The following is a 121503-nucleotide window of genomic DNA, read 5'->3' on the forward strand; positions in this document are numbered from 1 at the left end:
GCACTTTGCATCACACTTTTTACATTCAGTTGGCAGCTTTCTTATTTTCAACATCTCTTATGCCCGGAGCAAGTTTTAATTTAAGCTTCTTTCATTTCTAGTTTAAACCCCTTTATTTATAGATTTGACAAAGCATGAATTTTAGCTGGTCATTTAAATACCGAAAATAAATTCGCTAAATGAATAAATAAGCATAATATATAATTACAATACATGTTTAGACACTTACAGGTTATTTTTAAGTCTGCTTGGTGATATTGTTTGGACAGTGTAATGTGTAGTAATTATGTTTTGTGGGAGTCCCAGCAGCTGAGTCAGTCTGAGATAAGAAGCATTTCGAGCACCACAGAAGGTCTGTGCTCAAACTAATCATGTATATGTACAGCACCATGAACCAATCTGTAAATGTTTCCTTGGTTACAAAGGAGATGTGAATGACACATTAGTTTTATGCACTGTTTTATGTCTACTACATAGCTTTTATGCACAACATAGTTTTAAACATGCTGCCAGCTCAACAGTGTGACTCATCCTGCTCTTTGCAATACAATGAGAGTCTGATTTGTCATCAGTGTGGAGTGGACTCAGTGCGATCAATGCAGTCCATGGCTTGTATGAGGGCTTATGTTTATGTCTTTCTTTATGCCAGACTCCTGTAGGTGAAAGTGAGATTCTGGCCATGTAGGCTGATACAGATGGGGTGGACAGGTGGCGCTGGTGGGAGCCTCCTCCAGCCCCCATGCACTCCTCCTTTCTCAATGACTCAGAAAGAAAAGGGGGAAACCAAAAAAGAGCACAACAGAATGGACAAACAACAGATGAGACACCCACCCCACAGACATGAGCTCAGTCACTTTTAAACCAGCATGCTCATCCTTATATCATCAATCCATTGATCTGATTTTAAATCAAAGAAAGGCAGGGTAGGTATCCATGTTGTATGGCTTGTAATTCCATGCAGTCATGAAACATGATGGTGATGCTTTTTTTGCAGTGAAATTGATCATTCTGTAAATCCACCAGCCAAGATCTATAATGTGTCTCAAAGGCATAAATGAGTGTTTGTTTGTCTGACACAAAGAGTTCTCACTGGTTATGATCTTTGCTTCTTGGTTCACATACTCAGGCCTGCCAGATTTCCCTAACCCTTGTCAAAATAATCCATCCAGTACATCCACCCATCCATCCATCCATTTTCTATACCACTTATCCTACAGGGGCGCAAGGTAGGGTAGACCCTGGACAGGGTGTCAATCACGTACACATTCACACACTGTGGACGTGCCAATCAGCCTACCATGCATGTCTTTGGACCGGGGGAGGCGAGCGTGCTAACCACTATGCCACCGTGCACCCTCCGTTTTGTACAATTTACTATAAATTAAACTTATATGCCTAACATGTCCCATTTTTAAATATGTAAGTTATAAAAAATATTTAATTTTTACATTTGAAATGATAAGGTGGATTTAATTCTTGTCACATTACCTATAGCTCTACTTTGTACTGTCACTGTGTATATACACACCTGTTCTCAGGAGGATCCACAGATGAAACACTTTTGTGTGTGTGTGTGTGTGTGTGTGTGTGTGTATGTATGTATGTGTGTGTGTGTGTGTGTGTGTATATATATATATATATATATGTGTGTGTGTGTGTGTGTGTGTGTGTGTGTGTGTGTGTGTGTATTTCATAAAGGTTATTTATCCTGCTATTACAATTAATAGAAAATATATCGTATATGGATGACTTGATCAAAGCATACTTTGACTGGTTATTTTCAGACATGAGAAGTCAAATCTCAACTCCCTTTAGGTTAACTTCTATATCCAGCTCAGTCTGGTACAAGTTCAGCCCCTTTTAAGAGACACATAATCTCTGTTTAGGAATCCATATTGCAGTGGTGTAACCATATAGATGAACTTGGGTAATAGGGGACTTTGTTTATTTCTTGCTCTAGCTGAGCAGGTAAACATTGCTATTACTTATCCTTGGTAGTGTAACCATGTGATAAATCAGGATGAATGTAATATCACAGAGGGGGTGGGGCAAGACACAAATCTTCCAACAACTAACTCAGGATTGAGCATAAAGTAGTTGTTCAGCTTGTTCCCCTTGCCTGCACTTGTCATGTAGTCTGTGTCAGTGTGCCATCCATTGCTAAGTAGTGTACACTTCTAGCTTACTTACCCATGTCACTTATGTGCCACTTAGAATCCTGATTAAACATGAAGGTCTATTGGAAAAGCTTTGTTAGTCTGTGGAAAAGGATGGCCAGAACAGGAAAAGTGCCCTGATCTCACAGTTCAGAGGAAAAATGTGGTTGTGTTTTTTATTATTATTATTATTATTATTATTTTTAAATCTCTCTTGTTCACTGGTCAGACTGCAGAACACCTTCCGTTTCCTCGCCCCACTTTTGGTCCTGTCCTGCTGCCATGTATAAATCCATTTCTCCTGAGAATAGTTCACCCACATAATGCTACAATCAATAAAAATGGGCATAGTTATGTTAACTGCTTCCCAATAGTAGCATTTTTGGGACACACTTTAATTTAATCTATTATTCTTTATTATTTTCCATCTGCACCCCTACCAACAGCACACCTGCCCTCTATTTGCAGTATACCACCACATCTTGCCCCATCTAACCCTATTTCTGTGATTCCACTCTATGCTCTGTATATGCTGGCGTGTGAAGTTAAAGCTGCCAGTGTTGAGTCACTGCAGTCAATTACGATGTTTGCACTCAACATACAGTTTGCCCCTACTTGGTTAGCCCTGTAGTGGAGACCCTGCATGGAACCACTTACCAAAATAGCGATGCTCTAAATATTAGTGTCTTGAGGGATAAACCGTATATTTTGATCACATGCAGGATAACACAATGGACAGTGCTCAATCTCTTTTATTTATGGAAGAGTTCTTAAACTTTTAACTCATTTGGTTGTGTTTAATTTGATACAGTCTCATAGTCCAAAGTCTACACGCATGGAACGAAGTAGGATGAAATAGGAATGCACTGTAAAATAAGATGCACTCAACTTTTGCCTCAACTTTTTCAATTATGCTTTGTCTCTTGGGTTTTTCTAACATTTTATCATAACACTCATGTCACTGGTAGTCTAGTTGTGACCTTTGAATGAAACATCGAATATAGAGCGTTATAATTGTCTGATATGGCAAGCTTCACTATCACGACTTCTCGTTCTAACATCATGCGCTCTCGCCAATCCCATAGCTGAGATTTGTGTCTCTGAATTGATTTTCTCATCTCTGGGGGTAAAAAAAAAACCCTCAGTATCCAGATCGGGTAGAAACTCCACATGGATGTCCATACGAAGCCATTTTTCCAAGCATTTGACAACCTGCCTTTGTGTGCTGCTGCGTGGGTGGGTGAGGGTGTGTGGGCGCACACAGGAGTGTGAGTGTGTGTGTGTGTGTGTGTGGGGGGGGGGGGGGGGTTAATCAGTCACAGAGGGAGCATGCAGTGCTCAGCTGTGCTCTCACATGGAATTCCCTCTGTTTGCTCACAGATAAAAATGGAAATTTGTTTGGGATTGTAGGATTTGACACAATATTCTTGTGTCTTTAATGCCATTACATGCTCATATGATCTGTTCCTTTTGGGATGTATTTGTTATGCCATTTCCTGTAGGAAGGACGGCTGCAGCAAACCCTGAAAAAGCAAGAGTGTGACAGCATTTGAATGGTTAACTCCCACCCTCTCTTCTTCTTTCCAGCTCTTCTTTTGATCCCCATTCCTCTGCTCTTGTATTCAACGTCACACTGTGGCTTCAGCCAATCACTGCCACTGTCCAGCCCCTTCACTGCTTCTTTACTCCACCCCCTGCCTTTGGCACATTATATACCCACACGCAGTCCAGCTGGGAGAGTGTTCAACATGCTGCTGCTGATTCACAGTGCAGACTATTATAACACTGCACAGCAGAGAAAGAGAGGAGGACTGCACGGGGACTTCGGATGTTTTGTTGCTGGCCATGCTCCTTTTGCACGTAGGGATGTTTTGTTGCTGGCCATGCTCCTTTTGCACGTAGTTTCACATCGGACTGTTTAGATCTAGGCTTCATCTCTTCTCAAGCCAGTACTGGATTCGGAGTACAGTAGAGGAAGTTTCCACCTGGCTTCCAATAGCCTCACTGGCTTCTAATTTTTTAAAAATGGGCTGTACCACAGGGCACCTGGCATGCCAGCCCCAGCCTTCTTCAAACACCAACCAGGAGGGACAGACTCCGGAGGGGGCAGCCAAAGTCCCAGAGGTCCTGTCTTCTTTAGAGAAGCTTTCTCAGGCCACAGGGGGCATGGAAAAATCTTGGTATCGCTGCATCTTCCCCTTTGGAATCATCTCACTGGTAATTGGTATAGCTGGCACGAGCGTGACCTACACCTACAACGATCTCCCACAGACCAAGGTGGTCTCTGTGGTCTTGCTGATTGTCGGGCTGGTCCTGATGGTAATGGCTACTGCCTGTTGGACAACACATAAGAAGAAACGCAGGAAAAAGAAAGCAGGAGAACCCTTTACCACTGAACCGTGTCCCCTGTGAGGAGAGACTACAAGGACGAAGATGCTTTTGATTGAGAACACAGGGAGTTGTGATGCCACCTTGCCTTTTGTTTAGCATTTCTTTTTGCCAAACTTCGGTCCATGTATTCACTCAGGTAGCAGCAGTGTGAACATGGAAAAAGGACAGATGGACAATGTGTTCAGGACACCCAGGGAGCCATGCAACCCAGTGGACAAGTATGAGGGTTCGCACATGGTTTACTGCCACTCAGCAAGTGTCTAGTGTCAAAACAACTCCAGAGCCACATGCACATTTAAGACACTTAACGCTTGGGCCGTAACACCAAGCCACTGCTGAAGTCAGTGCTGCCGTCAACACAGCCGTCAGTCCCCTGCATTCCTGCCTTTGGGGTCAAATGTCTCTCCAAGGCTAGCAAAGAAGTGATCCAGAGAAGGCAACCAGACACCGCGACAAAAAGCAGAGCTGCAACCCCGTAATCGTTGCACGTCATTCCCCTGTCCTGTGACACTACAGCAATGTGTGAGCTTTTTACGCAATGGGAGAGTGGAACCTGAGCTGAGCCTCAACTAGTCCTTACTGGTGAGAGATGGCATGAGCAGGAAACATTGTGTGTGTGTGCAGCCAGGAAGATTAAGAACAAGCATGCTGCATGCTATTCCACTTCCACTTCTCTGTCAGAGTTTTACAATGTCAGGCTGGGTGCAGTGTTCACATATAGAGCAGTGACCACATTCCTGGAAGCCTATCTTCTTACTGAATTCAGTTCCTGTCTGCGATCGATCGAGCTGAACTGACTAGGCAAGTAGATTGATTATCTGTAGCACGTGTGTTGCATTAGAGTTGGAACTGAATTCTATAGGAAGGTGTGCTCCTAGGTCTACCCAAAGCAGAATAGGTGAGGATTAATCTATAGGATTTCTGATATTCTCACCATTTGTGTAAACCTCTGTTTTCTTCACTGTAAGTCTGTGCCTCGAATCATCTGAGGAAATATACAAGGAAAAAAACCAAAGCCCTTTTTGTTTTGGGTTAGTTGGTGAAAATCTTGCCTTCAGAGATGAGACTTCATTTCTCTGCTTCACAGAGAATGATATTACTAAAGGAGAAAAAACACAAAAGGACACCAGATGTCATGACTTGCATCCAGAGTTTACTTCACTCCTGTGCCTTGAGCAAGTGGGACTCAAGTGGCGTACAGTACCTTCTCACCGTTCTCTTTGGCCTTTTGCTCTTCATAAACCTATTGGCCAACAGCAGCTTTTCCATTCAAGCTAATCCTGATTCTCATGTCATTTCTGTCTTAAGGGGTTACTTTCCATCAGTCCCGTCTGCTGCCCTTCTCTTTCACACCCTGCTCATAAACCCCCCATTGCTCCAGTTCCATAAACTGCCATCATTCTAGCATTTCACATCCATCCCCATGGCAGAAATACCAATCATTACACCGTGTCTGGAATTCTCTCCATTTGAAGAAAGACCTTCACCCAGGTTGGTAGATAAATACCAAATTAATGAACTCTCTCTCTCTCTATATATATATATATATATGTGTGTGTGTGTGTGTGTGTGTGTGTGTTTATAATTATTATTATTATGTTGGCTTTCCATCACTATTTATTGTATTTCACTTGGATGAATGAATTGGTTTGTGAAATATTGTGAGTGTTGTTCAATTGTTAAGCTCTGGTTGTATACTGAGAACCTGTTTATTCATTATGATTGGTAGAGAAAGTATTCAAGACAAGAATGTTTTTCTGGGATTAAAAAAAAGTGAATAATTTATTATTCAGGATGAAACCGATCCCATGAGTTTATTTAGTTTATTTGACAAGTAAGAACCTCCTGGCCCATTCAGCTAGAGAAAAGATTGCAAGTAGAAAAAGGACACCAATTTAGCATCAATGAAGAGAAACAGCACATAGGGTATACTTGAGAAGACAGTTGTTGAAGAATATCCGTTCATCTGGCTTCAGTCAGATTTTGTACAGTGGGAATTCCCTTGAGTGTCTCCATGAAACTAATGACGGATTGCAGTTGCAGTCATAAACGTTCTTTAACACTGTCATTTGCAGAACAAATGGATTTTTTAAATTCTTTTTTTTTATTATGAATGATGTATTTCAAGAATGTCAATATCTAAATGCTTACTGAAAGGTCTTTCTGTGAACCGAGATTAATTGGTAAATAATTCCTCCATTTCTTTTTGAAAAGGAAAGGTGTGCCTTGTAAAAGACATTGGGAAAAACAATATGCTCTGATGGTGTTTTCAACAATACAGAATGCTGTTGCTGCAGGCTATAGTGCATCTCAGTTCATTCGAACACCGCTTAAGTGAAAGGAATTGTAGGGACCAGGTGCGGTAGTCATGCATAAGTGATCATTTTGAAGAAATTATATAGACCAGTAAATTAGGGGGAAGTGTTTACAAAGCAACAGCTGTGGTATGAAATTTAGGGATGAGTATGAATTAAGCAGTCATAAGAGCATTATCTTAAAACGTAGCTTGATGGCTGCCTAATTATGACTGAAAGATTGAGGGCCTCACGAGTAGTTGATATCAGTCTAACAATCTCTTCTATCTGTGCTATGGGAGATGACGCAGAGTAGCTGCCAGACAGTAAACATGACATGGTGATCTTTTCCTGTGTGTAAAGTGCTCTGTTAAGTGTGGAATTATCAGCTGTGTGAAAGGCTATTCCACTCGGGTCATACCTTGGCCTACATACTCCACAGGCAGGCAAGGTGAGATAAAAAAAGATAGAGGGGAATACACAGCTGTAGAGAGCTGAGCAATTTCATTGAGGAAAAAACAGCGTGGAAGGAAACTGCTGAGTGCTTGGAATGCAGAAATATTAGTTGTCAAGCATCTATATGTATCTCTCCCTCTCTCTGGTTCTATCTCTGTCTCTTGATATGCGGCCGCCCACTCGTGCCCTACACATATCCCAGCCGTATATTCGTTCATTCAGCTATGGCTTTGCAAATGCACTCTTGCGCTGTATATTCATACCAGCGGCCATGATGCCAAGTTATTAATGACCGTTTTGTTTTCAAACCCTGCTTTAATACACTGAGGAAAGAGTGTTGTGTATGACATCTTTATTCTGCTGCTTTTTTTGGGGGGGGAGAAAATCTACCTCTTTGTCTTTGGGGGTATACTTTATTGGATTGGCCTGTGATCTGTAATGTATTTAGCTATGTAAATACCAACTTATATATATTTATATATTTATACTCGTATTTAAACACATTTTGAAATTGTATTAAAGAAATGTCAATTGAGATGGGCCTTTTTTTATTAGGATGCTACAAATAAAAAGTATGAAATGTGGTTTATTCATTTATTGTTAATTAAATCATTTAACCTTTAAATGATGTGTTTCTCAAGCATTTGTGCATACATCAGGTACAATCACCAATAATGATGTAAAACTATCAATACATCTGGAGTTTGCATGTCCTTCCTGTGGTGCGGTGGTTTCCTCCGGGTACTCCGGTTTCCTCCTCTGGTCCATAGACATGCATGGTAGGCTGATTGGCATGTCCAAAGTGTCCGTAGTGTATGAATGTGTATGTGAGTGTGCCCTGTGATGGATTGGCACCCCGTCCAGGGTGTACCCTGCCTTGTGCCCCATGCTCCCTGGGATAGGCTCCAGGTTCCCCGCCACCCTGTAAAATAAGCGGTATAGAGGATGGATGGATTCATTCATTCATTCATTTTCAGTAACCACCTCATCCTGGGCAAGGTCATGCAAGGCACGGATACATCCTGGATGGGACAGCAGACCAATTCAAGGCACCACACATGCAAACCCATTCACAATGAAGCGCAGTTAAGCATAGCCAGTCCATCTTGTTTTTTGGGAAGTGGGAGGAAACCGGACAAGCGTATAGGAAATCCACATAGACACAGCAAGAACATGTGAAACTCCCCACAGACAGTAATCTGGGTTCAGGCTTGAAGTGGGGACCCTGTAGCTGTGAGGTGGCAATGATATGATATAGACAATTACAAAATAATATTTTGTTGAATTTTTATATTTTGTCATATATTGTAGGCTATGTAATGCAGACTGTAGTACAAACTATAGGCAATATTTTGCCTATAGTTTGATTATATTAAACACACTGTGAGCTACATATTACTCAACATTATTCCTATTCCTATGTCCAATGTCCCCTGTCAGTGTTAATGAATTATATAACAAAAATGCACATTGTTTCTACGTTTTGTATTTTGGTATTGGTAACTTGCTTTTGAAAAAAAAAAAGAAAAGAAAAATTCTAATTCCAATACTAGGGAAATAGGATCTTAACTAAAAAAAATGAGTTCCAAAAAAAAAAAAAATTAAAAAAAATAATGGACCTGTGGTATACATTTAAGTTTTTATTATTATTTTTATCTTAAATAACTTTTAAGACCAGTTCAGGAAAGGCACGTTGTGCATGTGTAATACTCTCACCCTTCTGCTTTATGAAGGCCTGAGCTAAAAATACCTGTTGAGGAACCATGTGAGGTAGAGAGTAAGAGATCAAAACCTGAAAAAAACCTGGGTTTGTTTGAGGATTATTGTTGTGTATACTGTGTATAACTATGCATGTGATGGCAAACAAAAGCTTCTGAAACATTGTAAGGTTAGGAAATATTGAAAACTCAATACCTCAAAATTAAATACCAAAATACATTTAGTAACAACAATAATAATTATAATAACAATATATTTTTTTCTTTTACCACTGTTTGTGTTCATTGACTACAATACATTGTGTTTACTTTATGACCATCTCCTTTCACTTCCTCTTTCTCAAGCTCACTCCGTGATGCCAGTCTTTCAACTTCTTGTCCACAAACACCATCCTGGGTTCCACCAGGATCATGTGAGGTCTCATATGCAGGGTTGGGAAGGTTACTTTAAAAATGTATTCTGTGACAGTTACAAATTACTTCATAAAAAATGTCATCAGTAATGTAATCCAAGTATCACAATAGTAATGTAATCTGATTATTTTTGGATTACTTCAAGGTCACATATGCAAATAAAGTCAAGAGAAAAGCATCTAAAATCTAAAATACTTTTATTTAGAGCTTATTTTAAGCTGAAAACATGTTCAATGTTTGGATCTGTTTTAAGGGGGGGGGGGGGGGGGGGGGGGTCCATGGAATAAAAAAAAATATCAGATGCCACGAATGTACCTTCTGTTATCATTCACACATCTGAATGATTATGTAATATGTAGCCTGACTGAGAAATTAAAAATGACCTTATACGGCCATGGGCATTATTGTTTTGACTCAGGACTGCTGTCATTTGCTGCTATTGTCAAGCTGTTTGATGCCGTACACAACAGCGTTTCCCTTCACGCCTTCAACGACTGAGCGGTAGAAATTTGGACAATAGTTGCTGCAAGCTTTTTATAATCAACCAATTGGTGTGTGAGAAGGTGGGAATTACAGAGAGGGGTTAAAGCAATGCAAATATGCCCACACATGATGCAGTGTTAGACCATAAACACATCGTAATGAAACTAAAGCCGAATCCCGGACATTTTCACAAATATAGGAATCCCGGCCCGGATGCTTTTTCAAGGTCTGAAATAGAGGACATGTCCGGGAAAAAGAGGACGCATGGTCACCCTAACAAAAGCATTTCAGAGAACAATGTGTGTTAATTTCTACCAAATTAACTTTGCACAATATTTATTTGCACATGCACCAGGAGGTTGCTCACGTGAGTCACGACTGGCAAGATAGAACTAGAACTATAAATCAAGCAGCTGTGTATATTGTGTCATGTCAAAAGATTAATTTCTTTGGTTTTAAATGAAAAGAAAAAAAGAATCCTTATAGTATTCCTTTTTTGTTTTTTTGTTGTTTGTTTGTTTTTAACAAAATGTACCTGTAATCTGATTCATTTGTTTTGTCTGATTCATCCAGTGTTTTGTATCCTGATTACGTAATGCCGTTGCATGTATTCCGTTACTCCACAAATCTGTGACCAGTTTATCAGCTAACAGTTTTTCAATCTCCTAACCCTCCTTCACCTGCTCTAATTTATTTGAACGTTGCATGAACATTCACAGGTAATTGCACACTGTCTTCCCACGCTTCCTAACAGAGAAAAGTAAAATGACGAATGAAGCCCAGTGGCTGGGTAGCGTGTGAGCGTTTGGACAGGAAGCAGGTTGATTCAGGGTAAAGGGGAAAAGGTGAGCGCAGGGCAGATGAGGAAGCTTTGGATTTGGGAGGGTCTGTGCAGATTACAGGAATTCTGGCTCAACGACCTTTTCCTCGCTCTCCACCCAATCTTGGCTTGGCAAGCATGACATCTTTTTCCTGACTTCACACTCACGTGTTTTAGTGGTCATTAAAAAACGTTGCAACAAATACATGATCATGTCAGATTCACATGAAAATAGTGGACAGCTTCACCAAACAACTGCAGCACATTAAGGTAGAGCTTGGATAAAATGAGACATAACCAACACTAAATATTTAATTGATAACTTGTCTATTCATTGTCATATAGTTACAGTACATGCCTTATTATATCTTCAATTAAAAAACTTTCAGACATGATTAATAACAGTTAGAATAAGCAGAAGAATAGTGTATTTATTTCTGGATTTCTCATACAATCCCTTCAAGGGCCCTGTAGCTTAATCTTATCTTTTCATACAAATCACTAATAAAGTGTGTGTGCAGCTTGCTTACATATCCGAACTTTTTGGGGGGAGGGGAAGGGGGGGTATAGAGATAATCAGTCTGCCTGAGGGCAATCAGTATATAAATAGGGAAACAAGAACTGAGAACTGAGTGTGTTAATTGACTGTTAAGAGTGCAGGGTGAACTCTGCCAGATGTTCTTGGGCACTTATCCGGCAATTGAACACTGCAAGTTTCCTGGAAAACTGCACCCTTTGATTTTTCCCTCCCATCATCAAAATCAAACCACACAGGGAAATGGTACAGAATGAATTATTAAAGCTGCTCTCCACAACAACATGGCTGCTTTTGCTTACAGTGAAGTATGAAAAAATCTTTTCAGATTTTTTTCTCTTTTTTTCTTCTTCATTAAACCGATTCTTAAAAATTATGTACGTTCCACGAGATGCTACGAGCGAGTGTGGCTTTCTATTTTTGTCAAACTGTTTACATGCTGTGAAGATAGCTGCAAGAAAAGAGAGCACTTTCTTGTGGTTCGGTGTCAGGTTTTATATGGTGATATTGCCACTGTGAGAGAGAGTGTCTCTCAAAAGTTGCATTTTAATAGGAGAGATACTACTGTTGTTTGGACAAAAATGTGTGTTCTTTAGTGTAAATGTGCAAACTACTGCAAAACATGCTGTTTTGTTCATTTGAAAAAATGCAATCATCAGTAGGTCCTGTTAGTAGATGAGCTTGGAAGTCTTTTATGGTTTACAGTGTTATCAAGTTCGCATGGGTTTTTTTTTTTGTTTTGTTTTGTTTTTTTTTGTTTTTTTTTTGCAATTAAGGCATTTGTTACAAAGAAGAGTAAATGGGGAAAAAGTCTTTACATTGCTCAGTTACAGGCAAGCTATTGGGCTAACAAATGGGAAGTGTATATTATAATGTACAGTATATTGTAATGTATATAATGTATGTATGTATATTATATAAGTTATATGCTAAAACTCATCTGGGCCTGACTGAGAAGCAAAGGGAGCATTAAACAAACATAACAGACAATGTATTTTTATTGTTAGAATTATCCAAATTGTATAGAGCTAGTAAAGTCTAGACAGTAGAGATGATTTAGATGTGCTGTAAACATAATGCTAAACTGGAGACTATGCACTTCTCTTTTGTGTTAACACGCTCCAGTGCAAAACTAAAAAAAAAAAAAAAAAGAAAAGATAAAATTCTATTTTTGACTGAAATAATACTTCCAGTGCATTGCAGGAATGGACAAACTTCCCCTGCTACTCAGAGCACACGCTACTAAAGAAGACCAGATCAAAAGACTCTAAAGGAATGATTAAGTCAATGAATGAATACGCACTCAATGTCAAAATATCTTTACATTTTACAAATTACGTATGGCCTAATTTAAAAAAAAATATATTTTGGTATATACATTTATTTCTGTATTCATTTCTTTGACGATGTATTCCACAATTGATTTATTTCTGAATTTATCTACTACTCTATGTTTTTATTCTTGAGGTTATTTTTTTGTGTTTGTATTTTTGTTTGTGTTTATGCTTTGCTTTATTAATTTTTTTATATACACACATAAATTAAAAAAAAATCATCAATAAAATATGTTTTTTGTTTTTTTTTTACATAGTCACTTATTCATTTATTTCTTTTTAATTTTCATTTTGGTCAATCAGATCCACCATAAGTCAGGAACTTAAAAAAAGAGCATAAATATATAACAGTCAACTGTGATGTAAAAACAATTTAACAAAAAAAAAAAAATCATGAAATTATTATGATTTAAATAATATAATACCCACATCATCTTTAAGAATGATCGGTGTATAAGTTGAGGTCAGCAGCAAAAAATGTTTCCTAGTTGCCACAATAAATTTAGTCAACTATACAATTCCTCACATTTTAATAAGGAATTTGGAACATATATACAATGGGCAGAGAAAATGACACCAATCCACTACACTGATTATACTATATTATAGCACAACTGGCATTTTGTTTGTTTTTGTTTGTTTTTAATTAAGGATAAATTTTTGCTTTTAATTAGTTATATGTCTGGCTACAAATATCTGCTTGTGGCTTTCTTGTCATAATGAACTCCATTTAATTGGGGATTTGTCATTAAAGTTTTAAAATAAAACAAATTGAGAACATTGCATTTAACAGCTCAGTGGTTAAGACATTGGACTTCTGACCAGAAGCTCATGAGTTCTCAAATCCCAGCACCACTAAGCTACCACTCCTGGGCTCTTGAGCAAGGGCTTAACCCTCAACTGCTCAGTTGTATAAATTAGATAGATACATGTAAGTCGTCCTGGATAAGGGTGTCTACCAGATGCAATAAATGTAATGTAATGTGACATAATAATACACTACTGCTACTACTCATAATAATAATAATTATTATTATTACTATTATATTTAGAATAATTATTATTATTGTTATTATTATTTTCTTCAAACTAGTCAGAAGTAGACATTTGTAACTTTGTGTTCTATTTAGCTTTGTAGCCTTAATTTCCTGGCCATTAAATTGCAATATTGGAAATCACTCTTCACTGGTTTTCCTCTACTACACAGTAGAAACATAACTGGGAGGAGATTTACCACTCTCAGTCAGACTCAGACTCACTGCTGTAGTAAAACGGTGAAGGTTAATTAAAACATAATTAAAGAATATTTAAATAAAACAATTGCAATGAATATACAGTATAACCAAGTAGAAATTTCAGCTAACTTGAAAAAAAAAAAAAACATTCTCAGGTAACACTACAAATGTATAAATCTTCCCACTGGTAACTTACTGACTTAAAAAAAGTTGGGTTTATTTTTTGTAGCAATTATCAAATAATTAATGACTGTTTTTAGGTTTCCCTTTAGGGATTATACTCATTCACACCTAGGGGCAATTCAAAGTGAGTCAGTAGTGAATCCATGCCCCACTTTAATTACAGCATGCCTACAAATACGGCCAGATCCATGGACAACAGTGTGCTAGTTTCTCCGGCCAGCTCAACTACACCTGCTGTAGTTCCTTTTGTCCATGATCTAATGGCAGACCTAAAAATTTATTTTATGTGTCTTACTGAGACTTGGCAAAAATCAAATGACTTTTTTCATCTAAACCAAACAATACCACCAGGATTTGTTTACTTCAGTAAAAACCCCAATCTTCCTGTAAGGGGGCCGGGCTCATACTCATTTATTGTGAAAACCTTAAAATCACCCCGATCTCAGTCTCATAACCACCCTCCTTTGAAATTCTGGCCGTTCAACTGATGGGACCCACTCCCACCATTGTAGCAGTGATTTATAGAACTCCCTCTGCTATATTTCATACTGAAACTCACTTCAATTTTAATAAGTTTGTGTGCTATGTCCCCAAACGTTATTTTAATGGGAGATTTTAATATCCATATCGATAACCCCACTAGCACACTTTATAAGGATTTTATATCCATTTTGGATAGTTTTGACTTTAATCAGTTTGTTGGGTTTCTTACACACAATAAAGGTCACATATTAGATTTAGTTTGTTGTTCTGGTGTCTTACCATGTAATTGTAGTGTGACTGAATTCCCCATTTCTGACCACAAGCTTGTCTCACTTGATGCCACAGTTGCCCTATCAAAATCTAAACTTAATCACCATATGCCTTTTCGTAATATCAAAAATGTTAACCATGGTGACCTGAACAGATTAATTAGTAATTCTGTTAACACCATTAGTCACTCCTCCACCTTGGACCTGGTAAATCATGCACTATAATGACACTATAATCCCATACCCTGGCCCCTCCGTTAAAACTCGTACAGGCTCACTTGTCCACTCTTTAACCACCCTGTTTAAAGCCTGCTTTCCCTTAATTTCCCATATTATCACGTCTATAATTAACTTTTCGCTGTCTACTGCCACTATTCCCTCTTCATTAAAGACTGCTTCCATTACACCAATTCTGAGAAAAAAAAACTGGTGCAGAGCCTCATGATTTTAATAATTACCGGCCCATTTCTAACCATCCTTTTACAGCAAAAATTTTTGAACGGACAGTGGCATCTCAGTTCCAGGCTCATCTGCAAAACCAGAACCTTTACGTGCCATTTTCATTTGGTTTCCATCCCAAGCACAGTACTGAAACAGCCCTTGTCAAAATCACTAATGACCTCCTTTGTGCTGCTGCCTTCTGTCCATCCTCCTCCTCCTCGACCTCAGTACCACCTTCAATACCATCTCCCATTCGCTATTATTGGAGTGCCTGGCTGACATTGGGGTTAACATCACTGCACTTCTCTAGATTTCATCCTACCTCAATGACAGAAAAACAGTTTGTTCAGGTAAAGAATGTCTGGTTAGAATCAGCCTTGGCTAGTCAGGGTTTCCCACAGGGATCGGTGCTGGGACCACTACTCATTATCATCTATCTTTTACCTCTTGGACATATTCTCCGCCATCATGGAGTGCATTTTCACTGTTACCTTGATGACACTCAGCCAATGACTGGCTGGCTCTGATTGGCTCTAAGTTCAAACTCTCCAAAACTCCCCCTTTCACTATTACCATTGACAACAGCACGGTTAACATTTCCTCTCGAACAAAGTGGCTTGGTGTCATATTTGACATTTTACTCTCTGTTGGTCCTCACAACAATACTATCTCACATACTGCCTTCTTCCATCTTTGCAATATTGCTAGACTCCGCCTTTCCCTCTCATACCACAGCACTCTGGCAACATCCCATATCCTTCCCTCCTTTATCTGATAATCTTCTTCACTGGCTCCAAATTATTCAAAACTCAGCTGCAAGAATTACTACTCACACAAAGTCCACTGACCATATCACACCCTCCCTTATTCAGCTCCACCGGCTTCCTGTCCAACAACGAGTTCAGTATAAAATTCTACTGCTCACATTCAAGCCATTCACAATCTGCAGATATACCCGTCAACTACACTGTGTAATCTAATTTTATGTATTGACACATTTAAAATAAACTCTTTTGTCATTCACATAGATAGCCTTCTAGCTCAATTGTAGTCACTTTGCTCTTTGATCAAAATTAGCAGCATTTGGACTGTGGATAGTTCTATGAGAGGGATAAAAGTAGTAGACACAGAGTGTTTCTTTTTTTTTGTCTATATTGCTCATTTCATTCACTGCTTTTATGTCTATAAAACCTGCAGAGATGTTAGGTATGATATTTGTATTGTAAATGACACTGGATTTTAGTTACTATTGTTATACAACTTAAAGTTAGTAATTGTTCCTGGTTTAAAAGGCTGCACTCTATTGGAGAAAATCTAATTGGAGCAACTGAATTTTGTACACTTTTAAATAATGAAAAAACTTAAAAAGTTGTGTTCAGAATTATGGTAATTAAGTACATAACACTTAAATTCCTTTTTAAATAATGTGGGGGGAAAAATAGTTGGAACAACTTGATTTTTATGAGTAATCAACTTCAAAACGTGTATATTATACAAATTATTAATTAAGTGTTAATTGAAAATAAATTTGATTGTGGAGGGAAAGCTAATTTCTCTAACTCAGTGTAGTTTGTTGGTTGAACTTAAGTTTGTTAGAAGTTGTCATAACTCAAAAAGATTGATGGAAACTGTTGCGTTAATTTTTTTTGTTGAGCCTAAACATTTGTTTTTAGAATACAGACCAAATACTTAATATCCAGGCGGTCATATAAGTTTGCTATGAAGCAAGCGCTTGGTTTGATCCCAGCTGGTAACACCTACTGTTAATGCCACTGTGTCCAAAGCTCTTCAACACAAACTGCACCAAGTGGACTGTCCCTTAAACTGGCAACTATAAAACTGGACTGGTTTAATGTAATAAATGTGTATTTAATCCAGAGTAAGGATGTCTTGCAGTTGCAATGGTTTTAATTTCTACATCAGACTCCAGATCTTCCCCTTTAAACACAACTTTTATTATTGCTTTAAAATGTACTGAGTGCACTTAGTTTGATTAGTCAATTCATATTTAACTACGCATGAAATCTAGTAACCGTAAAGGTATGATAATAAAAGCAGGCATTATAATAAAACACATTTTTACGAGGTATTATAATAAATACATGGAACACAGAAAAAGTCTTTCATGTACCTAACCCCAGTGTCTGAGGATTTTGTAAATGTTAATTATTTTATGTGAGAGGTGAAATAATGAAAGGACCTTCTGAAGATGCATTTTTAAGGATAAAGGAATTGTAGCACTGAACTGAATTTTGATTTTTTTTTCTGGCGTGTTACAGTTGAAGAATAGGGAAAGTTTTGAAATTTCTGCATCAGACATCTTCTACAACAGGACATCACTGCTAATTGTTTCAAGTTGCCATGGAAGCACTTACGCAGTCCTCATTTGGAACACTAAGTATTGGTTATTTGGCCTGAACACATCTGTAGGTTCTAATGAATTGAGACACACTCATTTATTGTGATTCCTCTAATTAGATGCTAATCTTGTATTTCACACAGAGAGCCTTCCAAATGCACAATTAATATAAATTAACCATCAAATCCCTCCCCAAACTGCTTCATTCTCTTAAGTGCTAATGATTTGAAAGATTTTTTTTCAAAATGAAATAACTTGACATACAGTGTTTAGAAGGTTATGGACACTCATGGCACCATCAAAAGCTTTTCAGTATGGACAAGTGAATCTGCTGATACGCTAAATAACACTTTACTCAAACAATGCAGCACCAGACTGACCTCTTTATAACCACTTTATAAATGTGTCATAGTAAATGTCACATACTGCCAGGAGTTGTCCTTACAGCTTATGTAAATCTGGCACTTTGCCCTGTTACCCTTACTACTAATTGTCAAAACAACTGGCATGTGATATGCAGTACCACCATAACAGATTTATCATAACAGGCCTGCTGAATTGCCAGTTATTTCTACCAGGTAACGTGCGAAAAATACCCCAATAAAATGCCCCAAATGTACAGAAAACCATAAAGAAACAGCAAATGAAAACAAAGGCAAAATGTCATCCTACCATGGCAACTAGCTAGTGATTAGCTTGTTCAAAACAAAGGCTTTATTCAATTTGGCATTTTAATAACCTAATTTTAATCATCTAATTGTCATTTAATTTAGCTAACTTTCTATTCTCCAAAATATCAACCGGCTACTATTATGCAGTTCTACACAAATTAAAATATTCTCACCGGCCAATCAGAAATGAGTATTTGTTGTAGCAGTGGTATAAAATATGCAGTCCATACAGGATTTCACAGTGGGGGTTTTTTGTGATTGTTGCAGCGAAAATGCTTGATTTTGCTGTGGCGTTTTTTCAAAATTTGCAGTGAAATATATGGAGATTTTTTGTACTTTTTTTGTGGGAAAACTACTTGAATTGGTGAAATTGCAATTTAAAATTGTCTTTCACAGTGATGTTTGTTGGTAAATGAGACGTTTTAGCTGTATGTGTATGAAAGGGGGCTTTGGCCGAATGCACATTGTGATGACATCACGCGTCCTGGCCCAAATTTGCGGAAAATCGAAAAATGTAACAATTGCTTGATTTTGCGTTAAATTTTGTGATCACAAAATTACAAAATCTTGGAGGGACTGAAATATGTTATATAGGTTAGATCAGCTATCATAAAGTGTATCATATCTCTCATTAATGAGATATACTAATTAGAGTAGACCTACAATTATTTCCCCTAAATGTCAGTAACAGAATCTCCTTTCACTGGAGCCCTGTTTGTAGTCTGACTGCTTTGTGAATATTAATTGTGTCACTTCTGGTAAATGGTGGTTATCCCCCCGCCCCCTCTCTCTGTGTTTGTGTGTGTTTGTGTGTTTGTGTGTGTGTGTAATTGTGATTGTCTAGTTACTTGCTGACCGGTCTGCAGCTATGCAGCCAGCTGCAATACACTGTGTGTTCTGACTCCTTTCTATCATAGCCAGCATTAACTTTTTTTTTAGCAATTTGTGCTACAGTAGCTCTTCTGTGGGATCAGAAGGGCTAGTCTTCACTCCCTATGCACATCAATGAGCCTTGGGTGCCCATGACCCTGTCGCCAGTTCTTGGTTGTCCAACCTTGGACCATTTTTGGTAGGTACTAACCTCTGCATACCGGAAGCACCCTACAAGACCTGTTGTTTTGGAGATACCCTGACCTAGTCGTCTAACCATCACAATTCGGCCCTTGTCAAAGTCGCTCAGATCCTTATGCTTGTCCATTTTTCCTGCTTCCAACACATAATTTTCAAGAACTGACTTTTCACTTGCTGCCTAATATATCCAACCCCTTAACAGGTGCCACTGTAATGAGATAATCAATGTTATTCACTTCAACCATCAGTGGTTTTAATGTTGCAGTTGATCACTTGTATAAACATTCTTTAATGCCCACTATAACTGCAACTAACCTATTTTTTTAATCATCTGAGCATATTTTGGATCCTTTGAATAGTAATATGTGCCAGGCTCTGCTGTTAATCTCTTGTATTATTATTTATTTTATTAATTTTTTTAAATAATAAAAAACATTTTTTTTAAATTCATATTTATTTATTTCCCTCAACTTGATGTTGCCCATCATCCTTCGTGTTGCCCATCATCCTTAGTGAAGCTCTTGGTCACAAATATCTTGGATCACAACTTGACCACCTATGTGGGTCTGAAAATCTCCCCCAAAAGTTACACGCTTGTAATAAGCCCCTGTGGATATTTTATTAATAATCTACATATCTACATAAATGTCATTATTTAACGATATCTATGCGGAATCTTTATCAGTTTCATTTCCGGTTAACTTATAAAACATTTACATTCTATAGCTAACTCCTGAAGAGAACTAACACGGTTGCAGAAATGTACGAATGGACAAGCGCAATTCGAAATAGCATCATTCCGCCCAATCAGCGAAGTGCTTTTAATTATTCAGAAAATGAACCAATCGTAGGACGACTTCTAGGGACGGGCAAAGCAGCGTGAGGCAGGCCAATGCGTGGGCGTGATCACGTTCTAACCAATGAGCCGGCAAAGTTGATGTTTAAACTGTTGCGCGCGGGCGGTGCTAATCGCTTTAGGGGAGGATCCACAACTTAACTGTGTGTGTGCGCGAAGTTAAACAGTACAAGTCTCTCGTTAATGCTCAGTCTCCAACAAGTAGCACCAAAAATTAATTAAAATCACTATAAACGGTACAGTTTTAATAGTGATTCCCTTTGCGGAGTGTTGTTTGTGGCAGCGGATCGATCTTGTCTTGAAATGAAAGCGGGCGGTGAGTGTATTTCAGCAGTTAGCTAGTTAGCTAGCTTTAGGTTAACGTTAGTGGTGTATAGGAAGCTCATGAAACTTCATATATAGATAAATATTACAGATAAACGCTGTGTTTGTTTGTCATTGTATCTGCATTTAAATTGTAGAGTCCGTGTCAAATAGCTAGCAATGTAGCTAACATGAACTTAGCGTGTACAGATAAGATGCCAAACTGACCTGTTGCGGTTTTTTCCCTTTCTTACTGTAACTTGTAAAGCGCGTGAATGTTATATTAATATCGCCATAAATATTTCTAGCTTGCTAGCTGGTTAATTTACCTTCTGTGCTCATGGATTTAAGCATCATTAGTGTAGTAGATGAAGGCTGTTGGCTTCGGTCGAGTTAAAGCCAAGGAGGGAAAATTAGGCGCTGATCCTATGAACGCTGTTAAAGTGTCCTGACTCACTTATTGATCAGTTAAAAACAAAAAAAAGAACTAACTTGAGATACAATTTGCATAATTTCAGACTGTCCTGTTGTTAGTTGATGCCGGTTGTCGAGCAACCACATCTCATGGAGACCCACAAGCACTTGAACCTGATTAGGAAGAAGAAGAAGAAAAGCCAATGACTTTATTATTTAAGCATCGTTTTTCATCATCAATGTATTTTACTAATGAGTTTCATGCCGTTTGTCCGTTTATAGTGTTACATTGTCGATGCCATAAATGTTCCTCGGTGCCTGCGAGGAAGCGGGTCCGAAAGCAGGTTTCCTCTCTGGGCCTCCTGTCTCTACCTGAAGAGGTGCTGCTTTGTGTCCTCCAGTATCTCTCCGCCGAAGACCTGCTCGCCGTCAGAGCCGTGAGTCGCCTCTCGACATCCATTTGTATTTTCAGTGTTCACCAGGGATCAGATTTGAGGGCGTGACTAGATAACAGGACCTTACAGTGCTATAAAGTGCACCTATTATGTTTTTTCAGACATTACCTTTCATGTAGTGTGTTAGAGCTGATTGTGAATGTAAAAAGTCTGCAAAGTTTCAAAAATCAAAGCACATGACAGAGTTATTGACCCCCCAAAAAAGGAACCGATTCTGAACAGCTGAAACGAGTCGTTAGTAATTCCAGACTTACTTCCTGTACTAACATGTGTAGGTTTGTAACAAAAAGCCCCGCCTCTGGTCTTCATTGGCTGCTCACTGACAGCGGTAGACCAATCACAGCAGTCTGGGATATCTGTCCAATCAGAGCAGGGTATGCTCTCTGAAAAGAGGACTTGAATGAATCCTTTAGAACGGATCATTGAACCAGTCGTTTGTGACACTGTGGGAAAAGGTAATGCTGCAGTTTAAATTATGAGCACATTAAAGCGTTTTTTGACCTTGGATACGTGTAAATCTTTGTGTGAAACCTTTTAAAACAAAATTAGGCACGTTTCAAAACCATAATAGGTGTGCTTTAAAAAACAAAAAAAACACCCTGAAGTTCATACCCACTTTCATTTCTGGGTTTGTTTGGGTGAGGGATTCATTACCGTAGGTTCCTTACACAGATTTATACTCGCGTCCGCTCAGTGTGTGTTTATTCAGTTCGAGTTTCTTTACTTTTGCTGGGGACGAATCAGTGATTTGCACTTTATAGAAATGATTCAGAGTTTTATGAGTCACAGTTACTTGTATATATTGATGATGCACTCTATCATCGGATCTTTCCGTGCCATTTGTGGAGCGTAAAATGGTTTAATCTTATCATGGCACTTTTATAGTCATGTTTGTCACTACCCAGTCTTTGGGGGGTGGGTTGGAGTGCTATCATTTTCACACATAGCAAGGCTCATGCCTTGGTGCACATGAAGGGAACTTCAGAACTGCAGAGACCGGGTGTGTGAACTGTAACTGACTCGAACACAGCTTTCGCATGTTTTCCACACAAAATGTAGTAAACCCTGCGCATCTGAGCCCAGTTGTGAGGGAAAAAAATATGCAAATGTGTTCATGTCTATAAAGCTAATGTTTTTTTTTTAAATTTATAATAGTGTACATAAATGTTATTTCTGCAGCTAAATGCTAAGAGTGATTTTTCTGGTCCAGTCACAGATAAGTGATGCTACTTGCATCCATACTTATTTTGTATTCATGTTTCTGTTCTTTCTCATAGGTGCACTCGCATCTCCATAATATTGTCGACAACAACTCGAGCATTTGGGCTCGGGTCAGCTTCAAGGACCGCTGGCCAGCTCCGGACACTGTCTGGCTCTTTGCGAGGTAGCTGCTAATAACATGCTTTTAAAAGCCTGTTTAGCGACTCTAGGATTATATGTTAAGAATCTTCTAGTCGACCGAGTCATCTGACGTGTTGTCTAGTATTGCAAATATTAAGAACTAAGAAGGAAACAGAACGTACGGTTTGGTTTTGGATGCATGTGCTCAGTTGTGTTTGGTCTCATCATCAGGGCTGCAGAGAAAGGAAATTTTGAGGCTGCAGTAAAACTAGGAATTGCGTATTTGTACAACGAAGGACGTAAGTTTATTAACGTGTCACTAAATTTATCAGTGGTTAATTATATTTGTTCCATTGTTGAGCTTTCATTCATTGTGAGCAGCAACAAGTTGATTTAAAGTTGATCAAAGCAGCCTGATTGTTCTCGTTTCTCTCCAGCATCACTCAGCGATGAGGGCCGGGCTGATCATTGTGGGAAGATGGCCGCCAGATTCTTCACCCTGGCCGAGCGTGCACGCTCGCCGCTGGCCGATCCCTTCATCTGGCTCTTTATCCGGCCACCATGGTCTCCCTCTGGGAGCTGCTGCAAGGCCGTGGTGTACGAGCATCTAAAAGCAGAGTGCGAGAGCAACTTGGTAAGGAAATACATTACGGGTAATCCTTTCATCTGTACACGCGCATTCTTCACCCACAACTTGTACACTTATTTCTGAAGTATAGTAAAGAAAGGTCGATCTCCTGCAAATTCTACTGGAATGTCTTTCAGTACTAAATAAAGTTCATCTTTATGTCTTCTAGAAATAACACACCAAAGAGATGATTTTATGACTGTTTCTTTTCTGTAGGGGAGGAGAGGAGCACTACTGCATTGCCTGGCTAGAGTCCTTGAGCTGTCTGACGTAAGTGATGAATTCAGTCATACCCTGTAGTTGTCCCATGGAATTAATCGTTTCTCAGCCACCCGTCGGGGCTGTTGATTGTTGGCAGAAACACTAAAGTGTGTTTAATAGCCGCCATCAATTCATTTATTCATTCATCTATCTTCAGTAACCACTATATTCTGATCAGGGTTGTGGTGAATCCATCAACCCTGCTTCACACTTTCATAACTTCTTCTTCTTCTTCCTATTCTATAGCATCTCTGGTTAAAACCCTAAATAGACTCCAACACATTCAGAACTCCGCTGCTACATTTTGAATGGGCAGTGGTAGCTCAGTGGTTAAGACGTTGGATTACTGCCCGTACTCCATCGGCTACACTGGCTACCTGTTTCACAAGCAATTAAATACAAAGTCCTACTTCTCACTTTCAAAACATTACATAACATTACATGGCCTCACCCCACTGTATCTGTCTGAGCTGCTGCAGTCCTACACTCCTGCTCGGACACTCGGGTCTTCCAGTTATGGTTTGCTGATGGTGCCCAATACCAGACAGATATCTGTAGGAGTGTTTGATGTGTTAGAAAGGCACCATAATAAAAGAAAGCATAGAAATAGCATAGCCCATAGCAGGAATACACCCTGGATGGGACGGTAATCCACCACAGGGCATGACGCCCACACAGATTCCCACCTAGGGTCAATTTAGAGTGCATCTACTGGCATGTGTTTGTAAGGTGGGAGGAAAGTGAAGAACCAGGAGGAAACCCCACACTGATGCAGAGAAGAACATGTGAAAATCCACACAGACAGTAATCCAAACCCACAGGACCGAACCCTGCACCCGGGAGTGGTACTCATTGCACCACTATGCCACCCTTAGCTGCCATCTATATGTATGCATGTGATTGTATACACACACACACACACACAAGTAGTATACAAGACACAAAGGGGTGTGGGTGATTGACCCTTGCAATCCCTAATTATTTATTTACGCATCTGCTGCTTATTTTCCGAACTGAAACTGTCAGCTTCACTCACAGATTAGTTCAATATCACATGAGTCATGATCTTGAGTCATGAGACAGCATCTTGTTTATTTTGAAGCCGCTTTCCATGCACCTGGATTTTTATTTTGTGTCGTGTATGTTTGTCAGGATGAGGAGACACGCTCGGAAGCTCTTGCCATGTTGGACGAGTCGTCATGCTGCGGCAACGTGCAGAGCTCATACCTCCTGTGGGAGAAAAATCGTCACACGGCTGTAAGACATTTCTTTGAGCTGACAAATGAGTTCATGCTCGGTGGCTACCGATTAACCCTTGCTGATTTCGTTTTTTTTTTTTTCTGCAGATTGCCGACCCCGGAAGGTATCTGCAGTGTGTGCGCACGCTCCGGGATTATGCCGCCAAGGGCTGCTGGGAAGCTCAGGTGTGTGTATGTGGTGTTGCTATTTATGTGAATCAAAGAACAGTCAAACTGCTCTGAACCTTGATGTGCTGTTTTAGATCTTCGTTTACAGCAAAGCCAGGATCTGAAAATTAACCATGTATGTATGTATGTATGTATGTGTGTGTGTGTGTGTGTGTGTGTGTGTGTGTGTGTATATATATATATATATATATATATATATATATATATATATATATATATAAGTTTATTCATTCATTCATAATTCCAAATAAAAAGGTTAAGTGTACATCATTTTGAGGTTGGATGCAAAATATGTCAAAAGACATTATGATAACGCTAGGTTATGATGTTATGGGTTCTTTACGCAAAGCTGACGCCAGATGTTTAAAATTGAACTCAACCTGCCGTGCTGGCGATGTGTTGGATTTCGTTACTAACCATGTATGTTTTGGTGGGTGATTTCTTCAGCAATTGACTTGGTGAGTGTAGCTATTTAGAGACAACCATTCTGAGCGTTCTGAATCTAATAAAAACGCCTGTTTCGCAAAAAAATTAAATAACGTGTCACCAGAATTTACTGTGTTGTTTTTTTTTTTGTTTGTTTGTTTTGTTTGTTTTTTTACTGTGTTTTTGTCATCCGCTTTGTTTCGTCATTCTCTTGGTTTATCTGTTCCCATCCTGTGCCTGATCTGTGTCATGGTCTTTTGTAATTCATCCTGTGATCTGTGTCATTGCTGACCTTATCTCACTTCAGCATGCTAAATACTGCTGTGTGAATAATTCCATTCAGTCATTTTTGTTCATTTATTTTGGTCATGGTTATATTTGACCAAAAGCCTATTAGCACAGTGGCACCATTTGATTTCAGTGGAGTCTAACAGTTTACTTTGGATCTCATTTCTCAGTTGTCTTTAGCAAAGTCGTGTGCCAGCGGCAATCCTCTGGGTCTGGAGCCTCGGGCCTGTGCCGACCTGGTGGCTCAACTCTTTGTTTCCTGTCCATCACCTCCACGACGCTCTGACAGCCCACACAAAGAGGGCATCAATGACACCATGAGGTACCAGCAGTATCTTATTCATCACTTAAAATACTCCTCTTTGTTATATACATACTCGTTAGGCTGTTCAGCATGCTCATGTAGTCATTTCACCTTCTTTAAGGTACATCCTGGTGGACTGGTTGGTGGAGGTAGCCACCATGAAGGATTTCTCCAGCCTGGCGCTGCATGTGACTGTGGGCTGTGTGGACCGCTACCTGGCCCAATGCTCCGTGCCCAAGGCTAGGTTACAGCTTCTGGGTATTGCTTGCATGGTTATCTGCACAAGGTGAGGTCCTGCACATAGTTCATAATGTACAGTATTGTGTAATAAGACGTTTTGAAAAAGGGAAAACTGACTGGCTTTTAAGACCTTTACAAAGGGACAACTTGGTGGAGATGTATGAAAAATTATACAAGATGACTCAGTTTTCAGCTTTCATTTTTTTTCCATTCAGTTTTTCTTTTTCTGCTGCTAACCTTTATAACCTTTGTGCTGATTTTCTTTATTTTAATCCAGGTATATCAGTAAAGAAATTCTGACCATTCGAGAGGCTGTGTGGCTCACCGATAACACGTATCAGTACGAGGACCTGGTCAGGATGATGGGGGAGGTCATCTCTGTGCTGGATGGGAAGATCCGAGTGAGTGATTTTTGTTCTATTTGACTGTCATCTTGGCAACATCTTGGTTTCTTTCCATCAGCCCAGGCACGTGAAATCAAACAGAAAAGGCACTGATTTCAAATCACTATTAAAAATGTGTGGCTCCTTGCAATTTCAAAAAAAAAAAAAAAAGGGTGAGGGGGGTTGCTTTGCTTAATCTGAAATTAATTAAAAAGTCTAATAGTAATACAATTATATTTTAAAATCGTTTTTGTGTGTGTGTGTATGTATGTATGTGTGTATATATATATATATATATATATATATATATATATATATATATATATATATATATATATATATATATATATATATATATATATATATATATATATATATATATATATAATATAATATAATATAATATAATATAATATATTTTCATCGGTTTCGGTTTTCAATCAAGTGCATCGAATTTTCGGTTTCGGCCCAGAATTTTCCTGTCGGTGCATCACTAGTTGCGGTTGATTGATTGGCTTTTAATCCTTTTAAACTCCAACACACACACACACACACATGCACATTCTTCAGTTTCTAGCTGTAAGTGCAATAAATGTGTAAAGTGTTTAATATGCATATGTGATATTCCAGACTCCCACTCTGCTGGACTATGGTGAGGTACTGCAGTCTCTACTGCCCATGCAGCGCCGCACTGCTCATCTCTTCAGCTACATCTGTGAGCTGTCTCTGCTCTTCTCCCCCCTCACGATACCTGCTCCTGCTCACCTCGCCAGTGCCACCCTGCTGCTCACCCGAGCACTGCACAACTACAGTAAGGTTTTCATTACCATTCCTCTTTCCTTCCTTCCTTTGTTCTGTTATTAACGTATGTGATTTGTGGTATCCCATATTGTAGATCTGGGCTCTTCAAAAATTTTCACAGCCAAGGACCCTTTTTTTTAATGTATTCAGCTGTTTAAATATTAATGAATTATGTACAGCTATTCTTGGTAGTCATGAGAGATTTTTATTCCTGAGCTGTATGACTGTAAATGATATTTTGAACATGTACAGCATATTAACAGTTCTTTTGCTTATTTGAATTACTGGTAGATTCAAATTGACAATCAGTAGTGCTGTAGGATAACTTGCATGTAAATACTCAGATCTGATTAGTCAGAAGGTCGTGAGTAATTTTCAATAATTTGTTGAAAACAGAGTAAGGACAATGGCAGCTTTATATTAATGTTATTGTTTCTATAGTAACAGTTAGTTCACAGGGACTTCTATAGTGGATGATACACATAATCTCATTCTCAACATGTTGTTTTGTATTATTGTAGAACAGAATGCCAAGTCATGCTCTACTTTAGTTTACATTTATTTTAAACTCATTCAGTTCAGATACTCAGTCAGTGAAGTTGAGATCTAGACTAACTTAATAACTAATAGTAGTAGATAAATATTCTTTACCACCTTCATGGACCCCACTTTGAAAACCATGTTTCTACACTATTTTGTCTTGTACTTTAGTATTGCTGGTGGTGGAAACACACAAAATGATCTGGGTTTGTGCCGTTCCTATGTGTTGACGAAGCAAATACACATTGGTCAGTGGGGAAGAATTGGAGGTTATGTCTAGGTGTTAAGAAGCAATAACTGAGATGGGGAAAATGTAACACTTATATGATCATGTACACTAGGTACTGCAGATTTCTTACCCACTTTTATTATATATAAAAAAAAAAAAAAAACATTAATTGTAACCCCCATTGGCCAGTTTGAGTGACAGTGCATTTTTATTTGTGGATTGCTATAGGGACCTACTGTTCACGTTTTGTGATGATTTCCAACGGCAGCCATGTTTTTCAAGAAAGCAGTTTGTCCTAAACAGTACTACTACAGATTAGCATAACGATGGAAGAGTCCCAAGTTCCAGCTCAGTCAGACTTATAGTTCCTGAGAAACAGTTTTCTGAACTTAGCTCCGTCCCCTATTGATGAGCACAACCAAAACTGGGGATAACCCAGACCTTGTCCTGAAAGGGCCTGTCAATTTTGTTCAAGTTCATGCAAATACTCATAATTATCGGCTGTTTGAATGAATTAGACTGGACCCTATAAGAATCGCTTGGCAGGTGGCAGCCATATTGAATAAGGGAATAATACAGAACGGCCAGGTTGCATGTCTGTAGTATGTACAGTTTGTTGTGCACGACCTTCCAAAAATGTTTTCCATTCATTCAGTCAACAGTCCTTCTTACAATAAGATTGTTTTTATCATTCATTTTCCCTCTTTTACTCCAGTTACCATGGTTCTACACTATATTGACTTTTATTTTAGTGCTGTTTGATAGTGGAACACGGAGAAAACTCAAAATGGTCAAAGCACTGATCTAAAAAGCACAAGACTTGGTAATCATGTTTTGGAGGACATTAGCATTCCATAGCCTGTTAACCATAACCATAAGCTCTTGCTCATTGTTAGCCATGTTAAAAAAATTTGCTTAGTTGTTCCTTCAAGTGTCAGAGTAGTAGTGAATTTTCCTTCTTTATCTTCTTTGTTCTTGTAGGTCCTGTATGGCCGAGTCAGCTGGTGGAGAGCACAGGCTTTACTAAACAGGACCTAGTGCCCTGTGCTTTGCTGATCTATATCAAGTGGTGAGTTCTGAAACCTGTTTATACTGAGTGCTTCTTTGGGCTATATCCACTTTCTCAAATCTATCTTCACTTCAAGCTCTTGGCATTTTTGAACTGGTTTTGTATTACCAGAGGTAGAGCAGTAATATAATCAGTAAGGGATTTGCCTGCCTGAAGTACTTGTGCAGTTTTCCCAAATTAGCGCACACGGGTTTTTTCTAATGCGAAATAAATTGCAGAGAATATGCCAATATAAAGTCGCCAAGGTAAACTGGCAGACTTTTTTAACAAAAGATTAAACGATAGACATTTTTTCAGAGCCTTCGTTGCTCATGTTTACCAAGAGTGCCAATATTAGTGGAGGGCACTGTACACTTTGGTAATGTTAGACATACTCTATACACATTGGTGATTGTTATTAAATTAACAATGGAGGATGAAACTATACAGTTTGTAATTATTTTTGTTTGACTCAAACACGAAGAGCAGTGTAGAAAGAAACAACAGTCCCAAGTACTATAATCTAGCTTTTGTCATATATTTTCTCCTCTTTTACTCCACTTATAGCTTCAGCCAGGATGTGCCAAAAGATTACAGACAAGTGTCCTTAACTGGTGTTAAGCAGAGATTTGAAAGTGACTCCTTCCAACATATAAGCAAAGACACTGTGAGTATTGTTTACAAAACTCCCAAACGCCCCAAATTTCAACCCTTTATATATATATATATATATATATATATATATATATATATATATATATATATATATATATATATATATATATATATATATATATATATATATATATATATAAAATTATACATACACACACATACAGTATCTCACAAAAGTGAGTACACCCCTCACATTTTTGTAAATATTTGATTATATCTTTTCATGTGACAACACTGAAGAAATGACACTTTGCTACAATGTAAAGTAGTGAGTGTACAGCTTGTATAACAGTGTAAATTTGCCATTCCCTCAAAATAACTCAACACACAGCCATTAATGTCTAAACCGCTGGCAACAAAAGTGAGTACACCCCTAAGTGAAAATGTCCAAATTGGGCCCAAAATGTCTATTTTGTGTGGCCACCATTATTTTCAATTATTATACAAATTATGTATGTATAGTGTGTATATATAGTATAGTGTGTATATATAGTGCCTTCATGCATTAGTTTTATTTTAAAAATAGTTTTCTCTCACAAAGCAACAATTAATTGGCTCATGACAAAAAACAAAAGCCACTATGTTTATTATGCTCATCACTGACATGTAGCCTCATCTTAACCCATCATGCAAGGTGTATATCTTACTGCAACATTTTTAAAGATGACTGCTTCTCTTGTACATGGTTATCCATACTTGGGTGTTTGTGGTTCACAGGTAATGGACTTTAAAGAACTGTGTCAGGTGCTGGAGGTTCCAGAGGTGGAGCCCCAAATTGAGCATTCTAGTGCGAACAACCAATCGGCAGACATCCACACATTCCTGTCTTCTCCATCCAGCAACAGCAAGAGGTAGATGACTTGTTCTGGAGAAAATTCCTATGAAGCTTGACCAACATGCGTTAAGGGGAGATATGATGGTGTCATTTATTAATTATCATTTAATTGTCATTTATCATTATATAAATTTATTAAAAACACGCATCTTAACCTCGTGCACTATGACTGGTTACTAGTTCTTACTTAGAAGTAAACTGATTGGGCAGCTAATAAGTAGTTTGCACTACGAACTCAACCATAGTAAAAGAGTTGAAATTTAGAAACATTCATAATTCCTGAAAGATTCCTGATTTTATTTGGGAGGGCGGAACAAGCAGTAGGAAATAATAGTGGTGTTGTGTGAATTCTAAAAATTTAAAAGGGGGGTGTGAGGAACGTTTTACTTGATCTCATGCTCACTGTTTCAGCTTGTGGACTTTTGAACATCAACATTTATCAGGTTCTGAAGCCAAAAGCTTGTTCTTTTTAAGAAGCAGTGTCACACAAAATAAAATATTATGACAGTTTATGACCATAATATGGAGTCTGAAAATATATGTTGCAGTGGTGAAAGGCGCATTTACATGAGTGATGCAAATAATTGAATTTTATTGTTTGTTAGCTGTGAATAATTTTTTCCGTGGCCTTTCATTTTCACATTTAAAGCAGCAGAATGAATTGAAAGCTGGCAGGCCTGCAGGCATGGTGTCCTTATTAGCAGCAATACACAGAAGACCAAACAAATTCTACCTTGCCTTTAGACAGCCCGTGCAGATTTTCGCTGTTTTTTTTGTTGTTGTTGTTTTTGGGCGTTTTTTGTGTAAAATTTGACTTGGCGAAATGACACTTGCATGAAATAGTTTTGCACAGTCTTCCTCAGTGACATTTGTTGGTAAATGAGAGCTTGTAGCTGTACTCGTGTTCGATCCACATCAATCGAAGAGGGCTTTACCTGAATGTGTTTCGTTGATGTCACGTGATGCGTCTTGGCCCAAATCTGCGAAAAATTAAAATTAAATTAAAATTAAAATCGCAAGCTCCTCCTAATATTGTGGCGTTTGCTTGATTTTGATTCATTTCTGCGATCGTAAAAGCATGTAATCCTTTCAGGACTGCTTAGAGTATTCTTTAGAGATTATATATAACTGATGCGTGAAAACTGCTGTGAAATCTGGCAGCAGTAGTCTTTCCCTTTTCTCTAGTCTTCTTTTTAAATTTAATTATGTTAATGGTCTTTTGCAGGAGAGAGGATAGCATGCATACCCATCGAGGCAGCTTTGTGGCCACTCCCACAGCTGAGCTATCCAATCAAGAGGAAACCCTTGTGGGTGACATCCTAGACTGGAGCCTTGATGCTTCCTGCTCAGGCTATGAGGGAGATCAGGACAGTGATGGAGAGAAAGAGTGTGAAGGTGAGTAAATAAATGGGGTCTTGTTACAGTACCATACTTTATTATATACATTTTAAGCATTATTGTATGCATTTTAAGCCATGCTGCTAAGGATTTTATCGATTCTACTGTACAGGCAGGAGCAGCAGGAATAAATGGGTTAGCATTGTTACGTCCCCTTTTCAGAGATTTTAAAAACCCTCAATACAGCGCTTTTCACTTTTGCAATCATCAGATTATCTGTTGCTAACAAACGTCTTAAGGTGGGTTGTTTGACGCTTTTGCAACAGCGCCACCAAAGATCATAAGAAATATATACACAGAATTATATGAAGACGCAAAGCTGGGGCTGAATTCTATGTATCTCAGACTATATACACGTATAGCCCAGCTCTGACGGCCATGCCAGACATTTACCCGGAGTGGAAAGCCACATAGATTTGATCTCAATTTGAGCCGATATATTTTCAGCCCACTTTGCTGACACATCTTTAACGCTACATCAGCAGTGATTGGGAAGAAATACAGTTGCAGGTGTAATGAAAGTGAACGAGGTGGATTATTTCCTCTGTCGTCCTTTTTTTTTATATATATATACCAAAATGCCACTGGAGGAGAAACTAAAAGTAGAAATACGAAGTACATATTGTCCAAATATAGAAGTACAAATAGCACAAAAGAGTAGACAACAGAACTGTAAGTTTAGTGGAGGGTTTTTTTTGTGAATGAAATTAGGGTTCATGATCAATAATTTTGTGATACACTTTTCTGAGATATTGTTGGATGGTGATGCTTTAAACATTTTTAAAAAATATTTATAAAAGTTACAAATGAAATGATACAGAATGGAAAAAACTTAATGATCTTTGTCATTGTAGGCATTAAACAAAAGTATTGTCAACCTCAGTTAAGCGTTTATTGTTTATGCAGTTTTAGCTAAATTATATATACCATGATGCGCATTGTGTATCGTAGAAATGTCCTCAAGTATCGTGATATTTTTGTCATCATCCAGCCCTAAATGAATGTGTTACAGCTATCCTTTTTACCATGTGTTATTTATGTTTTGTTTTTTTTTTAAATTATGTATGTATTTATTTATTTATTTATTTATTTTTATTCAGAGGAAACACAGCATACATTATGGACTTGAAACACATCAATAAAACATTTTAAACCAACTTGCCTGTTAAGTGTGTGTGAGAATAGTTATTGTGCTACTGAAGCGATGTTGTGATCTGCTTTTACAATTGAGTTGTAATAGATTATACAACAAACCCATCCTCTAGGACTTTCTAGATTCTACCAAGAAATATATCACACAAACTAAATCAAATGTCCAGTCACTTTGCTCGTTGGGATTTTCTAATAGTTAAGAGTAATGGAGAATGTTTTTTTGTTTCCACAGTCTCTGTCTTCTCAGTCCAGCTACCACTGTGTGTGCAGTCTACTGATGTCCTGCTGCACTGCAGTGCTCTTTCTAGTGATGAGGACAGTGTGAGTGAGCCTTCTGCCTCCTGCGCTTCCTTTTCCTCCAAACGCCCTCTCCGTATCAACCTCCACAGCTCAGGGTACTCTTCTGTCCAGAGCAGCAGTCCTTCCACTGCCTCTTCTTCCTCCCTGGTGCCCTGCCATCTCTCCCCAGTCAGCCTGGCACCAGCGTCAGTGCCCGCCTCACCCGGCTTCCGTCTACTGGTGCCCATGCAGAGACCCTGTGGCTCCACCCACCGGCAGGTGAAGAGGAAGAACACTGCAGCCCACAGTGGTGGAGAGATGGAGATGGAAAGAGAAGACTCTGAGATCTCGGCCGACGAACAAGCTTTCCTCAGCTTGTGACGGAACAGTTGGCTCCAGCAGTCGTGTTTGAGATTAATGGTACCACTGTAACATCAGTGTCTTCTGAGAAGCAATCAAATGGCAGCTTTTCAAATCTTGTACAAATCATCGACTATGTGCTTCTAAGGAATCGCCAAAACATACATGGCTAATAATCAATAAGAGTTCACTGGGGACGAGTTAACATTATGCAAATAAAAGTTTGCTAACTGGCTTTACCAGCTTTCATTCAATGTTAGCTGTTCGTATATTTGGATAATGCGTCCAATTAAGAGAAAGAGGGGAAGAACAACACTGATGGGCCTGCTTGGATCCTGTCTGCTTCACCATGTCGTGGTGAATTATATGTAGAAGACTTTGGGAACACCTCCTCTAAAGGTTAACTTGACGATTCATTTCCCAACAACTAAACCACTGGAATTCTTGAAAAAGGTCTGCTTGTGAACCTGTGTGTCTCTGTGAGACCTGAGCCAACCGAGCAGACTATTGCAACAACCTCATTTCATCCACCAGAGAAAATCAAAGACCATCTCAGAATTTACATTCATATGGTTACATTTTATATACTTTTTTTTTTTAACTGGACAGAAAGACTTTGAATATCCAGGTACCGAGAGCTGTCAAAATACAACTGTTTCATTTAACTCTCTTCAGGGCACTGATGTATTTGTTTCTTTGGATTGCTGTTATGTAGACGAGTAAATTATACTTTACATGTTTTTGTATGTATATACGCTTGTGTGTCTCTTCCATCATTCGTATGATTGGTGTCTTGTGCCATGTTCTGATGCCAAAGGTGTTGTCATTATTTTCAAGTGTGGTCATGTTAGACTTGTACTATAACATTTCATCCAGCATACATACATACTGCAAGCAGTGCTGACTGTGACAGCATTATTTCACCTGTGATAAGTTTTAACATTATGGAATAACACAAACCGTGTTGCAACATGCTCAGTTTTAACGCACGGTATCGGACATGCCGTTTCTTCATAACCTCAAATGAAGTGAAGCACTTTTTTATTTTACAACACTGGAGAGGCAGTGTTCTTAAACAGCTGTGTATGTCTTTACTGAAAAATCTATTACATGTGTGTTATTCAGTGCTCTACAAGTAGAAATGTTCCTGTATGTCTGAAACATCACAACCCACAAAATGCATCTTTTCAGTACTGTAACTTTGTTAGGTTTTTTTTTTTTTACTGTAACTGACTCATACCTATGTATGAAGCTGTGAAAAAGCATTACTTGAAACCTACAGATGTTTGAGAAGTGTTTTCAAAAACAATAAAATAATGCTGCAGTAAGACTTTTTTTTTTTTTTTTCTTCACCAGTGTCTGATTTCATTAGAAAGGATTTCTTGCAGGGGGCACGTTGGCTTAGTGGTTACAACATTTTGCCTGGCACCTCCAGGGTTGGGGGTTCAATTCCTACCTCTGTCCTGTGTATCCGGAGTTTGTGTGTTCTTCACGTGCTTTGGGGGTTTCCTCCAGGTACTCTGGTTTCCTCCCCCGCTCCAGAGACGTGCGTTGTAGGCCGATGGTCATCTCTAAATTGTCCGTAGTGTGTGAATGTGTGCGCGATTGTGCACTGCGATGGGTTAAACAGACTTCATATAAAACCATAATGAACTTCCTTTAATTTTTTATACTATCCATTGTTACCCAGATGAGGATGGGTTCCCTTCTGAATCTGATTCCTCTCAAGGTTTCTTCCTCTTAACATCTTAGGGACTTTTTCCTTACCACCGTCACCATGGGCTTGCTCAATTGGGATAAATTCACAGGTTTAAAATCTGTATCCCGTGTTGAAATGTTTCTGTAAAGCTGCTTTGCGACAATGTCTGTTGTTAAAAGCGATATACAAATAAAATTGAAGTGAATTGATAGTTGGCACTCCATCTAGGGTGTCCCCCGCCTTGTGCTCAGAGGTCCCTGGGACAGGCTCCAGGCTCCCCCATGACCCTGTGTGGAATAAGCGGTACATGGGATGGATGTATTTCCTGCAGACTGAATAGCAATAAACCACATTACATTATAGATTAATAAAACTACATTCAATGACATTTAAATCTTCAGTGAAATAATTTTAAAAGTTTCCCTTGCCCTCCCCATGCCTGTGTTCTATAACACCCAATGTGGATGTGAGCACACGATGAAACTACAGTAACACATTTGGTCAATTATAATTTATGTCATTCATTCATTTATCTTAAGTAATCCTGGTAAGGGTCTCGGTGGATTTGGTGAAAATTTGGTTGGATATTCAACATTTCACAACCGGGAATTGCAGGAAAAGCAGTAGAGTTCTGATTCATAATCTCTACCTGCTGCTAGTCCGCCTGACCAGCAGGTGGTGCAAGTAGGTGTTGAAGACCAAAGCAACAGGTAGAGCCTCCCTGAGGAATAAAACAAAGACAGTGACCCGGAAATCGATCGATGTCCGCCATCTTGAAGAACAAATCATTTATTTAGTTGCACTGTGAGGAGGTGAGGAAGTTTCCAGAAGGGCTAGGACAGTTGATACACAGATATCCTATGCGGAAGTGTTTCTTGTCGAAAAACCTGACGCATGTATGAATTCCCCTCCTCCTTTACGATTTCCTTCGCTTGATTCTGTATATATCGCTGCAGCCTGGAGACCTCCGAGTGGAAGGTACTTATCTCAGAGTGGGAGGTACTTACTACCGAGTGGGAGGGACTTAGTTCAGAGTGGGAGGCAACTTACGCCGCAAGTAGGCGGGATTTCAGAAATGGGCGGGATTTAGGCGGAAATCCCCAATCGCACCGAGGTGCATGGTGATAAATGATGACCGGAAGTTGAGAGACTAGTCAAAAACACCGATTTAAAACTAACCGATTTGTCAACATTTTTTATTGTACTTGTAATTTAATTTCTTACAGCTGTTTCGTTATTATATGCATGTCCAATGCCATTCTATTTGAAGATTGAAGTTAATATAATTGTCATATTGAATATTAATTTTAAAATTCAACATTATCAAGATGGAAACAAACTCAAAGTGAGATATACGTGCACTCAATGAGGTGAATGTGTAACAACATTATACCAAAAACTTATTATTGCTCTGTGATTTTGTTTTTAGGTGAAATATTCCTTCACAACAAAATCTACAAAATATGTACAAGTTACTCAGAAATAAAAACAAAATTTGACATATATTTACAGTCCATAGTGATAAAAGGTGCCATGCATTTCCTCTGTATCTACAATGACATTATTCATTAGCACAGCTGGATTGCATGCATGAGAAACTGCACAATACTGGGTAAAATGTTTTGGTGTAAATTTCCTGGAGCTCGCCTCGTCTGCCCTTACCAGCGTAACCTGGTGCATACACAGAAAGCACATTATAAAGCACATTATAAAATGGGGAAAAAAAGGCATTTAACAATAAAATACACTTCCTTTTGTTGATTCTACATAATCTGGGAATTCAGTGTGTCAATATTTAACATTTTAAAAACTGCAAGTTTACCATTTAACTCCGTCAAGCCACCATATTGCTTCTGGGAAAAAAAGCCCCACGGCTTAGTTTATATGACAGACACTACAGTAATGAATCAATGTCCTCTGGAGGTTTGTACAGCCCACTTGGAGCTAAAGTCCCTCCCATTGTGGGATTGGTGTAGCTAGTTTATAGCCTAGCTTTAGATTTTTACTTTTCATAAAATTCATAAAAGTTGTGTTAATTTGTGAAGATTATCTTGATGTACAAAATGTGTAAGAATCATAAGCTTTTTTTCTGCAATAATCCAAAAGCCAATGGGAACCAGGGCGATGCTAACTTCTGGGTTGGCCTACAAAAATACATCCTCCCTGCAGCACTCCATTCCCAGATGTGCAACATTGAATACTCAACCGAATTTAAACCATTGAATTTGTAAAGCGAAATTAAAGAGATGGAAATTCGCCTTTAGAATATGGTATTTTTAATAAAATGTAATATTTTGGAAATTAACTTTGGATCATGAACATTGATTATCGAATTTTTTTGTAATGAAATTGTGTGTGAAATGTTTGTAGTTGATATATTCACAGCTCAAATATACAACCATGTTAAATTGCAGCCCCCAAAAATGCAAACCCTGAACACACAATGCATTAAAATTAAAAGAACTGTTATTCCAATGCATTTTTTTCCCGATTAGGGCAATTCAACATGTTTTTTTTTGTTTCAAAGACAAAGGTCATTATTTTACTTAAATATATTCACACCTAGGGTGTAGCCATTCCATCTACTGGCATATTTTTGGGAGGCGAGAATAAACTGGAGAACCCAGAGGAAAAACCACGTGGACACGGAGAGAACACGATCCACATAGACAGTAACCCAACGCAGGCTGTGAGCTGGCAACACAACTCACCATCACCTTTGCCTCTCCTGCAACGCATAATCAAACTAATCAGGTTTTCCATATTTGTTGGTGAAATTTAGGTATCCATTACTAATAACTATATAAAGTTAATATAGCAGGTATAAACAGTTGCTCCATCACATCTTCTCTTTTTTCTCTTTTTAAGTTCATATTTAAAAAAAAAACCCCAAACAAACCCAAAAATCACTGATAAACTGGAGTCCAGAGTCCTGAAGACTTTCCTGTGGTGAAAAGCGTGCTGACTGTTACAAAGTACTGACACTGCAGATTCCTTCCAGAAATGATAGCCTAAATAAAAGTTTCCTTACAGAAAGTTTCACCATATCAGTGATACTACGTTTTTCTTTGTAAAATAACAACACATATTAGTTCGATTATGTGGAGCGTCTGCCAAGCAAGTCCCTGTACATGAGCTGTTACTATGGAAACGATAACCTGGAAACAATGAAGGAGCACGTTATTATTATAGACCTGAAGTTTCAGTTACAGCTACTGTCACTACTGTCAGAAGCGCAATTATAGAAAATTAACCCACAACTTCTGACCAATCAGATTTGAGGATTCAGTAGCGCCGGGGTGTAATACATTCCATTTTCTTTTTTTCGAATTTCTTATGTGAGAACAGCACTGTATAATACTGCCTGGTGTGTGTGTGTGATGGCCGCAACACATCTCAAAAAAGTTGTGACGGGGCCAACTTAGAGTTACTAAAAAGAAAGAGCTGGAGAAACATTTTGCAATTAATTAGGTTAACTGGCAGCAGGTCAGTAAGATGATTGGATATAAAAAGAGTATTTTAGTGAGGCAGAGTCTCTCAGAAGTAAAGATGGGATGAAATCTGTATGGAAGCATATGTTACTCTAAAACCTGTATATACCTTTCAGCATTGATGGTGCCTTTCCAGATGTGCAAGCTGCCCATTCCATAGGCACTAATGCACCCCAATACCATCAGAGATGCAGGCGTTTGAGTTTTTGTGTGTGTGTGTGTGTGTGTGTGTGGCGTGTTGTACAACCGTGAGACAATGACGTAACCTTAAATTATTCCATGCACAACCCGTTTTTTGGATAACGAACCGTCTTGACAAGCAGTACAATAAACATATCATTTCAACAATAAACACATTATGCTTGTAGTGAACTCTTTACAATATAAGCTCAGATTTAGGTCATAGTTGTTTTGTTTGCTCCCCCGGCTGAGCACGTGACCACAGCTGGCCCGTCACGTGACTTCGTTTGTTGACGTGTGTTCGTGTGTTCATCAGAGCCGGGCGCAATGTCATTCCTGCCGAGCCGATATTTTCTAATATAATGCCAGATCAAGGGTCTTCCTTAAACAATCCAGGCGCATGAACACCTCTCCGGATGATTAGACCGAAGGAGCACGTCGTTCTTTAATGTTTTTGTCTTTATCTTTAGGAGGGATATTTTTGCCAGCCTGGTTGAAAGGACAGCTTATGAAGTTCATCGTGAAAGTACGAAGGTAATGGCTTACATTGTGCTGCACTCTGTTAGGGATCTCTCTCTCACTGTGATCAATGGGCAGTCAAAACATGGCACTGTCTCACACACACCCTCTCCACCATTGTTCACTGTGTCCGGTTAGAAAGACAGAGCTGTGTATGTTTTCGTTTCTTAATCATCGACTGCAGCTCAGCTCTCTATAGTTTGGGCTGTATTTGGATTAAATACAATTTGTGGAATAATTAGTTCAAATGTAGAACAATCATTTTAAGTGTCATGCATTGCTACATATGATAAAGGCCTCGTATTTTTGCCTAGCAAGCGCTAAGTATCTGCATGCGTTTGCACCACCGTTTCTTAACTTGTTTTTGTCAGTTCAGTTTATTTGTTTAACGCTTATAACAACACGCAGCTTTGCAGAATTCCGGTTATAGATTTATCTTTGCATCCCTAATGAACAAGCAGTTCAAGCTGCAATATCACTAGGTAGGCTACGTCATTTGGACAATGCGCTATCGCAGTGCATTGTGGGCTTTGGTGTTTGTGTGTGCACAGTAGCTGCTTCTCATTTCTTATTTGTGCATCCTGGTTTCCTCTCTTCGCTTCCTTTCCTTGCATGTTGGCTCCGCCCCTTTAGGATGTGAGGGAAGGATGCAAGGATGAGATGCCAGGACAGAGGTATGGAATATCCTCGCTCTCTCAAGCGTGACTTCAGAGCACCTTCACTTAATGATGACTGCACTCAGCTGGATGACCTCACTGCGCTTCAGGGGTCTGCTGTTATGTTGTTGGAGTTTGGTTAATAAGAACATTCTTAATAAAGCTAAAATCAAGATGATGCTCTCCAAGAAGGATCTCGAAACTGTTATTCATGCGTTTATAACATCCAGGTTGGACTGTTGTAATTCTCTCTATCTGGGTTTGCTTAGAACAACTGTTGATTGTTTGCAGTTGGTACAAAATGCGGCAGCCAGATTACTGACTGGCACTAAAATACATTACACCTGTTCTCGCTTCTCTTCACTGGTTACCGGTCAAGTTCCGTGTTGATTTTTTAATTCTGCTTTTTGTTTTGAAAGCTTTGTACGGACGTGCTCCGCAGTGTATTTGTGATCTTTACACCCTGTACACTGCTTCAAGACACCTTCGATCATCCAGTCAATTACTACTCTCAGTTCCTCGTTTACGTTTTAAAGTGTTTAAAGGTGACTGGTCTTTCTCGGTGGCTGCTCCTAGTCTTTGGAATAGTCTTCCTCTCCACATTAGATCTTCCCCTTCCGTTTCGGTGTTTAAATCCTCTTTGAAGACCTATTTGTATTCTTTGTATTTTAATTGAGGCTGTAAATTTTTCATCGGTCTTATCTTTGGTTTTTGTTTACTCTTAATTCCTTTTAATTCTGCTTTATATTTCTTGTAGAGCACTTTCGTTTCAACATCTGTTGTTTTACATGTGCTTTATAACTCAATAGACGAAATAAACTAAACTAAAGAAAATTGCACTGATAGTATGTGAAATATCAGGGTTATTCAACAATGAATTAATTATCAATACATAAATGATCGCATCTTTTGTGCAGCTTTGCATATCCAAACATGCAAGGATCAATTAATTACAATACTCATTATAAGCATATTATTATTTAATTATCTTTCACACAAAATTCCATCTCACCATCCAAGGACATTTTGTTTGAGATTGTGGCAGGTGTGAAGTAGAAGGGGAATTTATACGTGCGTCAGGTATTTCCTGTCTGCATAGGATACACCTGTGTATCCTCTCTCCTACTATAGCTCCTCTGGAAGCTTCCTTACTCCTCGTTCCTCACCTCCTCACAGTGCAACCAGAGAATTGGTTTGTTCTTCAAGATGGCTGATTTCGATGGATTTCCAGGTCACAGGCTGGAGGGCGGAGGAGTGAGGAAACGAGGAAACATCAATTTAAGTTTTGTGAAGCCCCCTGTGTATATTCGCATCAGCCCAACATGACAAATCTCTCAAAATAGTGCTGTGGGTAGTGAATGGGGTGTGGTTTTAGACACATGTAACATCCTGAGCATCCTGACCAACCTCAGATGAGTGCTTCTGGTAGTGAAGGATTTTACTGACTTCACCTGATCCAAAGATCATTATTTAAACGTATTAATTAAAACAATAAATGCCAATCTTCCCTCACAGCAAATGTTCACTAGTGAGTCTTTAAAGGAACCCTCCACATACATATAAATATGTTTATATTGAAATAGGTTTGATATGAGTAGAGATTCTAGTCCTAGTTTGATGGTCGGTGCTGTATTTTTTCATTCCTATGAGAAGTTAGTAGCTGTGTGCTGCACTGACATCTCGTTGCAATGATAATGATAATCATTCTTTATTGATTACAGCACAGTGAAATTCTTTTCTTCGCATACTCCAGCATGCCAGGAAGTTGGGGTCAGGGCGCAGGGTCAGGCAGATACAATGGTGTTTAATAGGAAAACAAATTCAACAACCTTAAACATAATCGAAAACAGTCTGGTTTTGTTGTTCGCTCCTAAAAACAAAAGAGAATGAGCTTTGTTTCTCACATCATTTTCCAGAAATGTTCAATTATTTGCGTTATGTACTGAGGTAATAATCACTCCATGCAAAGGGTGCATTTATTGTTTATTGCTTTAAAGATCCATAATTATGTAGCTATTCAGCATTACCAGTATATTATTAAGACACTTTAGTTAAACAGATCATTTAAACATTATTTAACTTATCTGATGCAACAGCTTTCATCGTGCTATCAGTTATACAGATTTGGCACTCTTCATAGTCGCCAAGCTCCAAACATCTCTTATCCCATTGTTTTGACCTTTATCATCACTTGGAAAAATACAGTTTGCCAAACTGTGACTTGTAAGCTTAACGTCTGGAGTAGTGACATGTAGAACAATATTTATCCTTGGTGTACACCTCAGATGACACTAAGTGTAAGGTGTTTTCTTATACATCTTTTTCAGCTTGTAGTTGCGTAATGCAAGTCTAAAAAAAAGATACATTGCTTGTATGTTTGTTACCATAATACACTTTAAATATGTTTATGTTGAAATATTTATGATGTGCTTAGTGATTCTGATGCTAATTTGTTACTTGGTGCTGTATTGTTTTTACTAAGAGAATTGAGTAGTTGTCTGCCACACTGATGTCAGTGACATTTAATTTCCAACAATCAGGTTTTGCTGTTAGCTCTTAAAAACAAATAAGAAAGAGCTTTTTTTTTGACTCACCATTTCCTAGCACCATTCAATGTCATGCTAATGAGAAATCCAGTGTAGAAGTAGTGGAGACTGCAGATGTGGAATTCAAAGTTCCAAAATGCAAAGCAGCTACTCAATGCAGCTGTGCTGAGGGGCTCGGCTCGGCTAGTTAGCGATCAGTAAGCGTGATGCCGTTGATGGCAGTGTTAGCATGAAAGTTAAAGCATTCAAACCTCAGCTGTTTGAGCAGATTGTACAGATGAAGAAGTGAGAGAGCTGGACAGAGTGAAGGAATAAAACCCTGCTGAATCGTTCTCATTAGCTGGAGTTTTATCAAAGGCTAAATCCCACTGGCATTAAAATCTGCAGGTAGTCAAAGTGCATAGTGGGTAGTAGAAGAAGTGGTTACCAAATGAAAATAAACCAACATGTCCGTGAAAGAAGAGTGAACGAGAAATGTTAACTCAGTATTTGGCCACAAGTTTTTGTGTCTTTTGTATTTTTTTTTTCAAATGATAAAAAAATTATTTAAAAAAAATCTTCAGAGATGATGACTCTGTTGGTGTTGTTTTGACTTCTTTAATTTTAAAATCAGAATGTTAATTTAAAAAAAAAATAATGTTAAAATATTACTACTACTTGTAATATTAATTCTAACAATAATGATCATCATCATCATTTAAATAGTGACAATTGGAAAGCTGATGAAAGCTCAGAATATTTACAGTGTCATGTTTACTCAGTCCATGCCACTGTGAAAACGGCATTTCAAGAATGGAAGTAAATAAATAAATAAATAAAAGCACAAACTGCTGGTAATAATGTTACATGTTGTGGCTAATTTCCCTTTATCTTTCTAGGTTGTAAAGCAGTGGCTGGGAACTAACCATGGCTGTGTGGCGACAGTTTGGCCTACTTCTCTGGAAGAACTACCTACAGCAAGTGGGTCTCGCTTTTCTGTATTCCTTCAGAATATAGCTCCTTCAGGGAGCTGAATTGAGCCAGAAATACAACAAAGGGAAACATTTTTTGGGATGTGAAATAATATGTAGTTGTATTGCTTTATATCTGAAGAACCTAATGCTGATGGTTCGTTAATAAGAAATTGCTTATGAAGAAGAAAAGACTATGCTTATAGAACTCAAACACATGTATCAGAAATTAAATTCTGTTTATGTAAGATTTAGAGTTGGCCACTATACACTTTAAATAACATATCGAGTCTAAACATAGCCAATCAATTCAGTGCTGAGTCCATTGCTTGTCAAAAGCAAATCTATCCAATCTGCTAAAGGTGATTCTCAAACTCAGCTAATGCTTTATCTAATCAGTTGTTGGGGAGCAAAGTGGATTTTCATAGTCAATCAGAAGGCATCAATAGTTAAGCCTTTTAACCCTACTGAAAACCTTGGCCAAGGATTCTGTTGGTTTGTACATTGACAGAGACATTTTTATGCAAAGTATATGGATTATGCATTTACCATAATGGTGTGTTGGCAATAGTGTATTTCTTGCAGTGAACTCATTGAGCTGTGGACTTTTCTGTTTGGATTGAGTATATAACTAAACACTTGGGAGCGATTTGGTGCGACAGTGGAACACTTTACCTGAGGTGGGAATAAACCCCAGATGGGATGCTGGTCCCATTACAGGGCACCATGCACACATGCGTTCTCACACACGGGAAATTTAGTTGCCAATTCACTTACTAAGTCACTTTATTCAACTATATGATGCACTATACATTTAGTGTTACAGCTGTTGACAAATCAAGCACTGTGCATTTAATCGAACACAGAACATCTTTCTCCTGCATTACTAATAATCAATATTCATAGCAGCTATAAATTTAAAAACAATTTTTTTAACTACATCAGTCCACCTATACAGCATATCATGCCAGACGTAAACATGAGTTACAGATGTATATATAATTAGGCAGCTTTATGAATAGTACTAAGAGCATAAGTAAAGACTGCAATAACAGAATGTGGAATTATGGATTGGATGAGTTAGAAATCAGAATAATCTCTTTTTATATTGGTTAATAGCACATGGAAGGAAGCTGTTGTGGTGGCTTCAGAAACAAACTGATTATTGGATGGGTGGGGTCCTTGCTTTGGTAGTGAACAATTTGTTATTTAGATCAGTAGCCATCCAGTGATCTGTTAAGCAATTCAGGTCAGCAGTTTCTTCAGATGAGAGGAAGAAGACAGGAACCAGACTGTAACAGAGGATGTGAGAATGCTGTCATTGATCGCTCTGGTGCAGGAGGTGGGGCAGGCACACTAACAGGAAGAATATATAGTTGGGAGCTTTGTAGGAAATAGCTCTGCCCCTGCTGTAGTCTTCATTATTCTAAGTACTGCTAATTAACTTTTTGATCAAAGCTCTGGATCATAAGAGATCAAAATTTTGCTGATGTCCTGAGTAACAGTAAGATGAAGAAAGAGCTTGATTTGTATTGAAGCTGGAGGTTACATTGACAAAATGGTTCTGATATAGACAGTAGACAACTGGAATAGGTAGTATTTTGAGGACTGGGACCATTTAGACTTTAAAGCAACTGGATATTGTGCATCTAATCAAATATCAGATTCATTACAGTTTAAAGCAGTGCTAGTATGGAACAAGCCTGGGAGGTGGAAAAATTATTAACTTGGGTTAGATGGGTGAGGGGAAAAAGGGAACCTGATAGCTTGTGTGTCAGGATTAACTGGTTTGTCTTGTTTAAAATGCAGTAGTGGCTCAGTGGTTAAACCACTCACGTACCAATGTTGTGAATTTAAATCCTAGCATTGCCAAGCTGCCAAAGAGGAACCCTTGGGTAAGGCGTTTAACCCTCAAATGGATTGGTTAGGAGCGCCATGACTGACCCTGCTCTTTAAACCCAATATTCTGTAAACAGAGTCAGAAAACGAAGAGCTGATAGCTCTGTGGTTTGGAGTCCTTTAAAGTACTCACTAATCATAAACCTTTAGTCCCTTCGATAAACCAGAAAAACCTTGACGAGGTCCCCATCCGCTATCAGCAACTCCTAATTAGGATGATGCGATTCATCCAAGTGGCACTGTATACCCCGGGAAAGTCTGCTTATAGCAGACACACTGTCCAGACACCCCTTGGCCAACTCAACAGTCAGACCACGAAGAGGAAGTCAAGGCCTACATAGCTGAAGTTGAGGAGCACTTGCCGGCTTCATCTCAGAAGCTATAGCAGATAGCTGATGCTACAAAAGCAGAAGAGGAGCTGCAAAGCGTTCTTAAATATGTCAGCCAAGGGTGGCCTAAACATGTAAACGCTGTCAATTTGTGAGTCTACTTTAGCCAACAGGGGTTTTTGAGCGAGTCGACAGGGCTTCTCCTGCACAGATCAAGAATTGTGATCCCAGTTAAAATGAGAGATGAAGTACTTGCTCACATTCACAAAGGCCACCAAGGACTTTGCAAGTGTTGCAAGCAGGCTCGCCTATCAGTATGGTGGCCAGGCATCAGCCTGATCTAAAATGCAAAGTGAGTCAATGCCAGTTGTATCAGATTAATAGGCCAACTCAATGCAAGGAGTCATTGCTGGTAACAAAGTTACCCCAGGTCCATGGAGACACCTTGGGGTAGATCTCTGCTATGTAGGTGGCCATCAATACCTTGTAGTAGTGGACTATTACTCGAGATTTATTGACATGGTGGACATGACAAGCATATGAGTAATTGGCAAGTTAAAGAGTATGTTTGCACGTTTTGGCATCCCTGAAAGGCTGTTCTCTGACAACGTTCGACAGTTCACATCAGTTGAGTTTAAGATATTTGCAGAACAGTACGGCTTTGTTCACGTGACATCAAGCCCTCACTTCCCGCAATCAAACGTAGAGGCAGAGAGGGCTGTTCAGACATCAAAGAAGATTCTGAAGCAGGACGACCCTTTCTTGGCCCTTCTTGCATGTAAGGCAACTCCAATAGCAGCTATGGGGTGCAGTCCATCGCAACTTTTCATGGGTAGGCACCTCAGAACTACAGTTCCAGTGACTGCAAGTAGCTTGGCCCCAGGATGTCCTGACTTGAAAAGAGTGAAAGCTAAGGATCACAGACTGTAGGAATCTTGCAGATACTTCTTCACTTGACAACACGGTGCTAGATCCTTATCGCCACTACATCCTGGGGACTCCTTGCGCCTAAAGTTGGATGGTGAAAAAGAGTGGACGATAAAAGAGATTGTAAATTGTCAAGCTGAACAGCCGAGGTCATAAAATTTGTCATCTGACCATGGAGAACTTCGCAGGAATTACAAACATCTCCAAGCCATTCCAGGGAGAACTGCTACTCAACATGAACAAGATCTACCCGACTGCATAACAGATGCTGAGGAAGGTAACCTGCCCATGGTTCCAAGTGAGCAATTGCCTGGGGCATATCAAGGAACATCTGTTCCTTACTTAGAACCTACTGCTGCTGTGCCGTGTACTCCACAACAAATAGTGTCGCCCAAGACGACACGCTGTGGGCATGTGATAAGAAAGCCTTTGCACTACCAGTCATAATACAGATTCAAAGTACAGACATACCCCCCAAAAATTTCTTGCTGTAGTTTGACTAGTGCATTACAGAGATTTTATATGTGGAACGATTATGTATGTATGTATGAGGAAGTGTTCAGTAAACAGAGTCAGAAAACACATGCAAGTCTAGCGTGGTTTATGACACCCAACACCATCTACGCTAGCATTAATAAAAAAAATATTTTTTAATTGTCCATATATGTGCATATTTATTAAGACAGTAAAGACTGTCATTAGAATTTGTTCATGCTGTTAGTAAGTGAGGAGGAGGGCTGAATTTTGCTCCTTCTACTTGTGAGTAGTTGATATGATGATAAGGAAGGAATACAAGACTTCATTGCCAAATTGCCTCTCTAGTTTGTATGTGTAACTGTCTTTAGTTACATTCTTCAACAAATTCCTGGTCAGCACTTTTGCCTGACTCCATTCTGTGAATTTTAATTTTTCTAAGGTCCCAGACTTTGGAGTTATGACAATATGGGTGGTACTCAGTCTGGGGTAAAAATGTCACCTTCTCGCATGCTTCCCCTAAGAAATTCAGCCACACAGTTTAAGACATTTTGGAAATGATCATGAACAATGCTTTTTAGAATTCCTGTTTAAATAGCTTAGCTTATGGTAATTTTTAGTTGTAAATTCTAACATTTCATTGGCTGTCTCATTCCCTTTTTTAAAAATGTTACCCCATTTTCTTCATTTTCATCACACCCACTACCTAGCTTTCCCCATCACATGGCAGCTACCAGCTGTGTACAGTAGTGTGAGGGCAAACGGGTGCTTCCTCGAAGACACGTGACACCAGCCACCACAACTTTTCAAACTGCTGTTCATGCTACTTCACACTGCAGCTGAACACACTCAGAGGAAAATGCTAACTGCCCTGTTCCTCATACATGAACTCACAGATATCCATGATTTGTTAGTGTTGCTCTGATTGACAGGGGAGACAGAAATGCCGTCTCACACCCAGAGGGCATGGGCAATTTTGCTCTCTTGAACTCCCAGGCCACAGATTGCTATGGCATCGTCAAGATTCATCAGGATGATCTCCAGACTATAGGGCAAGCACACTTCTATTGTGCCACTTTGGAGTCCCATTTCCTTGCATCTTTTATTACACTCCTACCTATGTACCTGTCATCAGGTGAACTGGCAGCAGTAGGCTTTTGCTTCTCCTTTTCTTCATAAGCATTTGTTTATATTAGTAATCAATAAAACAAAGAGAATACAAATAGGGGATTTGTAGAGAAAGAAAAAAGTTTTAGTTGTATAGCTGTAAAATCTGAAGATATTACATATTAACATTATAACAGTTTATCACATTTTACAGTATTATCATATAATAAGTGTTCAAGATCTACAGTGGCAGTCTGGGAGGCCTAGAATCACTAAACAGAGCAAATACAGTATCTGTTGCTTTTTTCAGTCAGTTCAAAGAACCTACTTGTGACTCATCTAGTCGTATAGTAAGGGATGTTTGGAAAAATGCATTACATTTTCCCGTAAAACATTTGGCTATAGACTTGGTGTCTTTTTGTCCTCATTTACTTATGCACACAATCAGTAAATCAATAATGGAGTGAGTCACTGAACCATCTTCTTATGCCAGACTCCTCCTCCCAAGCACTGCGCCTGATGGGGGTGTGCAGTTACTGCAGTTCTAACTCTGTTTGCCTGTTCTTTATTTTCCTGTTAAATAGAGACATTTTAAGCTTTCTGAACTAACCATTCAGGAGTTTGGTGAAAAGACTTGTTATTTTCACCAAAGATGAGGCACGGTCTTTGTCCCCATTCCTCTTGCTGCTGCAGTCAGTGTTGCTAGGAAACCAAGTTCAAGGGAGGATGGATAGGAAACCCGGGAGGAGCATGTGTCTGACTGAAAGAAAAAAGGCTTTATACAGGGGTAGGATTTTGAAGACCAGGATTAATTAAATATGAAAAGACAACACAAGTACATTTCTGTGGATGTTTTCCATGGTATTAAAGGATCAGTGTAAATAATAATAAAGTTAACTTTGTGCCTTACAGTAATTTAGAGCTGTCAGTTTTTCTGTTTGAATACTCTTTAAAATTTTGTGCATAAAATGTACATATTTCACTCTGGTGGAAAAATCAATGCTCCCTCTCTACTCTGCTCAACTGCTCGTGTTTGGAGCCAAGAGACCTGCATGACCCACTGAGCAGAGTAGCTCCTAAACTGAGAGAGACTAAATAGTTAATCATTTATTACTTACGACCATGCACATAAGCCTGAAGTTACATGTTCCTGCTCTTGGAAGAAGCTGCTTGCTCAGTGCTGTCCAGGGCATTGCGCATGCCAATTGATCCACGCTGCGCTATACAGTGGTTCGCACTGCGCTACCCAGCAGGCCACGCAGGTATTTAGTCCAAGCTGCGTGGTTCTTCTGTGTAGCTAAGTTTGATCAGCTTTTGAGTTGTGTGGCTTCCTATACATATGTCCATTTCACTATGGCATATAGCTATCCAACAATAATCAAAACATGCCATTCACCATGTGAAGAATTCATACTTCGTTAGCAAGGTTTGTGGTGATGGTGATGCTTTGTTCCCAGATACACTGAATGATTTCTTTGCAGGGGTTGATGCATAGAACAATGTGCTGGTAGGGAAGACCACCCCAACGTCCATAGACCAAGTACTCTGCCTGTCTGCAGTAGACCTCAGTAAAACTCTGCCCAGAGCTAACCCATGGGAAGCTGCTGGTCCTGACAACACACATGGCTGGGTACTCAGGCAATGTGTTGATCAGTCAAGAAGTTATCCCTGTGTGCTTCAAGACGACCACCATCATCCCTCTGCCAATGAAATCACCTGTGTCCTGCCTCAAGGACTTCTGGCCAGTTGCACTCACACCTATCATCACAAAGTGCTTTGAGCAGCTGGTCATGAAAAACATAAAGAGCATGGGTACACCACACTGGACCCATTCCTACCTTAAATGCTTAACAGAAGACACCATATCTACTGCCATCCATCTGTCTCTGACCCACCTGGACAAAAAGGACAATTATGTGAGGATGCAGTTTCATAGACCCCAGTTCAGCAGTCAACACAGTCATCCCACAAAAGCTGATAAAGCTGAGCCTGAGCTGAGGTTTTCAACAAATCCTTCTGCAACTGGATCCTAGACTTTCTGACTGAGAGGCCCCAGTCTGTCTGGATCAGCAATACCACCTCCAGCACAACAATGGTGCTTTGCAGGACTTTTCGCAGACTGCAAAAGTCCTTGCAGTGTTGACGCCTCCCACCCCTCGAATGGACTCTTCACCCTCTTGCCATCTGGCAGAAGGTACTTGAGCATCCGTGGCACCACCAGCAGACTTGAATATAGACTTGAAGCAGCTTCTTTCCTGAGGGAGTCAGAATACTCCATACACCTCTGCCTCCCACCATCCACATCCACAGTTATCAAACCATTCCCCAGAACTCCATCACAGCAACCATCTTTACACACCTGTACTTTGTACTTAACTTTTATTTATTTATTTATTTATTTATTTATTTTACAGCTATGTGAATTAGCTTGAGAGTTTATAATGCAGGTTTATGGGCTAATGTTTTTTTCTTCACTTTATATATCTACACTTTGTTTCTCCGTTTCATTTTCTGTCTTACACTTTCTTATTATCCTTGCAGAAGCGTCAGATCTTGGTGACGTTGGTGGAGATCACACTGCCCCTCCTGTTCTCTGCCATCCTGATTGTACTGCGTCAGAAGGTGTCCTTTACCAACTACCCCAATGCCACGCATTACGATAGTTTCTCACTGGAACAGCCTCCTGATAAGTTGCCCATAGGCCTGCAACTCGCCTACGTGCCGGCAAATTCCAGCATAGTACGCCAGGTGGCTGAGGATGTGCAGCTCAGTCTGGAACATGGCACCATCAGTGCTGGTGAGGCCTGTACAGAGAGAGCGAATGTTTATACCGTTTAATTATTCAGTCTGTGTTCTTTTCCAGCTCCTCACACACCTGGATCAGGTAGATAATGGATGGTGACTTGCCACAGGTGTACCATGTGATGACTTTAGGAAGGGGGAAATTTTGCAATTAACATGTATGCCCAACATGCCCAATACAGGAACTGCACATTCGATTCCAGTAGCTGTTATATTCATGCATGTTTATTAGATCATTTATGAATGGAACTGTGGCTCTCTATGCTTTTCATTACCCATATCAGTTATAAATGTATCCTGCTTAGAGCCATAAAAAGGACACAGCTTGTATAATGAGTCATGTTGGTTTAGTACATGTTGGTTTAGTGCTGTGTGTAGTTAATGCACTTCATGGAGAATGTACAAGGTATGCCGTCAGACCATTATCTGTCTTCGTGATAACAGAAAAAGAGGGCTTTTTACAAGTCACATGGTGGCTTTCATTTTGCTAATAATACAGCAGAATGTCCAGCTACTCAAACATGAGCTGACTGCTGTAGTCTTATTCTGGAAAAGAGGAAGGGAAAAAGTGCTTATTTTCCTGATTTTGCAGTTTAGTCTAGTTCAATCAAAGTGGATCATGTGGTGGAGCTGGTTGCTTGAATGGATGCCCATGGATATTGTTTCACTGCTTTGTCATTTAAAGGGTGGTGCCAAGTTGAAATTGTAGCTTATACTGTATCTAGAATGTTTCCTGTCAGGTGTTCAGTTCTTTTACACTGAGCATGTGCAGTAACTGTTATCATTTGCATGCATATGAAAAACTGCTGTTATTTGTTGCTCCTGATCAAGCAGGAATGAAGGAAAACAAGGGTTGTGCCCCAGGCAAGACAGGGGTAAACTGGAAGCAGACAGAGCAGGCTAGTTTTTTTTTTTCCACAAAAGGAATCAGACTGTGGAACCTGTCTGTCTTCATTGTTTTGGTGCCTGTTGACTGATGGCTGTAGCTCTAGTGGACAACAGTTCTCTCTCTCTCTCTCTCTCTCTCTCTCTCTCTCTCTCTCTCTCTCTCTCTCACTCATACAATCACATACTCGCTTACTCACTCACTCTCCAATTAAAACAAGGCTGAAGATAGAAATAATTTTTTACAAATAAATATAACAATACAAAAAATAATAGTAATAATAGTATTAATAATAATACTAGTAATACTTATTAATAGTAATAATAGTATTAATAATAATAAATATAAATTCTTATTGCTATTTAATATGTTTAATATGCAAGGACTCAAAAAAAAAATCCTAATATATGTGAACAAACAGTGCTAGTAACGCAATTAAAAATTTCCTAACTTGTTGGAGAATCCTAAGTATTTTATAAACAGTATATATTGCCCAGCTCTAACCGTAAGAAACACCAACATACATGATGAGATTCAGAGTGCATCCAGTGGTTGGAGGACCTGGTGAAAGCTGAAACAAATCTAAGCACTTAAATTGTCCATTCAGTGGATTGATGCATTTTGTAACATTATAAATTCTTTAACTTGGTCCTAAAATATGCTGAGAATTAATGTTTCCATGCCAATAGATATTTCACAAACATTATAAAAATTGAGAATTGTTACCAAAAGTGTAGGTTGAAAACTTTAGGGTTGCAGAATAGGGCACGACCAAAGAATTGAGGCACCAGAGCAAAACAAACATTTTCACCCTTATTGAGAGCAACGGGCATTTTTGCTCTCCAGCTTTCTAGTGTTCTAGAGCTCATTTGAGGTACTTTTCCATGTTCTATCTTTTATTTTAATACATTTTGTTAAACACTGGCTTTACAACACTGACACTGATAGTTGTCTGACGTTTTCTGTGCCATGATGAGGTATGCCACATTAGTTCAAACACATAAGTACCAAATCTACCAAGACAGCTTTAATTAACAGCTAAATTACTATTTTTGTATCTAGTATTTTGAATACATTTTAATTGCATTGCTTACTGTAGCTTTAATCAAAAGTTGTTTTTATTGTGATTCAGTAATACCTAATACTTTGTTATGATACTTTAAATTGAACAGCTATTAATGCTTAGAGATTAGTTCATGGCATAGTGTCTAAGAATAAAGTCAAGGCTGAGTTTCTGTCATTGCATTAAATTGTTCCTACAATTTGAGTGAAGTTCTGTACAGTTTGCTGGTAGTTTTTGTAATTATTTTTTTTAAAACCCTTTATTCTTGCAATCTTTCTTCAGTGCGTGGGTTTGAGACTGAGCATCAGTTTGAGGAGTTTGTGAAGACAGACCCTGAATCAGCAAAGATCCTGGCAGCAGTGGTGTTTGAGCACTTGTTTACTCAAGATGATGAACCTCTCCCACTTCAGGTAAAGGCTTAAAGCTAAAAACCAAAACCCTGCTAAACCTGTTTAAAACAGTTCTTAATAAAATATTGACTGTTTCAGTGCTGTGTAAGTAACAATGAAGTGTCAAACACTCAAAACAGTGAACAAAGCATTAGGAATTTGACCTTTAGAACCAGTGTACTTCAATTAATTTGGCACTAGTTTTGACTGCTCAGCCAACACAACCGCTGTATGACCTTAGTGTTCACAATGAAGCCAGAGTAGAGTATTAACAGTAAATGCAGTTGGTTTCTTGGTTGAGAATTACATTAGGGGATGGTCAGTGTGAGAACTGTTTCTGGATTAGTTTTCTTTTACTGCTCTTAGGAGTCAGATTTTTGATAAATGCTCCAGGGGGTTTCACATCTCTTTTTCCCGGTTTTAATTCTGTCCCTAACTGTAATTTGTAATTTCATGATGTTTTTCTTGTTTTCTGTCTTATTTTGTTACCATTCCTTTCCATTACAGGTCAGGTATCACCTGCGCTTCACCTATAACCCCCGAAATGCTCCTCCCAAGGAAAAATCAGAGCTGAATCCAAACAATGACCTTGACTGGCACACTCTCGGCCTGTTCCCCCTCGTTCAGTTGCCTGGACCTCGAGAGCAGCACGATTCTTATGGGGGCACTCCAGGTCAGTGATTTAAATACTTTAGTACTTTTGGTAATTTAGATAAGAGAGCATTTATAAAGATTGGCTTACAATAGTTCGGTGCTCAGCAGTCAATAGCATAGGGTAAGTCATGGCTGAGTCATCAGTGATCAATCAATCACAGCAAGTAGTTAGGACTGTTTTTGCTTTCTCGTCTTGTACTGACTGGTTTATTTCCATGAGCAAACAAGCTACATGCTGTAACGTTAACTCACTTAGCAAATAATGCTGTCTTCTTATTTAGGAAGTTAAATGGATCTTAGTCAGTGCATTTTATATTGATATAATACTGTCTTTAAGTGCTAAAGCAGTTAAAATCTGAGTTCTCAACTTGATATGCACATCCCTTCAAGTTATGAGTGAGAGCTTCGAAAACACAGGTTTGCTAATTGTTGCTGATCTTAACCCTTTTCCTTCATCATGGAGGAAAACTGTTTGAGTGGTTCATTAGGGTGACCATATTCTAGTTTTCCAAAAAGTGTTTGGGGGGGGGGGGGGGGGGGGGTTAATAGCTTTCAAAACAGTGTTACTATGAATGCAGACTTTAATACACTGAAAAAGACACACTATTCTCATCACGTAAGTGTATATATAAATAAAATAGGTTTCAGTCTGCCCACGTTTTACATTTTTTCCAACATTCTTTTGAATATCCCTGGAATAAAATAAAATATTAGATGCCATGAGTGTACCTTCTACCATCATTTACAAAGTAATTTGATAACATGAAATGAAAGTTTACCTTATATGGCCATGGACATTGTTTCGACTCAGGACAGCTGTCATTTGCTTCTGTTGTCAAGCAACTGTTTGTTGCCATATACAACAACGTTTTGCCTTCATGCATTTGCTGAGAGTAGGCTAATGGTTGAGAGGCAGGAATTTGACCAATAGTTGCTGCAAGCCTTTTATAATCAACCAACTGGTGTGCGAGAAGGCGGGAATTACAGAGAGGGGTTAAAGCAGTGCACATCATAATGAAACTAAAGCCAAATTTTAACGTCTGAAGGAGAGGACATGTCTGGGGGGGAAAGGACGTATGGTCACCCTAGGTTCACTATTTGAAGGGTACCTACATAGTGCTTTTGTAACACATTCATAAACATTATACATTAGCACAGTATCTAAATCAGTCAACTCACAATGATAATAGGATAAAAAAGACAAAGTTACATAAAACTTCCAATACCGTCTTATGCGTTTTGACATAAACTGTTCATAAATTTACCAGCATTTCTAAAATATTTATTCAATGCTCATGAATGTGTTATGAAGGCACTCTGTGAAAAAATAATTTAAAAATATAAAAATAATTTATACATTTTTATTAAGTTGACTTGTTTTATGAAGCCATTGAAGCTGTGCGTTTTTACAATATAGGAAATGTTACCAAGATGTAGGTAACATAAGCAGTGCATTGCAAAAGCTTCATATTTAAAGCATGAAACTAATTACAACAAATGAAAATAGGACCATGTAAAAAATCATTTTAAGCTTTTCAAGTTACAGGCAATCATTTGTTTGAGATAGTTTGCTAATGCTTTAGAAGTGTAAGAGACTTTAAAAAGTAGCTTTGTAATTTGAAGGTCTTCAGCTTGAGCTGTGGAAGGGTTGGTTTTATGAATCCCATGTATGCATGCTCCATACACACAGTACTGCACAAAAGTTTTAGGCACATACAAAAAAATGCTGTAGAGCAAAGATGTCTTCAAAATAATTTAAGTAAACGTTTCTGCATTAAAAAAATACAGTAAAGAGCAGTAAACAGTGGTAAATGAAACAAAGTCATTATTTGGTGTGACAAAAATCTAAAAATTAAAATAGTAGTCTCCGGTACAATTTGTGTAGTTTTATAAGGAAATGAGCTCTGCGTTTTATTGTGCATCTTGCAGAACCAGCCAAAGTTCTTCTGGAGACTTTGACTGTCGCTTCTTATTTTTTCAGCAAAATCCAGCAGCTTTCATTGTGTATTTTTTTTTTTGTCTGAAATCTGGTCTCTTACATAATATGCTACTTTCTTTAATGACATGTAACATTTAATTGGTTTGCTAGAAAACTAATGTTTGCAAATCTAAATTGTTTTTTGTACTGACTTAATCATGTAGAAGTCACAAAAGAAAAAAATCTATAACAAAGTTTGTACCAAAAAAAATAGGGCGCCTAAAACCTTTGCACGCTCCCACATTTGTTTCTGTTTAAAGCTGCCTGAAGCTTTTTTCTAACGAACTATACTGGTTTGATTGTTCCAAAATATAAACCCAATGAGTAATTTCATACTATTTCTTTCCTTTTAGTGAACACAAGAAAGAGATCACTGGAAATTATATAATAAATCATACGATAACATGTCCGAACATGACTATCATTTTTTGTAGAAAAAGCCAGTTCCCGAGGCTGATCAAAACGAATTTGCTTCAAGTGGCGCATTCATGCTGAGTTTATATAGATTAACTTAACGCCTCGAATCCAGTAACATTGAAATCTTGAGACAGTGGAAAAAGAGTGAGGTGGGCGGTGGTCTCTGAACACCTTCCTCAGACATGTGAATGTCATTTGAGCATAATGATATTTTGACCTTTTGTTTTTTTGGTAAAGAGCATTATAAAAGGCTTGTAGGAAGATATAAAGGAAGAGATTGTCAGTGATTGCTTTTTTTGAACAAATTTAATAAGTGATCCACAAGGAACATATGGTACATCTGCCGTACACTACTATAAATAAATGGCAAACAAGTGCAGTGAGTTAGAAACCCTTTATGCTGGGGTTTATTTGACCACAACAAATAATAAGAGCAGAGGACCTGGATAAGCATGGACCTGCTTTTCATTATTTTTCAGACTGATTGTTCATAAACAACGCTAGGATCTAATTGCTTAGTCATTGTCTAATATGTGCGGTGTGTTTTGCAGCAGTGGGTAAAGCTTCAGGGTCCTGAGTTTGAGCTCAGTTTATTGTCTGTGTGGAGTTTTGCACGTTCTCCTCGTGTTCTTTCGTGCTTTCTCTGGGTTCTCGGATTTCCTCACACTTTCCAAGTATATGCAGGTAGACAGATTGGCTACAAAATTGCGAAATTGCCCCTAAGTGTGAATGAGTGTGTGAATGGTGCCCTACAATGGACAGGCATCCAGTTTGGGGTGTTTTCTTGCCTTGTACCCAGTGTTCCCTGTATAGGCTTTGGATCCACTACGACCCTGACTAGGATTAAGCGGTTGACGAAGATATGAAATATGAACATGAAATATGAAATAGAGCTTAGGCTGGGTTTATACTTGCTTTTGACTCTGTGTATGCAAGATAGCACGCATTTGAAAAAATTAATGCGATGCGTGTTCATGGTGCAGTACTAGTATAAATAGTGAGAGTAGTACAAACAAACTAGAAATATGTCTCAAATCACAGACACATGTACTATGTGTACAGATGTTCTAGACAGGTTTTTAGTATTAACACTAATCAGGTTTTCTATTACAGTTACTGATTGAATAAAACAAGCTTTAAAAAGAATCTTACCAATCTTCTAGTTTAGCAAATATTCTTGTGATCATAGTTTCTGAATTGTGATGCAGCTCATTACAACAGTCACGAGAACGGGGGGAGAAAGTCTTAAATAGAAACTTACAGAACTCATCTATTTATTTACCAACTCCATGCCAATGCTGAGAATTTTACTGGTTGACATGGAAACCTGATGGACAAGGATGTTTTGGTGATGTAGCTGAGCATGTGTAAGCATAGTATGCTTCTACTTAGTGATGCATAAAGTATTAACCTGATTAGCCTTCAGAAAGAACAAATTATAGGACGGATTTATCATTGCTGTAGTAGAGTAACAAATAAGAATTCTTGCTGTCATATGTGAAAAGGTTATTACCGTGAGGGCTTCCTAATGGTTCAGCATGCTGTGGATCGAGCCATCATGAAGGCCTACAACAGGACAGCAGCGACTGCCCTCTTCATGCAGACACGGGTCGTGCTGTCACGCTTCCCTTACCCGGCTTACATCTATGATGTCTTCATCCTGGCCATCCAGAACCAGCTGCCCCTCTTGCTAGTGCTCAGCTTCACCTACACTTCCCTCAATATTGTCCGAGCCATAGTGCAGGAGAAGGAAAGAAAACTCAAGGTGTGTTTGTGGAATGGATGGAGAAGATGCATGATCATGTTATTTATCTGTAATAAGTGTGTTGCATTGTGAACTTTTAAGGATTTAAAAAATGTATTTCCAGGAATACATGAGAATGATGGGTCTGAGTAACTGGCTGCACTGGAGTGCCTGGTTCCTCATGTTCTTCATTTTCCTCTCCATCTCTATCTTCTTTGTCACCTTACTCTTCTGTGTCCAGGTGGGTTTTAGTTGCCTTCACTGGCTTAATCATGCTGTAATGTTGTTTTCACAGTGTTAGGTTAACCTTTCAATTATGAATAAATCTGCAAACTTTGTGCCGATGATAAGAAATGACACAGTTCTTCTTATAGGGTAGTTATCTAGAACTTAACATGAAGATATGATGAATTGAAACAAATAATAGAAAGAGAGTACCATGAAAGCATTGGATTTGGACTGGATCTCTGTATGAGGCTATTTGTAAAGCATGTCTTTTTGTGTTTTTGATGTTAAAGGTGAGTCCAAATGGAGCAGTGCTGACCTATAGTGACCCTACACTAGTCTTCGTCTTCCTCCTTGTTTTTGCCGTGGCTACTATCAGCTTCTGTTTCATGATCAGCTCCTTCTTCTCCAGAGGTAACGTCTTCAGACTCCTATTTTTCTTTTTAGAGAATATGTGGAACTGTTTGTGAATCCCTTCCATAATCTGAACACATTACTCTTAACACAAGAACCAGCACCCGGTTTGTCCTAAACAGCTACTTCAGGTGAACCTTGTTCCATCCGTATAGCTGTAAAATAAATCTGCTTTATTTATTTTTAGCTGTAGTGTTTGCAAGACCAGGTCAAGGTTATTGTGAACATTTTCAGCTATGGGATTTATCCAGCAGTGAGTACTGATCAAATGGAGAAACTATATGGAGGAAATTCAATTTTAATTGAATAACTAGGTTTAAGGGCTTTAAATGCCTGATGAAATCTGAACTGACATATTATTATATATATATAACAGGGTTTTTTTCTTTCACATGCAGGCTTTCTTTCTGCCAGATCAAACATGTGTTGTGAATAATTAATTAAAAACACAGAAAATAGGAACCAAACGTGAAAGAGTAGATAAGCAGGCCACATTGGATGTTTAAGGCTCCATAGCTCAGTGATCTCAAGGCTTTGAGCTATTGATCAGAAGGCTTCCAATTGAAATCCCAGAATCACCAGGCTTCTGGAATAAGGTCATTAAACTTCAACTATTCACTTGTACCATGGCTCAACTGTAAGACACTTTGGATAAAAGCACCAGCCATATGAAGTGTATGAGTGATCTAAGAAGCTACTGGGAGTGTTTGCCATTTGTTGGTGACTGATCTGTCAGTAGAACCAGTGCAGAAAAACATTATATGGCCAAAAGTATATGGACACCTGACCATCATATCAAGATGTGCTTTCTGAAAATCCCTTTACAAAACCACGGGTATTAATATGGAGTGCCAACCCCCCCCCAAAACTTTGCTGTTATAATAACCTCCACTCTTCTGGGAAGTCCGGATAACGCCGAATTCACAGCAACCCTGACCAAGATAAAGCAGTTTTTGGACATGAATGAATAACAGCCCTCTCATCTTAATGCTGCTCCAGATATAATTCTGCTGCTTGTACTTGCTTATGTCCCCAGATAATCTTTTAAATGGCCTGTGTGGTTTTGCTCGACCTGTGCACTGGCTTTTAGGCAAAAAGAGGATATCAAGTTTCACATATGTCGACCATACTCCTGATGGGGGGGGGGGGGGGGGGGGATTAGGAAAATGAAGCAGGCTGTTCTGTCATAGTGGAAACCTCATTTGTTTGGATGGGGTTGTTTTCCATTGGTACTGTAATGGAATCTGTAGGGAGATGTTGTGTATGTTGCTGAGGCGTTTGTAGCTTTTTTTTTTTTGTCCTATATATCAGTGGTTCCCAAACCAATCCTCAGGGCCAGATGGTCCACAATTTTGTCTATCCTTGTGTGGTCTGCGAAAATGTGGTCTGTCTAGCCCTGAGGACTGGTTTGAGCACCAGTGCTCAAGCTCCTGTATCTCTAACAGGTCCCTGGTGCATGAATAATTCAGTGGGGATCAAGTGGTTATTTGGACTTGTTAGTTTCTGGAAAATGGAGGTGTGTGAAGAGAAGGAGTTTAGCAGAGCTGGTACACAATGATTTATCAAAAAAAATGCTACAATTTCTAACAATGTAAGCTAATAGCAGTGTGTGAATTAAATTGTGCTAGCGAGTACTCATGTTTTTATCTATTGTTGATTTTTTTTTCAAAACGGTGAATCTCAGAGCACTGAAATAAAACTATTTTTGGTTTTCAGGGTAATATATTTCAATGCTATTAATTCAATGGTATTTTAATTTCATTATTAATAATTCTATGACTTTTTTTTAACATTAAAATCCTCATCTCTTTCTTGCTTTCATACATCCCATATTTTGTCTCAGTGGTTGGTTTTGTTAAAGAAATTTTTTTTTTATTTTAGTTTTTATTTTTAGTTTTGCTGCTCGGCTAAAGATTTTCCGCTTCCTAAATGAATCACTTCTGTGTTGTATGACGCTTATAAGAATCTCTTTTGTGTAATGTAGAACACGACTGTCTTCTGGCAGGGAAGAGCAATTTCTTTTCCTCCAGTCTGTGGAGGGGTGAAGCACTCCCCATTTCCTCCCACAGCCAGAAAACAGGCTGTAAATGGGACTTAATAAATATCTGCGCTGTCTCAGTTCTCCCTGTTCTAACACAGAATGGCACATTGCGGAGTGCGAGGAGGCCCTGAGTACCTTTTTGTGCTTGTCCTTGCATGTGGATTTAAAAATAATCCAGGGTGTAATTTTTCTGTAGCACAAGGCCTCGATCATTTTGCTCTTTTCTCTTGTTCCCCGCTTATTTATTTATTTATTTATTTATTTATTTATTTATTTACTTACTTATTTTTTTTTTTTTACACCTGTGGCTATGTCACATGGCTGCAGAAAACCAAAAGGAGAGTGCACATTGTAGTTTGCTGGAAGTAAAGATTCATAGTAGAGAGTCTAATAACCATCAAACATCACATGGACTTGCGTGTGTGTGTGTGTGTGTGTGTGTGTGTGTGTGTGTGTGCGCGTGTGTGTGTGTGTACACATGCACCCTTGTTGACAGATTGCCCAGAGAAGGAAAGAAATAAAATTTTGTCTGGTCATGTCAAGTCATTTTTGGTTGTAATTCATCTGTAAACAATATGGTGCTAACATGGATAGACCGAGTGAAATTTCCTCTTGTTCAAAAAGAATATAAAAAGACTCAATGTAAAGTTAACTGCAAAGTAAGCAAAAATAAAACCCAGATTACATAAAATGTGGCTTTAGCTACACAGAAGGCAAGCATGGTTTGTGCAGACCACAGTGTGCTTTGTGTGGTGAGTTACTGGCTGCAGAAAGGATGAAACCATCTAAGTTCAGGTACTGAGAGATGAAACACTCAATCCATAAAGACAAGCCTGTTTAGTTTTTAAAAAAATAGAATCTGACAGTATCCAGATTTGATAAAAAATAATATAAACAAATGATCAATAATGTATGCACTGATCAGGAGCAAGCACTTTGTACATTGTACACTCTTGCTCATTGCATTTCAAAATGCGTAGGGGCCCACACAATCTTGTTTTACCCGCTGCAGTCAACATGACCAGACAGATCCTTGGCACAAATCTGCTGCAAAGCAATTGAAAAAACCATGACACCAATAGGGAGCAGAATATAAGATACATCCAAGGAAATAAAGTAGCAGAAAGTAGCAAGCATAATGGCAAATAACTATTATGTACTCCAACCAAACGAATCAACAGATGTATGTATGTGCCATCCTGATTTTTAAACATTTATCAAAATGAAATCACATCCTTAGGTTTCACATTGATTTGCACAGGCTATGATTTCAGCTCTGTTCTTGTTCAATCTCATTATGTTTATGCATTTAATAGTTGTTATTATCTCTCTCTCTCTCTCTCTCTCTCTATCTATCTCTCTCTATCTCTCTCTCTATCTCTCAGCTAACGTTGCAGCAGCAGCAAGTGGTTTCCTCTACTTCTTTAGCTACCTGCCATACCTCTTCATGTGGCCACGTTATGACCTGCTATCCCACGCTCAGAAGGTTTCTGTCTGTCTCATCTCCAATGTAGCGATGGCTATGGGTGCCCAACTTATTGGCATGTTTGAAGGCAAAGGTAAGGCTCCCCATGATTCCACTATTCACTATCCATTCATCCATCCAAACCCCCCCTCCCCTCCCGCAAATTCTCTAATGTAGTAATTCCATCAACCTGACTAGCATAAATGTGGATGTCCATATTTCCTATTCCAATCAGGCATGGGGATCCAGTGGAGTAATCTGTTTGAGCCTGTGACTGTGGATGATGACTTCTCACTGGGTCAGGTTCTTGGGCTCTTGCTGCTGGACTCCATACTCTACAGCCTGGTGGCTTGGTACATAGAGGCTGTCTTCCCCGGCGAGTATGGAGTGCCACGACCATGGTACTTTTTCATACTGGTAGGTGGTGATTAGATTCTGATACCTTACTGCTTGTATTATTACATTTAAATGTATCCATTTACACTTCATAAGAAATCCTAACCTGTGTAAATGATGGAGATCTTTCTTGACTGTCATTTCAGGTTTTTGCTAATTTGAAAACATTCTTGATTTGTGTAAAAAACATCCTTACTTAAGCTGGACATTTTCTAATACAGGAAGGACTTGTACAGGCATGAATTTCCCCCCTTAGTCCAGAATACTGAAAGCCTGCAGTGGCTAAAATGTTTGCATATTGGCAAATCTGGTTGGCACCACTGACAGATTGTGGTGGACTTCAACCGAGAAGCATCTGCTCATTTATAATCACCAAAACATGTCTAGAACAGCATTGGGCAAATACAAACATGACTGGAAAATGCTGATCTTACATTTACCTTAAGTCTAGTTTTTGCTTTTTCTTCCTCTTTTTGTGGTTACCAAGAAACTCCTCTATCCTGACTCTCCCATGTCAGAAAATGTACTGACTACAAGCATAGACATGCAAGACTCATTTGATAAATGATAAATACATCTAATTTAATTGAAAAGAAAAACAGAAATCTTAAAACTGAACAACTTCACCTGGTAATCTAGTTAATAACCCAGCACTATCACAAGATGTATTTAAGCATAGGAAAATGCACAGTTCAGAGCTCAGGGGTATATAAGAGTCAAATGAGAAAGTAGTGTTTATTTTTAATAGCGCTGTATAGATATTTTTATAATGTGTAACATTTGATACCACAGCCCTCATACTGGTGCAACAGCCCTCGATTTGCCCTGCTGAAAGAGAAGGAGGAAGAAGAGGATGCAGAGAAAGTGCTGAAAGGAGAGTTCATTGAAGAAGAGCCGACAGGATTAATCTCTGGGGTCAAAATCAAGCACCTGGCCAAGGTACAATGTGACATGGAGTATGTGTGATATTTTGAGGGCACGCCGTGTTATCTAGTGTATAAACACCTGCATGGGGGCTGCTTTTATTTTTTAAGCCCACACCCTCGAAGTCTGTATAATGATTTAGCTGTAATTGAGATTTTCTCTACTACAGGTTTTTAAAATGGGCAATAAGACTAAAGAAGCAGTGAAGGATCTCACATTAAACATGTATGAAGGCCAGATCACGGTGCTGCTAGGACACAACGGAGCCGGAAAGACTACCACACTGTCTATGCTGACTGGTGAGCTGCTTAAGTGTGATTAAAATCAGTGGATACTGTGATAGAGGTCAGAGGTCTAAAACCTCAACTTCCCTCTCCTTCTAGTCAGTCTGATCTTATTTGATCCTGCTTCCCTCTCATTCAGTGCATTATTTCTTGTTTTCCTCCAGGCTTGTTTCCTCCCAGCAGTGGCCGAGCTTACATCAATGGCTACGATATATGCCAGGATATGGTTCTGATCCGCCGCAGCCTAGGCCTGTGCCCACAACACGATGTGCTTTTTGACAACCTCACAGTCAGAGAGCATCTGCTTTTCTATGCCCAGGTAACTTTCTTCCCCCTTTTAGAATAAGAAATCCTGGGTACGGCACATCTTTATAACGGCAGTGGCGCACTCCTTCCCTCCGTAGTGCTAGGCTCTTCTTCCTGGACAAGCGGGAACAATCATCAAGCCTCCCTATATCACAGCTATAAAGGTTTTTCCACCACTCTGTAAGAACCCAGAGTTTAATAGATCCTTTTTTTTGTGGTTTGTTGTGGACTCCGTTATTTCAACACGGTACTTTGGCTCCTACTTTACCTAGGCGTGAAGTTGGAATGGTTCGATCCAATCAATCGACTGGTCAAGACTTGCCCTGGGACTGCTCTGTGTAGGATAACAGAACATCAAATATCTCTCAGACTCCCAGTAGGCATTGGTTAAGGGTCAATCAAATAAATTGAGCAACTTGTTGCTCAGTTTGCTTGAGTATATCATCCCTGTATCCCTGATGCATAATCTGCTGGAGAGCCGCAGCGCTGTGCATCCCTCTCTTTTGGGCTCAAAGGTGGGTGGGGAGCAGAGATGATGAAACTGAAAATGTAAAACATGGCTACAAAACATGCCTCAAAAAAATGCTTTTGGACTTCGACACTGATAATACTTAAGAAAACGGATGAGTCTCTATACTGAATAATGATGACTGGCCAAAATTTATCATCATTGAAGCTGCTGCTCCAGTCTTTCCAATGAGCAAGCGTTCCCCTTTTGCTATACAAAAGGGTATTGCAGGAATTGCAGGTACAGTAAGAGAAGTGAAAAAGTTTCAATCTGGTCAAATTCTTGTGGAGTGCAGTAAAAAGGCCAGTGCTGAAAACCTAATACATGCCAGCATGTTATCTGGAGTACAGATAAAGACCTTCCCTCATCCAACTCTGAATTACAGCAAAGGGGTAATCTGCACTAGTTAGCTGGACGACATGGATGAAGAAGAAATAATGCATGAGTTCAAGGCTCAAGGAGAAACAAATGTTAAAAGAATAATAATCAAGATAATAATCAAGTTTCCAGGAAAAATTCGAATTGGGTATGTAAGTGTTCCAGTGGATCTACCTGTACCCAACCCTCTGTGGTATTTCAACTGTCAAAGGTATGGACACGGATCCAATGGCTGTGACAATGAACATACTTGTTGCAACTGTGGGGAGGAGGGCCACGACAAAAAAGGTTGCGAAAAACCACCTAAATGTTGTAACTGCTCAGGTGACTACCCAGGTGCATCAAAACAGTGTCCCATGTGGATCAAAGAAAAAGAAATACAGAAGATCAGATGTACTAAAAGAATCAGTTATCTTGAAACAAAGAGATTGGTGTCTGCTGTCCCTGTGTTTATTCTGAATAAAACCTTCATTTTTGCTTTAAAAAAAGATGTGAGAACAATAGATTGCCAGATACGCCCCCACAGACAAAGAATACGGGAACCCATAGCAAAACTTCTAAATTGCATTCGTTCCAATCAGAGCTTAATAACAGAAAACCAAAAAACAAATAAAAAAATAGAAAGGCAAGCTCTTAACAATCAAAAGCACTCCAGGATGAAACTTCAAAGACTAGGCAAACTAGAGATGTGGAAATGAAAGAGAGTGAACGTCATAGTAGAAGTCCGACCCCTAAAGGCGGAATCAGGCCAACTATCCCTAGTCTTCCTAACAGGTAATGGCGATTGTTATCCTCCAATGGGACTGTCGTGGTATCAGGGCTAATTTTACGGCACTACATTTAATTGCAGTCACCAATCCTATAGCCGTATGTCTTCAGGAAACACAATTATCATCAGATTGTACGTTGTCTTTTAAAAATGTTACAATTTTTAATACCTTCGGTCGCAGTGACAAGCGGGTTTCTGGTGGTACAGCCATTTTAATAAGAAATTATGTGATCCATAGTCATATAAATATTAAAAGCAACCTACGGGTGACTCTGCAGAAAACCATCAAAGCCGTTTGATTTAAATAGTCACAACTTCCTGTGGGGCAGCAATCATTGCAATACAAAAGGTAAGAAGATTGGTTTTCATGGATAGTCTGGCATAGAGAGTCTGTGGTAGTGACCACTTCCCAATCATTGTAACCATCAAAGAAAGATGATGATTTTATTATTTTGTTGTTTATTGTATTGATTTTGTTATATTGTTTTATTTTTTGTTTTTTTCTATATGCAGTAATCCACTCAATGGTGTGCAATGCAGTAATTTTATAATTGGTTTATAGGTACTCGTTGTAAGGCACACCCTCTCATGGCTTATTACTTCAGTTGACTTCTTTACAATACCAGACAAAATATATTCGTTGCCTATTAGCCATCTGCACTTTTTTAAAGTTCTTTAAAAAACACTGTGTCCTACAGTTTTCTCAGAAAAGTATGGAACAGACAGACAGAGGATTTTTGCACGTTTCAGTTTCTTGGTATCATGACAAGCTGCCGTATATTTGCCTTATTAAATTGAAGAGAGATAACAGGAACTAACTTGTTTTTTTGTATGTTATGTAACATGACATGAAGTATGGCATGGCAAAATAATAGTTGTCAAATTGCTGTGTTACAGGAGGAATAAAACACATTGGGATGTGTTGTTATATTGTAGCAAAATAATCAACTTTGTGGTCATTTCTAATTCATACCATCTTGTTGTTAATTATGAGCACATCCTGTCATATTTTATTTCTCATTTATGCAGTGTATCTGTCTCATTTTAAGGTTGTAATGCTGCACACTGCCCAGGCATGTTTGTATAAATGTGCTATACATTAACAAAATACTGTGAAGATGACAAGCTACAACACAAATAGTTTGGTAGATTTTATTAAATAGTACTCCCAGGGCTGAACAAACTTTGGTCTGAAAGGTTCAACTGAACCCCAAGTCAACAACCAAGGAACTAGTGAAGGAGTTAGAGGCATCAGGTGCCAATGTCTGTACATCCACTATTAACAGAGTCCTACATCACCATAGTCTGAAAGGCTGTTGCGCAAGGAAGAAGCTCGTACTCTAAGATTTTCACAAAAACTGAAGTCCAAACTGAAGTTTGCAGGTGATCACCAGACTTTTGGAGGAGTGTTGAAACAAAAATTTAAATGTTTGGCCAAAATGATCAGAATTATATACGGAGGAAAAAGGATGAAGCATTTAAATCCAAACAATGCCATCCCAAATGTGAAACAATGGGGGTGGCAGCATCAGGATTCAACTGAAAAAGCATGTGAGCAAACATTTTGTAGTAAACTTTTAACCTTTTGAAAATCTGATCTAGTAAATAAAATCTGCTAATCGCTGATACTTATAAATTGCTCACAGTGAAATAAAATAGATACCCTAATTGACCTTAACACAGAAATGTATGGTAAGATGAAATGTGTAGAATTGTGTGTGAAATTGTGAAAAACTTATTCTATTCTTTTTACTCTTTTTTTTCCCCACTATTTCTTCTACTTTGTTTCTCCAGCTGAAGGGTTACCCTCGTGAAAAGATTCCAGATGAGGTGGACCGCATCATCCGTATCCTAAAACTGGAGGATAAGAGGAGTGCACGGTCAAAGACCCTTTCAGGTGGAATGAAGCGCAAGCTTTCTATCGGAATTGCACTTATTGGAGACTCGAAGGTCAGTCGTTATTTTCAGAATATACAGGACTGTGTCATGAGTAAATGTCATGTGCTTCACTCATGTGTTTGAGGCTCAGCGAGATCAGGTGGCTTTTAAGAATCATTATCGTAGTGTTGATAATAACCTCGAGGCTCATGGAATTGCTGAAGTTTATGATTATTTTTTGTTGTTGTCAAAATTCTTATTGATCTATTTGGTACCAGCAATTCCAGCAGTTTTTCTTTTAATGTAGTCTTTCAATAACCAAGAGTCTCTCTCTTGATATAATATATGCTCACATACTAGTCTGCGTACATAGTAATACTGATCAGGTTTTAAGAGGCGGCACACTACTGAAAAATGCAGCAACAATTTTTAGCTATTTGAAGGAAACAACAACTACCATGTCTAACCCATTATGGAGTTATTGGTGGAGAAACAGTTACTTTTATTGATTTTTATCTTGTAGGTGGTGATGCTGGACGAGCCTACCTCTGGCATGGACCCATCAGCCAGGCGAGCCACATGGGATCTTTTGCAGGGCGAGAAACGAAGTCGTACCATCCTTCTCACCACGCACTTCATGGACGAGGCGGACCTACTGGGAGACCGCATTGCTATTATGGCTGATGGGGAACTCCAATGCTGTGGCTCACCTCTCTTCCTCAAGAACAAATACGGTGCGGAGAACTGTGGCATAAACTTGTGTATGATACATCTTAGTATCATTTGAACAAGTTTCATATTGTAGCCCTTTGTATTAGTAGTAAAACATCTTAAATATTAATACATAAGTTGAAATGCCTTAGCTTGCTTTCCCTACACATGTAATATGAAAGACTGAAAGCGTCATACACTGGGTATATGTAGTCATAATCTGTTACTCATTGATTTGCATATGTTTTTCAGGTGCTGGCTACCACATGGTGATAGTAAAAGATGTGTTGTGTAATGTATCAGAGATCAGCCGCCTGGTCCACATGTACGTCCCCAATGCCACCCTGGAGAGTAGCGCTGGGGCTGAACTTTCCTACATCCTGCCAAAAGAGAGCACTAGCCGGTAAGACCGCATTCCAAGTGTGTGTAATTGTCTCAACTATTAGGGCCTTCTAGGCTTACAGAGAACTAAATATCTGGGGCTGAACTTTACATGTCTGTACACATCTAATTACATTACATAATTCAGGCATCCAATTAACCGCCAACATAGTTCGGATGTGGCAGTGGAATTAACCAATTATGTTGTGATATTCACTGGGCGAGACAAAAAATAGATCCAGGCCAGGATTTATTACCGAGTGCACAACCATTAGCTAGATTTGATTTTACGCAGTCGTGACATTCAGAAAGTTGGTCAACAAACTTGGTTAAACACGTTACCATGGTGTAATTGAATCTGTCACCATACTGCAGTGGCAGATGGAGAAAAACAAGGATTTCTCATGGGGGTTATCTCAGTGGAGGAAATATAGATTATTAGGCATAGTGTTTGTATGGTGTGTTTGCGTAAAAAACACCAGCACAAACATGTGTTTTGGCAGTTTGAGAATAAAATAACTCGATGCCTTCTGTGCATGTATATATTGTGGAGCATCACACTATCTAAGACCAATTCACAACTTTTTTTTGTAAAATGCTGTAGTGAAGGAGAATTAATTTTTATTTAAAGTAAGAATTGAATGATCAAAATAAAAGATAATGCATAGTTGAATTGATTTAACAACGAGAAATCATCATGTGATCTTGTGATCTCTTGGCTGCTTAGGATTTGTTAATAGTCATGTTGCATTATTTTTGGTTACATGTGCACAGATTTGACTTTGTACATGTCATTTATGCAGCTATAATATTTCATTATATCTTTCAATTCTGTTAGATGCATTTGCATGCTTTTCGCTAATTATAATCACCAAGACCTATATAACTGCTTTAGCATAATAGTTTAACAACACAAACCCAGCTTAAGCTGTGAAGAAAAACAACTATTTTCATCCTTAATCTGTCTGACCTTCATGAGAAAATGAATCCTCCTCAGACTGATACTCATGTTGGTTAACTCTAGTTTAGAAAGCTGTGTCAGGGCCAGAGAGGGGAAATGTATCCATCGATCTGTCTATTACAGAGTGACCTGACATGATGTCCCTCTCCTTCTCACATACTAATCTTCTCTTCATTAACCCCAAAATCAATAATGGTACTCCTTTTCCTTCTCCTTCTCTTGCTCCAGCCATATATTATATATTGCATTAGTGTTATATTAGGCGAATGTTGTTATAGCAATTGTACATGGATATTTAAATATTTTGATAGTCCCTTGTCTATGGACACTTAATTTCACTGAGTATTAGTAAGTGAATTGTGAGTATACCACAAAAATTCACATTGCTTCCTTTTCTAATGAGACCTGCCTTGTGTGGATGGTCACACATGGATCCCCTAAAGATATACACTTCACAAAGCCAGTTTATAGCCAAGTCTCCCCCTTGCTTCAGTGGATAATCTCAAATGCATGCTGTAGAATTGCACCTTCTCAGAACTGCTACTGTCATCATAAAGATTTACCCCAGAACACTTATTTACATTATAATACTACTGAACATCCTTTCAACAGATTTAGTACTGTTTGTCTTTATTCTTTTATAACTGTAAACTGTCACACAATTCGTTGTCACCCAGAAGAGGATGCGTTCCCTTTTGAGTCTGGTTTCAATCAAGGCTTCTTCCTCAAGCCATCTTGGTGACTTTTCCTTGCCACTGGTACCTCTGGCTTTCTCATTCGGCACCTAAATCTACTTCCTGGTTTCTGTAAGGTTTCTTTTTGTGACAATGTGTATTTTTAAAAGCGCTATACAAATAAATTACAATTTTAATTGAATTGAATCTACACTGTTATCAAGGTAATGTGTGAAGATACAGTAAATTAATTCGAAGAGATTCCTCCATCTACATGTTCTGTATTTTGCCTGTAGGTGGAATTAATTAATATGAATTTACAGCTCTTGTGCGCCTTTGCAGGTTCGAGCTTCTGTTTGCTGAACTGGAAATGAACAGAGAGGAGTTGGGCATCGCAAGCTATGGAGCATCTGTTACCACCATGGAGGAAGTTTTTCTTAGGTACTTGGATAAGACCAAATCAATATACTTTATATGGCCAAAGGTTTGTGGTTACCTGACCATCACACCTGTATATGCTTGTTGAACATCCCATTGCAGATTTAGTGTGCCCTTTGCTGTTATAATACTCCACTCTTTGTTCCACTCTTCTGAGAAAGCTTTCAACTGGGTTTTGGAGCGTGGCTGTGGGGATTTGTGCCCATTCAGCCACTAGAGCTTTAGTGAGGTCAGGCACTGGTGTGCAGTCGCGTTCCAGTTCATCCCAAAGGTGTTCAGTGGGGTTGAGGTCAGGGCTCTGTGGAGGCGACTCCATTTTTTCCACTCCAACATTGCCAACCATGTGTTTATGGACTTTGTTTTGTGCATAACGGTTTTGTCATGCTGGAACATGTCTGGGTAATTTAGTTCAATTGAAGTAAAACTGCTACAACATACAAAGATATCCTATACAATTGTGTGCTTTCAACTTTGTGACAACTGTTTATGGAAGGACCACACATGGGTGTGATGGTCAGGTGTCCAGACTTTTGTCCATATAATGCAAGATTTTCTTGATTCTCCAATGAACACATATGGTTAAAAAAAAAGATGCTTTGAGGTTAAGTTCCATTTGCAGGATGCTGCCGTAATGCTCAGTAAAATTGGTTGAAAGGAAGTAGCCTATCTTTATGACTCTTTTAAGCCATCAGGAAAGCACATCATCTTACATGGTATGCCTTTTTTCAAGCCTATGTCCAGGTCAGTCTGAATCTCAAAGGACTGAAAAAAAAGACCAAATCAAATTTATCTGCCCATGCCCATCCATTCTGTTCCATCCATCTTTTCATCCTATTTGTGAAGCTTTCAATAGATCATCATTACTGTCTCAATAGGAGGTGACCATGTGGCTCCATAAGGGATCTAGGAGAAAGGCTGAATGGTATTGTTTTCCAAACCCACAATTGATGGAAAGTCTTGTGGCAGATTGCAGAGTGGTCAGATGTCACTGTTTTCCTTCTCTTCTTGTAAACCCATCCATCTGAGCTTATATCACTCTTTCACAAACCGTTTTTTTTTCTCTTCAGTACGTATTGATCTCTACAAAAAGCTTCCACTTAGATTAGAGAAAGAACAGAGCAGGGCTTCATTTTCAGTAATGCAGAGTTACAGTTACAACTGGGTTTCCTATACATGAATATGATCCATGTTAGCTTTATATCCATGTGTGTATGTGTATATGTGCATGGGCAGGGTCGGGAAGCTGGTGGACTCCAGTCTAGACATTCAGGCCATTCAGCTTCCAGCCCTGCAGTACCAGCATGAGCGAAGGTCACATGACTGGACGGTTGACGATACTAGCAGTATCAGCGGCATGACTGATGTGACTGACTTCACCGATAGTGGCACACTGATCTCAGAGGACTGCTCCAACATCAAACTCAACACAGGGGTCAGTCTGTTTAAGAGCATCATAGGATGCTTCTCTACCTAGATATGCATCTTTTGTATCTCATTTGAATTTCCACAAAGCCTTATATCAAGAAAAACTACAGTAAATCAATTTTGATCATTGTTTCTAACAAGGATTTTAATAGTATAGTGAATAGTATGAATGACCTCTCTTTCCTTTCTCTTCTTAATCAAAACTGTTACACACTAGGCTAAGCTGTACATGCAGCAGTTCTATGCCATGTTCCTGAAGAGGGCACTGTATAGCTGGCGGAACTGGAAGGTGATGGTGGCACAGTTTTTAGTGCCACTTATCTTCACAGTAGTCGCCCTTGTGGTGGCTCAGACTCTCCCTGGGCAGCACAAAACCCCAGAACTTCCCCTAGCACTCAGCCGCTATGGCCCCACCACTGTGCCCATGGCCCTGGATTCTAATGCTGGACCCCTGGCTACAGCGCTTGCTGAAGCCTATGCTGCCCAACTTGCTGCCCAGAGCGCCAGACCAGTGACCAACCTAACTGGTAACTGCTTTAAAATGGGGTGAACATGGTGACTCTTGTGAATGGAATGCAGTAAGCAAAAATAATAGGTAAATCAGAATGTTTGAAACAGTGTGTTCTATTTTCCAGACTTCTCTGAGTATGTACTGAACAATGCCATGATGGAAGGAGGAGCCTTCAACGAGCGCTGCGTGGTGGGTGCTGCTTTTCGTGGCCGAACTACGAGGTTTGCTGAAATCACTGGCTACTTCAACAACCAAGGCTACCACACACCGGCTACTGCGCTCATGCTGGTGGATAATGCACTGTACAGGCTCCTGGCTGGCCCCAGCGCTTCCATCCAGACAGGAAACAATCCCATGCCCCGTAACGTGTCAGAGACAGCCCAGAGCCAGTTCTCAGAGTGAGTCTCAGTGGATACCAGGTGCTAGTGTTGGATAGAATAGTTCTTACTAGAGTTCAGTCTAACAATTAACGTTTATCCTCAAACCATGTTCCATGTACATAAATCACATATACACACAAATGAACACACTCAGTTAAGCATGACCGAGGACACAGGTGCTACAGATAATGGGACTAACTTTATGCTTTATTTCATTCAATTGAATGTTACATTTGGTAACCAATTCTCAGATACACTATCTGTCATTGTTAAAACTAACGTATGCTTGCAGTGCATTATGGGAATACAGTTTTTTGGCCACTGATACCACTTGGAATTAGCGACTATCAAAAAGAACACATTCTGTGCATTCTGGGATATGCTTTTCTTTAAATGGCTGATATTTCTGTATGAACACAGTTTTGCCTGTAGCATTGTTGTTACAAAAGATGTGATATGGAGCCTCTCATTTGTCCTTTTCATTTTTCATTTTATCCTTAGTTATTAAATAATTTCTTCCTTCAACTGAAATCTGTCATTTTACTTTACTATCCTTTTATAGATTTTTTTTTTCATTGATTCTTTTGCTCAGGGGTCAGACTGGCTTTGCCATAGCCATTAACCTAATGTATGGAATGGCATCCTTGGCCAGTACCTTCGCCCTGCTCCTGGTGATTGAGCGCGCTGTGAAGTCCAGGCACGTACAGCGGGTCAGCGGAGTCTACCTCTCCAACTTCTGGTTCTCTGCATTGCTCTGGGATCTGATCAACTTTGCACTGCCTTGTCTTCTAATGCTGGTCAGTGCCACCTTATATCTTTTGAAAAAGGGAGAGACCACATATAAAAAGTCTGCTGTAATTTCTACACCATTTGCCTGATTTGGATGTGAAAGTGTGCACTTTGAGCTCATATAAATTATTTAGTTTCAACTCCAATATGCTGTGGTAGACAGCTAAAATAACAATAAATTGTTAGTGAATGTAAATGGTCCCTGAGGTGACAGCCATGTTTGAGTTTTACTCAAACTTAATATACAGCCGAGAATTTTTGGAGATGGATGCAAGTCCAGAGTATTTTATTTAAAGTGAAACACATGTGAACAAAGACTAGGACTACGTAACATAAACACAAACATAAACTAGACAAGCATGAAATACACTAGAGCGTGGCATGGATACAACAACATATAACATCACTACTCACAACTGACACTAGATAAAGTGCGCTTGACAAACATGGCTTGTATACTGGTGCTCACTGTGCATGAACATGGTTCAGGTGTTCACAATCATGTGACTTGGTGCTTGATGTGAACATGTGGTGTGAGTGGCTGATGTGTGCTGTAGACTTGCACCATTATCAGCGCTAACCTGACAGTATCAAATAATCAAATATGAAAATTATAAATCAAATATAAATCTGAAACAGATCTATTTGTCCTTTTATTATATATCTCACCCTTTATGATAACTATCTCTATAATTTTCACATATTATTTAGATTATGAATGTGTCACAATACTGTTGTAAGTTTTATTCAAATAATAACATATGTAATCCCTCCACATGCCGAAGTGTCCTTGGGCAAGACACTGAACCCCAAGTTGCTCCCAATGGCAGGCAGGCACCTTGCATGGCAGCTCTGCTGCCATTGGTGTGTGAATGGGTGAATGAGAAACAGTGTAAAGCACTTTGTAGAACCACTAAGTTTAAAAGGCGCTATATAAGTGCTTACCATTTACCATTACCATTTACCAGTGAAGAGCCAAAACATTATGACTACTCTCAAATGAAGCAAATATCTCATAACAACGGCACATGCAAAGACTGTAATACAGTAGATGGTAAGCAAACAGTCAGGTCTTGGAGTTGACATGTTGGATGCAGGAGAAATGGGCAGGCATGAAGACCTGAGCGACTTTGACAGAACTCCGGTTGCTCACAATGTTGACATCAATTTGATATGTGACACCTACCTAAACATCCTTATGGACCAGATACACCCCTTCATAGCAGTGTTATCCCCCCATGGTAGTGGACTCTTTCAGCACGATAATGTGGCCTGCCACCCTGCACACATTGTTTTGGAATGGTTTAAGGAACATGACAAAGAGTTCAAGGAGTTGCCCTGGCCTCAAAATTCTACAGATCTCAATCCAATTGAGCATCTGTGAGATGTGCTGAAACAAAAGTCCGATCCACAGCAGCTCCATCAGACAACTTGCAGGAGTTAAAGTAACTGCTGCTGATGCCAGATACCACAGGGATTGTAGAGCAGAGGTCTTGTAGAGTCCATGCCTCATCAGTTCAGAGCTGTGTTCGCAGCATGCACAGGACCAACAGCATATGAGGCAGGTGGTCATAATGTTTTGGCTCATTGGTGTATATTTGTGTGATTAAGAACATAATTTTAGTCCCTATTGTAAGAGGATTTTTTTTCCATGTTCTCTCACTGTGGTTTAGGTTGTGTTCCGTGCGTTTGGGGTGAAGGCCTTTGTTGAGGAAAATCACATGGTAGATGTGCTGCTTTTGTTGCTGCTCTATGGCTGGGCTGTGATTCCACTAATGTACCTGCTCAGCTTCCTGTTCTCTAGTGCTGCCACTGCTTACACACGCCTCACCATCTTCAACATCATCAGTGGCACAGCCACCTTCCTTGCCGTCACCATCATGACCATCCCTGGTAAGAGTTCTTATACCATTCACCCAGCTGCAGAGAACACTGGGAATAGATTAAGGGAGAGGTTCATTCATCAAACAGCTTAAGTGTGACAAAAGTATCAAAGAGGGGTCAGTTGAGCAGTTGAGAGCATGCTAACTACTTTATTGGCATCTTATTTTTTTTTTATTAGATTTTGTCTAATAAAAAAATAATGTAAGTATCTGTAACCGCTTTGTTGTGGTTCTCCTGCTGCTTTCAGAGCTGCAGCTGCAGAATCTTTCACGTTTACTGGATAAAGTATTCCTGCTATTCCCCAACTACTGCCTGGGCATGTCCTTTAGCCAGTTCTACCGAAACTACGAGACCATTAGCTTCTGTACCACCAGCTTCCTCACTAAAGACATCTGCCATCTTTACAGTGAGTTTTATTTTAGTATTATTTAATGACAAATGACTTAAGGGAAAGCCACCTTTATGTTCTGCTGAACCACTTAACATATATTTTTGAGTGTTATTTGTTTTTATTTGATTATTTATTTGTGTCTGACATTGTAGAATTTCAATTGCCAATCCGATAAGCCTAAGCTATGTCTTATGTATATTTGATCATTCTTTCATTTATTCATTTTCAGAATACACTTTATTCTGATCAGGGCCATGGTATTATTTATTATAATTTGAAAATGGAAGATATATACTTTCACTGTCCACTTTATTTGGAACCCCTGTACATCTAATCAGCCAATCAAGTGGTAACAACACAATGCATAAAATCATGCAGATATGGGTCAAGAGCTTCAGTTAATATTCACGTCAAACATCAGAATGTGGAAAAATGTGATCTCTGTGACTAATTGTGGCATGATTGTTGGTGCCAGATAGCCCATGATAGCCTCAGATACCTGTTATTGGTGTGGAACCCAACCTGGTCTTCTGCTGTTGTAGCCCATGCACATCAAGGTTTGATGTTTTGTGCATGCCGAGATGCTTTTCTGCTCACAATGGTTGTAAAGAGTGATTATTTGAGATACTATATACTTCCTGGCAGTTCAAAACAATTTGGCCATTTTCCTCTGAACTTTCTTATCAGCAAGATGTTTCCACCCACAGAACTGTCACTCATTCACTGTGTCCCCCCCCCCCCCCCCCCCCCCCCCCAACACCATTCTGTGTAAACTCTAGAGATTGTTGTGTGTGAAATTCCTAGGAGATCAGCAGTCTCTGAAATACTCAAACCAGCCCATGTGGTACCAACATCCATGCGCAGGATCAAAGTCACAGAGATAACTCTTTTTCTGCATTCTGATGTTTTATGTGAACATTATCTGAAGCTCTTAACCTGTATCTGTATGATTTTTTTGCACTGCACTGCGGTGCTGCCACATGATTGGCTGATTAGATAACTGCATGAATGTGTAGGTGTACAGGTGTTCCTAATAAAGAGTGTACTCTATAACGCAAAGATTTCAGAAATAAAAATATATGATTTCCGAAATGATTTTAGAACTGGTGAGGGCTCCTTGTATGTTATCTGGGAATATAATCTTTTGATTGTGAATTCTTTAATGTTATGCAAATGTACACAGGAATGTGAAATTCTAAGTGACATGTCTGAATCATTTTAGTCTGTAATTAAACATAATCTATATCCAGAAGCTCAGGGATAATAGTAATTATTCATGGCATTTGCATCAGTGTTAAGTTTGATTTTATGGGTTTGATTTTTATGGTTTTCTATAGACATCACCTATCAGCTAAATTACTTCTCTATGAATGAACCCGGAGTGGGCTGCTACTTGGTGGCCATGTCCCTGCAAGGTGTGGTTTTCCTCGTCCTTCTCTTCGTCATCGAGCTCCAGTGCATCAATACACTCTTCAGCCTCTGCCGGAGATGCAAGAAGGTGTGAGAGCAGATAGAACAAAGGAGTAGTTATGTTACATAGTTAGATTTGCAGTGTTGCGCTAACACATTACACATAACAGACATACATGCAGATTCAATCGGCAGATGTACTTGGGTAGAATTTGTAAATTGGTACATAGATACACATACATACATTTTTGTGTCCAAGGGTATGCTGATCGGAGAAGAAGCCCTTCAACCTGAGGATAGAGACGTGGCCGATGAGAGAAAGAGGGTTTTGGAATGCCAGCCTGTGGTGGAGTCCATGGTGGGCAGTCCTCTTATTCTGCAAGAACTTACCAAGGTATCCATTAAACTGCACTCTTCCTTTTGTAGTATGTTCATGAGCATCACTGTAGGACAAATAGTCCTATAGAACTATGAATGAACTTTCCTAGGGCCTCTAGGTGAAGGAGGCGCTACATGAAAGTAAAATGTTTGAATCAAAGAACAAGGCCTACACTATTTATCAGTCTGTAAAGGATTCAGCAGAGTTTTTTTTTTGTGATTGTAGCTTTTTTGAAAATTTGTGATGCAACTTGCAGGGACTTTTGTGCCTTTTTTGTGTAAAACTACTTGAATTGACAAAATTGCAATTGCACAAAATTGTTTTGCACTGTATTTTGCAGTGATGTTTGTTGGTAAATGAGACCTTTTAGCTGTACTCATGTTCGACACGTGAATCGAAGAGGGCTTTGACTGAAAGCGCATTGTGATGTGGTCACGTGACGCGTCTTGGCCCAAATCTGTGGAAAATCTGTGGTAATTTTGAAATTCTGAATATTGCAGAGTTTGCTTGATTTTGCTATAATTTCTGCAATCTCAAAATCGTGAAATCCTTGAGGGACTGATTTATATCCACATTTTAGAAAAACACAAATGAAGTTGTGTTAATTTATAATAGGAGCACGTTGCTAAACCTTTTTTTGCATATTCAACAAAAATTGGATTTAAATATTAATATGAGGCTCAGTTTTAGTTTTTTTCAGTTTTAGGCACCTATTATTTTAGTACAAACTTTGTTCTAGATTTTCTGGTTGTGCAAGATGCTCAATAGAGCTTACAGCTCATTTCCTTATAAAACTGCACAAATTGTACCGGAGACTATTTAAATTTTTTTTGTCACTCCAAATATTGATTTTGTTTCGTTTACTACTGTTTACTGCTCTTTACGGTATTTTTTTGGGATGCCTTCAAAATAATTTAATTATTTTAAAGGAATCTTTGCTCTAAAGCACTTCTTAGCATGTGCATAATACTATATATAGGTGACGGAGTAAAGATAAATTTGTGGCCAGTGGTTACGCTGTGGGGGCCATTTACTAGCATGGTTTGGATTACTGCAAATATAAAGTTATTCTGACTTATCACCTTTAACCCATATCATGGTGATTGGCTTGATCTGTTCCAGGAAGACCCTGGCTCACTGAATGTTTTGATGAGTATGAAAATAATGTAACCCGTATGTTATGACCCAATCACCAGATATCAGTCCAGTTGAAAACCTATGGGAGATTTTGAATGAACATCCAGACAGCATTTAGACAGCTCTCTCCACCACCACCATCATCAAAACACAAATTCAGGGAATATCTAGTGTAAGAATGGACAAAATAAGACATTTACAAAATTCTTTACATTTAATTTGTCACCTGTCTGCACCAATACTGTCCAAATTCCAAAGCATAAAATTATATACATTTTTGGCCTTACCACCCACAACTATGGACTGGATTTGTACAGGGCCCATAAATTGGTTTATATTTGAATATTTTAAAACACCAGAATATACACACCAAAATGACTAACTTTGGAGGAAAATTAATTTGACTCCTCTCTTCTGATCTTTTTCTTACAATCTTAAGTAAGAGAGGTGTTTTTGAGTGCCGTTAACCCTTGTACATACTGTGCACATTTTCAGCAGTTACATTTCTATAGTCATCTTTTAGAGTAAGGTCTGTTGCTGTGTGAACAGGTGTACCCAGGGAGTCAGTCTCTGCTGGCAGTGGACCGCTTGTCCCTGGCTGTGGGGAAAGGTGAATGCTTTGGCCTGCTAGGTTTTAATGGAGCTGGAAAGACAACTACGTTTAAAATGCTGACTGGAGATGAGACTGTGACTGCAGGGGATGCCTTCATCGATGGCTACAGTATTCTCCGCGATGTGAAGAAGGTCAGACATTGGTCGAAAATGGTGCCATTAAAAAAAATTTTTAAAAATTGAGTGTCAGTAAAAAAAAAAATGTTATGCATTTGTAAGCATGAAAAAGAGCAAGTTATTCTAGAAGATAATTTATTATTAGCAATGTAAACATTTTTGATTAGCTGTGCCTTTTAAACAGTAGTACAAACTGATGTCAAAAGATGCTGCTTAATTTTTATTGTAACCCTGCCATGTGTTACCTGCAGGTACAGCAGCGAATCGGCTACTGTCCTCAGTTTGATGCTGTGCTGGATCACATGACTGGCCGTGAGACTCTTAGCATGTATGCAAGGCTCAGAGGAATCCCTGAGAAATATGTGTTTGCATGTGTGGAGAATGTGCTCCGCTCATTGCTCCTGGAGCCACACGCTGACAAACTGGTCCGCAGTTACAGGTACAGATATCGCGAACATGGGAAGGGAAGAGACAGAGAGAGAGACAGAGAGAGAGACAGAGAGAGAGACAGAGAGAGAGACAGAGAGAGAGACAGAGAGAGAGACCGAGGGAGAGACCGAGGGAGAGACCGAGGGAGAGACCGAGGGAGAGACCGAGGGAGAGACCAGAACACTAAACATAGACAGTGTCATTGTGGAAATGTAACACTGAATATCAGAGTGAAATTTGAAAGACATAAATTACATTTGAGTCAAGGAGTTTGGAAAGTATGTGATCAAATAGAGTAGATACAATACAATATAAAACACTGGGCTGCTTTATGAACTCAGCTTATGAGATCATATGTAAAGTTCTGTGTGAACAACTTTCTGCATGCTTTCTTTCATACAGTGGGGGCAACAAGAGGAAGCTGAGTGCAGGTATGGCTCTGATTGGCGGGCCACCTGTCATCTTCCTGGATGAGCCGTCCACTGGCATGGACCCCGTGGCCAGACGCTTGCTCTGGGATGCAGTCACACGCACCAGAGAATCTGGCAAAGCCATTATTATCACCTCACACAGGTGAGTTCCTCAGTGTACACAGAAATATATTTTGTCCTCAGCACTTTTGTGATGGAAAGTAAGACAAAAAAAACACCAATGAAATATATTTCAATTATATGACAAAATAGAATTAACTAAATAACACTTGTACTTAAACTCTAAATCTAACATAACATGCAGTGACATTTTCCTCTGAAGCTTTTTTCTTCTGACGTTTTTTTCCCTTTCATTCACTCACTTTGCAAATGAACTTGTAGAATATTTACTTGAATGTAATAGTGCACACAAAACCCCAGAAAAAACTAGTTTTTGTGGTGTCTTGTTGGGATAATTTAAAGCTAGATCTAGCATACCATGTGATACCTCACCAAAGCCAATGTTGAACATGTTTGTGTTATTAAATGCACCACATAAGGAGATTATTTAGATAAATAATTGTTTAGATAAAGCACGTTGCAGAAGGATAAGATCTTTTGGAGGCCAGTTAAAATATTACTAAAATGATATGGAGTTAAGTTTGACACAGAAATCAGATTATGCAAAATGAATGCATTTGGCTCATTGGAAACCATTGGGGACATTTCAGAAATATACTCAAATATATTTTATTGACTAGAATTGCTATAGTTCTTCATTACCTATATCTAGAATTTTGAGTTTTGTATGTTCTTCCTATGTTGACGTGGGTTTTCTCTGGGTTTTGTGGGTTCCTCCCACATGCCAAAAATTTGCTAACAGCTCAGTTGGCTACCCTAAATTGCACTAGCTTGTGAATGAGTGTTTAAGTATACGTGTTCACATAGTGCCCATTGATGGATTGCTATCCAATCCAGGGTGTATTCCTGCCTCGCGCAGTGTTCCTGGGTTGGGCTGCAGATCCTCTGTGAACCTGACCATTATAAAATACTAAAATACTAAAGTTGACAGTATCATCTTCAAACATTTTCAAATGATTAAAATAGCCTAAAACTATTATGTATTTTTAAGTAAAAAAAAAAACAAAAACCCTTACAAATAAATGGATACTAGCAGCAAGTAAACACTTTTTATCCTTTGTATTAAGGTATTTTTGAACAGTTTACCATAGATTTAATTTTGCAGTAGTACAGTATACCACCTTAAAATGTTTTTACCTTAGGTCTTTGGTATCATTTTTTTCAGCAACCTCAGCTTCCAGTATTTATCATTTTTTATTTAGTTTTAAATACTGTATCTATGTTCATGAAGCTCGACTGCCATGCTCGAAGCAATCAATCACCTTGTCAACCACACCGTTTTATTCATTGTCAAATAATATTTGGGGATATATCAACGGCAGCTGAATTTGTAAAAATTGACAGAGCGCTATTCTAGAAAATAATTTGAAACTTAACACACAAGTTTGCCCTAGAAAAAATAGTACTACAATCAGCCACTAGAGAGCCTCAGATTCATTTTGGCTTCACTCTTCTGAGTAAACACATTGATTAGTTCATATCTAGCAGATTGAAGAGATTTTTCTTCTTCTTCTTCTCAAAATTTATTTATTTATTTATTTAACACATTTTTATGTCAAAAGATGGTGAAGATATGCACAAAAGCATTGTTACTTCCTAAAGTAACAGTCACTAAATAATTTTTGATGATATTTAAAATGAAATATCTCTACTTCTGCTTAGGATACAGACTTTCATAGGTATCATATGAAAGCTCTTTTACGTGGTTGTCTCCATTTGTTTCTGTCTGAGTTATTTGCAAGAATATGATATGGCAGTTTGGTGCATCTAATGATTCCATCTGCGTGTGTGTGTGTGTGTGTGTGTGTGTGTGTGTGTGTGTGTGTACACACAGTATGGAGGAGTGTGAGGCTTTGTGCACTAGACTGGCTGTGATGGTCAATGGACAGTTCAAGTGTCTGGGCAGCCCACAGCATCTAAAGAGCAAATTTGGCAGTGGATACACACTGTTGGCCAAAATCCACATGGAGGCTGATTTAGAGGAGATGGACCTTCAGCACTTTAAAGACTTCATCGAGAGCATCTTCCCTGGTCTGTGTCTGAGACATACCCTGTGTCTGAAATCGCTTGCTCACTCACTCACTCACTCACTCACTCACTCATATAAAACTCTATATAGAGTAGCAGTGAGGGAGACACATCACTGATTTCAGACTTCATAGTGCACTTGAAACACATAACTGTGAGCCATCGTTACATAAACCATCCGCACATTTTAAACCACAATCCACAGAAGTGGTGAAAGCTAATTATGGTATCAAATACACCACTAACAAGTTTCTGTTGGCTTTAGATTGATTGAAAGCCCATTTTTACTTACATTTGTAGCTGATGTTTGCCACTCTGGTAGTTAATGCATTATAGCTAATTATATAGAAAACTGTTCAAGGAAAATAATTTCTCCATTGAGTTTGGACAACACTACAAAGTGTCCAATACACATACTTCACTATGTTGTTAATGAACAACAAATTCAGACAGAAGTAAAGCAGCGTACAAATTGCCAGTGTTGTGACATTGACCTGAACCCAACTGGACTGGTATACAGTAACAACCCTGTGTACTATTTCTCTTTATTTTTGCAGGTAGCGTACTGAAGGATGAACATCAGGGAATGGTACATTATCATTTGACTGACAAAACATTAACCTGGGCTCAGGTACATTAACCAAAAATGCTGTTCTCTTTCTGTACATGTAGCGTTGGATAGTAGCTTGTTATTTGGCACCATGTCTAGTACAAATCTGTCCTAATTGTATCACTTCTTGGCCCTGGCAGGTTTTTGGGACACTTGAGGCAGCTAAGGAGAAATATAGGATTGAGGACTATTGTGTGAGTCAGATCTCATTGGAGCAAGTTTTCCTGAGCTTTGCTCAGTTCCAGCACTGTTCAGAAGGCCAGCGGAAATCACACTGAGAAAAAAGAGAGCTGAAGACTCCTGTAGTTTTCCTTATTTTGTGCCTTTATGTGGTGCAACTTGGGCTGAGAGATTTTTCTCCACATGTTCAGGTCTCAGAAAATTTCTTTCTCTTCCCCATACACCAACACAAAGGTGTCAACCACTGTACTGTACTGCACTGATACTGTACTTCACTTATCACAGATGTTGGAAAGTACTTTTTTTTTGAGGTCTGGACTAAACATGTGTAGTGTATGTTTGTGTGTGTCTGTGTATGCAGGTATGTGTGTGTGTGTGTGTGTGTGAGTGGCAGTCATTGCAAGCAGTGTGTTTGGGTGGAGAGGTTTTTTCGCCCACACCAAATACAACAGTCAAGGTGCATTCACACATACAGTGACTCGCTGCGACAAAGCGACCGGAGACCATTCATTTTCAATGTGAGCTGGCGACTTCCGTTGACATGAGAGACAGCAACCATTGGCAACTAGATGTGGGCATGTCCATAGACTTTGAAAGCTGAGAAAAGTTCAACTTTACTGCAAATTTGTAGTGATTTGGTGCAGTGACTACCAAAGGGAGTGAAGACACTAGAGCGCAAATGATCCGTAGCTACCCGTGCTCACTAGCAGAAGCAGCGCCATTGCGGTGGTATAGCATATATATAGCACATATAGTGAATGACACCCTGATGGTGATGCTCACTTACTGAGATAGGAGCTACACCGGGATTTTGCTCGATTGAAACAAAAAGTGAGTGTGTTTCATTATTATTATTTTTCTTTAAACGCGCTAAGGCCATAAGCTAAGCTAATTGGCACTTGCGCTTTTCCCACAGATAGATGGCCGCAATGGCAAAGAGCGCACACTGCTTCTCCTTCATCTCATAGGATGCAATGTATATATACACTGCTGAATTTTATATCAGATCGCTCTCCCTCCAGAATGTTTAATTTTAGCAGTAAGAAATCTGGTTTGTTGTCTCAAGTGGAATGCTAGTTGCGCCGCCCATGTTACGATGGCAACCAGTAGTAGAAACGCCTACTGGCGACTTCATAGTACAGAGACTGGCGACTTGCATCAATAAATTGCTGTACGTGTGAACACACCTTAAATCCTTAATCTATTAAGTTTTAAAGTCTTTTGCACCACTTGTGGCTGGAAGCTCATTCTGAATCATGATTGTATGATGGACCAGGATTATGTGTAAATGTCTACATGTGTATGAAGCTGCTTATGATATGTATGACTTTGATTGTTTGTTTGTTTCTTTCTTCTTTTTTTTTTTGCTGCAGTCAGACGTTTGACCGTGTGTGTATTCAAGCTGTGCTGCAAAAAATAGTCACCTTAAAGAATCAAAATAAATTTATAAACAATGGCATGCCATCCATATCTCTCAAAGCAAACACATGCAGCTACAATGCAATACATAAATGTCTGTTTTTTTGGGGGGTCGGGGGGTACATTTTTCTGTTTTTTTCTGAAAGAGGGCTTGTATGAACTATTTGCAAAACCAATCTTATACACATTTTTTTTCTTCCTAACACATTACTTTACGTAGACAATATTTGCACTGGAAACCATCCTCCAAAGTTATAGTTTAACATGTTTGAAATACTTTTTTTTTAACTGAACAAACAGAACACATTAATTATTGCCTATTTACATTGATACTGTCTTGCTTTGTGTTTCCTGAAAATAATAGCACATACACTACATGGCCAAAAGGATGTAGACACCTGACCATCACATTTATATTTTCTTATTGCACATCCCGTTCCAGAGTAGGTTCCCCCTTTGCTGTTATAATAACCAACATTCTTCTGGGCAGGCTTTCTACTAGATTTTGAAATGTGGGTGTAGGGATTTGTACTCATTCAGATTAGAGAGGTCAGGCACTGATGTTGGGCAAAAAGGCTTGGTATGTAGTCTGACAGCTGTGCGCTTTCAACTTTGTGCTAACAGTTTGGGGAAGAACCACATATAGGTGTGATGGTCAGGTGTACACATACTTTTAGGCATATAGTGTAGTATGACAGGAAACCAAAAATGGTTTAGAACATTCTAATAACTGAAATAATGAAATGTAGTACCTTTACATGACCACAGTCAAAATAGCGGCTGCTTCAGGCGTCAAGGCTCTGTGTTAAATTCTCATCAGGGTTCTAGTAAAACATCACCTGTGTTGTGACTCAGTATAGACTGGTTGCAAAATTTTTCAATTCAAACATAATTGACATAGTATGTGTAGGCTTTTTTGTATGTTGTGTAACGAATGGTACCTAGTCGTCCTATTCACTATTGATTCCAAAGGAAAAGTGACACTACTTTGCTGCATGCATGTACCCAACTTGTAAATGTTCAACTGTTTAAGACTGTGCTTTATTTTATAGTCCTGGACAAAGTAAATCTGCATTACTGATCCGGGCCAGTCAATTTCACATCAGTCTTAAAAAATTTTTTTTTTTAAAAATGGATTAACAAAATATGGCTCTTGAGTGTAGATCACTAGTAGTCAAAGCTTCTATTGTACGTTCAGTTGTAATTGGTACCTTTCTAATATCCTGACTAACATTCTGATTCATTCGGACGCATTGTGAGTAAATCGTATGTTATATTCACCCAAGTTTGACTAAGTTGATGGGTGACTCACTATTGTGTGTGCCCTCTACTGGTCAGCTACTGGTGCGGCTTAAAGGTCTAATTGTGTACATGTACAGGGCTTCTGTTTTTAATATGTATTTTTTAATTGATTTTCATTTGTACATTTGCACAATACAATAGCTTTCACTTTTGAGCTGATTGTTGTAAACTGAACTGATGCTTTTTGAGGTGAGATGACTTTTTTTAATGAACATAACTATGTTGAATATAGTGGTAATAATCTTACATGGATAAACGGGAATTGAGATCCTATGTACTGTACAATTGAATTAATGTTGACTAAAGTGTATTAATTGCCATTTCTTTTTCTTTCTTTTTTTTTTTTTTAATTAAATTTGCCTTAAGAAAGAATGGACTGAAACTGTGATATTTCATTATCCAAGGTGGTCATCCTGATGACATACTGTTTATGGATCCCTATTTAAATATTTAGTAATGTAAACTACTCACTTTGTGCACAGGGACATTGTCATGCTGGAACATGCAAAGTCTATGACAGCAAAGGCTAGGACCCTTAGTTCCACTGTTTCCCAATCACTAGCTGGATGTCACATAGCCAAATCAAAGCTTTAGCGTGATAATGCATCATTAGCAATGCATTTTAATGTCATTTGTAAAAGCTTATGCTTTGTGTGTGCCTTAGCACACATTCTTTATAATTTCGCTTTAAATCTGTAGACCTCAATCATTTAAGCTGTAAATAATTATCCAGTATATAATGTATTTCCTAAAGTACTTCAGAGTTAAATGTTTACTAGCTATTTTGTCTTCTGATTATGGAAGTTAAGTGAGTGATTAAGTGGAAGTGAGTGAGTGAGTGGGTGTTTTTTTCCCCCCCTTTGTTTTTTGTTTTTGTTTTTAAGACTGAGGGCTGGTTAGCCCACTACTAAAAGAAGCCTTTAATAAACATTCTCTAGATCAGAGTCATGTGATTTCTTGACTATGCTGCTATGTAGACACTACATATGATCATTACCTAGACAGCTTGCACATTTGCAAAGTTCTAGTCTGTAAAAAAATCAACTATAATATAGTTACATAATATATAGGTGAGGTGTTTACAGCAGTCCTTTCAGTTGCTCCGTCTTACCGGAGTGGAGTAAAGGTAAAGTCTAAATTGACTGACAGCTCTTGTGCATTGCACATATTTCACATATTCCCTACTAACAATCTACTCACAGGTCATTAAAATTAACCATTACATAAGAGTCCAGTTTACAGAAATAAAACAATAAAAAGACTATGGTGGTTTTTAACCCACATTTAAGTCATCGTGCCAGGTGGCTGGAGTCAGCAGAAAACAGAATGTATCTTAAAGGTTAAATCAACCCAGTGAGCTATAAATGTGTGTAAATGATACTGTAAGTTCATATTCAGAATACTAGGATTTCTTAGCCTGACACATGGTTGCTTTTAGCAGGAGATTAAACTATAGATGGACCTTTCAACAAGATTAGACCATAAGCATACACTTCAGCTATACTATTTCAAGCTCATTTACATACTTTTTTGTGTTGGTAAACTGCCCTCTTCAATTTAGACCACAGGTATTTCAGGATGCCTTAGATGGCCATTGCAAAATACATCAAGAACAGACAAATGGTCTGGGAACACAAATCTATTTGTTTACCAACACTAAAAAGTATGTAAATGATCTTGAAATAGTCTGAAGTGTTTCTAACCATGTTCAGTACATTTAAATGCCCATTTTGGAGTGTGATATTTGTGCCAATGCATGCAGGTCAAAATGTCAATTAATAAAATACCCCTGATAAGTTCTTCTACTACACAAAAGTGCCATATGAAATATGAACTATTTCATAATACCCCCCCCCCCCCCCTTTTGTTCTCTATCCATCCATCCATCTTCTACCACTTACTCCTTCTTCAGGGTCGTGGGGGAACCTGGAGCCTATCCCAGGGAACATCAGGCACAGGGCGGGGTACACCCTGGACAGGGTACTCACACACCCATTCATACACTACGGGTACAATCACATACACACTCACACACCCATTCATACACTACGGACACTTTTAGACTACCATGCACGTCTTTGGACTGGGGGAGGAAACCCCCGCAGCACGGGCAGAACGTGCAAACTCCACACACACAGCCCCGGCTAGAATCGAACCCCGGACGTGTGCGGCGAACGTGCTAACCACTAAGCCACCGTGCTTTATAATTATATATATCATTTATATATTATAATATAATTCAGTGGATAGTTCCAATTAAAAAGATCTAGGTTCATGAACTAGAGTGTGATCTTTAGAAGACCTACATCAGTGTGGAAAGGTCTGAAAGACATCACCAGCTACAAGACACCATGTTGCTTTGACATTAGTGGTCATGAAATAATATGAGAGACTGGTGTTTTCCCACCTAAAGGACATCACTGGACCCTTGCTGGACCCCCTTCATCAAACAGGTCAGTTGATGATGCAGTAAGCATGGGACTGCAATACATCCTGCAACACGTTGACAGACCAGGGACCTATGCAAGGATCCTATTTGTGGACTTCAGTTCGGCTTTCAATACCATTATCCCAGATCTCCTCCCGTGTAAGTTAATCCAGTTCTGTGTCCCAACTGCCATCTGTCAGTAGATCACCAACTTTCTGACAGACAGGCAACAGCTAGTGAAGCTGGGAAAAGTAACATCTAGTATCTGCACAATCAACACTGCTGCTCCTCAGGGTTGTGTGCTCTCCCCACTGCTCTTCTCCATATACTCAAATTACTACACCTCTATAGACCCCTCTGTCAAGTTCCTGAAGCTTGCAGATGACACCACAGTAATCGGTGATGGTGAGGAGTCTGGTGAGGAGTCTGCATATAGAAGGGAGGTTGAACAACTGGCTGTCTGGTGCAGTCAAAACAACCTGGAGCTGAACACTCTCAATACAGTGGAGATGATCGTGGACTTAAGGAGGAACTCTCCAGCACTCCCCCCACCATCCTGGACAGTACTGTGGCTGCTGTGGAGTCCTTCAGCTTCCTCTGCTCTACCATCTCACAGGATCTGAAGTAGGACACTCATATACTGTAGACTCCATTGTGAATAAGACCCAGCAGATTCTGTACTTCCTTTGCCAACTGAGGAAGTTCAACCTGCCACAGAAGCTGATGGCCCAGTTCTACTCAGCTGTCATGGAGTCTGTTCTGTACACTTCAATAACTGTCTGGTTCAGCTACCAAATCGGACATAAGAAGACTACAAAGGAAAGTCCAGACTGCTGTGAGGATTACTGGTGCTCGTCCTCCATCCTTCCAGGAACTGTACTCCTCCAGAATGAGGAAATGGTCAAGAAAATCATCTCGGACCACAATCACCCTGGCCACAACCTCTTTGAACTGCTGCCCTCTGGCTAGCGCTACAGAGCACTGAGCACCACAACATCCAGACACAGCAGCAGCTTTTTCCCCCACAGGCCATCTACAAGGACCCTCCTAGTGCAATATTTTTTTCACTGTGATTAGACTTGTATGCGCAATTGTAAGTTCACATATAATAATTACATTATCCATCCATCCATCCATCTATCCATCCAAAATGAACCACCACTATTACCACCACCTGATGATTTTTAGCTTTAAGTTGTGAACAATATAAAATCTAATTTAAATAATTGAACATTGAATACTAAAAATAATTGTAAAATATTAATTTAATGAGACTGGAGAAGGCTGTAACTGCAGAGCTTGCATGTTATTTTCCTACTTCCTCTAAATAAAAACCTGATTGAATTGTTACAACACTCTTTACCATTGTTTTCTACTCCGATGTGATGACCGCCCACAGGATCAGGTTAAGGGTAAATCAAGTTCTGTGGATTTACAGCTCTGATACAGCCCTGACACATTCACAATGATCACATTCACACAGATTAAATGAAATGAACAATAAAAATTATTTATAAAAAAAAACAGAAATAAAATCTTGCCAAGTTAAAAAAAAAAAAAGAGTTGTTGATTTCTCCCTTCACCTACTTTGAACTTTATAACAGGATCTTTGTGGAAATAAATGAAGACCCATGCTGTAAAGTGTGCTATACTTAATTTGGCTTAATTATTTACGTGTTTATATGATGTCCCTAGATTGTGTAATCACTTGTATTTAACCTCTTTCTCAATGTCTCATTTCAAAGAACTCCTCCCCTGAAGCATATGTGACCTCACTCTATAATATAATGGCTATCCATTATATATATATGTGTGTGTGTGTGTTCATGTGTGTTTGCCTCTGGAATAGAGCATTAGAAAAACTGATCAGAGAGTTAGGGTTGAAAACTTTTACATTTTAAAATGGCAATGGCAGAAAGTCTTTTTCTGCAGGCTACTGGCACAAGCATATTACTTGGTGTTGTGGTTCTCATTGTGGTTATTTATTTCTATTTATCAGGCTCTAGCTTTAAGGAAGACACTAATGAACCTCCAGGACCCAAACCACTTCCTCTCCTGGGAAACCTGCTTCAGCTAGACTTGGACAGACCCCATGAATCCCTTTCTGAGGTAAGAGCCAGTGACATTGCGTCAGCCCTTAATATTCTGTGCAAATCCATACATTTTGCTGACTGTAGTTTTAATGTAGTACACTGTAACTTTAGTTGCAGTTCATTGGAAGGGAGGGGAATAATATGGGGTTCATTTTCGGGGGTTCATTTTGAGCCAAAAGTTTTAAATAAAATAATAAATTCCACAAGCAAAATACTAATGTTAAAAATGTGGAAAAAATAACATATTGCAAATGCAAGTAATGAGAATCAAATAAAAGTCAGAAAGATTATTTCTGATTCACACTCATTTTGCTTTAATTTTTTTTTCTATTTGCGTATTTTTCTGATGTTTTTTTTTTTTTAAACCTCTGGAACTATTCTGGCATATTCTACAGAAAGTGGAAAAAAAAATATCCTATCTATTTATCTGTATTTCTGATGAAATCTCAAAGCAATGTATTATTTCTGTTTTACTTGGTCTTTTTTCATTAAAAGGAGTATTCACATTAAATTCCAGACCTGGTACAATCATAACCTGGTCAATAAAGGAGTTAAATATATTTAGTTATTAAAAAAAGAAGAAGTCTGTCCTGTCGTAAAGCTTGCATAGAATTTGGTCTATCAGTAAAGTTCCCACAGGAAATCTCAAGATTCCTTCTGTGTACACAACAGTTCTTTAATTTAACCACACATGCATTTCATGGCTGTGCTGTTTTATCTAATTTCAACATATGCAACTTGTAGGTTACATATTTCTCTTCTTCAATGATGCATATATCAAACAATCATCACTTCATTGGACAGAATATTTTAAAAATGATTTTGTGAAAAAATTACTCATTTGTTGCTGTTGAGATCAAGTTCAAATGATCCCTAGCACATGCGATTTTCTACAATGCGGTCACTACCGAATGATAATAAAAGACGCTCTTGCACTGTAAATTTCACAAGCCTTACTTCTATGCTGTAGACAGAAGCACAGTGCTCTTAGAAGCCCAGTGTTCAGCAGCAGGGAAACTGTATTGTTGCTGCATTAAATAAGCTGACAAACACAATATGGGTAGCTATTGAATTGTTTGTAGATGCAGTCACACACATTTCCTTATCACACAAGTGTCTTCATTCTATCCAGTTAAGTAGCAGTTTAAAAAGATAGCTAAGCGACAAGGCTGAAGCTGATTTATTATTAACCAGCTACTGTATACTGAGATATATAATGAGTATATGAGTCGCACTAAAGACAAAACATTTTAAAATCTACAATGAACTTGCTCATGAATGTCTAATTCTGTCTTCCAGCTTGCCAAGACGTATGGATCTGTATTCAAAGTATATTTTGGTACCAAGAAAGTTGTTGTCTTAGCGGGGTACAAAACAGTCAAACAAGCACTGGTTAAATATGCTGAGGAATTTGGGGAAAGAGAAATCAATCATACATTTAAGTTTGCTGAAGACCACGGTAAGGGATACTCGCATTATAATTACATTATGTTTGGACCAATCACTCAATCACTATTTATGTCACTTGTCATTTGTGTGCAGATGATGTTATATTTTATATATATATATATATATATATATATATGTCAGATCTGAACATTAACTAGTAGTCATTCATTTATTATCCAGCAAAACTGATTAAGTTTTACCCTTTTAACTGTATATGAAACATAAACCAAAGTGAACAGAAATGGCTGCTGACAGAATGAAGATTGAACATGTGCTTTGTTGTCTTTAGGAATTCTGTTTTCTAATGGGGAGAACTGGAAAGAGATGAGACGATTTGCTTTAACAAACCTTCGAGACTTTGGAATGGGAAAAAAAGGCAGTGAAGATAAAATCATTGAGGAAATCCAATACCTTAAGGAAGTGTTTGAGAGCTTTGGAGGTTCCCAGATCATTCAATTCTACATAATCCCATGATTTCAGAGAAAGATTTAATAAATTTCTTTGTAGTATCTTCTTTGTAATATTTTTTATAATGAGGCCTTTTTTTCCTCCAAAGGAAAACCATTTGACACAACTCAACCAGTGAACTATGCTGTCTCAAACATCATCTCATCCATTGTGTATGGAAACAGATTTGAATACAGTGATCTTCAATTCAAAGAAATGGTCAACAGGGCAAATGAGAATGTCAGGATTGGTGGATCAGCTTCTATGCGAGTAAGTAATGACTAGGGCTTCTGGTATATCTGATTGCTAACTCAGATTGCTAAAATTTAAAAGTCAGAGTTTATGGATGGTTATACATGAATTTACATGTATAGAGTATTAAATTATTAGAAATAAATGTATGCTTTGTATTAATCTTTCATTTTATTTGTTAGGATGCACACAACTAAAATGGTAACAACACAGACCAATATAAGGTTCATGTATCAATGATAAACTACACTGATCATGTACTTTACTCTAGGCTGTAAGTGAGGGGTTGCAGCAGGGAATCATATTTTTAGTGAAATTATTGTATTTGTGTTCTATCAAAAATAAAGTTATTTAGCAAGTTCGTATTTATTGACTTTTTATAATTCAAGCACTTTTTTAGCACCACTAGATGGAAAATGGCTTTTTTCAAGGTACCTAAGTACCTAAAGTACCTAAATTTCAAAAAGCCAAATTCAAGCACTTAAAGCACCTTTTACGAACCCTGATTTACACTCGTATTTACATACAGCAGTTAGCGAACATTAGCTTGTTTGGTAGCAAACAGTAAATCTTTAAAGATTAAGGTAATGAATTTAGGTTGAATGAAGTGTCACTATCCTTTGTGTACTCTGCAAAAGCAGTGAGATGTGTCACTTTAGCGAAAATAGTATGGTCTGTCTAGTATTGACAATACTACTGTTTAAAAAATACAGTGGCATCAGCAGTATATTGAAGCTTTAGTATCGCAATTGTACCATAGTACCGGTATACTTTACAATCCCTACTGTAAATAGAAAAAAAACATTCTATTAATAACATATATGCTGCTGAACTGTATTGCTCTAATAACAATGAATCATTCACGTGTCTGTTTGAGTGTTGTGTTTGTGCCAATATTTGCATGGCAATGTGTCACAAAGTATACAAAATAATGGCAAATTACTTTCCAACCTACTATTTTAAGATCTTCAACATACTTCCCTGGATTGGTCCATTCTTGAAAAACAGAAGAACCCTCCAAGTGAATACTAAGAAAACCAGGAAACAGGTTCTTGAACTGGTGAGTGGTCTTCAGAAGACGCTAAATCGAGAGGAAAGCAGAGGATTTGTCGACTCCTTTCTCCTTCGTAAACAAAGTGATGAGGTAGGAAATGATCATTTTGATTGGACAGACAGACTGAACTGTGCCTAGTCAAGCTGTTTTTATATTTAACTCATTATAACACACAATTGTCTTTTGTAGTCAGTTGCTTAAATCTGCCAGAATTTGGAATTTGCCATCATGTGAATTTATGCTTTCAAGAGTTCATAGTAATTGCTGCATTCTCACATTTTCTGAGAACTCAATGTTAAAATGCACAGGAACCTGTATGGAAGAAAGAATGCAGTCTAAATGTATCTCATGCCTGATAATTAATTCAATGAATTCTAAATAGTTCTCTGATTTCTGGACTCCTAGGAATCAGGACAGAAAAACTCCCGTTTCAATGAGAAAAATCTTCTCACGACAGTGATAAATCTTTTTGTTGCTGGTACTGACACCACTAGCACAACACTGCGCTGGGGGATGCTGCTTATGGCCAAGTACCCTCACATACAGGGTAAGTGCACTCAAATAGAAAGAGTATTTCTGATTCTTGGTCTCTGTGGATGTGTAGTCTGCTAATCATGACTATAAAACCATGTTTACACGTGAAGATCAGGTCCATGAGGAGATTGACAGCGTGATTGGAGGTCGTCAGCCAATGGTGGAGGACAGGAAGAACTTGCCTTACACAGAAGCAGTGGTCCATGAAATCCAGAGACTGGCAAATATAGTACCCATGAGTCTCCCCCACAGCACCAGCTGTGATGTGAACTTCAATGGCTTCTTTATCAAGAAGGTAATGTATTTATCAAACATCAAATTTACCTCAGCTTAAAATGTGGCTTTCATGCTCAATGATTTATTAATTGTCTCTTAAAGGGCACTACTATTTATCCTTTATTGATGTCCGTGTTGAGGGATGAGAGCCAGTGGAAGAGCCCACACACCTTCGACCCAGAAAACTTCCTTGATGAACAGGGACGATTTGTTAAAAAAGATGCCTTCATGCCTTTTTCTGCAGGTGATTCATTTGAACTCAAAATAGTATATATATAAGAATAATATCACGTGACTTATTTCTAAAGTGCTCTTTGTTAAAAGACAAGCAAGTAGTCAAAAGACAAGCCTAGATAGTAGGAGTATGTAAGAGTTTTAAATTGCTGAGATTTCAGAATAATAGATAAAATGGAGGCCAAGAACAAAACAAACCACAGCAGAGTGGTGCTTAAATTAAATGTGATAGCATTTTGAGCACATCTACTTTAGACTTTTTTTTATAAATGTAAGGAATTGATGAATGCTTTCCAGCCAGTTAGAAATATGCATTTCTCATGGACATTTTGATGCATATATGATTCTTTAAACTGATTTTAAATCTTTGCGGTACACCTAATAAAAGAAATCTAAAATGTACAACCATAAAAGATTTTTCGGTTTGTCCCTCTGTGAAGCTCTTTATTTCCCTTTTAGAAATGATTCTAAGTAGAGTAGTTAAAAGCCGTAATGATACAAAATTAAAAAAAAATAAATAAAAACAAGCAACCTTTTTGTACAAGTATTATGTCTGGTATGATCTCAAATAAACAGAGTAGGAAAGACATATTTAAGACAACAGAAACATTGAATCTAGAACGACCTTTTTTTGCTTTCAGGACGCAGGGTTTGCCTGGGAGAAAGCCTGGCCAGGATGGAGCTCTTCCTCTTCTTCAGCTCTCTCCTGCAGCACTTCCGCTTCACTCCTCCACCAGGGGTGTCTGAAGATCAGCTGGACCTCACAGGTGTGGTTGGGATTACAGTGAATCCATCTCCCCACAAGCTTTGTGCAGTGAAACGGACCTAATCAAAGAATGATTAGAAAGCCAGTAATACTTCAGAGTATAAGAAAGTAGCCTATTTTTAATTTTAATTTATCTTGATGGATGTTAAAAAAACTGCAAACCTCAAACCTGTATAATATTACCACAATTCAGTTTTCTGTAAGTTATGTTTTACCATTAACGACATAGAAAAGTTGTCAGTGAAGTTTATGTTAACTTTCAACCCTGCCCTATTTTTGTTTACAGTTTTTTTTAGCTGGAAATTTGAACAAAATAGTATATGTACTGTAAGAACAACTCCGATGTGAACAATTGTTTATTTTATCAAAATTAATCATGATGGTATAACCAGTGCCATTTGTATCATTCTTCTGCCCTCAGCTTGTGTTTTTTCTTATTTTGCTTTGGCAGCGAGTTAAACATAGGCCCAGTAAAAGTCATAGAAGGAAGTCAGGATTAAACTCTCTTTACTGAACACCAATTTGTGAAAAGATTGTGCTTTTCCAAGAGCAAAACAAGAAGGATGGGTGTGGATGCACATTTAGAGTGTAAATAGAGATTTATGTTGTTTTTTTTAATACACAGTGTGCTTGAAATATACAGTGTTGCTTGAAAATTTGTGAACCATTTTCTATATTTCTGCACAAATATGACATAAGACATCATCAGATTTTCACACAGGTCCTAAAAGTAGATAAAGAGAACCCAATTAAACAAATGAGACAAAATATTATACTTGGTCATTTAGAGCACACAATCATTAGTTTTTTGTGTGTATTTTTAGATTGCAAAGAAGTACAGTGTTCAAAATGACATAAAAAAAGAAACAAACCAACTGAAATTCAATATACAATATTTGTTTGTGTTTCTAAATAAACATTGTTGTGATCAATAAATTGCCTGATGAATCAAATATGATTTTAAAAAAAAAATCATATATGTAAATATATTAAATATATATTTTTTTGGATTTTGTCAAAGGGTTCAATAAACACTTCAATAAAAAAAGGAACTTTCTGGCTATTATTTGATGTGTCAGGCTTCACAGGGTTTGGGGGATAAAATGTTCTTCTTTTCAAGGTATATCTTTATGTAAGCAAAACTAAAATATATGTAAGAGAGTAGTATGAAAACAACCCACCACTTCCAATCTTTGGAAAAGATTAAATCATGGATACTTTAAAACTACATCAAAGAGTCACTATAATAAATCTAAAAGTACTGTAATATAGACCTTGCAAGAGAGTCGGTTTATCTGGAAAAGCCTCTTTGCAGTTTTTTTTTTTTTTTTTTTTTTTTTTTACTATATGCCTTGTGATAATTTCCAGAGACATACCTTATGACTATAGACTGTCATATTAGGTATGCTTATTGTCCTGTAATGGTTATGGACAATGTACTTTGCGTGAGTGCAAGCATGGACTCCGGCAAGACTAGCTGTGACAGATTAACTAAAAGGGAGAGCCAGAAGGTAACACACACGAGGGCACCCTGAAACATAAGGATGGCCAGCCACTCCACCATCAGTTTACAATCAATGTCCCATTAATGTGCACCTCAGCACACCTAGTGATCAAAAATCGGCAATAAGTGGCCAGCACTAACAGAGGTACATGCTCGCTTTCAGTACATTCATCAATACATTTTCTTTAATGCTTCAGGTTGTCTCTTTATCTTTGCACAAGAATGCAATCATTGTTAAGTAATCTTGTGTTTGCATGACAAATACTGTACATTAATCCTATTCATAATCTGTCTTTTTGGGAATTTTATTGTGAATGCAATCAAGGTCTGTTTCCAGAAGAAAGGGGATTAAGAATGGGGTGTTGCTCCTACAAGGGAGGGAAAGCAAAGTGTGCATCTCACAATGCTTATATGCAGAAGCTTCTCTGCAGTATTGATTAACTGCTCCACACTCACAAACAGCTTTATTTGTGTTCAGTTCACAACAGTGAGCACTGTTATGACACTGATCCACTATTCATGCTCATGCTCACTGTTAAAGATACTATTTAAAAGCCATATATCTCCATACATCAATATATTTATAGAATGAACATGGGGCAGTATGCTTCAAGGCATTAGCGCTTGTTGCATCTCCCATATTTGACCAGTAGGTGTTATAATAACCCTTATGGAGCTACATGGGTGTATAACTGTCAAATAGCAACATTAAAAAAATGTTGGTCACTCAAAGAGGTTTTTAGTATTTCAGTGTAATTTGAAATGTATTGAAGTGTGACTGAGGACTACCATTAACATTTGTCAATACATATACATATATATATATATATATATATATATATATACATATATATATATATATATATATATATATATATATATACATATATATATATATATATATACATATATATATATATATACATATATATATATATATATACATATATATATATATACATATATATATATATACATATATATATATATATATACATATATATATATATATATATATATATATATACATATATATATATATATATATATATACATATATATATATATATATATATATATATATATATACATATATATATATATATATATACATATATATATATATACATATATATATATATACATATATATATATATATATACATATATATATATATATATATATATATATATATAAATATATATATATATATATATATATATATATATATATATATATATATATATATATATATATATATATATATATATATATATATATTGCAAATCTCATTTTATTTATTTGTGAATTTAATTCATTTTTGTGAAACTACTAACATATATTTGTGGATCTCACTCTATTTATTTGTGAGTTTAGTTAATTTTAGTGAAGCTCACTACATTTATTTGTGGACTGTAATCCATTTATTTGGAAATATGAAACAGTTTTAACTGCACGTGGAACGGCAGGTACTGTGAACAGCGCCGCTCCAAAATACTGATGAGCCTCACACACACTCTGAGTGTGACACAGCCACACTGGTTTACCATCTCAAACAGCAACGAGAGAAAATAAAATCCAAATCTTATCTACGGAGTCGGTTTGGTTGCATTTTAAGACCTTTGAAACGTGAATTTAAGACATTTTAATGCTAATTAAGGCCTTATTTTTACATTAAGGAATTTAAGACATTTTAAGACTTTTTAAGGACCTGCGGACACCCTGGATGGATGGATAGATAGATTGATGATTGGTTGATTGGCCGTGTTTTTCGAAGTGGAGACTGGCTTGACCGCAGTCCGATCGATTACATCCCCAACCGTTGCCGAAGTCGAACACACCTTCAACCGGAAGTATGCATACCTGCATACCTCGCCCCCCGAACGCTATTGTCTGCCTGCTGCAAACGTCTGGCTTTTATGTTCACGCGCACACCGAGTAAATCTCGATTCAGGGTTAAAACCTGGGATGAATGAAAAAGTTTATAACCAGCGTCATGAAACCTGTTCACCTTAATTAACCCGGGTTGGATTTGTTTTGTCAATTCAAAATTTACTGTGTAACTCTGTGTTTGTGGCTTTTATTCTAGCACAGCTCCATCCATGTTCATTAACCCCTCCCAGCCAAACTGTTACTAAAGTTACCACCAGTCTTGTAACACGAATAGTCTGTTCAACAGTCTGCTGCTTTCTGCTTGTTTTAAGCAAAACACAGTGGTCTCAGGTTACTGCTTGAGGAATGGGTTTGGTGGAAGAGCTTCTCGTGCAACCTATAATCACAGGCATATTGCTTGTGATAGTGTTTCTGCTGATTGTGTATTTCCTTTTTTCTGATGCCAGCTCTCAGGAAGAAAACAAAGAGCCTCCGGGTCCTAAACCAGTGCCTATCCTGGGAAACATGCTACAGCTGGACCTCAAGAGACCCTACCTGACTCTGCATGAAGTGAGTGTGTTGATTGTTGTAGTCACTTTGTGTATTTGTACTGTTTCATTATTGTTTGATTTCCAGCAAATTGTGGCAGCCATATTTCTCATTCTGTGTGGTCTAAGATGAGAACTCTGCTTAGGGCATACATCTTACAAAGACATTTACATATATAATTTGTAATATGCAAAACATTTAACGTAAACTTTCATGTCAACTGACGAAACCTACAAATATCTAAGTAAAGAGTTATATAGATATTTGTGCCCAACCGTAATACTCAAGTAAAAGCAAACATTTTCTGTACTACTCTCTTCTCGGCTCTTGCCTACACCTGTCGCGCTCATTCAAGTAAGGACAAAATGCCAGACATAAAAGATCTGGGGCATAGTCATACAGGGGTGAAAATAACAACATGAAACAATATTACTATTGAGGTTATATAGCTGGGTCCATAAGTATTTGGACAGTTACACAATTGTCATACATTGGCCTCTGTACACCACCACCATGGATGTAAAAATATGGCTGTTAAACCCCTTTTTAATAAAAGCCGAAAGTCTACACTTCTGTCACGTTTTGTCTCATACAAATTGTCACTGTCCAAATACTTATGGACCCAACTGTAGTAGAATGTAACGACAGCATCCAAACATCCCAGTTCACCACAAAACTCTATGCCTCTAGTACTCTAGATCTGCTCCTTTACCTAAGAAAAAACTATTCACAAAAGGTTTGACTAAACAAAGGTTTTCAGCCTGAACTTAAACACTGAGACTGTGTCTGACTCCTGAACACTAATTGGAAGGCTGTTCCATAACTGTGGGACTTTGTAGGAAAAAGCTCTTCCCCCTGCTGTAGCCTTCACTATTTGAGGTACCAACAAATAACCTGCACCTTTTGATCAATGTAGGCGTAGCAGATCATGAAAGACCACATATTCGCTCAGGTACTGTGGCAAAGGACTAGTCAGTGCTTTATAGTTCACTAGTAGTATTTTATAATCAATGTGAAATTTTACTGATTAGCCAATGCAGTGTGGATCGGGGTGATGTGGTCATATATTCTGGTTCTAGTAAGGACTTTTGCAGCTGCATTCTGGACTAAATGGACTTTGTTTATGCCCCTACTGGAACATCAAGACAGTTAGGCATTACAATCCTAGAGGTGATGAAAGCATGAATAAATTTTTCTACATTGTGTAGTGACATTATATTTCTTATCTTGGCAATATTTCTGAAAAGAAGGCTATCCTAGTAATATCTGCATGAGCTTCAAATGAAAGACTCGAATGAATAATTACACCAAGGTCTTAATATGTTAATATTAAGTTAATATGTATTGAGTTAATATGTACTCAGAAATCTTACTTTTAGCTGCATGTGGTCTTCGATGTACTTCTGTCTTGCAGTGAGCAGTGGGCCTAAAACAACCTCAGTATGCATGGAGAAGTCACCATTTACATCTATGTACTGATAGCAATCAGTCAAATAAGACCTGAGCCAGGAAAGGGCTGTTCCCTTAGACCAGAAAATGTTGTTGGCATTATCAAGGAGAATAGGATCATCAATAGTTTAAAAACTTGCATTAAGGTCAAGCAACACAAGCAAGGAGACACAACCCTGATCAAAGGCCAGTAGTAACTCATTTAACCAGCGCTCTGTGCTATAATGAGGCCTAAATCCTGACTGATGCCTTTCATGAATATTATTCCTATGTAGGTATGAGCATAGCTGCTGTGCTACAACCTTTTCTAAGATCTTGGAGATAAAGGGGAGATTTGATATTGGCCTTTAACTGGATAATTGACAGGGTGAAGGTCAGGTTTTTTTTAATCAGGGGTTTGATTACACTCTAGATTACACTGGACCTGTCTGTCTGCGCTTAGCTGTAAGCCATAAACAAATGCCTCAGCTGACTGAGGATTTAGTATATACTATTATTAGGGGGCCAAGCACCCAGGGTGCATAGGCACCCTATTGTGCCAAGTGCTGCCAACACTAGCGCTGCCATCTGGCTGATATGAGGCTGATATAACACATTTAATTACAGTAAATTAAACATACAGAAGGATGGTGAAACTAAATGGTTATTGTGCATAATATTTATATAATAAGCTCTGAAGAACTTCAAAAATATTCACATACGAAATTTGTGCTATTAAAAATAAATGTTTTTTAGTGCAGCTTCTCTTTGTGTCATACTGTCTGTGCTAGCCATTTGCATGGTCTTGGCTCCACCTGATTATCTAGCCTCCTTTTCCCGTACATACCTGCACACACTTGCATCCTCTAACACTTACCTGCTGCTTGTCTCTTTTAGGGCTTTTAGTGCCACTGCCCCTGAACTGTGAAATTCCTTCCTCTTCCATCTTTGTGGCTGCCCCTTCCTTTAATATTTTAAAACTCGACTAAAAACTCCTCTTTTCCACCTTGCATTTGCTCATACCCAATGACTCGTGCACTCAATCTTATTGTACATGTTATTGTTTAGTCTGCTAGGTATTCGTCATATTTATGTATACATGTACGCAGTTTTTTCCCTTTTATGATGTTTTTTATTTTATTTTAAATAATACATGAAATCATTTATTTTTCTTGTAACTGTAAAATGTCCTTGGGTATCATGAAAGGCACTTATAAATAAATAAATAAATATTATTGAATCTGGATTTGACTACAGACACTTGATTTTTCTAGAACCTGAATTTTAAAATGTGAGTCTCTCAACTCACAAAATGTGAGTCTCTGAATAAATGTGCACTTTGAGAAAGAGAATTCAAAATAAAATACTGTGGTTTTCAACCTACTATTTGACTATTATGAATTCAAGTGTTTTTAACTTTCATTATTAAGCATTATTAATTTTTTTTTCCAAGTCTGTCACCTTTCTTCTTTCATAGATGCTCAGCCATAGACTAGTGATTATCAAATATATATCCTCTGACTTTAAAATTTTTGTTTCTTTTTTTGTAGATGTCAAAGAAATATGGCTCAATATTCACTGTGTATCTTGGGCCTAAGAAAGTGGTTGTCTTGGCAGGATATCAAACTGTTAAACAAGCACTTGTAAATTATGCAGAGGAATTTGGAAACAGAGATATTACTCCCATTTTCTTTGACTTCAGCAAAGGACATGGTAAGAGAGTCATCACAGTTTTTCACTTACTAAACTAATCACAGACTAAATTTGATTTACTTTACTTCATTTACTTAAGATCATTAATTTCCTTTGTTTTAGTCATTTTTTTGTCAATTTGTTCACTAAAACTGTTTGGGTATACACTTAAGTGCGTTTGAGATGCATTTATTCCAATTTCATAAATTGAAATTGTGAAAAGTGAAGCAAGGTGAAAACCCTACAGAAACCCTTCACATTAAGACAAAAACATTAGACAATTTATGGATTTTCTTTGAGCCAGAGTTTCAAAATTGGGGGTGTGTCAGTAAAAAAAAAAAAGAAAAGAAAAAAAAAGAATGTAATATAGTTAACTGTAAATTTGTTGAAATTGAATGTTTACTTGCCTCAGAAGCTTATTTCCTTTATGTGGTTGGTGTACAGTGCCCTCCACTAATATTCTCTCATCTCACTTTATTTATAAAGCATAATTAAAACAACCACAACCGATTTTCCTGATCAACAAAAGACAGGCAAAAGCTTTCACACATCTACTGACTCAGAAGGGTAATTTGAAACCGGTGGATTCATTTATAGTATTGAAGCGCATTCTTGGTCTATGACAATTATCAATGAGCTCAGATAAATACATAGATTTAGATGATCTGACTGCTATTTGATATTGAGATAGAGAAGACTTTAAAAATATTAATAATATTGGCACCCTTGGTGAAGGCTGTGAAAAATTGTGTATTGTTTAACGTTTTGATTGCACCAAATACCATTTTTATTACCTTAAATCTTTCATTTGGCACCAATTTCAACAGATATTGTATGAGTCAGCTTGATTCATTTCCGTATTCATAATGTTTTTGTTTTCTGAAGAAAATTTTATTTATTTATTTATTTTTGTGCATGATTTGTATGTGGGTGCACGGTGGCTTAGTGGTTAGCACGTTCACCTCACACCTCCAGGTTCAGGGGTTCATATCCCACCGTGGCCCTGTGTGTGCGGAGTTTGCATGTTCTCACTGTGTTGCAGGGGTTTCCTCCCCCAGTCCAAAGACATGCATGGTAGGCTGATTGGCATGTCTAAAGTGTCCATAGTGTATAAATGGGTGTGGGAGTGTGTGTGATTGTGTGCCCTGCGATGGATTGGCACCCTGTCCAGGGTGTACCCCACCTTGTGCCTGATGCTCCCTGGGATAGCAGTATTTTGTTTTATTATTTTAGTTCCAATTAGTTCCAATTTGAGTTGGTGTATGATTACGTTGTTGTTGTTCTAAATGACCTCAGCCTCGAGGTCTGTCCTTTTTTGTGCCTTTGTTTTTACATGTAATATTGTATAGACAATAAGATGACCTCTTAAGGTGGCTTTAAAATTGTTCCATTTAATTGCAGAGGCGGTGGGTGAATACTGATTATCATTCCAGTACTGAGTGTATGAACACTCATATATTCACTTATTGTGCATTCTGTTAATGATTTATCATGAAATTTACCAGTAGTAGAACAACATCAGAATTTGAGGTTTTCTGTTTACCTTCTTTCATCTTCAGGAATTCTGTTTAGCAATGGTGAAAACTGGAGAGAAATGAGAAGATTTTCGCTCACCACCCTTCGAGACTTTGGGATGGGCAAAAAAATTAGTGAGGAGATAATCATAGAAGAAACACACTATTTGAGGGAAGTGATTGAAGAATTTCAGGGTAAGATTATCCAGTAAAATAACAATGTACAGTAAAAATGTAGTCACTATTTCCCCTTTTTTTAAAATTGCTTTTTATTAGATTTTCTTTAAGTGATTAAAACTAGAATTTCATTATTCACTATGGGGTAATGCTGTATGTCCTATTGCTGCATAAAGGTCAAAAGTGATTTTTCCTGTATATTAAAATTGTATTGAATTAACAATAGCAAATACAGAATTAATATTAACTGTTTTAGATAGCATGATCAAAGACGATGTGTTACTTTTATTAGCATTGTCAATTATTCATCACACTTACTCTTTTAATCTTAATCAGTTTTTATCTTGAGATTATTTGTACAATGAAATTCCAATCTGAGCGTGCGTATATAAATCAGTGTCTTGTTTATCTACAGACAGGTCCATAAATATTAGGACATTGATAAATTTATTGTAATTTTAGCTGTCCAACGCAGTATATTAGATTTGAAATTAAACCATAAACTTGCAGCTTTAATTTGAGGGTATTTACATTCAAATTGGGTGAGCAGAGTAAGAATTACAGCACTTTTTTAAAAGGACCAAAAGTAGTAGGACAATTGGCTGTTCGATGACCAGGTGTATGTTATTCCTTCATTATTTCACTTACAAGTAACCAGATAAATGGTCTAGAGTTAATTGGGGCATTTTAATTTTGAATCTGTTGTGGTTTTTCTCAATCTGTTGAGATAGCAATGTTTTTGCTATCTCTTTGATGGATTTGGTTTTTCAGCCTAATGATGCTTCACTGGCAGTGACCGCTCAATATAAAGTCAAAAGAGCAGTCACTGCCAGTGAAGCATCATTAGGCTGAAAAACCAAATCCATCAAAGAGATAGCAAAAACATTGTGGCAAATCAGTTATTTGATAAATCCTTAAAAAGGAAAAAAAAAAAACTGGTGAAGGAAAAACTCCTTCACAACTGTTGGCCAGATCAGGGTTTATCATAAGATAAACCCTAAAAAAAAAAAAAAGCCTCAAAACCAAGATGGCCAGATTAGAGTTTGGCAAAACATCCTTTACAAAAAACCTTATACAGTTCTGGGACAATATCCTAGGGAGACCCAGGTTGCTTTTGATAGCTTTTGATTTCTATGAGCTGTGAGCTGTAATCAAGATTAAAATGAAAAAAGGCTTGAAATATTTCACTTTGTGTAATAAATCTCGAATATATGACGGTTCCACTTTTTTAAATTAAATTATGGAAAATTTAAACTTTTTGAAATGCACCTGTACCTAAACATTGGTGCATACCAAATATACACATTCATGACAACACTGTCCCCTAATGGCAGTGGCCTCGTTCAGCAGGATAGTGCACCCTGCCACACTACAAAAATTGTTCAGAAATGGTTTGAGGAACGTGAGTTCAGTGTGTTGACTTGGCCTCTAAATTCCCCAGATCTCAAACTGATTGAAAATCTGTGGGATGTGCTCGACGAACAAGTCTGAGCCATGGAGGCCCCACCTCGCCTCATCCCAGGTACCACAGTGCACCTTCAGAGGTCTTGTGGAGTCCATCCCTTGTTGGCTCAGAACTGTTTTGCTGGCACAAAGGAGGCATGCCCATTATTAGGCATGTGGATTTAATGTTATGGCTGTAATTCTCTCAAATTAATTAAATTAAACTTAATCTCCAGTGTATGGTAGTCAGCTAAAATAACAATAATGGCCAAATATTTATGGACCTGACTGTATATTTCTAATGGATACTTTAAGTAAACAATCATCTGTTACATATGATGGGCCCAAGCACTACAGTGCCATCACCACCCGGTGGGTGTATGAAAACAATGCATAGTGAATCCAGTGCTGTACAGTAATTTGTTTTGCTCTGATGTGTTAAGTTAAGCCTAGGTCAAAAGTTGTTTGGGTTGATGAGAACAATGTGTACTGTGTTTCATGTATGTATGGATGGATGGATGGATGGATGGATGGATGGATGGATGGATGGAGTAAAAGGGGGAGTCCCCCACTATGCCCATGTACTACCCTTTGCCTAGGTGTACTTCCGACAACTGACGTGTGCCGAATTTCATGAGTTTGTGAGCATAATAAGGGCCCTCCTGAAACCTTGAAAAAATCCTTAGATAAACAATAGGGCCCTGTGCACTTTCAGTGCTAGGGCCCTATTAAAAACAGAGCAATAGGTACAGTTTAGTACCTACTGGTGAAGTTGGAAACCAGTTCAAATTGCTAAATGATTATGTACTCTTATTTGATGCCACTGACCTCAGGAAAAACAAAGAAATGCAAAAGACAAAACTAGTGGACCAACCTTTCGTTTTCCTTTAGTATGCACCTTTTATGCCATTTTCAAAGATGCCAAAAGAACATTTTCAGCGGCCTCAGACACAGCACTTCTAACTCTGCCCATTCTGTTTGTACGTAATGCTTTGCACTTAAATCAGTTTTTTATGCAACTTGTTTATAGTGTTTTATGCAATGAATGCCTTTTTTTAAAAACAAATATATTACAATAGTAATTATTAATAAATGTAAATTTTGTTTAGTAAATTTACTTGCATTTCCCCATAACATTTTTATAGAGAATGTGTACATAATGTCAGTTTAGATCACATTTCTACAAAGGAAATGTTTGGGATATTAATTATTGCTTACTTTACAGGGAATCCATTTGATACTTCTCAGCCATTAAATTATGCCACCTCCAATGTCATCTCTGCAATTGTGTATGGAAGCAGGTTTCAATACAGTGACCTTCACTTCAAAGAAATGGTTAACCGGATCAACGAGAACATCAGGGTTATGGGCTCACCTTCTATACAGGTACCATGCTAATCTACAGTAGTACTTGAAAGTTTGTGAATCCTTTAGAATGTTCAACGTATATTTCTGCATAAATATGACTTAAGACATCCTCAGACAAGTCCTAAAAGTAGATAAAGAGAACCCAATTAAACAAATGTGAGAAAATTATTATACTCGGTTATTTATTTATTGAGGGAAATGGTCCAATATTACAGATCTGTGACCCTCTAGGATTAGCAGTTAATTTGAAGGTGAAATTAGTCAAGTAATGTGTTTTCAATTAATGGGATGATAATCAGGTGAGTGAGCATTTTTTTTTCACCTTGTTTCATTTAAAGAACAGGGATCTCTCAAAGTCTGATCTTCACAAGTGTACCATAGCACGAACAAAGGAGATTGCAGAGTTGTTGATGCTCATCAGGCTAGAAAAGATTACAAAACTATCTCTAAAGTGTTTGGTCTCCACCAATACACAGTCAGACAGATTGTGTACAAATGGAGTAAATTCAAGACCAACGTTACCCTCTCCAGTAGTGGGGCTCAACAAAGATCACTCAAAGAGCAAGATGAGTCCACAAGGTCACAAAGGAAGCCAGGGTAACTTCTATGCAACTAAAGGCATCTCGTGTTGGCTAATGTAAATGTTCATAAGTCCACCATCAGGAGAATAATGGTGTACATGGCAGGGTTGCAAGGAGAAAGTCATTGCTCTCCAAAAAAACCACATTGCTGTCTGAATGCAGTTCAAAGATCACGTGGACAAGTCAGAACGCTATTGGAAAAATGTTCTGTGGACAGATGAGACCAAAATAGAACTTTTGATTTAAATGAGAAGCCTTATGTTTGGAGAAAGGAAAACATTGCATTCCAGCACAGGAACCTTGGCCCATCTGCAACATATGCTGGTGGTAATATCATGGTTTGGGCCTGTTTTGCTGCAACTGGGATAGGATGACTTGCCGTCATTGATGGAACAATGAATTCTGAATCATACCAATGAATTCTAAAGGAAAGTGTCAGGACATCTGTCCATGACCTGAATGTCAAGAGAAAGTGGGTCATGCAGCAAGACAGCGACCCGAACCACACAAGAATGGTTAAAGAAGAATAAAATGAATGTTTGTGAATGACCAAGTCAAAGTGATGATCTTATTCCAATAGAAATGTTGTGGAAGGATCTGAAACAAACAGCTCATGTGAGGAATCCCATCAACATCCCAGAGTTGAAGCTGAAATTCATCCAAGCCATTGTGCAGGACTGATCAACAGTTACCAGAAACGTTTAATTCTAATTACTAATGCACAAGGGGATCACACCAGATACTGAAAGCAAAGGTTCTCATACTTTTGCCACTCACTATGTAATATTGGTCATTTATTATTAAAATGATCCAAGTATATTTTTCTCATTTGTTTAATTGGCTTCTCTTTGTCTACATTTAGGCCTTGTGTGAAAACCTGATTGTTGTTTTAGGTCATTCATGCAGACATTTAGAAAATTCTTAAGGACTCATAAACTTTCGAACACCACTATAAACAATCAAAATTTAGAAAAGTCAGTTCATAGCACAGATTTATTTTTTTAATATGCAAGAAGCATATTTATGTACTGTGGTCCTATATAAAATGGTTGTTTGAGGCATAAAGTAATTATTAATATGAACATATGTATTTGTATCTACTTGTAGATCTATAACATGTTTCCCTGGCTTGGTTGCTGGCTAAAGAACTGGAAGCTCATCATGAAAAATGTGGAGCAAAATAAAAAGCAAATAAAAGAGCTTTTGGACAAGTTGGAGGAGACACTAAAAGTTGAGGAAACCAGAGGCTTCATTGACTCTTTTCTTATACGCAAAAAGAATGCAGAGGTATCATTCTTGTTGTATACATGCATTTTTAATGTGTAAAATTTTTTACATTGACCTTATTTCAGAGTGCATAGATTATCCAGAGTGTTTTAGCTTAACAGACATGAGAGCACTATGTGATGCATAAATATTTCACAGATTCTGGGGTGCAGTATATGAGGTTTCTATATCTGGCATGGACAAACATTTATACCGTGGAAGAAATGAGTATTGAACGCGTCAACATTTTTTTTTTCCAGTAAATATATTTCCAATGAGGCTATTCACATTAAATTTTCACCAGACTTCAGTATTAACTCAAGAAATCCGGAAATAAAAAGAATTCACATTTTTGTGATTTTTATTGAAGCAAAAAAGTAGTTATCCAGCACCTATCACCAATGTAAAAAAAACTAATTGCCCCTTAAACTTAAAATCTGTTTGTGCCACCTTTAGCAGCACCTTTAACTAGAACCAAATGCTTTTGCTAACTAGAGATCAGTCTTTCACGTACTTCTAGGACTAGGATTTACTTCTATGTTTTGGATCATTGTCTTGCTGCATAATCCAGTTGCGCTTGAGTTTCAATTTGCGGCCTGAAGACCAGACATTCTCCTTTTAGGATTTTCGTGTAGAGAGCAGAATTCATGTTTCCCTCAATTATTGCAAGTTGCCCAGGCCCTGAAGCAGCAAAGCATCCCCACATCATCCCACATCATCACACATCAAGCCACAGGATATTCTCCCAAAAGGTTTGAGGATCATCAAGGTGTGTTTTGGCAAAATTCAGACAAGCCTTAACTGCCTTCTGGTTTATCAGTGGTTTTCACCTCGCCACTCTTCCATGGATGCCATTTTTGCACAGTGTCTTTATGATGGTGGAGTCATGAACAGTGACCTTTATTGATGCAAGAGAGGCCTGTAGGTCCATTGATGTTGTCCTTGGCTCTTTTGTGACTTCCTGGATGAGTTTGCTGTGCTTGTATTGTTTTAGACACTTTTACATGAGACCGTGGTGGACTAATGGCTTTTTTAATGCTGCAAATATTACAACAAACATGATGGATCCCTTTGGTTTGCTGCATACTGCAGAATGCAAGAACTTATCAGACATTATAGAATAAATCATTGACACTGTGTCCAAGATGCAGGTTTCAGCATATTGGCAGAAAGTGTTAACCATATTGTTGGCAGAGGTGAGTAGTAATGCACTACATTTACTTCGTTCCATTTACTTGAGTTTTTGAACTTTTTGAAAAACTTTACTTTTAAGTATAGGTTTAACTGGCCATACTTGTACTCTTACTCAAGTTTATTTTTAATCAGAAATGTACACTTCTACATTTGCTGGCATTTCTCCGTTACTGTTAAATGTTCATGAATATATTTAGTTTTAGTAATTAGTTTGGATTGGATTTTGTTTGGATATGCTGCAGTGGTCTGAATGTGGATGCAACAACCATTCACTTTTTTAGAGGCTCAGTCCTGGAGAGGGCAGTGTGTTGAATAGTCAGTTCTTTTCTTTTGTCTTGTTTAAATGCAGATGCTGACACATTGTGTTAACATGTTAAGTTAACCATTGAATGTTTTTTTGGTGTGTGAGTTTTGTGTTGAAATGACCATCCATCTTTTACCGCTTCTTCACTCACTCACACTCACTCTTCAGGGTCGCGGGGGAACCTGGAGCCTATCCCAGGGAACATTGGCGGGGTGCCACTCCATCACAGGGCACAATCACATACACACTCGCGCACACTCACTCATTCATACACTATGGACACTTTAGACACTTTAGACTCTGGCAGTGTGGGGCGAACGTGCTAACCATTAACCCAGGTCTTATATCATTATAAACAGTACAGGCAGACTTTCAAGGAGATGTGTGACTTGCAGTTCTCCATCTAGTCTGAGATTCAGGATTTTCCCTTCATTTTAATCAGTAACTAAAATGTACTTGTGCTTGAGTAAATTATTTTCTGATTGTTGGCCTCTTCAGACCTCAACACAAGGCAAAATTTTAGGGTTTCTATTTTCCAAAAGCATATTTTCAGTAGTAAAAGCAGTATGGTTTGGTACTGTATGCTTGCACCCCAAGAACATAAATAAAATCTTGGAAAAAAAAATAAACTTTTTTTTTTTTTTTTTTTTTTTTAAGGAAAAATTATCCCTCTTAAATTTTGTTCCCGTGTAGTAATATAAGTATGTGTCACAAAACAGAGTAAATGCAACCTGCTTTATTTTAGATACAGGTGGTACTGCTGCATAGAACCTTGAATTGATCAGTAAAGAGTGTACTCTACTAAGATAAAATTTAATGACTCACATTGTCTAATGGTTAAATATGGTATGTTTTTGTTTTTTGGTTGGACAGAAAGCTGGAGATAAAGACACTTTGTTTCACGAACAGAATCTCATTATAACAGTTTCCAACCTGTTTGCTGCTGGTACTGACACGACTAGCACAACACTTCGCTGGTGCCTTCTGCTCATGGCCAAGTATCCTCAGGTTCAGGGTAAGATTTTACACACAATAGCAAATGTTTACACTTGTACAAACATTGTCCACAGGGGGGAAAAAAAAACTATACCAGAATGTTTTACATGATGCATCTTTTATTCTATTTATATATAGTGAAAGTTTTACAGTCTACAGTTTTTCTTGGTTCTAGACCGTGTCCACGAAGAGATTGACAGAGTCATTGGAGGTCGTCAGCCAGTGGTGGAGGATAGAAAGAATTTGCCTTACACAGATGCAGTGATCCATGAAACTCAGAGACTAGCTAACATAGTACCAATGAGTCTCCCCCATACCACTAGTTGTGATGTTAAATTCCAGGGCTTCATCATCAAGAAGGTCAGATTGTGGTGCTAAGTAGAAATTATTGTTAATAATTTATGAAGGGCAAAGTGTTCTACATATCTCTAACATTTATATAATTATACAAAGGTGACTATAGATATTGACATGTAAAGCTCTTGTTTAATGCAGGGTACCTGCGTGTTTCCTCTCCTGACATCTGTGTTGAGGGATGAAAGTCAGTGGGAGAGCCCACAGAGCTTTAACCCAGCACATTTCCTTGATGAGCAAGGCCGATTTGTTAAGAAAGATGCCTTCATGCCTTTTTCTGCAGGTAGTATAAAATGCTTTTGTCTGGTGAGTATGGTACTCCTATAGTTGGTTTCAAAGCTGCTTTTTTGTGTTCAGGGCGGAGGTTGTGTCTGGGAGAGAGTCTGGCCAGGATGGAGCTATTCCTATTCTTCACCTACTTAATACAGCATTTCCACTTCACTCCTCCACCAGGGGTGTCTGAGGATGAGCTGGACCTCACTCCAGCTGTGGGCCTCACATTGAACCCCTCTCCCCACAAACTGTGTGCAGTTAGCCGTGCATCACACACACATTAAGACCTAATTTACATAAACCCCCAAATGCTCTTAAGTATATTAAAATGTGTACTTCTTTTATATACTTACAATTTTATGTACTTAAATATGCTAAATAACATTAATCTCATTCATTGATCAAGTGTTTAAATAAACTTTACTAGTTGATAACACAAAAATAAAAGTAAATTGTAATAACATTACTGTGAAATATACGTTTAATTAAAACTTTTTGATTTAAAGAAATACACTTGTTTTTGCAAAGTCTGTTAAACAATCTTTAGTAATGCAGTTAAAGCACATGCTACATGTTATTATACTTTCATGTAACTGAATTTTAACAAGTAAAAAGTGAATGTTGCATTGTTAATTATATTTCTGAAAAAAGTCAAATTAAAACTTTTCTGTTTAAAATCTTTTTACTGACATTTTTTTTCTAACAAATTGCAATCAGGCCATATGAGTACAGAGATGGCAAAAGTACACACATACTTCACTCAAGTAGAGGTACAGATACTCATGTTTAAAAAGATTTTGGCAAAAGTATTGAGTACACTTTCACTCAAGTTAAAGTAATGTATGGGCTCTGGCATATACTTAAGTAAAAAGAAGCCATTACTACTACCCATTTTAGTGTTGTGCTCTTAACTGGACCTCACCTTATTAATACATTAATACAAAAAAGTTACATTTCAAATTTAGTTAGCTAATGAATGTAACCAGGCTGAACAACTACCATGTAGAACACAAGGAGAGAAAAGACTAAGCTAATGGGGGGGGGGGACAACCGATTTGCCATCATCTATGCCACATCCTCTTGTTCTTGGAAACAACAAAAATTTATTATAATGCTTTAAAAATAACAAAATTGAGGGAAGTTATACTATAAATTTGATTGAAATGCAAACACAGAAAATTAGAGTGAAAGCGTAATTTACACTTCACCTGGTTTACCAGTTCTACAGCATATGGAAACTCTGACTAAACCTGTCAGGTCTCAGATGACCGCTTAATACTGGAGAAATTAAGAGCAGACTATGCATTTCCATATTAAACAAAAAGTGTTTCTTTAAATCCGTTACTGCTCAAATTGGCGACATGACTGAGAATAGAGACATTCCTGACACAGGCCTATTCATCGGCCTAAACAATTTGTCCTAAAGACTGAATGTTAATTTGTGCGCCATCAGCACTAGCATCATGTGGCAACATCTCTTATATAAATCTGAGAAACAAAATTGTAGGGAAAAATCCTTAGCCCCTCCAAAAACTGGGGAATAATAGGCAAGGCATACCCTACATAAGGCATAAACTACGAGAGACTTTTATTTAGCCTCAAGTTAGTGTGCATGATAAAATATAAAAAAAAGTAGTGCCCAGGTGTGGGAATGAAAATCACTTTTTCTAGCCACTTTTTCCTAGTTCACCTTATGGCCTAATTGGATGGAGACAGCAAATATCACAAACTTTTTTTTTTAAATGCACTTTCACGTTGCCAATAACAATAATGTGCAAAAAGTGGATGGAAACTTGGCAAGTGATAACAAGAACTTAATATCCATTCTCTTCTCTCTTTCGGAAAATATGCTTCTTGTGTGTTTACTCTGGTTTTCAAAACAGCTTTCTGTGCTATAGCATTACCTGTCTCACCCTTTGGTGCAACAGCAGTGTCTCCGGGCATGTGATCTAAAGCTCAAATCTAATTGGATGGCCCATTTCATTGAAGAGCGACAGAAAATAAATAAATCAACACACTGGAACAAAAAAAAAAGTGTCACTTTGTCACGCCACGAATGATCGTGCCCGGTGTGAATAGCTCCATAGGGATCTATTGTTTAGATTCAAGAGCGTCATCTCGTCAAACATTCGCGTCGCTTAATCGCACTCCGTGTGAAAAGCCCTTAAAGTGTACATTCATGTGAAACAATTGGTACACCCCATGGAAATTGTTGGCTTTTTTAAACATATTTGGACAAGCAAACATTTGATTATGTTTAAAACAGTGCCTACTTATAGAGTTGATATACTTGGACAAAACCACAAGGGAAAATAGCTTTTTCTACCATTTATTCAAAAGAAATATCAATAGATGTGATATTCTTCTGTGGAAAAAGTAAGTATATCCTTTGCCTTAAGCTAGTATTGCCCCTTTTAGCAGAAATAACTTCTTGTAGGCATTATGCATAATTGTCGTCCGGTGTCTGTCAACGGGTTGCTGGAATTTTTGACCACTCTTCCATGCAATATTCTTACAGTTGCAAGATGTTTGAGGGTTTTCTTGCATGTACTGTTATTATCTTCAAGCATTCTTTGATATGATGTGGAATTCATAGTTGAATCAATGAATACAAGCTATCCAGTCCCTGAGGCAGCAAAGCAACCCCAAACCATAACATTTCCACCACAATGCTTCACAGTTGGTCTGAAGTGCTGCTTCTGAAAAGCTGTCCACTGTATCTTTGATTCGTCTGTCCAGAGCACATTATTCCAAAGGCCTGGTCTTTGCCTGTATGCTCATTGGCAAATTGTAGTCTTGCTCTAATGTTCTTTGTAGACAGCAAATGCTTTTTCCTGGCACGCCTCTCATGCAGGTCAAATTTCTGATTGTAGAAGCATGCACTTTGACACCAACAGTTGCAAGACTTAGTAGCAGATCCTGTGATGAAATTTTTGGGTTCTTGGAGACCTCTTTTTGCAGACTGTCTGCTCTTAGGCTGAATTTGATGGGATGGCCAGTCCTGGACAAATTGGCAGTCATTTGAAATCTGTGTCACTTGCAAAAGATTTTCCTTACAGTGGAATGATGAATTTCAAATAATTTGGAGATCTTTTTATATCCCTTGCCAGACCCATAGGCATCCACAGCTTTTTGTAATGGCTTTACAGAACTTTCACTTTCTTTTTTTTCTTTTTCACAAGACTTTACATCTTGGCATGATGACACCATATACCTCAATAGCAAAGGGAATACCAGACACTAGATGTGAGAGTTTTATGTAAGACAGGTTCCACCTGCATTCCCTAAGTAGGTTCTAATCACTGGCAGCCAATCTTGAACACCTAATTAAAATTGAATGGATTTGAAGGTGTGATAAATGTAGGGGTGTACTTACTTTTTCTATATGACTGATCTGTTTTTGCTTTTTTTTTAATTGTGAAAATTACTACTATTTTTATTTTATGTGTCATTTGATAGAGTGTAACAACTTTATTAATAGACATTGCATCTGAGACACAAGAAAATCCATCTAGGTGGAATGGATGAGAGGCAGACTCTTTGGATGAGTGATTTTCAGGATTTTCTTCAGTTTGTTCCTGGCTTTAGACTTGGTTGTGGCCACAACTGAAAAACAGACTCACATAAATGTTTTGAATGAAGAAATCTTCAGTCTTTACTGAAAGGTGATGGCATTCTTTAAAACAGTGACACAAAAAGAGTCCAGGTAAGTTTTCTCATGTTGCAACTTTAAGCTGCTGTCTGATGACAGTTCAAGTAGCTGAGTTTCCAGCTCTGCTGGCAGAGCAATGTCATTAGCAGCATGGTCAACAGAAATGGGTTCCAAACTCCACAGATTAACATGTGATCCTCTGGGAAATATTCCACGATGGTGATAGGAGGCTACATTTGTGACATTTACATGTGGAGAGTTATCCAAAATTTCCATTCCATCCTTCTTAACCCACCTGATCCACAGAACCAGTTTTCTTTCTTCAATTATCAGAAACCAAGAAGTAGTCACCTGTTTCAGTTGATTTTACCATGGTCAGGCATAGATTTTAGAGTTTTGAGTCATGACTGACTGAACTACCATTTGCTAGCTACACTATGTGGCCAAAGGTTTATGGACACCTAACCATCACACTCATTTGTTCTTTTTGAAAATCCCATTCCAGATTTAGTCCCTACTTTGCTGTTATGGTAATATTCACTCTTCTGGGAAGTCTTTCCACTAGATTTTTTCATCATGGCTGTGGGGATATTCTTATTCAGCCACAAGAGCATTAGTGAGGTCTGGAGTGCAGTCAGTGTTTCAGTTCATCCCAAAGGTTGGGGTTGAGGTCAAGGTTCTGTGTAGACCACTCGATTTCTTCCTCTCCTATCTTGTCAAACCATGTCTTCATGTCTTCATTGATCTCAGTTTGTGCACAGAGGCATTGTCATGCTGGATGATTGGGCTCTTTAGTTTCACTGAAGGGAAATTGTAATGCTACAGCATACAGACATTCTGGGCAGTTGTGTGCTTCCAGCTTTGCGGCAATAGTTTTGGGAAGGCCCACATATTGGTGTGATGTTCAGGTGTCCATATGGTGACATTAATGTAAACACAATTACAGTGCATATAGTTGAAATGTCAGGTTTCTGTGATGTGAAAAAACAAACCAAGATAAATCATGCCTATTTTAACCTATTAATTAGTGTGAAAAAATAAAAGATTTACAATAACCTGGTCGCACAAGTGTGTACACCCCTAAACTTATACTTAGTTGAAGCACCTTCAGATTTTATCACAACATTCAATCTTTTTGGGTAAGAGTCAATCAGTTTGACATATGTTTACTTAGCAAAACCTTGAATGGCAAAACCATTCTTCATTGCAAAAGCTTTCTAATTGTCAAATTGGCTGGACATCTTCTGTGCACAGCCGTCTTCAGCTCACCCCTCATTATAAAACCTTGAACATCTATTGGTGAAGCCATTCCTTTTTTGATCTGGAGGTCATGTTATACTGAAAGGTGACGTTCCTCTTCATCTTAAGTGCACCAAAACTGACTAACATTTGTAGCTGTTCAACTGGAACTGGGCTTTAATCAGGGTGGAGGTAATAATGAAGAAAAACAGCCCCAAAGTATGATGATGCCTCCACCATGCTTCCAGGTGGGGATGGTGTGCCTTTCGTGATGTGCTGTTTTTTGTGCTAAACATATCTTTTGGCATTATGACCAAAGTTCAACTTTGGTCTCATCAGATCACGAAACATTATTCCACATGGTTTTGGGAAATTGGGTGTATTTATTTATTTATTTATTTAACGTTTAAAAAAAAAAAAATTTTTTAAATTTTTTTATTGCCACCCATAGCCCAGAGATATGAAGAATTCAGGGGATAGTTGTCACATGTAGAGAGCAACCAGTACTTGCCAGAAATTGTAGCAATTCTTTTAATGTTGCTGTAGGCCTCATGGCAGCCTTCATGACCTTTTTTCTACTGATCATCTCATCAGTTTTGGAAGGAAGCCTTGTTCTTAGTAATGTCACTGTCTGTACAGTGATTATTGTCTTTACAGTGTTCCATGGTCTATCCGAGGGCTTGGAATTTTTTTGTAACCCTCTCCTGAGTTGATATTTTTCAGCAATGATATCCCATACCTGTTTTGTAAGCTCTTTGCAGCCCATGGCTTCTCCAGTTGGATGTCACCAAGATGTTAGGAAAATCCTATAGGAACAGCTGTACTAGGTTTGGGGTTAATCAGTCACTTTAATTTATTCTAGCAGAACAAGCTCCAGAACAGCCAGGACTGTGTTGAAATGTGTGCACATTCATGGCTTGACTGTCATGTCCAAATCTGTCAAGCACCTTATCAACCACATCCTTTTATTTATCGTCAAGCAACTCCTATAAAACACATTTATGATATGGTAAAATATTGGGGAAGATATCAAGGTCAAATGAACTTGTTTGGCTTTGTCTCCATTCACTAACATGGAAATACACAGGGTTAAAAAATTGTAAAGCAGCCAGCCACTAGAGGGCCTCAGACATTTTGAGGGTGCAAAATACACTATATGACCAAAGGTTTGTGGACTCCTGACCATCACACTCATATGTGGTCCTTCCCCAAACTGCTGCCACAAAGCTGGAAGCACATAATTGTAATTGTGTGTATATATACACAATTGTATTTGCACACTGTAGCTTTACAATTTCCTTCACTGGAACTAAGGGGCCTACATGTTCCAGCATGACAATGCCCCTGTGTATAAACTGAGGTCCATGAAGACATGGCTTGCCAATGTTTGAAAGGAAGAACTTGAGTGTCCTGCACAAAGCCCTGACCTCAACCCCAGTGAACACCTTTGGGATGTTAGGATGAATTGGGATGTTGGGATGAATTAAATGCAGACTGTGCACCAGACCTTCTCACCCAACATCAGTGCCTGACCTCACTAAAGCTTATGTGGAAAAAATACACTGGGGGGTGGGGTCAAAACTTGCATTACTTTATTTCTTTTTATTTTATCATTTTCACCTGCTCTCATTCTACTGGTCCCCACAGCAGATTCTCTCCAAATAGCACCCTGCAGCATGAAGTATACACTTTATGGCCAGAAGTTTGTGAACACCTGACCTTCACACCCTTATGTGCTTTTTATTTTTATTTTATTTTATTTAAACATCCCATTCCAGATTTAGGCCCCCTTTGCTCTTATAACAGCCTCCATTCTCCTGGGAAGGCTTTCCACTAGATTTTGGAGCATGGATGTGGGGATTTGCTATTTGTAGAGAATTCGCTGTGGTGAACCAGAACAGGAGCAGGTGAAAGTGATAAAATAAAAAGAAATAAACTAATGCAAGTTTGGACCCCACCCCATAAAGTGTATTTGTTCCAAGTCTGCAGAAAGGGTGGAGACTTGCAGAAATTGAATGTGGACATAAGCGATGATCTTAAATTGCATGTCCTCATTTCCTTTCCTTGCTTCTCTTCCTTGCTTCATAGCTCCTACCTCTTCTCCACTTCATGTATTTATGATTTGTCCCTTCCTTGCTAGTAAGAAGTGTTTTGTGATTTTAGCCTTGCTTCTACTTTTCCTTCTATTTGTTCTCTAAAAATATATTAAGTGAACATCTGTGCTTGTCATTTGAGTGCTGGGGATTGCAGATGGACTCTCCACACCATTTTACTTTTATGACATAGCACCAGAAACTAAACCAAATCACAACAATTCTTCAGTTTGCAAGTGATACTTATTGAAATTTCTATTCTGTAACTTCAATTGGAAAGCATTTTTAACATTTAAAATCTGACCATAAATTAGTCATGTTGGCTTTACTATATAGTCATGTACACAATAAAACAGTCAGGCTTCATTTTAGCTTCATAACACGAAACTTGTATTTGCTCATTAAAGTAAAAACACATAAATGGAGAATAAAAAGAATGACTGCAATTTTAAGGGTTTTTTTTGTGGATGTACTATTTGGTGGTTGGCCCATTATTAAATGCTGTCTAAAAGTCTTCATTACTTATCCACTATTGTGGAAGCTACAGTACCATCAGACAATTCACTCTAAAATTCAGCAAGGAAGATCAGAAATACAACAAACACAGCGGTGTATGTCAATTTCTGCAGTCTTTTAAACGTTTTCTATTTTGACAATAGTCAGTTGGGCATCATGCACAGAAATAGGTTCAGTAGAAGACTGGCTTGAAGACCTGCAGGCTTGAAAGGATCTATCTGTGCTTGTGGAGGCCATTTCCGCTGACTTGCTGTCCATCCCTGCATAAGTGTCTGTCTGAGGCTGTGTGTAGCTGACTATCTCGGGTGTGAATGTTTGTGTGTGTGACTGTGTAAATGGTGGTGACTGTGTCTGATTAAATGAAAGAGAGTCAGACGTTTGAAAGCCATTTATAGCAGTAGAGCTGAGGCTGTCCAGAGAAAATGGCTCAATGTTATCAAGAGTGGATCCATCAATTTCGTTGTACCTGGATTGAGCTTGACTGCACAAACTGCTGCCGCCTTGGCTGGGGGTGAAGGTGCTCTGGCTATAGGAGGCTGAGGACAATGGGCATGAGGGCATTGTGGGAGCTGTACTGTGCTGAAAGGCACAGAGGCCCTGTTTAGATGCTAGTTTCTGCAAGGTGCTGAGGATTTGCTTTTGGACCTGTGTCTGTTGGCTCTGCTCCCTCTCCAGCCGGCCCTGCTGCTCTACCATCATCCTGAGAGCCAAGCCAAGGCTGCGCACTTCAGAAGCCAGAGACTTGACCTGTTCCTGCAGTGCACTTAGTGTTCCAGTGTCCACATTGCTCTGCTGGCTTGTAGGGGACTGGTGCTGACTGGTTGGAGCCTGGGCCCTTACAGACAAACTGACATTCTGTGGCCCAGTACCTGACTGGCCTGGCACAGGAATCCGAATGCCAACACGGGGTGACTGTTCTGCCGAGCGGGTAGGCATATTTGCCCGCTGCTGAAATCCTTGTCGGATAAGGTTGGTCCCTGG

At 38.4% G+C, this 121503-nt stretch overlaps 6 protein-coding genes and 1 long non-coding RNA gene across 11 annotated transcripts in view; 5 read left to right on the forward strand and 2 right to left on the reverse strand.

The window, feature by feature from the left end:
- The first annotated feature begins 4181 nt into the window (after positions 1-4181).
- Positions 4182-4568, forward strand: LOC108275040 (transmembrane protein 100). The gene has a single exon (XM_017485599.1). The coding sequence runs from the start codon at positions 4182-4184 to the stop codon at positions 4566-4568; it is 387 nt and encodes a 128-aa protein (XP_017341088.1).
- A 15169-nt stretch (positions 4569-19737) lies between these two features.
- ccnf (cyclin F) lies at positions 19738-34529 on the forward strand. Its single transcript, XM_017488761.3, has 17 exons — positions 19738-20485; positions 21169-21323; positions 22619-22725; positions 22914-22981; positions 23120-23316; positions 23527-23580; positions 24724-24828; positions 24918-24995; positions 25883-26034; positions 26138-26302; positions 26534-26657; positions 27270-27450; positions 29191-29278; positions 29825-29924; positions 30650-30783; positions 31993-32162; positions 33550-34529. Exons 1-17 carry the CDS (start codon positions 20473-20475, stop codon positions 33975-33977), a joined length of 2319 nt encoding a protein of 772 aa, XP_017344250.1. The 5' UTR covers positions 19738-20472; the 3' UTR covers positions 33978-34529.
- Positions 31356-36759, reverse strand: LOC124626261 (uncharacterized). 2 transcript variants are annotated; one of them, XR_008393151.1, is made up of 3 exons: positions 36305-36759; positions 32014-35942; positions 31356-31747 (listed from the first exon to the last, which is right to left on the reverse strand). It is a non-coding gene; the product is annotated as an uncharacterized LOC124626261 (long non-coding RNA). The 2 variants fall into 2 exon arrangements; XR_008393150.1 differs by having other exon boundaries at positions 32014-35987.
- A 2843-nt stretch (positions 36760-39602) lies between these two features.
- abca3b (ATP-binding cassette, sub-family A (ABC1), member 3b) lies at positions 39603-87915 on the forward strand. Its single transcript, XM_017488733.3, has 31 exons — positions 39603-39860; positions 43926-44007; positions 51275-51530; positions 53767-53894; positions 54381-54546; positions 58428-58687; positions 58791-58907; positions 59185-59305; positions 62732-62905; positions 63047-63228; positions 64000-64146; positions 64301-64430; positions 64580-64734; positions 68171-68326; positions 68778-68988; positions 69218-69368; positions 71324-71422; positions 72653-72851; positions 73062-73371; positions 73480-73753; positions 74328-74532; positions 76198-76417; positions 76656-76814; positions 78137-78297; positions 78469-78603; positions 80275-80469; positions 80706-80893; positions 81286-81456; positions 83269-83465; positions 84020-84093; positions 84213-87915. The coding sequence occupies exons 2-31, from the start codon at positions 43954-43956 to the stop codon at positions 84348-84350; spliced, it is 5133 nt and encodes a 1710-aa protein (XP_017344222.1). The 5' UTR covers positions 39603-39860; positions 43926-43953; the 3' UTR covers positions 84351-87915.
- A 3261-nt stretch (positions 87916-91176) lies between these two features.
- Positions 91177-97558, forward strand: LOC108276786 (cytochrome P450 2K4). Its single transcript, XM_017488747.3, has 9 exons — positions 91177-91510; positions 92794-92953; positions 93233-93382; positions 93500-93660; positions 94607-94786; positions 95102-95243; positions 95341-95525; positions 95609-95750; positions 96382-97558. Exons 1-9 carry the CDS (start codon positions 91304-91306, stop codon positions 96567-96569), a joined length of 1515 nt encoding a protein of 504 aa, XP_017344236.1. The 5' UTR covers positions 91177-91303; the 3' UTR covers positions 96570-97558.
- Positions 97559-99916: 2358 nt separating this feature from the next.
- On the forward strand, positions 99917-113699 carry LOC108276772 (cytochrome P450 2K1). Of its 3 annotated transcripts, XM_017488711.3 has the most exons (10): positions 99917-100036; positions 100351-100453; positions 103411-103573; positions 105112-105261; positions 107912-108072; positions 109743-109922; positions 112273-112414; positions 112571-112755; positions 112891-113032; positions 113107-113699. In XM_017488711.3, the coding sequence occupies exons 2-10, from the start codon at positions 100409-100411 to the stop codon at positions 113304-113306; spliced, it is 1368 nt and encodes a 455-aa protein (XP_017344200.1). In that variant the 5' UTR covers positions 99917-100036; positions 100351-100408; the 3' UTR covers positions 113307-113699. The 3 variants fall into 3 exon arrangements, with proteins under 3 accessions (XP_017344200.1, XP_017344207.1, XP_017344190.1); XM_017488701.3 differs by lacking the exon at positions 99917-100036 and having other exon boundaries at positions 100107-100453; XM_017488718.3 differs by lacking the exons at positions 99917-100036; positions 109743-109922 and having other exon boundaries at positions 100105-100453.
- A 6673-nt stretch (positions 113700-120372) lies between these two features.
- Positions 120373-121503, reverse strand: part of LOC108276743 (uncharacterized) — a 5308-nt gene continuing 4177 nt past the window's right edge. For both annotated transcript variants that reach the window (XM_017488646.3, XM_017488654.3), the window contains exon 4: positions 120373-121503. This exon is cut by the window's right edge and continues 12 nt beyond it. In XM_017488646.3, the coding sequence (XP_017344135.1) occupies positions 120640-121503 (864 nt within the window). In that variant the 3' untranslated portion in view covers positions 120373-120639.

The sequence above is a fragment of the Ictalurus punctatus genome, chromosome 2 (genome assembly GCF_001660625.3).
Source record: "Ictalurus punctatus breed USDA103 chromosome 2, Coco_2.0, whole genome shotgun sequence".
NCBI lineage: Eukaryota > Metazoa > Chordata > Actinopteri > Siluriformes > Ictaluridae > Ictalurus > Ictalurus punctatus.

Excerpts from the sequence above, each read along its gene's own strand:
- LOC108275040 (XM_017485599.1), top strand. The coding sequence starts at position 4,182 with ATGGGCTGTACCACAGGGCACCTGGCATGCCAGCCCCAGCCTTCTTCA.
- ccnf (XM_017488761.3), top strand. Across the intron at positions 21,324-22,618 it reads ACCTGCTCGCCGTCAGAGCC|GTGCACTCGCATCTCCATAA; the intron begins GTGAGTCGCCTC and ends TCTTTCTCATAG. Across the intron at positions 29,279-29,824 it reads TTGCTGATCTATATCAAGTG|CTTCAGCCAGGATGTGCCAA; the intron begins GTGAGTTCTGAA and ends CTCCACTTATAG.
- abca3b (XM_017488733.3), top strand. The coding sequence starts at position 43,954 with ATGGCTGTGTGGCGACAGTTTGGCCTACTTCTCTGGAAGAACTACCTA. Across the intron at positions 53,895-54,380 it reads ATGAACCTCTCCCACTTCAG|GTCAGGTATCACCTGCGCTT; the intron begins GTAAAGGCTTAA and ends TTTCCATTACAG. Across the intron at positions 84,094-84,212 it reads AAACATTAACCTGGGCTCAG|GTTTTTGGGACACTTGAGGC; the intron begins GTACATTAACCA and ends TGGCCCTGGCAG.
- LOC108276786 (XM_017488747.3), top strand. The coding sequence starts at position 91,304 with ATGGCAATGGCAGAAAGTCTTTTTCTGCAGGCTACTGGCACAAGCATA. Across the intron at positions 92,954-93,232 it reads TAAGTTTGCTGAAGACCACG|GAATTCTGTTTTCTAATGGG; the intron begins GTAAGGGATACT and ends TGTTGTCTTTAG. Across the intron at positions 95,751-96,381 it reads CTTCATGCCTTTTTCTGCAG|GACGCAGGGTTTGCCTGGGA; the intron begins GTGATTCATTTG and ends TTTTGCTTTCAG.
- LOC108276772 (XM_017488701.3), top strand. The coding sequence starts at position 100,250 with ATGGGTTTGGTGGAAGAGCTTCTCGTGCAACCTATAATCACAGGCATA. Across the intron at positions 108,073-109,742 it reads TGGGCTCACCTTCTATACAG|ATCTATAACATGTTTCCCTG; the intron begins GTACCATGCTAA and ends ATCTACTTGTAG. Across the intron at positions 112,756-112,890 it reads AGGGCTTCATCATCAAGAAG|GGTACCTGCGTGTTTCCTCT; the intron begins GTCAGATTGTGG and ends TGTTTAATGCAG.